Here is a 144,179-nt window from a genome sequence, read left to right on the forward strand (position 1 = left end):
CCTAGTACTACAAAGCAGATGTCATGATAGCCGATAAGTAATAATTTTTCATCTGTGCAACGCAGTCAGCACATCGCATCCAGAAACTTTAATTTATGGCTGTGGAAACACTTTTTCCAGACTCATTAACTTTTACGATGCAACAATATTCATTCCCATATTGAAAATGCAGTGGAAGCAATTTAGAAGCCACAACTGTTCCTCAGTAGTTGGTAATTTAGGAGATGCGGTTTTTAATTTACGACTCCTCAGTCCGTACGAGGAGGGGTGCACTCGTAGGTTGGCAAGTGAAGCTTCAGCTTTGGATCTAATTTAGTTGGCAGCATAATAAAGTGACCTATAGAACAATGTGGATTGGGTTGTTACTTGTTTATTGAAAAGTTGTGTCTTGTGTGTCAGGAAATAAGTTACAAGGAATCTCCAATAAACACTCATCCAGAAATTTTGATGGGGACAATAATTTTATTCAGAACAGATTGTAGCTATAGCAGTTTTCCCACATAAAACAAGTTATCTCAATGATGAGACCCCCACAGATCACAAGAACAGGGGTTCCGAGGAGCAGAACAGCAGGACCAGCATCCTAATTATCCTCAAAGGCAACTTCACTCTGAACACCCAGACTTCTCAGACCTTCTAGAAAAGTGATCAGATTATTACAGAAGTGCTAAATGTTTGAGAACTCAGGGTCTCATTATAATGATGCTGAGAATTCAGTTCACAAGTTCGAGATACACGTGTGATAATCCAGCTGAATGTAAACAATATATCTATCAATTAGCCAAAATATATAAATCAAAGCCAAAGCCATGATAAAAACACTTAAAAGTACAAAAAAAATGATAAAAGTCACCCCACTACCCCAGTACTGTTGATGTTATGGTGCGGTCGGCACCCTACCTGATCCTTTGCTAATAGGCGACTTCCTCAGAGGTAAAATCGCCTATTAGCAACAGAACGCGTGGGATACTCCATGCACCATAACACCAACTCTACTGGGTTAGTGGGGTGACTTTTTGTTACCATTTTATCATGGTTTTACCCCCTGTAGCATGTGTTACCATGCTTGGGATGTGAATTGTTTCCTAGGGTAGTCTTACACTTGGGCATTGTGGGAGCTAGTTGGTGGTGCCAACTTACCCGTACCAATAATTATTTGTGTACATTTTTTTGGTATACTTTTCAGTGTTTTAACCCCTTATCACCGACACCAGTTTTCAGCTTAATGACCAGACTTGATTTTTAGAATCTGACATGTGTCCCAATAATTGGTTATAAATTCAGAACGCTTTAACATATCCAATGTCTTCTCATGACACATTGTAATTCATGTTAGTTGTAAAATTTAAGTGATTAGTTTTGTGTTTCGGTCTGAAAAAATTTGAAAATTTGGCAAAAGTTCGTAAAAATTCTTAATTTTCTGCTTTCCAGACAGGAAGTAAAACTACCCAAAAAGCTTGATAATTAACATTTGCTGAATGTCTGCTTTATGTTGAGATGATATTTTATGCGTCCTCTCATTTTTCTAGGATGTTATGAACCGCAGAACTTTAGGTGTGATTTCTCATTTTCATGAAAATCGTTAAAGCTCACATTTTGAGGGACAACTTTGAAAAGCCTAAATAATACTAAAACCCCATAAATTACCCCACTTTATAAAATACACCCCTAAACATATGTAAAACAACTTCTATTAAGTCTACTAACCCTTTAAGTGTTTCAAATGGGTTAAAACAAAATGGAAGTGCGATTTAGAAACACTTGACTTTTTTTTGGAAAATACATTCATTTAGGCAAAAAATGACACTTTCATAATGACTAAAATGATGAAATGTTCTGCAAATTTTTCAAGGGGGATACACGGGGGGATACTAACAAAATTATCAATTTTCTATTTGGGATTTTTAGCATTTGTTTTTTCCCGGCTCGCCAGAACATAAAAATGATATTTTATCTTTATTCTCTGGTTCACTACGAGAATATATACATTTGATTGATATAGTTTTTCTTATCTTTGCTCAATTTTCCTTAGCAAAACCAATATTGAAAAAAATCTTATTGTTTTTACGATCAACAACTTTTTAGGGGCATAACTTTTGTATTTTTCTGTTGACAAATCTAGTTGAGGGCTTATTTTTTGCAAAAATAGTTGTTCTTTTCAGTGGTATCATATAAATGCACGTAACTTTTTTTGATCATTTTTTAGAACATTTTTTGTGAGGATATTTGCTCAAAAATTGTATATTACGGGAAATTTTTTGTGTTTTTTATTTACGCCGTTCACTGAGCGGGTTCAATATGGTTTTTGATTTATTGTACAGATTGATACGGACGCAGTGATACCAAATATGAACTTTTGTGTGTTTTATAGGCTTCATTTGGTTTTTATAAGTAGTTGGGCTGATTAGGGGACTTTTATTTAATTATTATAAAATTATTTTAATTTTTTTTAAAAAAAACTTTTTTTTTTTAACATTTTCTACTTCTTGGCTTGAACAAGGGTTCATCTGTTGGCATGTCCAAGACTTTACACTACAATACACTGCGTCCCAGAGAGGGGTCGGCAGCCTTGGGGGACTCGCCGGACCTCGGTGCTGCCGCAGAATGGATCGGATCGCCTAGTAAGCTCACCAGGGGGGTCTGATCATCGGGGAACACGTATACATGCTGCGGTTGTGCTTGACCATGGCATGTAAGGCGTTAAACACTCTGGATCGGATATTTTCGGATCGGATAACTGTGATGTCACTGGCAGACACTGGCACTTTCGGTACCCGATGTCCCGAAATCATCTTCTGACGCGACGCATTTCTACGGCATTTCTAAGTACCCTTAATGACAGACGTAGATTCCCGATGCAGTCATCAAGGGGTTAATCATGGGTTTGGGTTGTTTGTGATTTGTATATTTTTGGTAATTAATAAAGATAAGTTGTTTAGCTCTAGGTGGCTTTTCACACAATTTTTTCTCTCTTTGTGTGACGCTAGATAAAAATGATGACCACCAATTGAACTCAAAGTTGCACAACGCTGTCATCATACACCAAGCTTGTTTACAGTTTTTATTGACAACTATTAAAACGGTGAATGCAGCTCTTCAATATAAAGCTGTTGTTTTCCAGAAGAAAACGTAATACATGACATATTTTGTCTCTATGTGTAGCAGCACAGGTTCTGTATTTCTCTTCATCTGTGCTAGGATCAACTCCTGTGGATAAGAGGTGAGGACAGCTCAATGTTACTTCACTGGTACACAGTACAGTACCCTGGAGAAGCGCCCATTCTCAATATAGAAAGCCATTTCTAGCTTCCAGCAGCCATTTCTGACTTTTTGATCAGATACACATACATAAACAATATAGCTTCTTTCTTACGTTTGCAGGGCATTGTGATTTTTGAGATCTGTAGCAGACAATTTTGGAATGTCTGTATACCACCACCCATGCCTGATATACTGTTGTGTGTGCATATGTGGCTTACAAAATTTAATGGGAATTCAATCAATTATGGAAATAGACCCCAACTTTTTCCCCCGCCTAATGGACTGGCAGGGTACATGTTAATTTTAGCAGGGATTGGTGGTTATGGCATTTGGTGGGAGCTTAGGGTCAATGAACTGTTGCAGGAGACAAATAAGGCAGGAGCAGCCACTTACACCTCCCACTGCCGCTCCTGCCTTAAGCTCCCCTATGATCCCTGGCCTGGTTATTGGGCAACACCGACATTGGGAGATGAGTCGAAGTCTCTGTAATATTTCCTAAAATATGCAATGGATTTATAGGGTTTAAGGAAAAGTGAATGAGATTTATAGACCAAGCTACTTAGTCACTTTGAAAGTTACCCACAACACACAAGGTAGCGGTATGTTGGCCTGTTATTCATTTTCATCAAACTAATGTCAAATTTATTAGGAACTTCTAACATAACAGTAATACACAGAATACATAGAAAAATTCTTTATTCATATTTCTGGTATCTTGTAAAGATGAGCTTTCACACAGAATTGGACAGAAGTGTCATCTCCTACAATGCCATGCTTATAATCAAAGGGTCATGGCTGGGGCCAGTCATATAACTTAGGTCATAGTCATCTCTGAGTGGAGATTCACATTAAATTGAGCATCTATTCCAGCAACAAAAGTCTCAGCCAGTGTATATTTTGTTAGACAATAGGATCTGACCACAAGCTGCAATGGAATAGCATTTTGGAATTTCAGTTTTTGACTTTCACCATACTGTCCTCTTAACATTGGCCCAGATGGAACTTTTTAAGCCTTGGGTTACTTTAACTTCATCCCAGTCTAGTTTTGTATCGGGGATCTCTCCTTCTGGTTCAGGGACTGTAGAGAGGGCTCCTTGAGGTGTAGCCACAATGCGGGGCAAGGGGCCACACTCTTCTCTAAACTCCACTACATAAAGGCCTTTCTTGTTGGCCAGGTCTTGATGGGTCTCCTGTTTTACAATGCAAACAGTTAGAATTTAGCATTGCATTAATACTGAAACAATTGTAATGCAATATATAGGTCCAGGCACTGTGCATGATATCCATGGCCACATTCCTTCTAAGATAAACTTTTAAGATTATGCTAATGAGCCTGAATGGTTATGTCCCCCAGAGCCCGAGTACCTCCATGCTGCAGCTTTACTGGCTGTTACACTGTCTCCCCATCCTTTGTATGATGTAGTCACACAGTGGTAAGGGGGAGGGGCTCCTACACACTAAACGCCTGTTAAGCTACAGTATGGAGGGGATCTTTTAGGAGGGAGCCACGGATAACAAATGTAAAGAAGATTACCAGTGTCACAGTGCCTGGACGTATAAGTAAGTGCCCCTGGTTTATCATGCTTGATAATTATGGTAGATTTTCTTTAAAGGGAACCCGTTACCACACTAACAACCACCCCCACCCCACATACAATACCTTCTCCTGTAATATATTATACAAAAATACAGCACTGAATCTATATAGCTTATTTATTATTTACAATGAACAAATACAATTCATATCAGATAAATATCCACCGGTAATAGTATAAGCGAGAGAGGACATATACATGCACATATAGGGGCTGATGGTGGTGCAAAACATGCTTTTTTCACACTTCAAGGGCTTTTATTCACATCATTGCCTCTCATCAACTCTACATAATCTCATATTTACGAATCGAATAGTGAGAAAAAAAGCTATATAAATAAAGATTATTACTATTAAAAGTCAAAAAAAAGTCTCTCAACTTTCTCTGTGTGCAATCTAAAGGTGCATTTACACGACCGCCAGTGCCATAGACGACGATAAACAATGAATGCTCACGGCAGCCATGCGGCATTATTTTCTATGGAGAGGGGAGGGCATACATCCATATGAATATAGCCTTAGGAAGACATCTGAAAAGCTAGTCTCCATCCACCAACAATAATTGGTCATATTGCACAGCTACTAATTTGGAATACCAATAAAGGGGTTGTCACAAGATTGGGACCTACAGCTCTACACAGAACAGAACCTGTTCACATGGTGCAGTACTGCATGACGTCTATAGTTCGGCGCTGGTGGGGACCTGCCAGAATGGGTACTTGGGTGCTGCTGGGTCTTGGTCCCTGCTGGCACTGTGCTGTAGCGATAGTGGATGCCATGTGATGCCGTACCCTTTCGTGTAGAGACCCACTAAAACCAGGTCACCGTGAAATGGTTAGTGGGCTTATGCAGTTTGATCAAAATGTAACTAAAAACTCTCTGACCAACACTACACTCCTACTTATTGGAGCAATGAAGATGCCATAGTGCTCGAAAACAGATTGCTCATTTTATTTTTATCTAATTTTTATTTTTAATAATAAAAGGGCCCTTGTTTTGTAAGTTTATGTAATTTTGAAAAATGGTTACGGTTCATATATACGTCCCCATAGACGGCAATGGGAGCGGTACGGTGCAAAACAAGTACTGTTCCGTATCCCGTGAAAAGATAGGACATGTCCTATCTTTTCTCGGAATATGGCGCCGTGCCCCATGTATCTCTATGGAGAGGGGCGGGGGTGAGCAGTGCTCACCGCCTCCTCCTCTCCCAGGCGCGTGCACACGTTAGGCGCGTCGGGAACACGTTAATGTGAATGCAGCCTAAGACTGTATTGTTCTATACAAATCAGTACTGAACACGTCAGTCAAACTCATTAGACATTTCTGATTTATTCTTTCCTATCTTGTAGGCATCTTAAATGAATTATATCCCGAGTCTGTGTTTGGGCTCTACCTAGTCTACAGTACAACACCGTGGATATGTCTTTTTTTAATTTAATGCAGGTATTCATTTGGGTAATATCCTGGGTCAGCTGTGTTTGCATCTTATCTTTGATTAGAAAACAGTATTTAAGTGTTTATAGTTAAATATAATTTTCCATCAAAGTTATATTTTAATCAGAGTACCACCCATATTTTGCTGTTTAATTCCTATATGTATTCTATCTGTATTTATATTACAGAATAAGTTACTATATGTCGGCTTGGGGGGTGTTGACAGGTTACCTTTAAACGTAACCTACTACATGGATGCAGTATTGTACCCCAAGCACGCTTACACGTTGGTGTGTCACCCCTGTAACAGAATTTGTTCTTCCTTTATCTTCTAACGGCCTTGATTTACAGATGCATGGCATCGGTCTACATCGCTGAAGCCCCTTCTGGCTCAGTTTTCTGCTCGTTATTTACGCCTCCATTCGGAGTGTCTGCCTGCTTCCTCCCTCCCCTGCCGGAAGGTGTGAATAATTAGCAGAAGACAGAGCCAAAAGAAGCTTCTGTGATGCAGACAGGAGCCCTGGAGGCTCTCTTGCATAATTTTAAAAGATCTTCTCTAAAACTAGACCAATAGAAGATAAAGGAACAAAGGATCCTGTATTAGGGGACACAGCGTGTAAGAGTGCTTGGTGTTCAATGCTGCATCCCAGTGGTAGATTAACTTTGGGTCTGTGGATAGTTTATCATATACTGTGTTGACATTACGGGCTCATTCACACGGCCGCTGGGGGACGTATATACGTTGTATATATGTCCCCCACAGGCCAGCAATGGGCGTACTGCGCCGTACAGTGCAGCACACGTGTGGCATGGTACTATTCCGTACCCAGGGAAAATATGGGACATGTGAAAACTGTGAGAACACTAAAAATGGTTATGCGAGTCATGTAACACACCAATCAGCCTATTTATTCCCTCAGTCACCTATTACTAGAATAGTACAACTCCACTATAAGAAAGTATTCTGGGATACAATCTCAGATTGATGGGGCACAAAACTTAGCACCTACAGTAATCATTTGCTGAAAACGTGATGCAATAGACCTTTCCAGGGCGCCCATGCAACATTAAAATATTAGAATATTTTTGAGCTAAATATGTACTAATGTACTGATCTCTGCTCACTCTCTAGACTATGCATTGCAATTCATTATGGTTACATGATCCACTACAGAGGCGGCAAACCACCTCCCTGGTAACATAACTATGAACGAGAGGTCACAAGAGAGGGGAGCAATTGTCCCTCATCACCAATTTCACATTTTGGCAGCAGGCGGACTACAAGATGAGGCAGGATCCAGGGAGAATGTCAGTGTAGAATAGGATGACAAACTCATAGCACTTGAAACTGTATCTGCAGATATGGCACTGACTGAGGTAGGGGGGTTGACTTCTTTCTATATGCTTATTAATTTGGGGGTAAAAATTCTACAAATATGCTGTAATTTAATAATGTAAACTGCAGGAAAATCAAGGGCAATGACTTACCTGCTGTGCCAGACCCAAGAAGAGCGCCCTGGTGAGGTTGAGCATATTGCATGAGCCTTTCACTTTGGCGTACATGTCTGTGATGCCTATCAACTTGCAGATAGTGATAACTGCCCTGTGACAGTGGAGACCATATCCTGAACAAGAAAATATTAGAAATGTATTAAAATCTTTGTAGTTGCCCAAGAAGAGAAACAATATGGTTGTAATTTCTCTGGAAATATGACAACCATTAATTAATAGAAGGCCCTCACTATTGGTGGGCTCCAAAACTCTGCAGTGACACAGCAGAAGTTGAGCAGAGAAATGAACAGGAAATGGTTAAAAAATTGGTTATTTTTTTTATGGCAAATTTCTCATAAGTCCTCCTTATGGTCAGGGATGTGCGTGATACGTCCTCTCTTCAGAGGGCTATAACTTTGGATTTGTGGAGATATTCACGGTAAAGAATTTTGGTTGCAATGTTTAGATGTAAAAATCATTTCAGATGACATTTTAAACAGTTAATATCCCTGGTTCCTTGGCAACTAAAAAAACACAATGTTATATTCACATTAAGAAGAGATTTTCTTTTTTCCCCAAGGAATAAAAAGTGAGATTCTAGGTGCCATAGATCTGAAGTTATAGTCATCTGAATTGTACTCCCCCCCCAATTTTTAGCCAGCAAGCTGCAAGGAGAAATTGGAGGAGGCTGCAGAGGCTACTCACATCTTACAGATATTGTAAATGTTGACTTTATATTCCCACCCAGAATATTAGAGCACACTTGCTCTCTGATTTTTTTTTATATACGAAAGAATCATGTTTTACGTAAATTAAGCAAAACGATTACCATTCGATCCTCTTGCATAATGTGGCTACTGTAACACCACAACCCAGAAGACGTCCAAAAAGTTATATGTAACACGAACATACACACAAATTCCTGAATAAAGTTTATATTTCCCAACATCCTCCATTATTTATACCTATGTTATTTGTGTTCTTACTCAAATTCTTAAGAACCACACTTCTGTTATTGTGTGGCTAATACAATGGCGCACATCTTAAAAAAAAAAAAAAAAGTGACTTTTTTTATCTCATTAGCTTGGTTTATGGATATATAGTGTTTATTTTAGTTACCGTTGTGTAAGGGAGGGTTCAATAACATATCTGTGTGAAGCTCAGTGCAATTTTCTGCAAAAATTGTTTGGTATCTCCTGTGGATTTAACGTTCCCTTTGTTGCATATTTTGGTGCATATACACATGTGGGGTCTGTATGATCTCCTCACATCTTACAGTTTTCCGGAAAGCACATTTTCTTTATACAAGTATTCTGGATTTGTACACATTTTAGTGGAAATTTAGAATTTTTATGTAATGTGTTTGAATGTGTGTAATGTGTATGGTAGTGTGTATGAATTAAAAAAATATTTTTGTATACATGGTAGGCTTTGATTTCTAAAAAAATATTCTTTAGGAATAGTAGTTTCTTACTTTGTGCGTTATTGGATTTTAAACACATTTGTGGATTGCAACCAAATGTTTGCATGGTTTTTGTTTTAGCATTCTTGGGAGTGTAAAAAATAAATCTGCACACTTTATTTTTATATCTATTTTTGCGTTTGTTATGTGTTATGTAAAAATTGATGTTTTCATTGCATTTTCAATGCATTTTCTTTTGTGTTTGTCACAAAGTTTTGATTGCTATGTGTTGCAGGTTGTGACATTCTTAAAATTTCTAGCTCAAAAGCTGATTTTTGGTTATTTCAGTTGAAGTGATTTGTGATGATTTATTAAGGTGAACATATGACTAGGATCTGTGAACAAATGTTTATCTATTACATTTAGGTGCATTTTTTACCATCATGCCTGGCAGGGAATGGTTTAAATATTGATGTCAAATTTGCAGAATTCTAGAAGTTTCCACCAATATGACATTTCCTGTGCTTCTGCTTCTGTGGGATTTATATTCCCGTTGTAATAGCATTAGGGAAGTAAACAATGAGGTAACACTGACAACACATATCCGAGCCGTTCCCTTGCCTTGTACAGCACTTAATACCCCTGTCACCAGGACAGTAATAGGGTATACCGCATGGCACAAAGCAAAAGAAAACACATACCCTCCGTCTCCTCAACCTGGCAGCCCTAATAATCCAAGTGATTTTATGTCGACAAAAGCAATGGCGCCATTAAATTATAGTTTCGTTTTCCAGAACCCGGAGTTCCCAATAGTGCACCAAAAACCTACTGGAACAATTTACAGAGAAGAGAAACGGGGAGGCCAGCAAGTGAAATTAAACATTTTGGCCATCTAGTAAATTAAACTGTGATAAATGGCCTTTTAAAGATCATTCAGATGAAAATGTGTCTGGAGAGTGTTCCCCCCCTCCTTCCGCAGCAGGAAAAATCAATATATTCTTCAGGCCATAAAAAATGGCCGCTAGTGCTTATAGTTTGTTTTTTCAATTATGGTTTAAAAGAAAAAGAAGTACATTTGTGCAGTAAAGCTTGGCTGGCAGTAATAGGATTTCCCCAGAATTGTTTTACAGGCCAGTGCAATCCATCCAATGTGTTTCTGCTCCACCTGCTCAGGCTCACACTTCTACAATACATCCGTATAAAAAGCTACATGGAGCTCAGCCCGTCACCATACAGATCCCACTCACCGTGATTCTGTTTCTTCATTTTTAATGTAGTTCTCTTATATGTTGATGTTATATCATGAAATACTACAAAGAAGGGATAAAAATACAAAGTGATGTTACCATCTCCATACAGTGTATACACAGGCTGCAAGCAGCAACAAGTCAAAACAGGAAAAACTTAAAGGGCACCTACCACCACAAATCTACCTATAAAGGTAGATTGGGTGGTAGGTGGATCAATGGGACGTGAGGATAGCCCTTTTAAGGGCTAATCCTCACGTCCCTGCACTTTTTTGATAACTTTAATTTGATATTTATTCAAATTTACTTATGCAGCTACCGGGGCGTGGAGTAGCCGCATCTGAGGTTACACGAGGCGGCTACTCCACGCCCCGGTAGCCACTTTACCCCTCCTACTCACCCATCTTCGGCGCGCAGCTCCGCGTAGCTGCGCGCCCTCGTCCGGCGATCCTGCCGTCTGCGCATGCGCAGAAGAGCAGGCCCGCGCCTGTTTCGGCGTTGTGACCGCGCAGGAAGAAGCAGTGCACGCAATGCATCAGAGCCTGCTATAGGTCTACCATGGTCTATATCATATTTGAAAGGAAAAATTCTTCCTATGATAAAAGGTCTCCGTAAGAGTAATGTTTATGAGATGAGGCATACTGTATAGTAGTAACTATACCATGAAGTTGTAAAATTGCACATATATGATACAAAATCTCAAAGAGTCCTTCCAGTGCAAATTTAGATTGATGCCCATACCTCTCTGCCAGCATCTGCCTGTATAAAAAGGCCGTAGTGATCCACGTCTACAGCCACGTTCCTACTACTGAACTGAAACTCATATAGTAGCAGGCGAACAGCTGTAGACAGGTATCACTGGCGCCCTACATATACAGACAGAATTCGCCAGTGATGGGGGCACAGCAGGGGGAAGAGGTAATTTTTTTTTTTACTTTTTAAAGACACCCCAGGCATACATTAAAAATTATCTATTTCAGGACAAACATTAAAAAAGTGTTAACACCATGTTTGCATAAGCACTATGTTAACACTTAAAGGAAATCTACCATTTGCTTTTATGCAATGTGAACCAAACATGCAATGCTGTAGCTTTATGCAATGCTGTAGCTACACTGATGCAGAAACATATTGTTCCCTGTGGTTTTGCTGAAAAAAACTTTTATAAAAATTATGATAATGAGGCTCTGTTTCTCGGCATCACTGTGTTGTGCCTGGCAGCAGAAGTAATCAATCGCTGCACCATCCCCCAGCTGCTGTGTACGAGTTATCCAGCTCAGGTTGATTAATCCTGTCTAGACAGTTCAGACAGCTCTATTATGTACGGAAGCCAGTCTGCACCCAGCTTTTATATTTCTTTTTTGAGCAAAACCACTCGGTTCAGGGGTGAAACAAGATATGTTTCTGTATCGTCGTAGTTACAGAATTCTCAAGGTATGTTTAGTTCACAATGCACGAAAACAAAATGGTAGATTTCCTTTAATTAACTATGTAAACGTGATACAATCAGGACAGGTTCCTTCACACACCCTTATAAATGAGCTGCAAACCGCAATTCATATGCTGCACTTGTCCAGGCACCTCCACGCCATGGATTTAACAACTAGTGCAGCTCGCAGCTCATCTCTAAGGCCCCTGATATCGTGGGCACCAGTGGTGCAATTTTCAGTGGACTGAAAAAATAACAAATAAATCCACAAATCACTCCCTCTGAGGCAGATCGAGCTGCTGGGCACAAGTGACCATGGGACCTTATTCTTCTGCCGACATAAAACTCAGGCACGTGCAGTAGTAGATATGAGCAGCTCTGGTGGGGATTAGAGTTGTTCCCCAAGTTCTTAAAGTCTCTCCGCACACCAGGAAATATCAATTTTAGAGGAAACCTGCGTTTGGCCGAAAAACAGGTATTTGCATAAAGCGTATAAAGAGCCCTACACGACACGGTCATACTCCTGCTTGATTATATCTTGGTTGTACTGGGAAAGATGATGAATAAAGACAATCAAAACAGGAAAATACTAAATTGTGTTGCCCAATTAGCCTGGTCAACAAGGCTCAAAGTAAGGGGTAAGTGAGTCCTATTCAGTGAATGATGCTGATACATTTACAGTCACCATGAGCTTACTTGTGTGGTTGTCGTATCGCTCAATATAATGCAGGTACTGGACAGCTCGGTTCTTTGCCTGAAGCCAAAACAGAATGAACAAAGTGAAGTTAAAGAAACAAACTGCAACTAAACGAACTCTATGGAACAGTTATATTGGAACCCTAAACCCAGTTCACATATAGGTTTCCCACAATGTTCTGTCCTTTACATTGCTGCAGTTTAGTGTAGTTACACACCACAGATCCATCAGGCTGCGCTCACACGTTAAGTTAAAAACATTTTTAAATGCACTTCAAACAGATAGGGCCTTGGCACGATCGTATAGACATCTCCACTGAGACACATGCGATCGGGAATGAGCACCAGGGGGCAGATTTATCACAAGCGTTTTAATGTAAAACAGTGCATAGTGCAAATTGATAAACCTGGTGCAGCATAAATTTTTGCACCTCCTATTAGTTTATGCCAGAAAGCTGCGTCAAAATTCTGGCGCCATGAAATAAGTCCCATGCTGATGTGCTGTGGCTACCCATCTACTGAGGGAGGGCATGTGCCGTGGCTACCCATACACTGGGGGGGGGGGGGGGCATGTGCAGAGGCTACCCATCTACTGGGGGGTGGCATGTGCTGAGGCTACCCATCTACTGGGGGGGGGGGGGGCATGTGCTGTGGCTGAGATATTCACCAGGAGGTTCAGAGCTTAATGCTGGAAGTCCATGTAAACCTCTAAGCCAGTGGTTCTCAACCTTTCTAATGCTGTGACCCCGCAATACAGTTCCTCATGCTGTGGTGACCCCATTCCATGCAACTCGCAGTAAAAACACAGTAAAATTGTCCCGACCCACAGGTTGAGAACCACTGCTCTAAGCGAAGCTTGCCTTGTGAATTTTAATTATTCTCTGCATCTGCCTCAAAATACTAAATAATGCGGACAACCCTTTGAAGTGAAAGAGACTTACCTTTCTAAGTGCAATCATTCTGTCACTTGCTTTCCCAAGAGCAAAACCTGTTGTAAAGGAGAAAATATTTAAATTTCTCTTCATTGTGTTATCCGACCATCATAAACGAGACAAGGACTCTGTTTTATATATGACTATAATACTCGGAGTGCACTCCTCTGCACTCTGGTCGGGGGGTGAGATTCAGGGTTATCGGACTGCGCCCCAAATGCCTGCAACTGGAGCATTGTGTTCTCAAAATTACAAACTTTTAATTTTTACACTTGAATCATGAGACAATGAGACGTTATGATGGGAGAACCCACATTTATTTCTTCCACAACAGGCAGAAAAATTTCTTACCGGCAGCTCCTTTGCCATTGCCGACCGCCACCAAGGCACTGACAGATCTCTTCCTCCCTTCTTTGGCAGTCATGTTGAACACACTTTTCAGCTACAATGACACAAGGAGGTAATGTGTATAATACAACCACCTTAGTAAGGTCATGGAAAACATAATTACAGTAACAATGGATCAGTCTGTTATTCTCCATTCTGATAAGTAATGAGAATACCCAATTGACGAGTAGAGAACATGTGTTTCCATGCAGAACTAGGCTTCTAGGTATGAACGGCACCAAGGACAAAGATTTTCTACATTCACGTCCAGGATTTACATTTGAGCTCCCCGATATTCCAAAAAGCAACACAAAGTTATATTGTGACGGTCAAAAATTTCCAGTTTAAGCAAAGAAATTATTTTGTAATTTTTGGAATATATTTTATGAATCATGAATGTTAAAGGGATTCTTTAACAATGTTCTCATTCCAACCCCACCTAGCCAAAATTGTCCTAGTATTATGTTGATTGGGACAAGAAACTGTGGAGCAGATCCAGGTGACCAAAGAATGGAAGTAAAGAAACCCATCCTCCATTTAACTTTTCAAGGGAGTCTACCAAGCATTATAATGTGTTGGTAGCATGTTGTATAGAAATAAACTGATTTCTAAGATGACTTATTTCATTCTCTCCATTATACCATTAGAAATGGCCATTTTATCTGTATGCTAATGAGGCAGTGGGTACACCCTGGGTATGACTGCAGCACCCACTTCTATTCCTGCTTGGACTTCTACACCCTCTGTCAGAGAAGTAGCATATTGGCCTTGTGAGAGGCAGGGGTTGACACTGGAAGAGGAAAGCGATTTATAGGGGTATTCCCACAAAGACAAGTTTCTTAAATGTACACAGGATGACCAAATAACACATTCTGTAATTCAAGGTTATTAACAAAAATACAGCATTTCACAGATATAAGTCCAACCTGTCCCTATCGGTCCTGGTGTACACAATCTCAGTTGCCCCTATATCTTCTGACTTGGGGTCGGGGATGCCATCTTGGATTTTGGTGTGACAGCCGTGGAGCTCATATTTCTGTCTCTCTCTGCTCTAGCGCCCCCTGAAGTCCAAGATGGAGCTCACAGACACAGAGTTCCTGTCGGCAGCATTGTGAGGAGTGTAAAGCTACAGACAAGTTATAAGATATCTGGGGAGGCACAACATCTAGTGTGTTGTGGAACAGCAGAGAAGTAGGAGAGCTGACCATCATTGTGTGCAATAGGCATCTCATCATCTCTGATCTGTCTCATCTATCTATGTGTCAGATGTGTATATGTACAATGTTCAGAAACAAGATGAAAGTGTATATAAACCCTGTACCCTGATAATGTAAGCACATTGTCAGCTCACAGAACTAGATGGATCATGAAGTGTCTGCATAGAGAGTCCCCACCCACACTAAAATATTATACTGACCATCACTGAGTGATAGGAGCTAAAACAGCAATAAAACGGAGTTAAAAATATCTTTATTGTGTTAATATCACTAGGGGATTGAAACTTGAGAATTATCCAATATGGGAAACCCCTTTAAGGGCTTAGGCTTGACCAAAGGTGTCAGGTCTGCAGCAGTGGCTGCTTTATGGAACCTACACCATGTGAACTGCTAGACATTTTACATGTAGTGCTGTGCTTTTGGCTCACAGACAGGGCTACTAGTATAACTATGAAAGGATTATTCTCTCCAAAACCCAAAGTTACCATTTTACTAGTATAAAATCCATACTCACAGCAAAGGCAAACACTATGATTTCTCCTCAGCCTTATCACGTAGGTTGATAAATCTGACGTGGCACAAGTCTGTCTTGTCTAATTGTGCACCTGTCTATTCTGGGACACTTTGATAAATTTCTCTGCATGTTAAAGGTTTAGGTTTCCCTAAAATGCATCAGTTTACCTTTGTTCCTGAGATTTTAGATATGGATAACATAATGGGGCAGATTTATAAAACGTGTCCTATGGTTAGAACATGCAGAGTTCTTATAAATCTGGTGCAGTATTTGACTATCTAGTCGTACTCTGCGCCTCCTATTAGTTGGCTTTCCTTACGCCAGAAAACTAGGACACAATTCTATTGGTTCACCAGTATTTCTGGCGCAAGGTAATGCCCCCTTTTCACAGGCCATGCCCCTTTTGTCAAGCTAGTCGTAGGAGAGCCAAAAACTGTCTAAAATCCTTTATAAATGTGGTGGGGATAGTTTATTTTAGAGCAAACTACGACAGAATTCTGTTGTAGTCAGATTAATAAATCCCCCCCACCCAATATATCTACATTGCTCAAAAAAAAAATATAAAAGGGAACACTCAGAATACTTCATTCATTCAGATCTAGGATATTATTTCAGCAAATACTTTGTTTTGTACAAAGTTGAATGTGCTGACAAAATTACAAAAATAACAACAATGGAAAACAAATTTATTAACCAGTGGAGGCCTGGATTTACCCACAAAATTAAAGGGGAGAAACATACTACGGGCGGATCCAACTTTAATGTAATGTCCGTAAAACAAGATAAAATGAGGCTCAGTATTGTGAGGGGCCTCCACGTGCCTGTATGATTTCCCCACAAAGCCTCGGCAACCCACACAAGTGGTTCAAGAAGTGCAGCTCATCCAGGATAGCACATCAACGCAAGCTGTGGCAAGAAGGTTTGTGGTGTCTGTCAGTGTGGTGTCCAGAGGCTGGAGGTCCTACCAGGAGACGTGGCTGGGGCCCTAGGAGGGCAACAACCCAGCAGCAGGACCTCTACCTTTGTGCATGGAGGAACAGGAGGAGCACCGCCAGAGCCCTGAAAAATGGCCTCAAGCAGCCACAAATGTGCATGTGTCTGCACAAACTGACTCCATGAGGATGGTATGAGGGCCCCAAGTCCACAGATGGGGGTTGTGCTCACAGCCCAATACCATGCGAGACACTTGGCATTTGACAGATAACACCAGGTATGGCCAAGTCACCATGTGACAGACGAGAAGTCTGGAGGCTCTGTGGAAAGTGACCTGCTGCCTGCAATATCCTTCAGCATGACCGATTTGGCAGTGGGTCAGTAATGTGGGGGGTGACATCTCTTTGGAGGGCTGCATTGCCTTCCATGTGCTCACCAGAGGTAGCCGGACTGCCGTTAGGTATTGAGATGAGATCCTCAGACCCCTTGTGAGACCATAGGCTGGTGATGTTAGCCCTGGGTTCCTCCTAATGCAGGACAATGCTAGACCTCACGTTGCTGGAGTGTGTCAGCAGTTCCTGCAAGATGAAGGCATTGAAGCTATGGACTGGTCGCTCGTTCCCCAGACCTGAATCTGATTGAGCACATCTGGGACATTGTGTCTCACTCCATCCACCAATGTCACATTGCACCACAGTAGCTGGCGGATGCTTTAGTCCAGGTCTGGGAGAAGATCCCTCAAACCATCCGCAACCTCATTAGGAGCCTGCCGAGGCGTTGTAGGGAGGCCATACAGGCACGTGGAGGCCACACACAATACTCAGCTTCATTTTGTTTTACAAACAAGTTTTATTCTACTTTAATTTTGTGGGGGACTCCAAATACAGGCCTCCATTGGTTAATAAATTTGGTGATTTTATCGTCAGCACATTTAACTTTGTAGAGTATTCAGTGAGAATATTTCATTCATTCACATCTAGGATGTTATTTGAGTGTTCCCTCAGTGTATCTCACTCTCTGTATATATACAATATTGAGTCAGAGTTTATCTTGTTCCAGCTGTACTTTCCGAACCTCTACTATACCACCGGATGGCAGCATTGTCACACTCTTTATTTAATCTAAGTTAAATAAACATTATAATCGGTTGTGGAAAAATACGGCGCCTCCACCAACACACAGCAGACTGCAGCAAGTCCCATCAGTGCCATAAAACTGATACCACTTTCCTCTTTTCCTTTTCTTTTCCCACCGTTATTGCAGGGCATCTCTTCAAACACATGCTTTGGAAGATGTCTCGGGAACAGGATACATTTTGATTTCTTTAATGTTAGGCCTGTGGTAACTGAAGTGCACATCAGATTGTGTTTGCTGACAGCCACTGCAAAATGTAAAAAGGTCAATACAGATGAACCTGCACCCAGCAGATTTGTCCATGACCTTTCTTCATTGCACATTTTAAGGGTTTGATAACATACAATACAGATAAAATGTGCTACTTTACAGACCACAAAATTGCCAACCGCCAAGACAAGATTAATAATAGTATAAAAGAGAGAGAGGGGAAAAAGGAAAGTAACTGTGTGTTGCCCGTAAAAAACTACTGGTTTGCAGTTCAGCTGAATTCTAAGAAACAATTGATCATAGAGCAACTGAATATACATATTATACATTACATACACTCACCGGCCACTTTATTAGGTACACCTGTCCAACTGCTCGTTAACACTTAATTTCTAATCAGCCAATCACATGGCGGCAACTCAGTGCATTTAGGCATGTAGACATGGTCTCCTGCAGTTCAAACCGAGCATCAGTATGGGGAAGAAAGGTGATTTGAGTGCCTTTGAACGTGGCATGGTTGTTGGTGCCAGAAGGGCTGGTCTGAGTATTTCAGAAACTGCTCATCTACTGGGATTTTCACGCTCAACCATCTCTAGGGTTTACAGAGAATGGTCCGAAAAAGAAAAAACATCCAGTGAGCGGCAGTTCTGTGGGCGGAAATGCCTTGTTGATGCCAGAGGTCAGAGGAGAATGGGCAGACTGGTTCGAGCTGATAGAAAGGCAACAGTGACTCAAATCGCCACCCGTTACAACCAAGGTAGGCAGAAGAGCATCTCTGAACGCACAGTACGTCCAACTTTGAGGCAGATGGGCTACAGCAGCAGAAGACCACACTGGGTGGCACTCCTTTCAGCTAAGAACAGGAAACCGGGGCTACAATTTGCACAAGCTCATCGAAATTGGACAGTAGAAGATTGGAAAAACGTTGCCTGGTCTGATGAGTCTCGATTTCTGCTGCGACATTCGGATGGTAGGGTCAGAATTTGGCGTCAACAACATAAAAGCATGGATCCATCCTGCCTTGTATCAACGGTTCAGGCTGGTGGTGATGGTGTCATGGTGTGGGGAATATTTTCTTGGCACTCTTTGGGCCCCTTGGTACCAATTGAGCATCCTTGCAACGCCACAGCCTACCTGAGTATTGTTGCTGACCATGTCCATCCCTTTATGACCAAAATGTACCCAACATCTGATGGCTACTTTCAGCAGGATAATGCGCCATGTCATAAAGCTGGAATCATCTCAGACTGGTTTCTTGAACATGACAATGAGTTCACTGTACTCAAATGGCCCCCCCAGTCACTAGACCTCAATCCAATAGAGCATCTTTGGGATGTGGTGGAACGGGAGATTCGCATCATGGATGTGCAGCCGACAAATCTGCGGCAACTGTGTGATGCCATCATGTCAATATGGACCAAAATCTCTGAGAAATGCTTCCAGCACCTTGTTGAATCTATGCCACGAAGAATTGAGGCCGTTCTGAAGGCAAAAGGGGGTCCAACCCGTTACTAGCATGGTGTACCTAATAAAGTGGCCGGTGAGTGTATGTGAATGTATATATGTAAAATTATGAAGGGCCAAAGTAGGAGACATTGTCAACAGGAGAACATTTTTCTAAAAGGCAAATCAAGTGTGTAATTACAGGGGTTTGCCACTTAAAGCATAGCTGTAAAGTTACTGGCAAAAAGCAGTTTTAGCGCAGCCGTAGAGAGCATTTGACAACAAATCCAACGATACCTGTATCATGCTTCTTCCTATCCAGAGATATAGGGCTAACATATACATAAGGCTATCCGTAAAATCCTTTTAGTTTCTCCCAAAGTGGGCGGGGCTTCCTGGTTGTGACATCAGCTCAGGGCACTGAAGCCAGAGCACTCAGGGTATTCATATATATCAGGAGAGCATGTTTGTAATCGGACAACCGGAGGCATGTTAGGAGTCACATGCTTGTGACATCACCCAAGGTACTATCTTCTTGCACTCCTCTCTCAACAAGCCTCCTCTTGTCCCTAGTTGTTATATAAGGTTTCCCATGGTGACCAGAAAGCATGAAAAAGAAAGAGTAGCCTGGGGGGACAAGGTAAAGCCTCTGTACCTTGAGATGGGGCCTATCGCATGGGAGGAGCCATCATCAAGGAGCAAAGAAGCCTCAGATATCTGTACAGACGAGGTCAGTTCATGGAGAAGAGAAGTAAAGGTGTGAGGCAGAACATGACTGGATGGGTATGGGCACAGAATCCTTTGGTCTAAAGTCCTAAATGTCCCCTGACAGTGGAAAACTTGTCCTGCCAAGGGCCTGGGGGCATTCCTAAGGCTATTCTTGAGTGTGTGGGGGGACTATTACTAAGTGTGCAGGGAGACTAACTGAGGGATTTAGTCAGTTTTGTGGCATTACAATAATCATAAAAATAATAAGCGCGTGTTCCTTTCAGGAGACCTTATAAAGGCAGGGGAGATGATAACGATATTAAGTGTAGGGGCATTATTTAGTGTGGAATCACATTCAGGGGGCAGTCTTAGGTGAGGAGCACAGTTAGAAAGAGATCATTCTTAGGGGACCAATATTTAGGGACAATGTTAACCCCTTTGTGCACTACGACGTACTATAATGTGTTGCTTCAGGGGGTGTATGGAGAAAGGTCATGGGCTGAGCTTTCTCCATATACAGAGAGTGTCAGCTGTATAACACAATGAAGTGCTTACTCCACCCAAAGCACTTTGGCCTCATTTGCATACCTAAGGGAATTTACGCATTGGAAGGAGGAGCTTGAAAATAAAAACAAAAGGTATGGGTGACATGTGGGAACTGCCCTACATAACATAGGGTAATGCCCACAGATCAGGGTGACAAATTCTCTATGAACAGAAAGCATAAAACCCTTGACAAGAATCTCAACTACTGAACACAAAAAGCTAACGGTGGTAACAAAATGTACAGAAATATTATACATTCTGTGTACAGTAAGCAGAGAAGTAACAGCGGCACAGAGGACAATATAGAGAGCTTCTGAATCCAGGAATGGGGAACTTCACTCACTAGAGGTTATTTCCATTTTTATATATTGGCGTTTTGTATATATACGTAAATGCGATACCAATCTGTAAATATCTAAATTTCAAAAATGCCCAAATAGCCGTTCTTGCCTGTGTTCTTCAGTTTAAAATAACAACCAATTTCATCTACTTTAAAACAGTCTGAATAAGCACTTAAAAATCTTGCAGTTTTGAATGTGGCGAATGGCTCGGCAACCGTCACAATATAACAAAAAGAAGCCAAAAATAAAATATGTTCCTTTTGTATTGTTAGTAAGAAGAGAAGTGTTAAAAAAAAAACATCTTTCCTTGAGCAGCTACGAAAATTATGAGAAATTAACTCATAAAATACCACGTTTCTGGGACTTTTATACCCTTAGCCTATGCATGTGCTGGATGTATAATAGCTTGTATGAATAGATTACTGACATCGTAATACACCGCATTAAGTGAGCCCCCTAAATACAAAGATTGAAAGTGGTGGTTGCCTGTACCTGACCATATACCACACTGAGCGGCTTTTATATCTCCTCTAATAACGTTTTACAGTGCTTCCACTTTTCTGCTTCTCCAAAGACTTCCCCTGCTTTCTCTTGGCTTTGCTCTTAATCCCATGATGCCTCAGCATTGCCTCACATGACCAGATAGTGTAAAAATTTCTCTGTTGGATGTACACTGATTATCCTTCCCTCTGTACTTGTCTTAAAAGAAAATCTAGCATCAAGCATGATAAACCAGGGGCACTTCCTCAGATTCAGGCACCGTGACTGTGGTAATTTCATTTATCCATGGCCTTCTTCCTTGTAAAAATCAACTTTTAAAATTATGCTAATGATCCTGAAGGGATCTTGAGGCGTTACTAGGCTGTAACAATGAGCAGAACATGCCTCATCCAACCCCCTGCTCTCTCCCTTCTCCCTCTAATCTAGCAGTAGCAGCAAGTGCAGGGGGGAGGGAAACCCTGCCTTGCTCATTGTAACAGTGTGTAGCTACAGAACTGAGGGGCTCTGAAAACAAAGGAAGGAGGCCATGGATAACAAATAGATCCCACTGTGACGGTGGGAATCTTCTTCTATGAGTAAGTGTACCTGGTTTATCATGATGGATTTTGATGGTAGATTTCCTTTGATAGTCTACATAAGTAAACAATCACCTTCCAAAGTATAACTGTGTGGCAGGAACCTGAATATTATTAGTAACTATGATAGGACTTTTGGCATTCAGAACACATGCACAACTATCCGAGCTGAGAATAAGAATATTGGGGAAGGATAGCAGTCAGGTGTCACCTAGTGAAGGTACATGGTCACCTAAACAGCTAATATCCCATGCAGGGAAACGGTAGGAAAGCTTTTTTTGACAAAGCCAGTAAAAGAAAATTTCTAGAGACTTGTAAAATTAAAGAGATGTCACGGTCTGGTTAACAAAACCATATTTTTCTAATGTAACAGATCATTACAAAACTGGGAACAGCCCCCCCCCCCTCGCCCAAAGTTCTTTGTGCCCGCTGTCCCTGGCGTCTGTCTCGTCTGGGCATTATCTATGTAGCTCAGCTGATGTGTCATCATTAACATAGAGAATGCTCCATCGTGCTGTGCATTGTTTCGCACTTCTCATACCGCACATTTCTACTGCTATAAACGTGATATATGAAATGAATGCAATGTCACCGCTACATCTAATCTGCCATCACATTAGCAGCATTCTTGTAACGCAAATAAAACTTACCTCAATCACTCTGCAGTCAAAATCCTCATATGTTTCTGGGGAGACAAAAACAAAACAATATAATTTGCATATTAATGTGGTGGGCCAGATACACTAAAGAGAGGACATCATATTGGAAGTTTATACAATTTCCAATATACTTTCTGTATCAATTCCTCCAGGTTTTCTAGATCTCTGCTTGCTGTTCTGCTATAGAAAGCTTCCATGTTTACTTCCAGTGAATAGAAATCGGTCAAGGTGTTGTCATGGTCAGGTAAGTGAACGAGCCGTTATAATCAGAGCCGTGTGATAGTAACTGCCTTTCCATCACAAGACCATGGACAGATTTCTATCTAAAAGTAAACATAGAAGCTTTCCACAACAGGACAGCAAGCAGAGATCTAGAACACTTGGAGGAATTGATACAGAAAGTGTATTGGAAAATTGTATAAACTTCCATTGCACAAACAACATCAATTATTTGCGGAGAGTGGACAATCCCTTTAAGAACCAAGCTCATAAATTATGTCAACTCATTCACTTGGCAGCTAAAATCCGTGTTGCGGCCGGTTGGAAATCGCTGCTCCTTTCGGTAGCCCATGTCAAGGCCAGGGTCACAAAGATGATGACATTTGGAAAGATCTCAGCAGTAAGGGAAGCCTTCTTTAAAACATGCCAACTAGGTAGGTGTATGTAATCCATCCATAATCAGGCAGCTACCCGGGCTCCTTAGTTTGTTAGTTATCGAACATTGAGTAACATTTATTGACTGGGATGAGATAAGTGTGCCTATAGGTGCCTGCTGGATTCATATTTCACACCCCCTTATCCCTTTCACGTCTACCCCTTTCCTGCAGCCACATGACCACACTGGACTCATATGTTATGGGCGCTCCCATGACTACTGTGAAGGGAGATGGGTATAACCCCCACCCCCACTCTTTTTAGTCACAGGCCTGTTCTACATTTCTGTATACGTGGGGACCCTTACACTGTTTTTTTATTTTTTTACTTGCCAACTCCTTTAATAAAAACTGTTGAAACTAAAAAATATAATAATTGTGCACTGCTGGAAAAAAAAGGATATTACCTTTTGCCCTAAAAAGAAGTCAAGACACGGTCACAACTCAAATATCGCAGAACTGCAGGAAATGTTTTCCTGTTTTGACCTTTTACAGAAAGGACAGAACATCATAACATAAGGATCCAAGGGAAAAGAAACCTGACAGATTGTTTTCTTATTATTGTAGACAGCAGGACAGGAGCAATGTTACCCAGAGATTGGGGTGAGTGGATGAAGGTCTTCGTCTCCCCAATGATCTTTCCCGACTCATCTCTAGTAATTAATGAACACAGTAGCAATCTCATTTTCTCAGTGGTCTAGTCTGATGTATACAAGAGAGAATGCCAAATATAGCTTCCTGTAGTATTACTTATTTTATGACATCACCCAAAATAAATCTTATCAAAATCCATAATAAACCAGGAACACTTCCTCAGGCAGCAAGACTTCGGTAATCTTCTTATATTTGTTATCCATGGCCTCCTTTCTTATAAAGACAACTATTAAAGTTATTCAAACAAACCTGTTGCATCATGAAGGGCCTTTGGTAACATTTGCAAAGCATAATTTTAAAAAGTTGATTTTAGAAGGGAGGAGGCCATGGATAACAAATAAGAATATTACCACAGTCTGGATCTATGAGTAAGTGTCCCTGGTTTATCAGTATGGATTTGGATGGTAGATTTCCTTTAAAGGAACACAAAAAGAAAGTGCTAATTTTCTCAAATGAGACCAAATTTATGTGTACTTTCTCTTGCTACATTAGAAGAGATTAATGAGATGCCTACTACACACTCTGTTACATATCTGTTTTCACTCCCCAGATAAAGAACTTATCTGTCTGTAGCTTGCAGCTTCTCTCTGCTCAGGATGTGGTATTTGCTGGCAGGAAGTAAGTGAGTGTCTGTGTCAGTATGAGGTCTGTCCTGGACTGCAAGGGGGAGAGGCTAGAGTGCAGGGGACAGATATAGAAATATCAGCTCCAGGCCGTCACACAGAAATCCAAGATGGCTTCCCCGACCCCAAGTCAGGAGTTACAGGGCAGTGTATAGGGGCAACTGAAATTGTGCACTCCAAGACTGATGGAAAATGAAAGGAGATAAAGCAACCACCTGTGCACCCCCGGGGCATATCTATGCCTGGGCCACACTCTACTTTTCTTCTGTGTTTTTTTGAGCAGCTGTAAGACAACTGGAAACCTCCCTTAGTGCCTAGTTAGTAGAACAAAACATCACTATCCCCCACTTCATCAGCTAGTCACCATCTAAACTGAGCTAATATCTTTATTTCCTTGTACAATTTAAATAAAATCTATAGTGTGGATTTAGCAGCCATGTAATATTCTTCATGTCCTAACTAAACAGATAAGTTTCGCATCATCTATTAAAAATAGCCAATTAGAGTCACTGTGTTAGACCTCCCTCTAGACCTCTAAGCTCTCAATAAGCAGCGAGTCATAGTCTTAAAATAAAAGTTAAAATTAAAGGAAACCTATCAGCAGAAACTTAGCCTCTTTTTTTCTACCTTGTAAGGCAGCTCCCTTACCATCGAGCATGACTCTCAGGAAGCCTAAAGATAGGAAGGAACAGATTCCCATCTGCAGACAGCACCGTTTTGATGTCTGTATCTTGTCAGTAGAATGTAGGGGACTAGTTTTGCCAGGCGACATTGTAAGTCTACACACGCCTGCAAGTCTCAGTAAGGGAACTTTTTTTTTGTCAATTATAGTCATTTTCACAGCTAACTTTACCATGATGGTTCCCTTACCTCCATTAGGACCTGGATCAGGATGTCCAATACTGATTCCTCCCCAGCTCTGACCGGTCCATCCTCTTTCTCTTTTAATTCTAGTCTTCCGTTTTTTTTCAAACTCATCCCTTTCCTGAATTATTTTGGCTTGCATGGCTTCTATTTCTTGTTGATTCCTCTTTGAAATGGCCTGTGTCTTTCCACTTGCTAATATAGGAACATTTAATCCTGGCCAAAGATGTCCAGATCTCCCTTGAAAACAAAAGAAACTGTTAATAAACAGCAAATATTATTGGTCAAATAAAAATGATATTAAGATAGTGATTTAAAGTATATACCATCTCCAATGCTCTGTCCAACGTTGAGATTTCTCTTAATCCTCTTCTTGGTTCTTTTACCTCGTCCCTTTCGTGCGGCACCACCAGTTTCTGCCAACACTCCTTTCCAAAGTTCATTTGCCGTCACTGCAATAAAAAAAACAGAATTTAGTGTCAATAGCAGATTATATATCACTTGAGGGAGTTACTTTGTGTCTCATATTTTTGCAGATAAAGATACTGCAGCGGCTAGCTGCCTCCTGGTCATAAGTCAAATCCTACAAACTCTGCTATTTTTGTACAACATATTTTTATATAGCAGAGAAATGCATTAAGCCAGTTCACTAAACCCTTGTAATGGCTATACCCGATGCAGAGAAGACACCGGAGGCAGCTGGACAAAAATGTGACAAATTTTCACATCTTAAAAGGGTCATCAGGGATTAGATTTTTAAATATTTGTCCCTGTGGGGTATACAAATAATAAAGAGAATATATTCACCCTCTCCAGTGCTCAGTTTAGAACATCACTGGCAGCGTTCAGTGGCGTTGGCCCTTTAATAAATTTCTCTGGGATATTTTCTCAAATAATTACAAGAGGAGTACACTAGGTGGGTAACGTAAGTTCCCAACCTCATCCACCTTGTGGAGCTTAGAAGAGAGTACAAATGGTGGAAGTCTAGATTTGTTAATTACGTGATATTTTTTTGGAATAAACAATGGGAAAGGGGATGGGAACAAAGATAATTTGGGCAGAAAAGCCGGAGGTCAAAAGACCTGAGGAGCACACCGGCAGCTGTGCATGGAGAAGATGATGCGGGAGCGCCTGCCGTGTTGTCAATAAGGGTGGATATGATGCTCCGCAGTCAATCTGCGTAGTCACTTGAAGAGTATGTAGATCCTGGGCTGAACAGGAGGAGCCAAATGTGGTGTCTTCGTCCAGGTGGTCGCGTATACTCAGAGGTGTGTGTAAGTTGCACGGGAAAAGGGGGACGCACTGGTGGAGATAAAAGAGTGTGGGGGGTCCCTATTAAGCCCTAGCAGGGGCTGAGCGGGAATCCTAGGTGTCCCTGGTTGGTCCTAAACTCGGGGCAGCAGCCCTAGATGGCTGTCGTCCCGACTGGAACCTACCCCTGTCCTCTGCCGGAAAACCCTAGTTGGGGCGGGGAGGGAGGAGGGGGTATGTTCAAAGTTAGGACAGAAAACTGTGGGGGTCACTGTAATGTGTCCACAAAGAAGAAGACAAGTGCAAAAGGTAGAAGAATAGGGTGATGAAACAAATTTAAGGTACGAATCCCTAAGTGTAGTCTATACATGGTCATGGTATAAGTCATGCGACACCATGCGCTGGTTGGAGTAAGGTCAGTCTTCCCTACATGCCAGCCCGGGGGCGGTCCCCGGGCGTGGCTTGCCTCGCTTCCCATGTTGCTGGGCGACGCGGTTCGCTCGTCCCCGCCTACCCCCTGGGGCGTCACGGTCGACCTCGGAGCACACTGCGCAGGCGCCCCATGGACGCCATGTTTGTGTAGCCCATACTCGGCCCTCCCATCGTCCACTGGGGCATCACATGACCACGGAGATGATGCGCTTATTAGGCGCAGCACTCACCGGCAACATATGAGCAGCTCCACTGACACACAGTGTCCCAGCGCTCACCCGGGCAGCATCACTATACTGCCCTGACGTACACACTCCCTGTGCACCCACTCTGGAGAACTTCTCTGGCCTGTACATAGACCTCAGGTAAGACTCTCCTTATGTTTACTTATGACTCCTGGCAAACTATTCCTCCTGAAGCCATCTGACATTTTTTGCTCTGTTATCACCACAGACAATCCTCCGGTGCACCCTAACCAATCCCTCTAGACATGCTGCATAATTCTACTTTGTAAGGGTAAGCAATAACTATTGGTCTCATCACAAACCCTATACCTGCTTACCTTCGATTATGACTATGGTTCTGTTTTACGTTTTCCCAATAGGTCTTATTTCCCCTGATGATCCTATATTTAATAGGTGAAACATGGCATGTAGGGAAGACTGAACTTACTCCAACCAGCGCATGGTGTAATCTGTCGCATGACTTCTACCATGACCATGTATAGACTACACTAAGGGATTCGTACCTTAAATTTGTTTCATCACCCTATAATTCTACCTTTTGCACTTGTCTTCTTTGTGGATACATTACTGTGACCCCCACAGTTTTCTGTCCTAACTTTGAACATACCCCCTCCTCCCTCCCCGCCCCAACTAGGGTACTCCGGCCAAGGACAGGGGTAGGTCCCAGTCGGGACGACAGCCATCTAGGGCTGCTGCCCCGAGTTTGGGGTTCCCACTCAGCCCCTGCTAGGGCTTAATAGGGACCCCCCGCACTCTTATCTCCACGAGTGCGTCCCCCTTTTCCCGTGCAACTTACACACTGTGTACACACACCTTTGAGTATACGCGACCACCTGGACGAAGACACCACATTTGGCTCCTCCTGTTCAGCCCAGGATCTACATACTCTTCAAGTGACTACGCAGATTGACTGCGGAGCATCATATCCACCCTTATTGACAACACGGCAGACGCTCCCGCATCTTCTTCTCCATGCACAGCTGTCGGTGTGCTCCTCAGGTCTTTTGACCTCCGGCTTTTCTGCCCAAATTATCTTTGTTCCCATCCCCTTTCCCATTGTTTATTACAAAAAAATATCACGTATTTAACAAATCTAGACTTCCACCATTTGTACTCTCCTCAAATAATTACAAGTATAGTCAAATAACAACACATACACCATGAGGTGAGTGGAGTAAACTTGCAACTTTTTGGGGATTATTTTAAAAATCGCACGTCATAAATCTGGCTTTGCACGGCGTTGCAAAAGGTGGTGGGAAAAGGCGATTTTCTTGACACCAAAAAGTCAGTGATAAATCTCCCCCCACTGAGCCTATTATTACGAACAGAAGCAAGTGGAAGCAAAAGAGGGAGAGCATACCACCTAAAAATCACACCCATTTTGCAAGGCCAAATTATCACATATGTAAATTGACTAATAAATCTGCATTATTGTACTTTTTAAAGAGGACCTGTCACCAAGAAATTACTAAAGCAGCTCCTAGTGCTAAAACAAATCCTGCAGTGTTAGAATCATGGTGTTGTCGGAAACCTCCAATAACGCTATCTAACACTGCGGTGGAGTACAATGTAAACGCTGGACCACTCTCAAAGATGTCCGGTGTATTCATGAGGGGGCTGTCCGAGGTGATGCCTCTTCCCGGACCACCATGTTCACTCCATAGGCTGGAGGTGACTGCCGTGCGCCATGTGTCACGACCCCTAATCCCGCCCCCTCATGAGTACACCGGACAGCTTTGAGAGTGGTCCGGCATTTACATTGTCGCAGTCGCAGTATTACATAGCGTTATCGGAGGTTTCCGATTCTTACACTCCGGCGTTTGTTTTAGTAACAGTAGCTGCTTACTTAGTAAGCAGCTCCTAGTGCCAAATTCCTGGCTGACAGGCCCTCTTTAAGGATCTCATCCAAACCCCATTTTTAGGATAAGCCAAATGTAGGCAACATCAGGGCTGACAAGTCAGTAAGCTAAACGTCAGACTCCAAATCCTCAATTTCCCTAACCCCTGCTCCACCTTCACTAAAATGGTCACAATTCCAACTGTAGATCCTTGTTTTGCTGATCATTTAAGCAGGTCTAAGATGAGTACAGGCATTATTCACAGATCACCCAGTCTTGGTCACAGCCACTTGAGTAGAAGTCCTAGTTCTGCTCTGAGCTAAGTTGCACATGGAGGAGAGAAGAAGCTGCAGTGTGGTGCGGAGAGCAGAAGAGAAGGAAGGAAAGGAGAGGGTTTATTTTTTTTGCTCTGGGGTCTCCACTCTTACTATTGTCTGCTCTGGGGTCTCCACTATTATTGTTTGCTGTTAGTGCAGTACTTGGTTTCTGAAAACGTATTAATAATTTCTGTGGAAACATTTTGCGCTCTACTGTGTTGTTGGTGCATTTAGGGTATGGTGATGGTTACTGCATTACGACAATACAGCCCTGGGACCACTAAGTGTTGTTCATCCCTGGCCTAAAACTTTAGATCAGGAACAGAACAGACATTTAAAAGGAGGTTTCATCATTTTAAAAGGACACCTGTCATCAGGTCTCTGCCACAAGTCCAGTCACCTCTACCTGTTGGAGCAGCTCACAAGGATCCCATCGCAGCCTTTATCTAGTTATTTCATACATTATTCAGTGTAAAATCATCTATTCTTTATCATATAAATGAGGCTGGTCACATGGTCAGAGGCAGTGATGTCACCCCTGTTCCCCCTCTCCTCCCCCTGCTCATGTCTGTGTGTAATGTATAGTAAAGCATGGCTAGTGTGTGTGCTGCATCTGCTGACATGCTGCATCCTCCTAATATACAGGTGAGAGACACAGACATCAGCTACACAAGTACCTGACATGTTCTGCTATAACATGGCCGCCTGGAGCTGCTGTATCTCTCCTATACACACACAGGCTGCAGGGGGCATGGCCACCAGCAAGCACATCATTATACAGCCTCACATCATTATACAGGCTGTCAGTCAAGCACTGGGGGTGTGGCTGTGCCTCCCACTCATGAATAGAGTGGGCAGCTTGAATATGCTAATGCTTCATTGGACATTTCACAGGTCATTTGCATACAGCTTTAGGACCTCATTGCTTAGGTTTATAGGCATGTAGAGGGACAATGAAGGGATAGAGGCAATGCTCTCTAATGGCAGTTTATGAAAATATATTTAGTTTAGGGGGGTTATTTTGCAAGACGGGTTCTCTTTAAGTATTCATTATATATTTGTGGAGTCTGAGTCAGTCTATTTTATCACAACTCCAAATCCACAGCCATGGGTAACATACACAAACATATACATAATAGTACTTGTACAGCGCAGTAAGAGAGCTTATGTAAGAGACTGTTACACAAGATCACATCACAACAGTTCTATTGCGTCGGTAAAGAAAAAGCAATTCTCTCAAGGTTAAAGAAAACAAAGGGTGATGTTCCAGTGAAACATTAAAATTGGTTACACACTGTAGAAATCAAGAGTGACAAGAAACAATAATAGCAAAGATGCAGGGCCCCGTATCAAACCAAACACCTGAAGAATCCATTATTGTCTGTATGTACACTATTAGACCAGAGTGAAGAAAATACAAAGTAATTGTGTGACAGCTCAAGGAGCCCTGAAATACCTAATTTGCAGAGAATTGTACTTGCAAATTACATGTGATTTGCTCACTGTTTTAAGAAAAAAAATGTGTCATTTGTGCTGCCCCAACAGCCTCGAGACTGACAATACAAATCATTCCATGACTGAAAAGAAGCTTGCAAAAATTACTTTGATAATATCCACTGAATAAATGTAGACTAGTTACAGCATAACCATTGTCACAAAAAAAAATTGTTTCTTTGTTTTTTGTTTCTGTATATTATAAAATGAAAAACTGTTCAATAAAAAAAGATTGGATTTTTGAAAAAAAAAAGGGTCATCATGCGATCTGTGACTTTCACATGAGGCCCCTTTCCCCTTAAACAGAGAGAATAATAAATTCCTTTTTTAATATAGCGCACACAGATTATGAAGCGCTTCACAGAGTTTTTCCCAAATTGGTCCCTGTCCCCAATGGAGCGCTCAATCTAATAAACCTACCAGAATATTTTGGAGTGTGGGAAGAAATGGGAGGACCCGGAAGAAACCCACGCAAACACGGAGAGAGCACATACAAACTCTTTGCAGATGTTGACCCTGGGACTTGAACCCAGGACCCAAGCGCTGCAAGGCTGTAATGCTAACCACTAAGCCACCATGCTGCCCCCAAGCCACTGTGCTGAAAATACATAATTACACACAGACATACAGTTTATACACATAATATATAGTACAGACCAAAAGTTTGGACACACCTTCTCATTCAAAGAGCTTTCTGTATTTTCATGACTATAAAAATTGCAGATTCACACCGAAGGCATCAAAACTAGGAATTAATACATGTGGAATAATATACTTAACAAAAAAGTGTGAAACACTCTTTAGGTGCAAAGTTTTCAAAAGTGTATTTCTACTTTGAGCCAACTACGGCTCAGCTTGATGTGCTGAGGAATATGTGCGGCAGAATATGCACAGCTGTACATCTTCCATTCTTTTTAGTGTGTCAGGTCGGCTGCTGTTCCCATTACCCTGGTGGTTACAATACTGAATCCTAGTTGACAAATTATAGTAAGACTATAGACTATTACATAGTGTTCAGCACCAAAGCGCTAAGAAAACAATGAATCCACTATAATTTCTTAAAATTTCTACTTTATTCAAAACATAAAAGCTGCAATAAATAATATGCATCCGCCCCACCATCCAACCAGAAAGAGGGCTGTGTGTGCATGTAGTAAAATACACCAATCCAACGGCTACATCAATGTAAAGTGCTAGTGCTATGTATCCAAAAGAAGTGCATATTTAGTAACACATTAATCATCAAGCAGAATCTCAAAAAGTTTGCATTTTACCAATGGTATAAACAGCCCTTTTGGCAATAGTGTGGCACCCTCAACGCATGCCCACGCTTCTTCAGGGGGTTTACTATAGTTTTATTATGGTTTTCTGGCCCAGGTTGATACAAATGTGGCAGTACAAAATTACTTTATTTTTAAAGAATTCATTTTGTATTTCTATTGTTATATAATGTTCAAAAAATTAAGTTTTATGTAACTGCTTTGTCCCACAAGGAGACAATGACATTCGTCCACATGATAGCTTGTATAACACACTGACAAGCGTTCTATTGGCCCATTCATCTGGTATGGCCTGGCGGTTTTTAAAGGAAGTAGCAGAAGTCCTGCAATCCTGTGCTAGGTTTCTGTGGCGGTACATCAGAAGTAGAGATGAGCGAGCACTAAAATGCTCGGGTACTCGTTATTCGAGACGAACTTTTCCCGATGCTCGAGTGCTCGTCTCGAATAACGAACCCCATTGAAGTCAATGGGAGACTCGAGCATTTTTCAAGGGGACCAAGGCTCTGCACAGGGAAGCTTGGCCAAACACCTGGGAACCTCAGAAAAGGATGGAAACACCACGGAAATGGACAGGAAACAGCAGGGGCAGCATGCATGGATGCCTCTGAGGCTGCCTAATCGCACCATTATGCCAAAATTATGGGCAACAGCATGGCCATGACAGAGTGACAGAATGAAGCTAGATAGCATCTAAAACATCCAATAATTGACCCTGACACTATAGGGGACGGCATGCAGAGGCAGCGGCAGCAGGCTAGAGAGTGGCATGGCGACATACCCTAAATGGACTCAGGCTTCAAACCAATGGGTGGCAGAGAGGAACCAAAGGAGGTGAGCAAGAAGCGCTCAAATAATATCGGTACATGATAAAAGTTTGCCAGTATATTTTGTGGATTACACAGCAGGGTGGCGACAAAGTTAACATGGAAGCCATGAAAACAACCCAAAATTCTGCCTGACACAGCTCGTTTGATAAGGGGACCATGTATGGAGGCAGTGAACTAGTAGTAGATTAAAGGTTCTGCAGTTAAAACTATGTTAGTTGGATCTTGGCATGGAGTTGGCGCTCCGCTGCCAGGCGAGCTTTCGCCAATCCAAGCCCCTGTCTCTAGGCTACTCCCCAAACAGCACTTCTAAGAACCTTTTGTATAAGATCAAGTGTAGTAGCGTTCTTATAAGTTTAGGATATGGCGGGTGAGGGGAATGTAAACAGATGCGCAAGAAGCGCTGAAATAATATTGGTAAATGATAAAAGTTTATTAGTATATTTTGTGGATAACACAGCTGGGTGGCGACAAAGTTAACAACTTTGATGTGGAATCCATGAAAACAACCCAAATTTCTGCCTGACACACCTCGTTTGATAAAGGGACGATGTATGGAGGCAGCTATATGGACGACTTTTGGAGGTAGCAATGGAGACAACGTGTGGAGGCTGCTATGGAGACAATTTAATTTGGATAGTGCCTGTATGTGGCAGTCCCAAAAATTTTTCAAACCAGAGGAGCAGGTAGGTGGCCCTCCAGAAAAATAGAATAGATTGAGTGCCTGTATGTGGCAGTCCCAAAAAGTTTTCAAACCAGAGGAGCAGGTAGGTGGCCCTCCAGAAAAATTGAATAGATTGAGTGCCTGTATGTGGCAGTCCCAAAAAGTTTTCAAACCAGAGGAGCAGGTAGGTGGCCCTCCAGAAAAATTGAATAGATTGAGTGCCTGTATGTGGCAGTCCCAAAAAGTTTTCAAACCAGAGGAGCAGGTAGGTGGCCCTCCAGAAAAATTGAATAGATTGAGTGCCTGTATGTGGCAGTCCCAAAAAGTTTTCAAACCAGAGGAGCAGGTAGGTGGCCCTCCAGAAAAATTGAATAGATTGAGTGCCTGTATGTGGCAGTCCCAAAAAGTTTTCAAACCAGAGGAGCAGGTAGGTGGCCCTCCAGAAAAATTGAATAGATTGAGTGCCTGTATGTGGCAGTCCCAAAAAGTTTTCAAACCAGAGGAGCAGGTAGGTGGCCCTCCAGAAAAATAGAATAGATTGAGTGCCTGTATGTGGCAGTCCCAAAAAGTTTTCAAACCAGAGGAGCAGGTAGGTGGCCCTCCAGAAAAATGGAATCGATTGAGTGCCTGTATGTGGCAGTCCCAAAAAGTTTTCAAACCAGAGGAGCAGGTAGGTGGCCCTCCAGAAAAATAGAATAGATTGAGTGCCTGTATGTGGCAGTCCCAAAAAGTTTTCAAACCAGAGGAGCAGGTAGGTGGCCCTCCAGAAAAATGGAATCGATTGAGTGCCTGTATGTGGCAGTCCCAAAAAGTTTTCAAACCAGAGGAGCAGGTAGGTGGCCCTCCAGAAAAATAGAATAGATTGAGTGCCTGTATGTGGCACTCCCAAAAATTGTTTAAAACCGAGGACCGGGTCGGTGGCCCTCCAGAAAAATTAAATGCATAAAGTACTATAGCAAGAGCCAGTGGGCCCTGTCAAAAAATAGCCAGTTTCCTCTGCTTTACTGTACAAAGAGGAGGAGAAGGAGGAAAATGAGGAGGAGGAGGAGTGGATCAATTATTCAGGTTGAGCTTCCTTCACCTGGTGGAGATTGGAAATTATGAGAAATCCAGGCTTTATTCATCTTAATAAGCGTCAGCCTGTCAGCGCTGTCAGTCGACAGGCGTGTACGCTTATCGGTGATGATGCCACCAGCTGCACTGAAAACCCGCTCGGACAAGACGCTGGGTTGACATAAAGCTGGCAAAAGCCTTGTAAAGCGTACCCTTGCCAGTGCTGGACAAGCTGCCTGCTCGCCTACTCTCCCTCGCTACTTGTCCCGCAGAACTACGCACTCTGCCGCTAGCGCTGTCAGAAGGGAAATACTGTTTCAGCTTGTGCACCAGGGCCTGCTGGTATTCATGCATTCTCACACTCCTTTCCTCTGCAGGGATGAGAGTGGAAAGATTTTGCTTGTACCGTGGGTCCAGGAGAGTGAACACCCAGTAATCGGTGCTGGAATAAATTCTTTGAACGCGAGGGTCACGGGATAGGCAGCCTAGCATGAAATCTGCCATATGCGCCAGAGTACCAACGCGTAAGAATTCACTCCCCTCACTGGCCTGACTGTCCATTTCCTCCTCCTCCAACTCCTCCAACTCCTCTTCTTCTGCCCATACACGCTGAACAGTAAAGGACTCAACAATGGTCCCCTCTTGTGTCTCGCCAACATTCTCCTCCTCTTCCTCCTCATCCTGCTCCACCTCCACCTCCTCCGATATGCGCTGAGAAACAGACCTAAGGGTGCTTTGGCTATCAACAAGGGAATCTTCTTCCCCCGTCTCTTGTGACGAGCGCAAAGCTTCCGACTTCATGCTGATCAGAGAGTTTTTCAACAGGCCAAGCAGCGGGATGGTGAGGCTGATGATGGCGGCATCGCCACTGACCATCTGTGTTGACTCCTCAAAGTTACTCAGCACCTGACAGATATCAGACATCCACGTCCACTCCTCATTGTAGACTTGAGGAAGCTGACTGACCTGACTACCAGTTCTGGTGGAAGTTGACATCTGGCAGTCTACAATGGCTCGGCGCTGCTGGTAAACTCTGGATAACATGGTCAGTGTTGAATTCCACCTTGTGGGCACGTCGCACAACAGTCGGTGAGCGGGCAGTTGGAGGCGGCGCTGCGCTGCCCTGAGAGTGGCAGCATCTATGCTGGACTTCCTGAAATACGCACAGATGCGGCGCACCTTCGTGAGCAAATCTGACAGATTGGGGTATGTCTTGAGGAAACGCTGAACTATCAGATTTAACACATGGGCCAGGCATGGCACATGTGTCAGTCTGCCGAGTTGCAGAGCCGCCACCAGGTTACGGCCGTTGTCACACACAACCGTGCCTGGCTTCAGGTTCAGCGGTGCCAGCCACAGATCAGTCTGCGCCGTGATGCCCTGTAATAGCTCTTGGGCGGTGTGCCTTTTATCGCCTAGGCTCAGCAGTTTGAGCACCGCCTGCTGTCGCTTAGCAACGGCACTGCTGCTGTGCCTAGAGCTACCGACTGATGGCGCCGTGCCCACGGATGGTAGTTCGGAGGAGGAGGTGGAGGAGGGGTGGGAGGAGGAGGAGGCATAGTAGGCCTGAAACACCTGGACCGAGGTAGGCCCCGCAATCCTCGGCGTCGGCAGTATATGACCAGCCCCAGGGTCAGACTCGGTCCCAGCCTCCACCAAGTTAACCCAATGTGCCGTCAGCGATATATAGTGGCCCTGCCCGGCAGCACTCGTCCACGTGTCCGTGGTCAGGTGGACCTTGTCAGAAACGGCGTTGGTCAGGGCACGGGTGATGTTGTCTGACACGTGCTGGTGCAGGGCTGGGACGGCACATCGGGAAAAGTAGTGGCGGCTGGGGACCGAATACCGAGGGGCGGCCGCCGCCATGAGGTTGCGAAAGGCCTCGGTCTCTACTAGCCTATAGGGCAGCATCTCCAGGCTAAGCAATCTGGAGATGTGCACATTAAGGGCTTGGGCGTGCGGGTGGGTTGCACTATATTTGCGTTTCCGCTCCAGCGTCTGGGGTATGGAGAGCTGAACGCTGGTGGATGCTGTGGAGGATCGTGGAGGCGACGATGGGGTTTTTGTGGCAGGGTCCTGGGCAGGGGAAGGAGCAGTGGTGTGCACGGCCGGAGGTGAACGGGCTTGTTGCCACTGAGTGGGGTGTTTAGCATTCATATGCCTGCGCATACTGGTGGTAGTTAAGCTAGTAGTGGTGGAACCCCTGCTGAGCCTGGTTTGGCAAATGTTGCACACCACAGTCCGTCGGTCATCCGGTGTTTCCTTAAAGAACCTCCAGACTTCTGAAGATCTAGCCCTCGCCGCAAGAGCCCTCGCCACGGGAGCTTCACTAGTTGACACATTTGGCGCTGATGCACCAGCTCTGGCCCTGCCTCTCCGTCTGGCCCCACCACTGCCTCTTCCAACCTGTTCTGGTCGAGGACTCTCCTCCGTCTCAGAAGCACTGTGTTCACCCGGCCTCTCAACCCAGCTTGGGTCTGTCACCTCATCATCCTCCGATCCCTCAGTCTGCTCCCCCCTCGGACTTCCTGCCCTGACAACAACTTCCCCACTGTCTGACAACCGTGTCTCCTCATCGTCGGACACCTCTTTACACACTTCCACTACGTCAAGAAGGTCATCATCACCCACAGACTGTGACTGGTGGAAAACCTGGGCATCGGAAAATTGCTCAGCAGCAACCGGACAAGTGGTTTGTGACTGTGGGAAGGGTCCAGAAAACAGTTCCTCAGAGTATGCCGGTTCAAATGCCAAATTTTCCTGAGAGGGGGCAGACTGGGGGGGAGGAGGCTGAGGTGCAGGAGCTGGAGGAGTGGCGATTTCGGTGACATGGGTGGACTGCGTGGAAGACTGACTGGTGGACAAATTGCTCGAAGCATTGTCAGCAATCCACGACATCACCTGTTCGCACTGTTCTGGCCTCAACAGTGCTCTACCACGAGTCCCAGTAACTTCAGACATGAACCTAGGGAGTGTAGCTCTGCGGCGTTCCCCTGCTCCCTCATAAGCAGGTGGTGTCTCACCCCGGCCAGGACCACGGCCTCTGACCCCTGCAGTAGTTGGACGCCCACGTCCCCGCCCTCGTCCTCTACCCCTAGCCCTCGGGTTAAACATTTTTAAAATGAGAGTTATAGCTTTGATTTTTTTTTAACTTTTTTTTGTGTTTTTTTTTTTTTTTGTGTTTTTGAGTTTTTAAAACCAAACAATGCTATCCTATTGCTATGGCTATTTTCTAGCCAAGTATGAAAGCACACTACTATGCCAGATGAGATGACACCGAGTTATTAACCCCTTCCCGACGCGCGCCGTACTAGTACGGCGCGCGCCGGGTCCCGGTGCATGGAGAGGGCTCGCGGGCCGAGCCCTCTCCATAGCCGGTAAGTCTTTGCTGCATATTGCAGCAAAGGCTTACCGGTAACACCCGCGATCGGTGCTAGCACCGATCGCGGGTGCTTTCACCGCGATCGCCTCCGGCAATGCTGCCGGAGGCTTCAAAAAGATGGCGCCGCATGGGCGCCACCATCTTGGCGCGGATCTCCGCTCCCCGATGACGTCACGGGGAGCGGTGATCCGTTGCCATGACAGCATCGGGCCTCACGAAGGCCCGAAGCTGTCTCGTTTTAACCTATTCATTACAATGTGCTATCAGCACATTGTAATGAATGAGGAGTAAAATCCCCATATACTGCCATATTGCAGTATGGCAGTATATGGTAGGATCGATCAGACAACCTAGGGTTAAAGTACCCTAGGGAGTCTGAAAAATAGTTAAAGTAAAAGTAAAAAAAAGTAAAAAAAAAAAAAATTATATTAAAAAAACCTAAAAATTCAAATCACCCCCCTTTCCCTAGAACTGATATTAATATTAATAAACAGTAAAAATCATAAACACATTAGGTATCACCGCGTCCGAAAATGTCCGATCTATCAAAATATTATAACGGTTTTTCACTGCGTTTAACCCCGTAACGGAAAATAGCGTCCAAAGTCAAAAATGACATTTTTTTGCCATTTTGGAAAATATAAAAAAATTAATAAAAAGTGATCAAAAGGTCGCACAGTCCTAACAATGATAGCAATGAAAACGCCATCAAAAGTCGCAAAAAATGACACCACCCACAGCTTCGTACACCAAAGTATGAAAAAGTTATTAGCGCCAGAAGATGGCAAAATCAAAAAAAAAATTTTGTACAGGAGGTTTTAATTTTTTTAAATGTATGAAAACATTATAAAACCTGTACAAATGTGGTATCCCTGTGATCGTAGCAACCCAAAGAATAAAGTAGACATGTCATTAGGGACGCAGAGTGAAAGCTGTGAAATCCAAGCCCACAAGAAAACGTCGCAAATGTGTTTTTTCACCATTTTCACTGCATTTGGAATTTTTTTCCCGCTTCCCAGTACGCGCCATGGAATATTAAATACCGTCACTACGAAGTGCAATTTGTTACGCAGAAAATAAGCCATAACAGAGCTCTTTATGTGGAAAAATAAAAAAGTTATAGATTTTTGAAGGTGGGGTGTGAAAAATGGAAGTGAAAAAACTAAAAAAGGCCAAGTCGTGAAGGGGTTAAACAAAATAAACGTAAAATAAAAAAGGACAAATGGCAGACTGTGCCTAATTGAAATCCAACCCCTACTAAATTTTCCCACTTCGGTCTTTGCAATGGATATGTGCGTCACTAAGCGCAAAACACAGCGGTCGCAAGTCTCACTACAAATTGCTCACAATTGGCTAGTAGATGCACTGCAGCAAGTACAGCCACCAGCAGATCAACCAGAAATCAAATATATAACGCTACTGTAGGCGTAAGCCGTTTGGATTCTCCTATGGCTATTTTCTAGCCAAGTATGAAAGCACACTACTATGCCAGATGAGATGACGCTGAGTTATTAAACAAAATAAACGTAAAATAAAAAAGGACAAATGGCAGACTGTGCCTAATTGAAATCCAACCCCTACTAAATTTTCCCACTTCGGTCTTTGCAATGGATATGTGCGTCACTAAGCGCAAAACACAGCGGTCGCAAGTCTCACTACAAATTGCTCACAATTGGCTAGTAGATGCACTGCAGCAAGTACAGCCACCAGCAGATCAACCAGAAATCAAATATATAACGCTACTGTAGGCGTAAGCCGTTTGGATTCTCCTATGGCTATTTTCTAGCCAAGTATGAAAGCACACTACTATGCCAGATGAGATGACGCTGAGTTATTAAACAAAATAAACGTAAAATAAAAAAGGACAAATGGCAGACTGTGCCTAATTGAAATCCAACCCCTACTAAATTTTCCCACTTCGGTCTTTGCAATGGATATGTGCGTCACTAAGCGCAAAACACAGCGGTCGCAAGTCTCACTACAAATTGCTGACAATTGGCTAGTAGATGCACTGCAGCAAGTACAGCCACCAGCAGATCAACCAGAAATCAAATATATAACGCTACTGTAGGCGTAAGCCGTTTGGATTCTCCTATGGCTATTTTCTAGCCAAGTATGAAAGCACACTACTATGCCAGATGAGATGACACTGAGTTATTAAACAAAATAAACGTAAAATAAAAAAGGAAAAATGGCAGACTGTGCCTAATTGAAATCCAACCCCTACTAAATTTTCCCACTTTGGTGTTTGAGGTGGATATGTGTGCCACTAAGAGCTAAACACAACGGTAGCAAGTCCCCCTGCTAATTCCTCACAAAATGGTACTAGATGCAAATAAAAAAAAAAAAAAGTAGAACGTTATTGTAGCCCTAAGAAGGGCTGTTGGGTTCTTGGAGAATCACTCCTGCCTAACAGTAAGCTAATAGAACACCCTAACGCTTTCCCTGACCAGCAGCAGCTCTCTCCCTAGCGGCATCCAGACACAGAATGATCCGAGCAGCGCGGGCAGCGGCTAGTCTATCCCAGGGTCACCTGATCTGGCCAGCCAACCACTGCTATCGACGTGTAAGGGTACCACGTCATGCTGGGTGGAGTGCAGAGTCTCCTGGCTTGTGATTGGCTCTGTTTCTGGCCGCCAAAAAGCAAAACGGCGGGAGCTGCCATTTTCTCGAGCGGGCGAAGTATTCGTCCGAGCAACGAGCAGTTTCGAGTACGCTAATGCTCGAACGAGCATCAAGCTCGGACGAGCATGTTCGCTCATCTCTAATCAGAAGTAATCAGCTAAACGGCTTCTGTAAAAAGCCAATGCTGGGGTCGATTAAAAAAATAAATAAAATTAAAAAATCACCAGAAGTTTTGACCATACACAGCTTCAGATAGTAAAAGAGAGCAGCCCTTGGGATCTTTGTAACCATAATTTAGTGTGTGTTAAGAGCAAAAAAATTAATTTATATTTCAAGATTGCAGCAGGACTTGGGGCACTGGGGGAGACTCCTCAAACTGCTGTATACTTTCATGTCTGCATTCAACTGCTTCTCAGTTGTTCCCCTCTGCTGTAATATGTAACCAGAAGTCTTCTACCGTTATTGCTCGGATCAGGGATGAGGGGTTGCCCTGTGAGATCTTGCGCAGGAATGCTACAACTACAATCAAGCAGTACAAAAGCATTTTACACAGCCCTTCTGCTACTACCCGCAAAATATATGGTTACACAGATTTCCAAGGCCAATACCTAACATTAACTTTTAAGGTAGTAATAATAGGGAGACCTGGATATTGTCAGAACTTCCCACAAATGTATGGAGTAAATTTATATCTGGTGAGTGAATACAAAATCATAAAAAACACAACACATGCATCATCCAAAATGAAAATAAACAAGCTACATCAATATAATAAAAAAGAAAAAAAAAGCTAAAAATGTAAAAAAATGGGTATGTAAATCAGTGATGGCCTATCCTATGAATAAAACCACATGGCCGGGGTCAGTCCAGCAATCCCAGGCCGTGCGATGGATGGTTTTCGTGAACCAATCACTAAGTTTAGGACGTAGCACATTGTGAAATGATACAAGGAGTCCCCTTCTTTCCTGCCAAAACTAGAATCATGTCGTGTGCACTGGCCTCCAAAATTCTAAACCGAAGAGTCTGGGGAAGGTTGGTCATCATCGCTTCTTTGAAGTTTTTTAACCCACTTACCTGATACTAGTGCCCCACTACTTAGATCTTATCCTAAAAATCTGTAACAAGAATGGAATTTCTAGAATCTACCAGAACTTAAGCTCTGTGTCTTTTTATGAAGTTTTTAACTTTGAAAACATTTCTAACTTTGTGAAAGAATACAGTTTCATTTACTTCATTTCTCTTTGCTTGAAACTGCTTTGATGGCATCACAATCACAACTCTGAGCTTCCAAAGAGTTTCTATCCTTGATATCCTTCCTTGAAATATACTGCCCGGGGTTTCCACATACACATGCTTACAAGCTACCGCTTCCGTAAAAACATCTGCAAGCATCTATTCAGTGTTCTCTGCCATGAACGGAGAATAGATCTTCATGGGGAGCTTTACATGCGTTCACTGAAGAGCGGGCCTAAGAGAAATGTAAACCTAATTCTGCCATAACAGAAGACACTGGCTGTGAGATCAAGCCTTTCAAATAGATCAGACGAGGGTGGTTAAAGAACCGTTACACAGGTTTTAGAAAAATATTGTAATACATCACTAGTTTTATTAGATATATAATACAAAACTAAAAATTACATGATATCAGTTACTATTGTTGCACACTTACTTTGCAGCACCCTTAGCTATCAACTAATAAGCTCTTCACAGTCTGAGAATTTGAGAATGTTGTCTGACCCCTAATGGCCTGTATTTACAAGTTACGCAATAGCGGTCACATGTCATGGGGGTTATGTCAGACATACAGGGGGTGCGGGATCTGTGACGATGAAGTCAACTATTGCTCACAATGCAATAATCAGGTGACATGCCAAGTTAAACATGTAGGTGCTTAAAACCAATATTCCCCAACTGTTTTTTTTTTGTTTTTTTTTTTAGCAGAAACCGACTACACGACAAATGTATAAATCAGTGCTATATGTTGTCCAGCTTAGTAAGCACAACATAGTTTAATGCCTCCACACATTGTATTGTCCACTTTTCTGTAGGCCACTCCTTTTAATCGCTCTTTTTCCGTCTTAGAAATGATTCCGATTTTAAAGATAGGAAGAAGTTAATCATAAAACTGCTGAGGAGAATTTCTGACAAGCAGCATAGAACAGGGGGTCCGGTCTGTTACCATTTCACTGCTGGTTTCTACTATTTATTCCATGCTTCTTGATGTGAGCTAGTCACTATATTGATCCTGTATGTATACACTATGCAGTGTTCTGAGACTTTGATTGTATGAATCTCACTGGATCTGCTGATTTACTCCTCATCGGAGATACTTCATGAGATAACACAAAACATCACAGGAAGTAAGGGTATCTTAGAACTGACTTAGCTTTAAGATAAAGATACAAAAAAGTTGGCCTCCATCCGTTTTATTGATGTTATAAGTCCGGAAAGAAAAGATATTAGTACAACATGGCTATAGTTCTGTTTGTTTTGCAAGGGGAAAAGACGACAAAAAAAAAAAAGTGAAGAAAAACAATCATATACCCACCTCCAAAGCAGTCCTCTTCTCCACGGCTGTGTGAGGCTCTGAAGCTAGCAGGTGTGAAGAGGCCTGCTGCAAGGGTATTGAAAAATATAACTTTTCCCTCCATCTCACACAGTGCTTCAGGTCTGGTCCGGGCCCCTGTGTTCCATGGCACGGGCTTGGGTCACAGCTGAGCAGTTGGGGGACCTCTGCTTCATAGGGTGCCTCCTTCCTCTGTTCACTAATGAAATAAATTGTGTATATATGCGGATAGACTAAATACTATATAGATGGTGTAAAATATCTAAGTAGTCAAATTATGAGCACCTTGTAGGGATGGAGCTTTTTTTATGCACCTGACAGAGGCTTCACAAGCGAAAAGCACTGATATATGTTATGCTAGAAGAAATATGATGGAACGAAGCAGGATCAGAGATAAAATCTTAAAGAGAACCCGTCATGCAAAATAACCCCCCTAAACTAAATATATTTTCATAAACTGCCATTAGAGAGCATTGCCTCTATCCCTTCATTGTCCCTCTACATGCCTGTAAACCTAAGCAATGAGGTCCTAAAGCTGTATGCAAATGACCTGTGAAATGTCCAATGAAGCATTAGCATATTCAAGCTGTCCACTCTATTCATGAGTGGGAGGCACAGCCACACCCCCAGTGCATGACTGACAGCCTGTATAATGATGTGAGGCTGTATAATGATGTTATTCCTGGTGCTGGTGGCCACGCCCCCTGCAGCCTGTGTGTGCATGTGTGTGTATATAGGAGAGATACAGCAGCTCCAGGCAGCCATGTTACAGCAGAACATGTCAGGTACTTGTGTAGCTGATGTCTGTGTCTCTCACCTGTGTATTAGGAGGATGCAGCATGTCAGCAGATGCAGCACAGATACCAGCAATACTTTACTATACATTACACACAGACATGAGCAGGGGGAGGAGAGGGGAGGGGTAACAGGGGTGACATCACTGCCTCTGACCATGTGACCAGCCTCATTTACTTGATAAAAAATATGTGATTTTACAATGAATAATGTATGAAATAACTAGATAAAGGCTGCGATGGGATCCTTGTGAGCTGCTCCAACAGGTAGAGGTGTCAGGACTAGTGGCAGAGACCTGATGACAGGTGTCCTTTAAGGGGGCAGTATTGGTATTCAAGAATCAAAAGGGGTCTCAAAAACCTTGCAGCCTTCAGAAGAAATAATTATGGTGGTCTGGGTCGAATGGATAAGAAATGCAAAAAGAATGTGGAATTATAAAGAATATTTCAATGTTGATGAAACCTTGTTAATGAAGGGGTTTTTACATTCAGTGGTTGGAAAGACAGATGGACATATGTTTGTCTTCTTGCAGTGGGGCACCTTTTTTTTAAAAAAAAGTTCAACTTTCATAGGATGGTATTGCACTGTGGTACACCATAACAGCCATGTCTGAACGTACCCTAAAAATGTGGCGTCAAAGAGGCCTAATACAGTCATGTTTTATTCATTAACTTCAAGTGCCACCGATTAAACACTATGTTAACATTTCCCTACACAGGTTCACTCATTTCCAGCTGCCTGCTTGTTCAGTTTGCTGGGCCTCCTCCGGCAATGCATCTGTTCTATCAGCTGGTTCTTTGGCTAACAAATCTTTATGCTGCATCCTCATGAATGAGGCCTGCACACGTCTGCAATGGGGTAGGAAGAGGTTTATATAAAGTTATCTATGGGCACAAGGGTTTCACAACTGTAGTTAAATAGGACACATAATAAAAATAATAATAATTTATCATTGTATTCTTAAGAAAAAAAAAAAAGAGAAAAAGTAAAAGGCAATGTTTTGCATTGAGCAGCTAATTTAGTCTAATACCTCCAGATGCTAAAATCTTCAAGTAACAGATTGTAACAGCAGGGTTTCCAAGAGTCTAATGCTGTTTACACATTAGAAATATATTTGCAAGACGCTGATTAACAGCTTTGCTTATAGACTGTTTTTTTTACCCCTTAAAACCTCTAACATTTAACAGCTTGGAATACATGGATGTTAACATGATAATAAAACGTAAAGGGGAACGTAAAGGTCACAAAGTGACATCATTGTCAGAAACTGAGCCAAGAGTCGTCACCAGGAGATTGGTCAGGATGTAAAAGGCCAGAGTGTTGGGATTGGAGCCGAAAGTCACAACCAACAAGTCAAGTCAGACTAAGCATTCCAAGACCGATGCCAGGGTCAAGTTCAATTTAGGAGTCGAGATCACGAGATCAGTCACAAGACAAAAAGATAGGAGTCAGGAACCTCAATATGCAGGTAATGAGGCGCAGCAGAGGTCTGAGAATCTTTGTATCTGATATGACAACGCCTTGGGGAACCTACAGAGTAGGATACCACCGTTAGAGTTTTTAGGGGAGATACTTTATGACCTATTAATTGCTCATATTTATTAATCCATGATCACTTGGTGTGTGATAATAGTCAGCTGAGAGCAGTGATCATTCACTTTCACCAGAACAGAATCTGCATTAAATGAAATCTACCATTTGATTTTATGCATTATGAACCAAACATACCTTGAGAATGCTGTAGCTACACTGATGCAGAAACACATCTTGTTTAATCCCAGAGTTGAGGTGTTCTGCTGATGAAACAGGACCTTGGGAAAGCTAGATTGCATTCAGCCTGCCGTTGATAAAAACATTACACAGAGCTTCCTGAACTGTCCAAACAGGACTAATCAACCTGAGTTGGATCACTCATACACAGCAACTGGGGAATGGTGCAGCGATTGATTACTTCTGCCTGTCAGGCACAAAACACAGTGATTACATTATTCTCTGGAGCAGTGTACACTTAATGAGAGAGGAGAAGCGCCAGAGCCAGGCACAGAAGCGCCTTATAATTATAATTTTATAATTGTTTTTTTCAGCTACAGCATTCTCAAGATGTATGAAATCAAATAGTAGATTTCCTTTGAGCTGCTTTCCCACAGCTGTATGCTTGCTCGGCTGTAGCATGGGCGAGCACACAGCAGCGCCAGGGAGTAGGACGGGTGACCGCTGCTCCCCACCCCTCCCCATAGCAAAACATGACGCTAATTGTAAACGCTGGAAAATATAGAGCATGCTCTTTCTTTTTCTGCTATGTGTGAATGGGATTGTTATAAATCCCATTCACTTAACTGTTATTACGCTACAGATTTGCTGCATGGTGAATTTTCCCCCATTTTTTAAGTTCCAGTTCACATTTGCATCAGAGTTTGTTACTTCATATTTCTATGTAGAAGAAATATGGAAAGTGAACAGAAGGTCTTCCATTCCCCATCAGGTTTGATGCACAGAAGGGAAGCTTTTGTCATGTATTCCTCACCAATAGTGGGGGAAAAAATAGTGGTTGCGTCAGTTTTTTCCACTGTAAATAACAGAAGACCATGATGGATATATTGGACATCGATATCAATTGGCCCAAAACAATAATTTCCTTATTCAGAATAACAGAATCAAAGAGAAGGGTTCCTCTCTATAAATATAAAAAATGCAATAAATAATAGAGCTACTGAAAATGCTAGATGTTACCACTAAGGGGCAGCACTGCACCGTATTACCAGGAAATAAATATTCACATATCCTTGGTAATTGTGCACCCAATAAAAAGACATTAAAGGGTAAAGTAATCTATCAAACAGGTTGATGCAGTAATCATATAAAAAGCTGAATATCAGCAATGAAGGGAGATTATTGTGTGCATCTATAAGAACACCAATGTCAGCGCATGTTGTATCAGAGAAACTAAACAAAAGCGGCACAGTGATTTCAGCCCCCAAACCTGGATGTATAGAATGAAACAAGTCTCTGCGGCTTTCTGATTACCCTTTCAGAGATGCAGAAACTGAGACTGTGAGATTAGTTATTGTCTCACTATGGAGAACGAGGACCAGGAGTAACAATGTGACAAGACGGATTTGGGTGGATGTCTATGAAGAGATTGGGTTTTATCTCAGAGAAGGACATAAGAGCAGAGCGATAAAAAGGAGACACAGATTATACAGTATTATAAAAAAAGGAAAGCAGAAAGTAAAGGAAATTGTGCTGTTCCATATACATCATTATTAGAGACCAAGGCAGATACCAGAGCTACACCAGCACAATGCAAGGAACATTCATCATTTCAGAAGGTTATGTAAGAGGTGTAATGTCTTCACATTGAAAATACCATCATTGCTCGGTTAAGTCTCATTTCCCATCACTGTAACCTTATGTCTTTCAAGTTTCTAACCTGAGTGTGAGGAAAAGAATGGAAACCAAACTGCCACAATCTCTGACAAGCAATCTTAGGCCTCATACACACATGGGCATGAGCAGACGTGTGCCGTGCAATCCGGCTGGAGAAGGTGGTTGCCTCTCCCTAGGTAAGCGGAGCACGGTTATCCGGGCAGGAATAGGACCTGACAGACCCCTCGTGGCGTGGCCGCCAGACTCAGACATGGTACGGTGAGACAAATTTGTGCTCACCACACTGTACCCATATGCAGCGCACGTCTATGGCAGCCGTGAGCTAGCTGCCGGGTTCATTTGTCGTTTTTGCCATATGTTATAAGGACACGTCAGGCAGACACCATATGGAAAAGAGGTATCCAACTGTATGCTTATACAATATATACATCCCTCAGCAGGAAGGAGCAGGATGCAAAGATATAGCTTAAGTATACATTGCAGTATACACTCACCGGCCACTTTATTAGGTACACCATGCTAGTAACGGGTTGGACCCCCTTTTGCCTTCAGAACGGCCTCAATTCTTCGTGGCATATTTTCAACAAGGTGCTGGAAGCATTCCTCAGAGATTTTGGTCCATATTGACATGATGGCATCACACAGTTGGCGCAGATTTGTCGGCTGCACATCCATGATGCGAATCTCCCGTTCCACCACATCCCAAAGATGCTCTATTAGATTGAGATCTGGTGACTGTGGAGGCCATTTGAGTACAGTGACCTCATTGTCATGTTCAAGAAACCAGTCTGAGATGATTCCAGCTTTATGACATGGCGCATTATCCTGCTGAAAGTAGCCATCAGATGTTGGGTAGATTGTGGTCATAAAGGGATGGACATGGTCAGCAACAATACTCAGGTAGGCTGTGGCGTTGCAACGATACTCAATTGGTACCAAGGGGCCCAAAGAGTGCCAAGAAAATATTCCCCACACCATGACACCACCACCACCAGCCTGAACCGCTGATACAAGGCAGGATGGATCCATGCTTTCATGTTGTTGACGCCAAATTCTGACCCTACCATCCGAATGTCGCAGCAGAAATCGAGACTCATCAGACCAGGCAACGTTTTTCCAATCTTCTACTGTCCAATTTCGATGACCTTGTGCAAAGTGTAGCCTCAGTTTCCTGTTCTTAGCTGAAAGGAGTGGCACCCGGTGTGGTCTTCTGCTGCTGTAGCCATCTGCCTCAAAGTTCGACGTACTGTGCGTTCAGAGATGCTCTTCTGCCTACCTTGGTTGTAACGGGTGGCGATTTGAGTCACTGTTGCCTTTCTATCAGCTCGAACCAGTCTGCCCATTCTCCTCTGACCTCTGGCATCAACAAGGCATTTCCGCCCACAGAACTGCCGCTCACTGGATGTTTTTTCTTTTTCGGACCATTCTCTGTAAACCCTAGAGATGGTTGTGCATGAAAATCCCAGTAGATCAGCAGTTTCTGAAATACTCAGACCAGCCCTTCTGGCACCAACAACCATGCCACGTCCAAAGGCACTCAAATCACCTTTCTTCCCCATACTGATGCTCGGTTTGAACTGCAGGAGATTGTCTTGACCATGTCTGCATGCCTAAATGCACTGAGTTGCCGCCATGTGATTGGCTGATTAGAAATTAAGTGTTAACGAGCAGTTGGACAGGTGTACCTAATAAAGTGGCCGGTGAGTGTACATTGTATACTGGTCAATAATATGCCTCTGTCTGCCTGTTTAAGTCAATGGATTCACTCAACGTTGGAGCTTTCCCAAAGTATACAGTCAGCGTATACCAGAAACGTTATGTGAACCCAGACATATAAGAGGTGTGGTTAGTGGACATCTCCAGAACAAACAGGAATAGTTTGGCGACTTATTGCTACTGAGAAGGAAATAAAACCTCTAAAGCTGCATTCACACGTGACATTTTGAAACTCCATTCAAAGGCTCAGCCCTGAATTACACAATTGGGGACAAATATCTGTCTTTTTGCACCTGGAATTTTTTTTTCTTATTCTGCCGGTCAGATGTGTCTTAGGAGTTTTTTTTTTTGTCACAAACTGCTTCCCTATGCCTGACAAGAGCAAGTATGCGATTCTTTATTTTTGCACCTTTTTACAAAAAGTAGCACATCTGTATTCAGCTGATAACATTGGAGAAAATTTGCAAGGGGCAAGGTCTTAAAGAAGAGCAGATCCCTCAGAGGGATCACACAGTGTTTAGTGTGTTTGGTTTACAATCCTTACATTTGGTGGTAGATCTCCTTTAAATATAATACAGTAAAAGCACAGAAGCAGCACAGTAAAAAGTATATGGGACAACTCACATCTGCTGAAGAAGCTGCTTGACATTCTTGCTTGCTGAATGGAGATGCTGTGAAGTGCTGATCGGGAGCATGGTTCTTGTATAAGTGCCAAATTGTGGAATATGCAGCTGCTTCTTACCTCTGGCACAGAGATCCCACCTGTGTAAAAGAAAAATGCACTAATTATATGAGATTTTGTCAGACAATGCAGTCTACCATAAGAAAACAATAGGCTTCCCCGTTACTAGTGAAACAGATTTAAAAATTTGTGTAAGCCTCATGCACTATGCCGTCCTCTTGCCGTGAATGCCCGGGCCGCAAAGGCGGTGTTAGCCAATGCCGTAAGAATGGGCAGGAATGGGACCAATAGGCCCAGAAGTCAACAGACTAAATAAGATTGGTTTAGGTTAGGGTTCAATAATTGTTTTATCTTGATTAGGCCTCATGGCCCTATTGACGTCAGGGCCTATTAGTCCTATTCCTGTGAACGTGTGTGAATAATCTGAGCGGCCAAAGCCACAATTAAATGGCAGTAACTTTCAATTGGCAAGTCAATGTCCCAAACGCTTAAAATCTCTGAAAAATCTTACAACCACCAAGTAATAGATTATAGCATAAGCAGTTTGTGCGTTAGCTCAGGGCCCAAGCCTTCTAAGGGTCCCATCACCCAAACCACCCATCACACTTTATACTGAGAATAACTTGCATTCATGAAATCCTTGCATAGCTGTTCCTACTCTCAATACACATGTACATAAGAGCCATTTCAGAACATTTTAAGGTCCTTCCAAAGTACAGAAACAGCAGATTGGAACAGGTAGAAGGGACACATCCTTCATTCCCCAAGAAGCTTGATTTTAGTACCATATGTAGTTAGTGAATTCCGGACTTGTGGGGGGGATATAATATTCATACGGCCATTGGCGGTCTTCATCTGCCCCAGGAATAGTATGAAGCAAAGCAGTTTGTGTTTGAAAGTTGCAGAAATGCGTATGTATGAACGTTTGAATGCTCAAATAAACACAGAGCTCAGGCTATCCATCGAATTTAAGGGGAACCTGTCACCAGAAGGCACAATTTCACTGGTGACAGGTCCAAATAGGCACTGCATAGTACATTACACAACTGTTAGTTTCAGATCTCTGCTCCCCTATATCCCCGTAATATCCCCATATAAAGCTTACCGGGCTCCCTGCCAACAAGTCCTGGCCAAGGTTCCCGGGTTCATGGCCCTTTTCAAATCTAGCATTTGCTCGTCAATTAACATAACGCTAGGCACTGCCCCGCTCGTTTATATTTTATTCCTTCCCCTCCCACATCCTATCAGCTCACCCTCTCTGTGCCGTCTGACTTGTCAGAGCTCAGGTACACAAACTATGCGCAGGCGTGTGGGTGTAGGACTCCCATTGCATGCGCAAGGTTTGGTGTGCAATGAGCCAGTGACAGAGAGGGAAGGTTAGGAGCTGATAGGATGTGGAAAGGGAAGGAATAGAATATTAACGAGTAGGGGGCATTGACAAACGAACATTAGATTTGAAAAGAGACGTGAACTTGGGACTTGGCCAGGACTTGCCAGGTAAGCTTTATCAAGGGATATTACAGGGACAGAGGGGAGCAGAGATCTGAAACGAACAGTTATGTAATGTACTATACTGTGCCTATTGCAGCCTGTCACCCGTGAAATTGTGCCTTCTGTTGATAGGTTCCCTTTAATGAATGGCATCAGATCCTGCACACAGCACAGTATATTTACAGTGAAACCTCTCTGCACAGGAAAGCAGTGGTCTGCAGATGTGGGCAGCTTTCAGAGTACAGGCGGTCCCCTACTTTAGAACACCCGACTTATTGACGACCCCTAGTTACAAACCGACCTCTGGATGTTGGTAATTTACCTTACTTTAGCCATAGGCTACAATGATCAACTGTAACCGTTATCAAAGGTGTCTCCAATTGTCACAGAGGCCAAACATTTTTTGACTGGGGTTACAATTATAAAATATACAGTTCTGACTTGCATACAAATTCAACTTAAGAACAAACCTACAGAACCTGTGTTGTAAGTAACCCAGGGACTGGAGAGGTTTCACTGTGTGATATAAATAAATATGTGTATGTGTGTATGTATGTATGTATGTACACATACTAAGATGTTGCCATGTATTTATCTTTTTATTCCTATGTAGGTGTTATGTAGTAGGTGGACATGTTGTAATGCATCTTTTTCTTTGTGGGGTAGTAGTTTGCTTTATGATCATTTCTGACCATGATGCAAAGATCCAGTGCTCTATGACTTCCCTCCCTTTCTCTGCACAAGCAGTAACACTCATTCTGTGTCCTGCTTGGCCAAGCTGTTTCTGCGCGTTCACGTGAATGCCCTCAGTGCTCTGGCCTCGCTGCGCTTAGCTGATATCACAACCAAGATGTCTTCTGAACACCAGGAAGTCTGAAGAAGCCAGAAGAATGATATAGGTATCTTTGGAATTGTCGTCAAAGGCTCTGTCCAGAGGTTCTAAAACTATTTTTAGTCAATAACGTTACAGTTACGCTTGAAGACATGCTAGGCAGTATAGATGTGACTGAAGCTCTTGAATGTTATCTGCTTTAAGGGTTTTGTCTGTACACAACTCAGTTTTATCATTAAACCAAGGAGTTCAGCAGAAAGAGGGCCAATAATGGGGGCATTCATTAGAAAGATATTTTATATTATATATATACACACACAAAAAACATTTGATAGCTACTATTTCACTTCTGCTCTAAGCGTCTTACCCTAGTAAGATGGAAGTGGATAATTAGTTTCTAGTACCATGTAGAGTTTTCTTTGACAATTTAGAAATAAAAGGTTAAATTTAATTCACTCAAATTCAGAATTCAAGCTTTGTTTTATTTGCAAACCTATTTTCTTATGTTTTAATTAAGAGACTGAAAAGGAGAGCAGCAAATAAACAATTTCAGAGATTTAGAAACCACACAGAAGCCCAAGAGGCTCCAAAGGCTAATACAATTTGCATGTATTGTAATTAGTTGTGTGTGTACAGAATGCTGAGAACATAAAACATCAGCTATTAACATTAAAAGTTCATTAAAACATTTGTATTACTTATTCATCTACATCTTCAAAGTGGCTAGCCAAGATATTGGCCCCCACTCCTGTGATTCCAATGGTCTCCCCGACCCGGCACCATTCAAGTCTCATATTAACAGACTGGGGAGAATTATGTCCGGTCCAAGAAATAAATTTCACAGTAGACTTGGCAATGGCAAAAAATTAAAATGGCGCTGTCCAGTTATAGCAATGACTAGTTGTTAAGGGCGTTAATTTGCTTGGCAGCCAATCCAACAGTATGACCAGGACTGGAGAAACATCAGACCTACATTTTGGGTCAACTCAACTCTACTGAGGACATCTGGTTCCTGCCAGGGCTTTCAGCCATGATTTCCATGTGGCCGGCCTGCCTTTGTACTGTCTTCAGCCCAGTAGGTATTTCTAAGTAAGTAGGCATTCCTAAACATTTTACCACAACTGAAAACCACTTAGGCCAGGTGCTTATAGGAAATACTTTCAAGGTAGTTTCCATAGGTGTGACAGTAGTTGCAGTCAGAGTAAATGAGATCTAACAAAATCCTGCTGCATTATGCACCTTCTGCATACACCCTAAACAATGCTGCAGGAATAGGACTGCCCTACTAGGCCCTTACTTTCACCTCCACCTACCATTTCCATAGACATCTATAGGCAACTGCAAGCAGATATAATAATAGTAATAATTCTTTATATAGCTAGACAGGGTAGGGGGCTCTGGGGCTCACAATCTAATCTCCGCTCTGGTTAACCCCTTTAGGCCCAGTGGTCACGTGACCGCCGGCTCTGCTCCTCTCTGCATTGGGCTCCTTCAGTGCAATGCTGTAAGGAGCGGAGAAGAGAGAAGCGGTAACGGGTCCTGCCGGCACGAGAGCAGTAGAAAACCGCAGCAAAACCTGCTTTAGGCATCAACGGGAGGACCTAGCGAATTAAAGGAATCTACCTCCAAGATGGATTGTAAACCAAACCCACTTATGTTCAGGTGTGTGTCCCCTCCGGCAGAATCTGTTCTTCTTTTAGGGTGCAGTCACACGTTGCAGTTAAAACTGCATGGCAATTAGTTTTGAGGTGGTTTTAGGTGCAGTTTTGTCAATTTCACAGGTGAAAGACATGAACTGAACGGGTGAATTAGATTTTGAAGGAGAAAGCTGTTCCACAAATGTCATTCACCTGGTGATTTCATGTCTTCCACTTGTTAAAATAAGTAATACCACCTAAAACCAGCCCAAAACTAATTGCGATGCAGTTTTAAGTTTGACTGCACCCTAAAAGAAGAGCAGATTCTGCCGGAGGGGACACACACCTGAACAAGAGCAACGTTTGACCGCACCCTTAGCTTCTTTGCCCATGTTGTTTTTTTTTTTAAACAAAGGCATGAGGGTGAAGACACACGTGGCGTTTTTAGGGCGTTTTTTAACGCATGCGTTTTTTTAAACTAAAAATGGCCTAAAAATGCCATGTGTGTCTTTACCCTAAGAAGCTAAAAGAAGAGCCAATCCTGCCAGAGGGGGCAGACAACTGCATGTAAGTGTACTTGGCTTACAATCCTCGCTCCTGGTGGTTGATTTTCATTTAAGGCTTCTTTTTTGCCCATGCTGATAACAAGAAGGTGAGGATCTAGCGAGCAGGATTGATGCTAGGTAGTTACCAGACTCATTTGAACTACTTTACCTGATACAGGTTTCCCTTAGAATTCAGGAGAAAACTGAAAAAGTCACAAGAAAGAACCATGATCCAGGACTCGGCAAAATTCATCATCAGCAAAGGGTCATTATTAGTATCCCTATATACTGCGAGTCCTGTCCCCTGGTATTACAGTGAACACAGATCTGATAACTCAGCCGTAATCCAGTCAACTCCTTGCACCCAGCTTACAATGACAAATGACTACATCCCTTAAGGCCCAAAAGAAGGTCTTTTAACGTTCCCGGCAGCAGCTGCGTCTCTTATTGTGCTTGTAAACTGCAAACTCAAACGCTTTTTGCAGCCTCATGAATACATAACAGGGATCTTCCACCTTCTTAGTAGCACTTACAAGTAGTTCTGCTGAAGTGCAGCTTTCATGGATGTGTCTGGTTCACAAGGTCAGTGAGCTGAACAATATAAAAAAGAGGTAGTGCACGCTCTAAATAGGTGATCATGGCTCTTCCCCGTCTTCCAATGTGGGGACACAGTTACGAAAGTGACACGACCTCTCACTACAGCATTACAGGCAACCATAGTTATTGCTCCATAGGCAACAAAGTGCCAGTCATACATTTCACATAGCTCAAATATACGCTGTACCTGTTATAGAACGGAAATGCCAACCTCTGTAAACAAACAGAGCGGCATGGACATATGGCACCGCAGGTGAATGGGAGCAGGGGCAAGTATTAAATGTTTATTGTTTTTATAGCCCAACCCCCCACCAATCCTTGACCTCTTATTACTCTGAGCTGTCGTCATACAGAAGAGGGCCCACCGCTAATACCCGGAGGTCTGTCTGTAAGATTGGGACCATATGTATGTGTTAGGAACAACAATGTGAAGATAATAGTTTTACATATGGAATGTCTGGGACTTATTGCATGTCCCGCAGCAGTATTGTGGTAATGAATGCTGAATCAAGGTGGTCAGATGCATCAATAGCACACACACACACACACGTATGTATGTATGTATGTATGTATGTATGTATGTATGTATGTATGTATGTATGTATGTATGTATGTATATATATATATATATATATATATATATATATATATATATATATATATATATATATATATATATATATATATATATATATATATATATATATATCTATCAGATGAATTAAATGAGAATGCCCAGATAAAAGAAACATTTTAAGGGTTATACCTTTAACTAATTAAATATACACCAAAATGTGTAATTTGCCACAACAATACCTTCTACTTTCTCACTTAAGAGAACTTAAAGGGGTCGTCCACTTTCAGCAAATAATTGATATGGTTTATGTAAGGAAAATTATAAAATTTTCCAATATACCTTTTGCATCAATTCTTGAAAAAAATTTGTTAGATCTCTGCTTGCTGTCCTATGGAAAGCTTCTATGTTTTCCAGTGGATAGAAATCTGTCCATGGTGATGTGAAGTCATGGCTACGCAGGTGCACAAGCTGTTAAATGACACAAGCTATGCAACAAAACACAATGCATCCGCTGAAGAATGCCAAAATTGATGCCAACATTTGCGCTTACAAAACACAAACATTAACATGATGTTAACACAATGCATCTGCAGGTGTGGGTGATAATGGGTTTAGAAAAAATTGAAAGGTGCTGCTCCTACTCCTCCTTTTACTTTGGACATCAAAAACTGCAACTGAATAGGTGGTCGCACCCCAAGAATCACACTCTGTAATATAACGAGCTGTGCACTGGTCCATGGAGATGGAGATTTCTGTCCACTGGAGTAAACATAGAAGCTTCCAATAGAATAACAGGAAGCAGAGATCTAGAAAACCGTGAGGAATTCATACAGAAATTATATTGGAAAATTGTATACCCTTTTATTACACAAACAATATCAATTATTTGCTGAAGGTGGACAACTCCTGTAACCTTTCAATAAACTTTGTGAAATAAGCAGTCCAGTGTATGTTCAAGATGAGAAGTACAGGCGGTCCCCTACTTAAGGACACCCGACTTACAGACAACACATAGTTACAGACAGACCCCTCTGACCTCTGGTGAAGCTTTCTGATCCTTGGTCCCATTACAAAAAAAAAATGTTTAAACTCCAATTGTCACTGGGGCCAAAATTTTTTTTGTCTGGATCTACAATTATAAAGTATGCAGTTTCGACTTACATACAAATTCAACTTAAGAACAAACCTCCGGACCCTATCTTGTAAGTAACCCGGGGACTGCCTGTAATATTATTTCTGGTTATTATGTGGCTCTTGTGTCCAAAAGCAAATTTGGTCAAATATACTCGTTTCCTGAGCATCACCGAAATGAACTCCGCATTTCCGTTTAGCTTACATTTTCCTGCAGCTCACATTAACCCTTAATGACCAGGACATTTTTCGTTTTTGCGGTTTAATTTTTTGCTCCACCCCTTCAAAAGTCCATAACTTTTGATATTTTTTTTTCCATGTACAGAGCTGTGTGAGGGCTTGTTTTCTGCCTAACAAATTGCACTTCATAGTAACAGTATTTTATATTCCATGCCATGTACTAGGAAAAAAATGAAACTGAGAAAATGCATTCGCGCCATTTTCTTGTGGGATTGGATTTTCCAGCTTTCATTGTACTGTTCTCACTGTAACCAAATATATTTGGAAAACTTTCTATCATGTTCCATATTAGCAACCACAGCTTAGCTTATAGGGAAGAACAACTTGACTACAAGAGAACCAATCGCCCAATAAGAAAGAGGAAACAAATCAGTTATTGTGGCATAGGCATGGGACGACGGTGATGGCCAACAACATATCAGTACCAGTATTTAGAGGGTCACAATAGCCCTGGTGGGAATGTTAGCATGCAGACATTTCTTATCTTTGTAATACAGTGAGAATTGGCACAGAAGAGCATATTTCCATACTTTTTGCAAAACCAATTGGACTGGCTGTACCGCTAAACCTCCCGACTCTCCACACATCTGGTCCCCACATTATTTACAGGCGAAACTTTCATACAACACGTTTCATCCATAATATATGCCACCGCTTTAAAAACATATGGGGGGCAATTATTATTGGTTTTGCTGGGCTTTCTTGGCGTCAAAAAAAAAAAAACGCAAAAAACTTTTCATTGCTCAAAGGTTCACTATACTGGCATGAACTGGTGCGACACTGAGCAAAGCCAGATTCACGTTTTTAAAAAGTCGCATAGTCACTCCAGCTTGTATGTGCTGGGACTTTTTGAAAGAAAAATCCCACACACAAGTAGAGCATAAGAACATTTATTAAAGGGCCAAAACAACCTTAACCACTTAGTGACCAAGCTCATTTGCGCCTTGATGACCAAGGCCTATATTTCAAAACCAGCACGTGTCACTTTATCCGGTTATAACTTTAGAAGACTAACTTACCCAATTGTTTTTGAGTTTGTTTTCCATGACATTTTGTACTTTAAGTTAGTGGGGAATTTTGATATATTTTGAACTTAGCTAATTTTTTCTAAATGTTTACCAAATTCAACTTTTCAATAACTATTCTCAAACTTCAAAATATTCTGTTTTTCAAACTGATAGTAACTAATTTGGGCAGTAAGACTAGTTAACATGTACCATATCTCAGCTTAGTGTTGGTGTCATTTTATAAGCGTCCTTTTGTTTTATTACGACGCTAGAAAGATCATAAATTGAACAGAATGCTCTCAAATTTTCAAGAAAATTTTAGAATAAATTATTTTAGGGACCTTAGGCATTTCGATAGCGGTTTTGGAAGTTTTGTTAATAGAAAACCCCCACATATCACCCTTTTCTATTAACTTCACCCTCAAACTAGTCAACAGGTATGGAACAGCAGGTAGGAAGCTTGTTAAACCTTTATGCATTTTACAGAAATTCTAACAAAATTAACGTTTGATCGGAGTTCACAAATTTTTATCATTAATACATTCATTTAGCTGCAAAATGTACCCACATTAACTGAATAAAAGGAGAAAATGCATCTAAGAATATATTGTGCAGTGTAAGAGGACACCCCACATGTGGATGTAACCCACTACCAGGGCACATGGCTGGGCGCTGAAGGGAAGAAGCCATTGAGCTTTTGTAGGGCAGGATAGTTTTCAGGCGACATCACGTGTTTGTAGAGCCCCTGAGGCCATGTTCACATGTGGCATTTTGCTGGCGTTTTGAAACAATCCAAAGGCTCGACCTGCAATCGCACGTTGAGGCAAGATTGCTTTTCCTTTGCGTTCTGTTAACGTGTTGGAAAAGCAATGTTATCAATATAAGTGATCACAAGTTGAGCCTTTGGATTGCATTTCCAAATACAACCAAAAGGCTACGTGTGAACCACAAACCTTTGTCCCAGAGAATTTGTAGACTTTTTATCATGTGGTATCGGGGAATATTAACCCCTTGCTACTGATGGGCTTTTTCCGTTTTACTTTCTGTTTATTGCTCCCCACTTTCAAAAATCAATAACTTTTTATTTTCCCATGTACAGTCAGTCACCGGGTTATGTACAAGACAGGGTCCATAGGTTTGTTCTTAAGTCGAATTTGTATGCAAGTCAAAACTATATATTTTATCATTGTAGATGCAGAATGGCTGTAATTGGACCAAGGATTATAAATAAAGCTTCATTACAGACACCGTACAGCTGATCATTGCAGTCTGGGATTAAAGCAAAGCATCCAGACAGCGTCACCAGAGGTCACAGCGGGCAGAGGGGTCCGTCTTTATCTAGAGGTCGTCTGTAAATCAGGCGTCCTTAAGAAGGGGACCGCCTGTACAGAGGTGTCTGAGGGCTTATTTTCTGCGTAACAAATTGTACTTCCTAGTGACATTATTTTATACTCCATCCCTTGTACTGGAAGTGGAAATACAAATTCAAAATGTGGTAAAAATGACAAGAAACCGCATTTGCGCCATTTTCTTGTGGGCTCTGTTTTTACATCTTTCACTATACACTCCTAATGCCATCTCTAATATGGTTTAGTATGATCACAGGGATAACAAATTTATATAGGTTTTAATAGGTGTTAATAGATTTTACCAAAAATTAAAAACTTATGTACCCCCCCAAAAATGATTACCTTTACCATATTCTGTCTCCAATAACTTTTTCATACTTAGGAGAACGGTGTTGGCTTATGTGTAATTTTTTACTGGGACAAGCTAACGTTTTCATTGCTACCATTTTGGGGACTGTGAGACCTTTAGATCAGTTTTAGGGCGATGCCACACATGGCGTTTTTGGTCAGTTTTTCCCAATTATCTTAATAGATAAACTGGTTGTAAGCAGCCAAACGCATGGTAAACTGCCAAAATGGACGGAAAATGGATGTTTAAAAACGGACCAAAAACGCCATGTGTGACCTCACCCTTAGTATGTTTTTTATGTGTTGCGGCATGGCAAAAAAAGTGTCGATTCAGACTTTTGAGCACATTTTTCCGTTACGGGACTCAGCGCCTTTTTTTTTTTTTTCTTAAACTTGTTTTATTGACTGTACAGCAGTCACAATAAAGGAAAATATCACAATACAGTGTTATGTCTTTACATCGCGTTTACACAAGTTATTTGAACAGGAAAAAACACAAACACTCAACAGTGCTACTGCTAGACCACGTCCATTCTTCATCAGTTATAGAGTACTAACTTACTAGATTTCCTCTAGTGAGAAACTCCAGCCCCTCCCCCATGTCACTTCCCCCCCCGAGGTATTAATATCCAGTAGTGCTCTTAGTTGTGACGTAAATGTATTGACAGAATAAAGTGTCTCCAAGGAGTCGCACCGTTGTCCCTACACCTTATTAAACTTATCCGGGCATCCCCTTCCCCTATATATAAAATAATGGTAAGGGAGGACCAAATTTACCAATTTTCTCCATATTGAGAGAGTGGGTGGTTGTGTTGCCATCCATTTTAAAGCAATAACCTTTCTAGCAAGAGAAAAATGTGTGTATGGTGTTGACATGCTTCCTCATCAACCACCCCCAACAAACATATCTCTAGTAAGCAATGCTGTCACCTCTTGCCAGTATGTCTGAAGGATTGGGCACATCCAAACCATGTGCCAGAAATCTGCATATGCCGCTGAACATCTTAAGCACCCAGGGGTTTGTTTCCTAGCCATTCTGTACAGTCTGGAAGGGGTCAGGTATTACTGATGGAGGGAGAATGCCTGTATCAGTTTGTTATTAACTGCTGGAGACTCATACAGGGCAGACTCCAAGGCTTCAGCATAGCAGGTATCAGTGTTTTCAGAGCAGGCCCTGTGATCTAAGCACCCCAATAAGGGGGTAGCTATATATAAGGAGAGGAGGATCTGGGACAAGAGTCATCACAAAGGTCATGCAACTTTTATTTCAGATAGGCTCAAATTATGCTCCGGATATGTACCACAGATATTCCCCATTTACCCTGCACAGTGCAGACCCCTCAGGTATGAAATCTTCCCAGCATGTCCCCCCCATGTCATGCCCTAGCAGCTACATCATCACATGAATTAATATGTGCCCACCCTCCAACATCAGATACTTCAGATAAAAAACTAAATGTTTAAAACTGTAAATTAAAAGCAAAGATACAAAGTTTATAAATGCGATTAACCCCTGATTTCCTGACAGTAACCATACTTCTGGTATTACATTATGACAGCACAGCACACATGACGTCCGCACTGCAGGACACGGCTCTCACCTCTACACACAGAGCGGAGGACACCGCTGCACCATCTGAACGCCGCCATGCTGCTTCCTAGCGGCTCAAGGACCTTCCGTGACGTCGCGAGCACGTGACCAAACTGGGTGGGAGGGGACAAAGCGAGGTTTGCGATACGGGCGCGCGTGACGTCATACACGAGGAGGCTGCTGCGTGATGTCACTGCCAGAAGAGTGCGAGGACTGAGCAGAGAAGCGGAGGGCAGGGGAAGGCTGAGGAAGAAATCCAATGTCTGTTCTGAGTCTGCATCCCCGAGCTTTCGACCAACTCACACATCATGCTCCCCTATGTGTCATTTATTACACAGACCTGGATCCCATCTTCTCTCACCTTTACAGAGGTGGATGCCCCATGTCTTCTGCCTCACTCAGCATGCGCCTCATGTCCCGCCCTTATTCCCATATTCCCAATGCCCCTCTACAACTCTGAGTGCACTACACAGGCAGTGTGACAAGGAGAAACATAAGGAACGTCACTGACTCTATTATTCTTCTTATAACTTATCCATGGCCTCCTACCTTCTAAAATTAACTTTTACAATTATGCTAATGAGCACGAAGAGCTCTTATCTTCAGCTTCACAGGCTGTTACACTATGTAGGAGTAGGATTCCTCCTCCCCCTGCTCTCTCAGCACTTCCCCACTCCCTCTGGCTGCTTAAATCTCACACAGTGGGAGGGGAAAGTTTTCAAACACATTGTAACTTATGAAGCTACAGCATGGTGTGGATCTGTTAACACCCCGAAAGTGCTTCTGGCTCATTAGCATAATTGTGTAGTCAATTAGAAGTTCTTTGAATATCCGGAACCAGCAACAAGTACCGCAGCCTAGACCAGAAGTCAACTAGGCTGGTCAATATCCAGGGAGCCAGGTCAGTCCTCTGCAGAATAGAGGCCATCACTAACCAAATCTGACAATAACCCAAAAGCCCCGAACCCTAGAGCTGAAGCTATCTTTATAGACTTTCTAACTCATTGCTGGAAGATTCCAGGGTGCTAGCCAATCAAAGCCTACTTTACCACAGGAAAGATACATTTAACATATCGTATACACTTGGATATAAGCCGACCCAAGCATAAGCCGAGGTACCCAATTTTACCACCAAAAACTGGAAAAACCTATTGACTCGAGTATAAGCCAATGGTTGCAAATGCATTGGTCACAGCTTCCCAGTATATAGCCAGCAAGCCCCCAGTAGTATATAGCCTGCCAGCCCCTGTAGTATGTATCATGCCAGCCCCCTGTAGTAAAAAAATATAAAAAAAATAACACTGTAGTCACCTTTCCGACATCCCCCCGTAGGTCCTCTTCTGCTTCCGATGCCGCCTCGTGTCCTTTGCTTCTTTTCAGGTTCTTCCGCTCCTCTTTGGCTCCTCTTCGGGACATTCCACTCCTCTTCGGGTCTTTGCGCTCGGCCAGCACACAAAATGACGTCAGCCACTTGCCGACGTCATTGTTTGTGAGCCGCCGGCATCATTAGATGACCCGAAGAGGAGTGGAAGAACCTGAAGAGGATCCGAAGGACCCAAGGCGGCACCGGTGCATCGGAAGCAGAAAAGGACGTCGGAAAGGTGAGTACAGTGTTAATTTTTTCATAGACTCGAGTATAAGCCGAGTTAGGGGTTTTCAAAACAACTTTTGTGCTGAAAAACTCAGCTTATACTTGAGTATATACAGTAAATAAAAGCATTAACTGTTTAGTAGTAATACATAACTTGGAAATACAGTACACTCAAAGGCCCCTTTCACACCAAGGTATGATTTCTACGATCCTGTATTTCTGTGCCGTATGAATCTGTATATTTTTTATCCATATGTGAACATATACCACTGTATCTGTACCGTATATAATATGGTGGGCTGGCAAACGATGAATGGGTGACTATTGGCTGGCTGACCGAAGGCACCTCCCTGGATACTGCACATATATATGCCAGCATACAGTGTACGGCTAGTTTCACAAGAACTATGAACGCCCGAGCCGTAGCACCCACCTGGGATAAGAAGACTGCTTGGCAGTGAGTATGTACACATGTGTATGAGTGCATAAGTGTATCTTCTCTATGTGTATCTTATGTATCTTCTGTATGTATGTTTATGGTGTGTATATACTGTATGCATATGTGTATTTATATACTGTATGTTTGTTTGTATATGATATATATATATATATATATATATATATATATATATATATATATGCAGTATGTATATATATATGGTGTCTTTATACTGTATGTATGTGTCCATATGGTGTGTATAAATCCAAACAGCAACAATAATAATCCAATGCCACCTCGTGGCTAACTCAATGGGTTGAACACTAACCCTTTATACAAAACTGTAGAATCCAAGAGAGTTTGCAACAAATAGCGATAGTACATGTTAAAACATAATATTTATTAGATATGCCTTAAAATATGTAAAAAACCCAGGTCTTGGGTAAGTACTTGCCCTACTAAACAAACAAACAAAAATAGACTCTGTGTCTACCAGGAGTAACGCCGTTTATAAGATAGATAAATTGCGTCTTACCATTCCTGAAGACCGTGTGTGCAGTTGGGTGGGCAGTCGTATTATACTCACAGGGATGCAGATACAGTAGATGAAGGTCAGTCCCTCCTTCCATAGGTTTAGTTATCTGTCCCTATTCCCCTTCTTTCAATGACTCCCGCCCTTACAAGGGCAGTACCCAATACTGACACCTATTCACACCCCGCACCTCTCCACCCTGACGCGTTTCTTCCTTGTAACAGATTCTTCAGAGGGTATCAATATTTTTAGAGTGGATGCATTAATTAGAAGCTAGATGCCCACAATTCTGTGAGTCATTCTGAGGTATATATGTATGAGGAGCGGGTGATGGTGACACCTCGCTCCGCAGGTACGCCTGGTGTCGGCTCCCTGTAAACGCTGCAGTGATAGTGTGGTTCCTATACCACTGTAGCACCCAGGTGTGTTTTAAATACTCATGGTCTTGCCCCCATACGCCTCATACTCACCCAATCACTGCGCCGCCGGCGTCCTCCGGAGACGCACCACGTAGTAGGTCGCATCGTGATGACGTCAGCGGAGGCGCCTATCGACGCGTCATCGGGAGGAGGCTCCACGGGAGTGAGTCTTGTATATGGTTGCTACGGCAACCCTGCCACTAGCTCCGTCTTCTGGTAAACTAGTGGCGTTAAAACTTGGTGTTCTGTATGCCTGCAGTTAACCGCTGTAACAGTGCTTGAACTAAACGCAGTGGACGATGTCTCTCATCGATGGAAAAATGAGTTGAAGTAATGTGCTCATACTCAATCAGAGTTAATAACTTTTCAGTGCTCACATCACTGAGATTTGTTAAGTATTATATATAGAAGGGCCATCTCGAAGGTGGTGTAGTCTAGTGGAGACCGATTCATGGGTTCTGTATCTAAGTTCATCTGATGAAAACTCATATCTGCGGTATGACCCTCATAAGGGGATGCGTCAGCATTGTCAGTCCTCTTTGGGGTGTTAATCTTATTATCTGACTACTTAGGGCTTCTTTATATTTGGGGCCAGAGCCGGGTAAGGACACTCTTTTTAGGAGAGAAATGGGGTGTGGCCTGTGGTGGAATATGATGGCGTATTCCATTATAGGAAGCATGTGAACTGTAATTGTTCGTTCAGGCCCCTTGGTGCCATAGTCCCCAGTCCAGTGCCCAGTCTAAAAATCCAGCCTCTGTTTGCTGTACTAAGCGGCCCCAGTCGCCCCCTCTCTGTGGTGCCGGTACTGTTGCGATCCCCATGAAACTGATGGCTTTAGCATTCCCCGCATGATATGTATGTATATGCCTTGCCACAGGTTTGTCCCTGTTGTTGCGGATGTCACCTAAATGTTCACCTATGCGTCTCCGTAGCTCTCTCGTGGTCATCCCCACATACTCCAGACCACATAGGCAGGTAGCTTTGTAAATGACCCCTACAGACAGGCAATTAATAAAATCCCTTATTGTGAAGGTTTCTCCAGTCACATTACTCTTGAATGATTTAGATGCATTCAAATAGGGACAAGCCACACAGTTACCTCCATATTTGAAGCAGCCAATGGGTCTCCGTTCTAGCCAAGTGCCTTTTTCCCTTGGAGGTACAAAGTGACTACGCACCAATGTGTCCCTCAGTGACCTTCCCCGTCTGAATGTTACCAGGGGCTTGGGTCCCACCATTTGCTTAATGTCATCATCCATTAGTAAAATGTGCCAATGCCTCTTTAAGATGCTCCTTGCCTCCTCTGCACCATTATCATATGTCGCAATTAGTCGACATAGACCCTCCGGTGGCTCCTTATCCCTTGTGCTCAAAAACAGTTCTGACTGTTTAAAGGATGCAGCGTGTTTGAACGCTGACTTAAGGATCCCATCCGGGTATCCCCTTTGCCTGAACCTCTCTCTGAGGTCATTTGCTTGTGCCTTGAATTCATTTTTAGTGCTACAGTTTCTTCTTATTCTAAGACACTGCCCTTTGGGGATGCCCCTACGTAATGGTAGGGGGTGATGGCTTTCCCATCGCAGCAATGCATTGGTCGCTCTAGGTTTACGGTATATCGTTGTGCTAATGTCCCCGTTCTCTCTTTTGGTCAGTAGCACGTCGAGAAACGGAAGGCATCTTTCATTGACCTCATGTGTGAACCTTAAGCCAATGTCGTTTGTGTTCAGGCTATCAACAAAGGATGTGAATGATCTCTTATCCCCTCTCCATAATACAAAGATGTCATCAATAAAGCGTAAGAACATTTCCGCTCTCTCTATCCCGGGGTATCTCCAAACAGGACGGTTGCCTCCCACCAGCCCAGGAGCAAATTGGCATACGTGGGGGCACACGGGCTCCCCATTGCCGTGCCCCTGAGCTGGTGGTAGCATTTCCCATTGAAGAGGAAGAAAGTGTGGGTAAGTGAGTACTTCAATAAATCGCACACTAGTTTGTTGTGTGCTCTAAATTGTCTGCCTTTGCTAGATAAAAAGAAATTCGCAGCCATCAGGCCTTTGTCGTGTGGAATTGAGGAGTACAGCGCCTCTACGTCTATGGTACCTAGAAGCACCTCCTCGTCCACAACAACATCCTCAAGTTTCCTCAATAGGTCTGTGGTGTCCCTTAGGTAGGAGGGTAGTGACTCCACAAAGGGTCGGAAAATTCTGTTCACATAAATCCCTACGTTCTGACACAGTGCACCTATTCCTGAGACTATCGGTCTCCCTTTCAGTGGGTGCAAACCCTTATGGATCTTGGGTAATGCATAGAACGTACTAGTTACCGGGAATTTGGGTAGCATGAACTCATATTCCTCCTTGCTGATGAGATTGTTCGCAAGTCCATCATTCAAAATCAACTCCAGTTCTTTATAATACTCCTTGGTGGGATTACTTTGCAGGACCTCATAACAGGAAGGATCACTCAACAGTGTCAGACACATTTGTTTATATTGGAGTGCATCCATCACTACAGTGTTGCCCCCTCTATCAGAGGGCTTAACCACCAGAGTTCTGTCATCCTCCAACGTTCTTAGTGCCCTCATCTCTGAATTAGTCATATTGAACCTGTTGCGTCCGGACACCATTCGCTCTAAATCGCGAGATACTGTCTCAACAAATACGTCTACACAGGATACTTCCCCTTTTGGGGGCATCCTGGTGTATATATATGGTGTCTTTATACTGTATGTATGTGTCCATGTGGTGTGTATATACTGTATATCTAAGAATTTGATATATATACTTTAAGGACGTATATCACCATTTTTTTGGTGGTAGACTGTCCCATATGCCACCCTTGTTAAGCCTCTTTGCGCTTCCTTCGGGGCCCCTTGGTCTGGAGAAAATAAACTTTTATACCTATTCAAATGAGCCGGAGGTGTTCAGGGTCTTGTCCGACGAGCGCCTCCTGGCTCCTCCAAAGGCTAATTTATGCACGCCCCCCTGCCTCATTTGTTTGCACTGCTCCCAGCTACCCGCGTGGTCAGGCAGCCGGTGACGTCATCCGGCACTCTTCTGTCACAAAATCTTCTGTCTTGCGCAGCTCGCAGGTATCCTATGCGGCTGCGCCAGACCTAAGATAAGGGGATGCAGACGTGGAGTTATAAGGTGTGTGATAAGGTTGTGGCATGAGTTTGCAAAGTATGTGAGAACGAGGGTGATGGGGGAGTCAGAACTGAGGGAAGGCCATATGAGTGTGCTCTGTGGGACATGAATGACATGGGGGAGTTGACAATACTGTAAAGGAAAGGGAGACATGAGGGAAAAACATGGTTTCAGACTGTGTGCAGAGGACAAAACAAGGGTGTATGGACTGAAAAAGTGGTGCATGGTGTGTGAGAAAATGGGGGGCAAGAGGGTACAGGGTGTGGAAGAAGGTGTGAACATCAGGGTGCTGGCTTTAAGATGGAGGAAGACACAAATTATGGAAACTTCCACGTGCAAGTTATTTGAAGAGTAGATACAAGCTGTGTGATGAGAAGGGAACCATAAGAAGTGCAACATCCCCCACCGGGGCCTGGCCTTTTCGTGGTGGCCTGGAGGCAGCTATGGCCCAGAATACCAGAGTGGCTGGCTCGAGAGGCTTTGGGCACGCTGTGGTCACGGTGCTTGGTCTGGGGACCGGAGGGCTGACCTACAGCCTAGCAGGTCTCCAGCAGGTGGTGTGTGCAAGAAATAAGGAGGGAGAGGCTGATGCAACGATGCAATATCACAATTTAGAGGTCTCTAGCAAGCCAGAAAGTTCATAGCGGCCCATTGGATAAGACCTAGGCCTCCAGACAGGAAGGAATACATAGACCGCATGAATTCAGCTATAACATTGGAATATGGCACTTGTGTAAAAAGGAATAGTATTCCAAGTTTGAGAAAATATTGGGAAGGTGGATGGAAACTCCTGGACTACCATTGGAAGCCCTTCTAAGAATCAGAACAAGCTTAGAATACCAGTTATCATTAGTGAAATAACAAAATGAATAATAAGCTCGTGGCAGGAGATTAGGGACCAACTGGGGAGAGGGTGGGTTTGGGGGATTCTTGTACGGATGTAAGATGTCATAAATGTATAGAATTTATGACATGTAACTGCAATGTACCAATATTGTAACGTGACAGATGCTGTAATGCACAAATGTGGTATAGTAAGAGAACAAAGCCAGGGCAGGCTTGTTATTTTATCTATGGTCTGTATGTTGGGGAAGAAAAAGAGGGGGAAAACTTTTTTCAATAAAGATTATCTGATTTTAAAATAAAAACACAAATATCAAATTTTATTTTAAAGTATTTTCTCGCTGGGTAATACATGCATCATTTTAAAGATTCACTTATTTTGTGCTTTGTCTTCTCCAATTATGTCTAATGTGCAGAAGCTATTTAAATCCAAGGCAACAATGTCTTGAAAATTCTATTAAAAACTCAGGAGAAATATGCTTTGAATACTCTATAACTACTTCCTTTTTGCCAGCATAGACAATTATTGTATGTCAAAAAATGAGTTCCCATGGTTACACAATATTTAGTACTAAAATGAAAAGCTCTGTAGACTAATGCAAAGAAGAGAAAGAGAGAGGTCTGTACTGAGAATACATATCTCTTACCACTTTCCCGAATATTAGAACAAATTGCAAATTGTTTATTGGACAGCAAATGGCTGGGGGTGAGAATTTTGAAGACTGCATTTATAGACCGTCTATCTAGTATTTCTAGACTATGTCTGATACGCCCCTAAGCTTTCCTTCTATATATTATATATTATATATTATTTCCTACAATAAGCACATCAAAGAAAACTTCATTAGAAGCCATGTTTATATGGTTCACCTGCTGATTTCTAAAGTTATTTTACAAACTCAACATAAGGAAAAAAAAGAGATCCAGTTTATATTTACACTATATTACTCTGTATGACGCATTGTCAGGGTTGGTGGTGGTGGACCCACTGAACCACCACAAGCGATGATGTAAGCAAATACCTAGGATTGGAGTTTAAATGGCACCCTGTATTCACCAGAGTCCATCGCAAATCGGGTTGGACTTGCAGCGGCGGGATACCAACAGATTGCTCCATAGGTGCGACTTTGCTCACGGTAGTGGCCAAGGTGAGGTACAGAAACGACAGGCAGAATCAGAGTCGTAGTCAGGCAGGAGGTCAGGACAGGCCGCTCAGGATCGAAGTAAGGGACGCAGCTGAAGGTCAAGACAGATGGCAGGGAATAGAGGTCAGGAACAGAAGTAGATGTCACAAAGCATAATCATTTAGCGGCCCAATTAGCGACGCGCTGGCCCTTTAAATCTCACAGAGCAAGTGGACGCACGAGGAGGCGCGCGCTGAACCATAGAAGCCGTCGCTGGAGTGAGGACTGGTTAGTAAGCCTGCAGACCCGGCACTGAGGTACCTCCACACGGAGGCACATGGGTGCACCTGCAATCCGTGACATGGGTTGCAGGAGCACCCGTGACACATATAAAGAAAAAACATACATCATTCCTTTTTAAGTCCCCTTTAAATGTCTCAGTATAAAACTGTGCTTGCATTCCATGATAATACAATGAAGAAGCTTGGTTGTTTATTTGAAATTAAGAATATAGAAACTGTAAGTGCACAATTTAATGGAGCGGCGTCAAATTCAATAAAAGCACTTCCTAACCAACCTGGTAATCTGTCCAGAGCCAAGGATTCACTCTCTAGAAATTGATGTGAACCATTTAAGCTTTTGAAAGGTCTAAATCTTCAAAATGGGCTTCATTTTTTCTGCTAATGGACCATTGAATGTATCATTTAGGAATTCTGCATATTTTTTTTAGAAGTAAGCGATTCAAAGAAACGACCCTTAGAAAGTATCAAATCTTCTCAGTTTAATTTCATTCCTTTCTGCTAGCAGAAACAAAATGGAAAAGCTGCTAATTTGCATTATAGTTATGTTACAGCTCTTTGTCTTGTGTTTAAAACTTTGTGTCGGTAAAAAAAAAATAGGAAAACATTTCTATCCCAAGGAAAGTTGCTTTTGTACGTCCGATACACAGTATAGCACATTAGAAATGCCTTCAATGATTTCCATTATGTTTAGCAATATCAACTAATTATAGATTGTAGTGATTATTAATATTAGACTTAGGCCCCTTCCCCACTTGCGAGTGTGATGCGATGAACTCGCATCACACTCGCAACGCAAGCTGTCGGGAACGCACGGCCCGAACGCTGCACCGCGGGAGTGAACTGACATGCTGAGTTCACTCCCGGTGTGCAGCGTTAGGGCCGTGCGTTCCCGACAGCTTGCGTTGCGAGTGTGATGCGAGTTCATCGCATCACACTCGCAAGTGGGGAACGGGCCTTACAGAGGAGATGAATGTTATGTGTTGTGGATGATGGAAGGAAAGATACATTTGAAATTAGCCAAATTATTTTCTTCAGTGAAGCTGAAACGTTATTTTTAAAACTATTCCTTTTGTATTACATTGTTTGGGTATCACCATAATTGACCCAGAAAATAAACATAACATATTATTTTTATGGTACAGTGAACTACAGAAAAAAGCAAAAATTCATTTAATTAATGATTTTCTTTTTCCCCACACACAATGAAGTATCTGAAAAGTGCATCTCATCCCGCAAAAAATAAGCTCTCCAATGGTTCAAAATTAAAAATGTAATAGCATGTACAATGTGACAATGCAAATCTGCTATGAATGATGCTCCTTCTCTTCTTTGCCCTGTCATGTGCATATATAGAAGTTTACTACCACATTTGGGGTACTTGCGCGCTCAGAAATTGGAACAGATTTACTTACCCAGTCCCTTCACGATCCCGCAGTGCGTTGTCCGTCGTGGATTCGGGTCTGGCGCGATTCACTTGCTTCCCAGTTCCTGCATGTGTCGCTGCTGCGCCGAGGTCCGCCGGAGTTTACCTTCTTATTCCTGGTGCATGTGAGTACTTGATCTTGCGACACAAATCCTTTTTTAAATTCCGGGGTTTGTCCAAATCCTTCGGGTTGTCCGACGGCCACGCCCCCGATTTCTGTCGCATGCAAGCGTGCGCCAAAATCTCGTGGCAATTCGGCGCAAAACGGATATATTCGGGAAACCCGACGAAAGTGCAGCGTTCGGACCCTTAGTAAATGAGCCCCATTGTGTATCAAACTTTTCAGTGCTTTTAGTCATTTAATGCATGGTGAATGTGTAATTTTTGGCCAAAGTGAAAGTATTACACCACATTTTGTTTTTATTATACTACATTTTATATAGCATTAACAAACTTCTTAAAAGTGGTTTTACATACGTTCAGGGTGCAGTTTCTATGCTGGGGTAATTTATATTATTATTATTATTTAGAGTAGTTTGCTCAAAATTTAAGATTTGATGATTTTCAATAAAATATATGCCTCATAACATAATAAAAAATAGAAAGGACGCATAAAACAAAAGGCAACATGGCACAGAATATTTTCATCAAGCTATGCCCCCTTTGTTGAACAAGTTGAGAGAAGGGAAAAAAATGAGAAGGCTTATGGCACAAATTACGCTAGTAGTCTGACCAAAGCGGCTTTGTGAATTCCTCCCAGTGTGTCATGAGAAAACTATGTCAAAATCACCTGGATATGTTAAAACCTTTTCAAATATATAACGACTAATAGTGAAACATGTCAGATTCTAAAAGTAGGGCATGGTCTGGAACAGGGGTAGCGAACCTATGGCGCAGGAGCCAGATACGGCTCTTTTGTTGCATCTCGCTCTCAGACAGATATTTAATAAATAGTGGTGGCTGCTGTGCGTCACTTAGACTGATCACAGGACACAGGCAGCGATGTTACCGCTGCCTATGACCTTTGTACGACCTATGTGCCATCGCAGTCATCATCTAAGCCTGGCTCAAAGAGAAGAGCGTGGGAGTGATGAGGAGCTGGCTGTGGCTACCTAGCAACTGGGAGGCATGTTCTGTGGCTACCTATACACTGGGAGGCATGTGCTGTGGCTACCTATACACTGGGGGGCATGTGCTGTGACTACCTATACACTGGGGGGCATGTGCTGTGGCTACCTATACACTGGGGGCATGTGCTGTGGCTACCTATACACTGGGGGGCATGTGCTGTGGCTACCTATACACTGGGGGCATGTGCTGTGGCTACCTATACACTGGGGGGCATGTGCTATGGCTACCTATATACTGGGGGGCATGTGCTGTGGCTACCTATATACTGTGGGGCATGTGCTGTGGCTACCTATATACTCTGGGGCATGTGCTGTGGCTACCTATATACTGTGGGGCATGTGCTGTGGCTACCTATATACTGTGGGGCATGTGCTGTGGCTACCTATATACTCTGGGGCATGCGCTGTGGCTACCTATATACTGGGAGTATTTGCTGTAGCCACCTATCTACTGGGGGTACCCATCTACTGGGAGGCATGTGCTGGGACTACCTATCTGCTGGGTGTCAGGAATTCGAGTAGTGGACCATCGCGGACGATGATGTAAGCAGACACCTGGGATCAGAATCTAAGTGGCACCCGGTCTTCACCAGAGCCCACCACAAAGCAGGTCTTGCTGCATCGTTATACCACCAGGTCAGGTCATTCCACAGGCGCAACTTGTCCATGGTGGCAGCCAAGGTCGAGGTACACGATCACAAGGCAGTCTCTTGGTCAGGAACAGGCAGACGGTCAAGGCAGGCGGCAATGATGGGAAGTTTGGGATGGAGCAGGAGGTCAGGGCTGGCAGCAAAGGAGCAGAATCAGGAAAAGGTCCGGGATCACAACGGGAGGTCAACACTTGGGAAGGAAACACTGTGGAAAGCTTCCTCATAGGCGTAAAGCACTAAGATCCATCAGGGAATGCTGGGAGCCGCTGGTCTTTGTAGGAACCCGGGAAGTGGGTAGCGCCAAGCACTTCCTGGCCCTTTAAATCTGCGAGTTCTGGGACGGGAGCAGGAACGTGGAGAGGAGTGAGCTTGGAAAGGGGCGCTGCCACCGAGAGGGGCATGGTGTGCCTGTGATCCGTGACGTAGATCACAGGGGCAACCGTGACACTGGGACTACCTATTTACTTGGGGCATGTGCATATTGTATGGCTCTTACGGAATAACGTTTTAAAATAAGTGGCGTTCATGTCTCTCAGCCAAAAAGGTTCCTGACCCCTGGTATGGAATGTGAAAACTGCATTTGGCTGCAAAGGGTTCCATTTCTTAATATGTAATGGACAGAGTATTCTTAAATTATTTTATGTCTGCATGTGTTAGGTTCAGTTCACACTTGCATTTGGTGATGCAATTGTTGTTGTTGGTTTTGGGTTGTGGTGTTATACACACTTCTCAAAAAAATAAAGGGAACACTTAAACAACACAATATAACTCCAAGTAAATCAAACTTCAATGAAATCAAATTTTCCACTTAAGAAGCCACACTGATTGACATTCAATTTTACAGGCAATTAGCAAGACACATGCAATAATGGAGTGGTTCTGCAGGTGGGGACCACAGACCACTTTTCAGTACCAATGCTTTTTTTTAATGTTTTTTTTTTTTTGAATGTTGGTGGTGCTTTCACACTTGTGGTAGCATGAGACAGACTCTACAAGGTAGTGCAGCACATCCAGGATGGCACATCAATGTGAGCTGTGGTTGAGGTTTGTTGTGTCTGTCAGCTTAAGTGTCCTGAGGCTGGGGGCGCTACCAGGAGACAGGCCAGTACACCAGGAGACATGGAGGGGGCCGTAGCAATGCAACAACCCAGCAGCAGGACCGCTAGCTACCTCCACCTTTGTGGAACATGAGAAGCACTAACAGAGCCCTGCAAAATGAACTCCAGCAGCCACAAACATGAATGTGACTGCATAAATGGTTAGAAATTGACTCCATGAGGATGGTATGAGGGCCCGCCGTCCACAGATTGGGATTGTGCTCACAGTCCAACAGTGTGCAGGACGCTTGGCAGAAAACACGATTGACAAATTTGCAACTGGCGACCTGTGCTCATTACAGATGAAAGCGGGGTCACACTGAGCACGTGTGACAGACATGACAGAGTCTGGAGATGCAGTGGAGAACTTTTTTTCTCGCTCCATCCACAAATGTCACGTTGCATCACAAACTGTCCAGGAGTTGGTGGATGCTTTAGTCAAGGTCTGGGAGGAGATCCCTCAGGAGACCATCCGCAACCTCATCAGGAGCCTGCTGGGGAGTTTTAGGGAGGTCATACAGGTACACAGAGGCCACACACACAATACTGAGCCTCATTTTGTCTTGTTTTAAGGACATTACATCAAAGTTGGATCATCTTGTAGTGTGTTTTTCGACTTTAATTTCAGGGGTGACTCCAAATCCAGGCCTCCATTGGTTAATAAATTTAATTTCCATTGATGATTCAACTAAGTATTTAATGACAATATTTCATTCATTCAGATCTAGTTTGTGTTATTTGAGTGTTCCCTTTATTTTTATGAGCAGTGTAGTGTAGGGTTCTATTATTTGAGTACAGGCAGTCACCAGGTTACTTGGTGTTATTTGGAGCGCACCGTAAAAGTTGTAAAAACTGAGCCCACAAGTGATGCTAATGTGGGGTTTTTTTTGCCAATTTAACCACTTTTGGATTTTTTTTCCAGCTTCCCAGTACATGGCATGGAATAATAAATAATGTCACTGAGAATAAAAATTCTTAGGCAGAAAATAAGCCCTCACACAGTTCTGTACACGAAAAAAGTGATTGATTTTTGAAGGTGGAGGGTGAAAAATAAACCCAAAAACCCTGAGTCCTTAAGGGGTTAAGACCCAGACCCCAGATGCAGATCCCCCAGTTTAGTTTTGTTCAGAGTAACAGAAATAACCCCTACTCCCCATTTGATTAAACTCCAGCTCAGGTACAAAGCTTTCCCCTCTCTAGTTTAATTATACACAGCCCTCAACTTTTATTTTGAACATGGTCAGTTTAAGACAATAAAAACTAATATTCAGCTCCATTACTTATTTCCCACGCTTATGCTGTTATCTTTTGGCGGGGTCTCGTCTCTGTGATGACATCATCACACGCCGCCTGGATACTCCAAAGGAATAGAGCGGCACAGAGAGATAGGTTGTTGCTCTGCATACACAGATGCCATGGACCTCACATTGCACAGACTTGCTAGCTAAATGCATCTGAGCTGGTACTTATTATTATTCTTATTAGCAGTCTTCAGTATGATAGCCTGTCATTAAATACATGTTCACCATTAACTCTGTGAAACATTGATGTCATACATGTTATTGAAATGAATATAAATCATTCTCTCACTAAGGTTCTTTATTATGCGAAAAAGGCAACATCATGGAGTAGTAAGATGTGTAGTGAAGGTCATGGTGAGACGGAAGCTGAGTGCATTGGGAATTATACAGAATAATGAAAGCTAGTGAAGCAAAGTATTTGGGAATGTTTTCAAGATTTCATTGTAGATTTAAACTGTCAAATGTTGTAAAATAGGAGCGCCATTAAAAGTAATGTGATCTATAGTGTAATACCATCAACACCTAATGAGCTCTTAGGAGAGGAAAAGCAAGAGATGGCAATGCTGTATGTAGGAAAGAGTTGAGATGAAAATGTTTTCTCTATCTAATAGTCCTCCCCTCTCTCTGAATATTGTGCACCTTCAATCACACCAGTTTCAAGTTGGGGTTTGGGTCAGGGGGAAGATGCAGACTGCATTTTCTTTGTATGCTTACCAGTGAAAGTGCCAGGGGTCACGTGACTGCCTTGGCCATTTACAGAAGCAGGAATCGTATTGTCAATTATGAACGTCTTCCATTTCTGCCTTGTGACCAATGAGGCCATTAATTGGCTGTAGTAGTCACATGAATCTGTACACTTCCATTCCGGCCAAAAGATCTACATAGAGAGAATGAGGCCACACCATGTGCCTGATAAGCATATACATTCATGGATGGGATAAGGAAATCATTGTCTCTGAATCTACCCCCTTAACATCAAGTATTTCTTTGACTAAGTCTAATGATATAATGCAGAATTGAAGCCATACCAGTGTATCTATTCCAAAAGAAACAGATTCCCAACTGTACACAACACTGTTTCGAAGTGGTTGTGCCTCTTCAGTAAGGTGAAGGGAACTGGTTTAGCTGAGTGAGAGGCTTTTGTCTAGTGTTGGTAGAGCTCTTACTTCCTGACCCTAATCTGCCCGGATTTGCAGGATTTCTACAAGGAGATGATGGTGAAGGGCAGAATACCACTGTCATTGAGGCAGAAAATGATCACAATCCTTTAGTGAAAGAAGTGTGACCTGAAGAACTGGCATCCCATCTCTTTTGTCAACATGGACTATAAGATCTCAGCAAAGGTGCTGGCTAACAGGTTGAAGGTCGCAATCAGAGAGACTAGATGTGTGGCATCTCTGGCTGCAGATTCGTAGACACAACAAGAGAAAAAAATAGTTTTTTTACTTTGACCAGAGCTCCAGAAGTTTTTTCTAGTCCAATGTCCACTAGAAATCGCTGTTCGATACTCTGTATCTCTTACTGATGATCAGCCCCCTCCACAGATCCTCTGATAAAAATAGGACACCATTCAGACCAATACCATCAAGCTTTTGCTCCTCCTTTACTGCCTTTAATCCTGGTGATGAATCACTGGAAGAAATACGCGAATGGATAGCGTAGAACATCCTTTGAATTTAAAATGTATTCAAATTCCAATATACTCACAAAATGACTTTAAAAATGCGCAAATCAAAAAGTAGAAAACAGGACTCCAGCTTCACTTGGACATTGGACTAGAGAAAACTTCTGGAGCTCCGGTCAGGACCCTTTTATGGACCGGTCCGGAATCATGGATAGCTCCTAAGGGCGAGTGTGCAACACTACAAGAAAGATTTGTAGACAGCCTTGCCCTCATAAGAGACACAGAGCAGTACATGGGAAGCCGCCATGCCATAGCATGGTCAGCCTATATCAGGAGAAGGCTTTTGACTGGGTCTCACATGAGTTCATGGGCCTTGTTCTGTACCCTTGTTGACCTGATGTATATTGCCATCTACAGCACTGTGTTGGTGAATGACTAGAAGACTGACTCATTTCCTGTCCACTCAGGGGTCAGGCAAGGCTGCTACCTCTTTTTTTGTGTTATATAGCTGTTTTGGGGAGAAAAGTCAACTGCGAGAAGAAGCAGTACTTTTTGGAGACCTGCATCTTGCTTCTTGCGCCCCCTACCCCCTTCACTATCCAATGGGACTTTATCAAGATTCTGGAGATTTGGTTTGAGAAGGAAGGAACAGCATTAAAGTTCTGACAAAAACAAGTGTTCAAAATAATTTCTAGAATCTCACTGTTGTTTCACAGCCAATTTGGTCCTGCGTAACCAGATGCTACCTCTGCTCACTACACGGCACAGACCTAACCGCCATCAGCAAAGCCATTACCAAAACCCTTTTCCAGTTTGTCTAGAGCGCTAAGATGGATGTAGTAAAGAAAGCAGTTATGGTTCGACAACACTCAAGGGCAGTGCAGACATCCATGGTAGAACAACATCTTCCTTACATTGAGCACCCTCCACAGGCATTGTGGCCATTACCAAAACCCTTTTCCAGTTTGTCTAGAGCGCTAAGATGGATGTATTAAAGAAAGCAGTTATGGTTCGACAACACTCAAGGGCAGTGCAGACATCCATGGAAGAACAACATCTTCCTTACATTGAGCACCCTCCACAGGCATTGTGGCCATTACCAAAACCCTTTTCCAGTTTGTCTAGAGCGCTAAGATGGATGTATTAAAGAAAGCAGTTATGGTTCGACAACACTCAAGGGCAGTGCAGGCATCCATGGAAGAACAACATCTTCCTTACATTGAGCACCCTCCACAGGCATTGTCTTGGACTCGTCCTGGGCTCATTTTGGACTTTGCTGTGGGTTGTGAGACTTCTGTCTAATTTGCTTACATATGCAATGTCAGAAACCAGGAAGTAAAAGATCTTTCTCTTTCCACCTTCTCCCCTGTTTTGTTTGTCTTTTCATGAAGCTTTGGGCCTGTGATTTCCCAATTCTCTCCCTTTTCTTTTCCGCTCCCTTCCCCCACTTTACTTCCCACCATCACTGTACTTGATTTAACACGTCTGTGGTATAGCATGGATGGGTGAAACCTGCACAGTAATGCAACTGGAATAAATCTTAATTTATTGTGTGCCATGTTTCAGTCTGCGCTGTGATGCAGTACATGCTGTATACATGGTATTAACTGTGATTGGAACTGTGAGCTCATTCATTAAAGTGATATCAGTGCTGATGTTAAAGTCCTGATGTTAACCAGGTTGCCTCACAAAGTAGCTAAAGAGGCAATATTTTACATGTCCCATCCTGTAAAGCGCATTTGCATATTACCCAGAATCCTTTAGAAGAGCATCAATGGCTATAAGTCTCCACACTCATGCAAGGTGGCCTGACTTGGCAAAGTCACCGTAAGGAATGCTCTTACTTCCCGACCTGGATAAGTATGTTTGATTTATTTATCTTCTTGCCCTGTCCCAGGAGCTTTCTGGTGAACTCTCGAAACCCCCTCTAAAGGGGATGACTATTAATAAGAAAGTTTGCTAGTGTAAGCACAATACAGCATTAATATCACCCATATTGTACTTACCCTGGTTAACGTTTGAAGTCTCAGGACCTGCCAGCAGCAAACTCTGGGGTAGCTGTGCTCTTAGAACTTCTGGTAGATCAGACGGCCGTGTAAAGTACCCCTGTGAACACCACTTCCATGTCAGTTGCTGGGGGTGGGGGAGATGTGTGCCAAGGACATCAAAGTGAAACATTGCTAGACAGATAGGAAAGTTTTTCAGGGCATGTACAATATGGTTGACCCTATTCGGGTGTTGCACCAATCCTGGTAAACTTTCTTATTAGTGGCCAACCCCTTTAAGTAGTGAAGGACACTTTCTAAGTTGGTCAATGGAAGGTGGGCATTGAAAGTAAACCACATACATCAGCCCTGGTACTGAAGCTGAAGGTAATATCTCCATCTTAAGAACCATCACCAGTTCCTAATATATACACTACTAATAGAGCTAATTTACAGCTAGAATACATCTATACATTTTAGTATAATTGTTAGAAAATAAAAACATCTGGGTGCCATATTAAACATATGATGTCTATTTTTTGTAATGAAGAAAGTGCTTAAGATGAATTTATATCTTGATCATGGATCACAGTACTGTTCTCTTCAGGATCCTGTTCTCTACAGAAATTAAGGGTGCGATTTCAGCTTCTGCAATCCAGTGGGACTGGAAGAATAAACTGTGTTTTGTGAACCTGAACACCACCATATGTTGATTATTGTGCAAGTAACAGTATGATGTTGAATATTAAATGAAAGTAGCATCTGTTGCCAGATTCCATATTTTTGTTGACTCTTTAATGTGTGCTACGTACAATATATATGGCTCCAGTGAAACCCATGTCACCCTAGAGAGTCATTTTTCATTTGTATTTCCAAACACTTTTCCTCCTAACATTACCATTATGTGTAAGGAAGATGATCATAAGGATTCATGTTAGAGGGAAAAGATAATCTGAACATATCAATGGAAAACTCATAAGCTACTTAAAATCGGGATTTATATTTTTTTTCATATTTTTCAAATCTCTTATTTTGTTAGACGGAGCCCAGAAAGACATTCAGTGGGAATCGTTCAACCATAATTGTAACCAGTATTTTATCTTTTGAAACAGTTACCATTTGTGTTTGAGCCCTTAGAGCATAAGCCTCTTTCTGTCATGATATACCCAAACCCTTGCCTTTTTAATTTACATCAAAGTATCTGTATGAGGGCTTGTTTTTCAGGGCAAGTTGTAGTTGGTAGTTTTAGGACCGTTGCCCTTTTCCACCCTTTTAAATTTTTCACCGAAATAACATGATAAATAAATTTCCTGGATGAATACATTTATAATCTGTTTTGTTTTTCTTAAAGGCGCTGTCCAGGTCTATGAAATATTTTAGATAATTTGTCGCATCGGTGATGCGCACGTGGTGGAGCGATAAATGGCGCTTGGGACTGATCCAATAGGAATGAAGATTTTATTTGGTGGTATATTATAAACCAATGAAAATTAATATATAAAAAAGAAATTCATATATAAAAAGGGGGGGGGGGTCTTTAAAATTCGAACAACGCGTTTCGCGCTCGGGCTGAGCGCTTCGTCTGGTTCTGAACCAATTTTCATTGGTTTATAATATACCACCAAATAAAATCTTCATTCCTATTGGATCAGTCCCAAGCGCCATTTATCGCTCCACCACGTGCGCATCACCGATGCGACAAATTATCTATTCTCTACCCGGAGTCGTGTTTCCGAAGCAGGAGTAAGGATCGACACCGGGAGCGAGGCTGCACGAGGACGCCAACGATCCCTTTCCACCACCTTCTTACGAGTACACAGAGTTGTGCCTGCCAGCACAACTCCATCAGGTGAGAAGTTTCACCACTATTTTCAATACGCCTGTTACTAAGGATACTGCACTATAGGAGCGCCCCATCTCCTTTTTCTTTTTTAGACTATGAAATATTTTATATATGGCTGGGAGAGCTTTAAAGGAGGACTCCAGTCAAATCTAATTCATTGAATAATGCATGGTGTAGGGCCTGAGGGAGGAGCATGACTCATTTTCACTGTATACCTGGAACCTTGCTCCTCATGGTTTGACTTAAGTGTTACTTAAAATCTAAAGGGTTTAATCTCATCTGTAAGTGCCTAGTATTTGTTCTTTACAACGGGTGGCAGTGCTGTCCGGACCTCTGCTGCGTGACTGCTGTAGCCTGAAATTAATAGCAGGTGTGTGGCAGTGGTTGGGATGACACAGAGACACAGGCGTGACAAGTGGTGCTGCGAGTAAAAGAGAGTGCGAAAGGAGGTAAGTATAAGTCTATGAAATATTTTATATACCTCAACAACCCCTATAAGACATACTACCTTTGCACAATAAAAATTGTCCCGATTGCTGCTTTCCATGAAAGGGAACCTGTCACCTGATTTTAACTAATAAGCCTAACAACAAGTTCCCATAGCAGTATGCCAACTTGTGCCCACACTGTTTTTAGCTAAAAAAGATGCATTGTTCATATACCCAGAAAATTACATTTGTAAGCCTACCTGCCACCCTGCCTGAAGGAGCAGCGAGTCCCAAGGGTGTGTGCTATTCATGCCAGTTACTGTAACTATCACCTCATGTCAACTTATCAGCCCAAGGGAGCGGGAGGAGGGAGCAGACATAAGGTGAGAGAAACACTGCTTTGCATGAATAGCACATGCCCTTGGGACACCCTGTTCCTTCAGGCAGGGCACCTGGTAGGCTTACAAATTTCATTTTCTGGGGATAGGAACTATGCATTTTTTAGCTAAAAACAGTGAGGCCTCAAGTAAGTAGGGTTATTAGTGAATTTGGTGACAGGTTCCGTTTAATGTCGACAGATATGCATGAAGCTTTTTTATGTTGGAAAGTCTGATGGGGAAAGTTTTTCAAAAGCAGAGTAACCCAGACCACAGATAGACTATACAGTCGTCTGCTGCTCCAGATTTATCACATTGGCCCAGATATATGAAAAGTGGTGCAATCTGCCTAAGTTCAGTTTCCCTCACCAATGTGCACTTTTCTCCACATTATTTAATAATGTCCCATGCTCTTAATTAATTTGGTATTGCTGTGCTCACAGTTGCACCTTTTTCCTTGGACTTCCTTGCACTCTCAGTCTACACCATGCAACATAAATGTGTCTCAAACTATGAATAAGCACCATGCACCTTTAGGTGCGCCGTTTTCTAAAATGAAAAGTGACAAAAGTGACACAATTGTGCCGCAAACATATTAAATTAAATTCATGTGCAAGATCCAAAGAAACCTTTTTTCACACAATAATATATCTGGGCCATTGTCTGATTCTGAATGATTACTCTGGCATAGTTTAAGACTCTCAAGTAGTACTTTGTTCTACTTTATGCCAGAAACTAAAAATTTCTAATAATATTTGCGATATAGACTTTTACCTGTTAATCTATGTCCCCTTTTCAGAGGCCACAATGTTTTATTAGTGGAGACATGAAGGTGTTTTATTGCTTCTATAACATTTTTTATGGCACTGAACAAACAAGGTTCTGTCTTTGTCTTATTTATTTTTATTCTGTGTTAGTTGAATGTTGTCTCAATATCAGAGTGCTCAATAAAGAAGAAGGGGATCTCATTCCCTGACTTTGGGAAAACACCCCTGCTGATTTATATCCAGAGAACCTGAATGTTTAATGTGACCTAATATTACAATCGTGTAACTACAGTTAAATGTTGGATAGAATAGGAAATTATGCCATGAGGTGTATAGCAATACAGTATCTTCCCCTTATTGACATATGTTGTGGTTTTTGCTAAGTGCGATGACTATATTATAAACCTTAAAATATTGACATAATATGACTACTGTAAACAGTGTCAGTGTCACTCCATACTTGTCTCTGTTGCTATTAGAATGAGCTAAGTAGAGTAGTCATATTCCTTTATATTAGTGCCATTGTTTTTCCAAATTTTGGTAATTTAGCAACAAGCAAACAAATGACAAATGTTCGCACCAGTTTTCTGTCTGACTTTGCACTGTAAAGAATGTGCAAACTGCTTGCACATGTATTTATGAAGTATTGACCCCAGCTTTGTGTCGTGGCTGCACTGTGTCTACCATGCCACAAAATTTGGCAGATAAAGGGGCATTTTTTGTTTTTTTAGTGTTTCCTAGACCCCAAAAATATGTAATAGAAAGAGATAAAAAAGTCATATGTACCCTATAATATTACCAATCTAACCGTTACCTTTTCCTGCAATAAGCAAGCCTCTTTTGATTGAGGAATAAAAAAGTTATAGCTCTCAGAATATAGTGACATATTGGCAATGTGATTTCCTCAAAATGGAGTTTTTATTTTCTAAAGTAGTAAAACATAAAGAAACTGTACATTTTTGGTATCTTCATACTAACCTATAGAATAATTTTATCATGTTTCTTATACTGTAAAAAAAACTGTGTAAAAGTTTTAAACAAGTGGCAAAACAGCTGTTCTGTATGGTTGTAGGAAATAGTTAATAAATTTGGGTCATCATGCTATTTTTTAATATAAAAAGTAACACATTATAAAATACAAGTCTTACCACAAAGAACTCATATGCCCATGTCAGACGAAAAAATAAAAAAGTTATGTTATTTGGAATTTGAGCAGGAAAAACGTAAAAAGGGTCTGTGTCCTGAAGGTCATTTTAGGCTGTGTCCTTATGGTGTTAATTGAAAGGGGTATTTTGAGCTTTATAAAAGCAGATCTCTGAATTGAAAGAAGAAAAATCCTATATTTTATGCTAATCAGCAAATAAATTGCCCAATTAGTATTAGCTCTGGTATGGAGGGGACCGGAAGCCCCCAGTTACTTCTTATTTGCATTTCTATTCCCTACCCAATTTTGAGAAATCTTGGATTACATTTTTAATATTACCAGAAATAAAAATGAAGTTATTTGTAGGGCACCTTCAATCTGAAATGTAATTGGTGTAATGATTTGGCTGATTTGTATCATTTGAACAATTTACATTTGTTGCAAAGTAACAATTTCATTTTATTGCTGCGCATTATGTTTAATTGTCTCCTATTTTGTATTTATTTCCTCTTTAAAGCTCCCAATATAATCTAAAACAAAAAATGTAATTAAAATGGTTTGGGCCATGAATCTACGCGCACAACTAACTGAATCTCTTTTACTCGAGATGTAAATATTAGTTGTAAGGCATAATATCAGAAGGTCAGAATTCACCATCACAATCTTTACATTGAAGGTGCAGGAATAACTAGAAATATGAATCAATATTTATTAATCAGGCAGTCTAATTATACAGTATAGGCAACAAAAATACAAAAAAATAGATCAATAAAAACACATCACCAGTCGGCTGCTCTCAAATTACTATGCAAAGCAAAATGCATTATCACCGCACATAAAACTGCTTTAGGCTATACGTTGCCATTTCCAATAGAGAGGGATTTCAATGACACATTGAAAGTCAGCAAGAATTACTGAACTAATAAGCTGGGGACATTATTGTACAAAAACAAATTCTTCTGCTTTACAAATATTCCATACAAGCTTTAAAGGGAACCTGTTGTTAGGTTTTTGTATTCTAATCTGTAATTATGACTCAGGACAAAGGAAGGACAGGACAGTGAGCCCTACATTTAGCACCCAGAACTGTCACCTGCCTGCTTGCCTCGGCATATCCTAAGATGATACGGGACAACAAGGAGCTGTTCTCTCTCTTTGCCAAAGTGCGGACACAAAACAATACTCACAAAGAAACAACATGAAAGCAAGGTTAGGGGTCCGGATCACAACGAAGATGGCAAATATGGCACAAAATCATAGTGAAAAGGGATACTCAAAAATATAAAAGTCAAGTTTGGAAAACCATAGATGTCAGAAGTATAGTGAGAAACAGTAACAAGAAGCTCAGTTAGCAGTACAACCAGCGCCAGACTACCTATAAATGGAATATATAGGTAAGATAGCCTTGATCTCAGATGATCGAAGCAAAGGTCAGTCTATCACAGCTAGTTAACTGTTGCCGGACCTGAGCTTAGCAAAGGAACTAGGTGTGGCGCAATTAGTCCCAATACAACATTAGTCAAAGTTCCCATACACAAAAACACAGACATTAGGTCAACATCTCCTAAGCTGCATTCTGCTGGCACGGATGTTACAATACCCCCTTTTACGAGTGACCACCGGACCTGACTACACCCACCCGGCTAGGAAGGATTTTGGCAGTGGTATAATTTGTAGACACTTGGAGCATGAAGATATTTGCAAGAGACCCATGTCCGATCCTCAGGACCATATCACTTCCAATGAACCCAGTATTGGACAGAATTTTGGACCATGTGAGAATCAAAAATCTTCTTTACCTCAAATTCCTCATGATTTTCTTGATCTCTGCATGCTGTTATCTCAGAGTTGTGTGATACTAACTGCTCGTACTCCTGTGTAGCATCCGCCCCCTGATTTCCGTCGCGTGCATGCTGGCGCCGATGTGCCACAATCCGATCGCGTGCGCCGAAATCCCAGGGCATTACAGGGAAAATCGCCGAAAATCTGCGAAAAATTCGGTTAACCGTCACAAAAAAACCTGCCCTTACTAAATGACCCCCTATATGTCAAGACACGATCTGTCATTACTTGGATCAGTCATGACACAATGGGGCAGATTTACTTACCCGGCCCGTTCGCGATCCAGCGGCGCGTTTTCTGCGCTGGATTCGGGTCCAGCCGGGATTCATCAAGGTAGTTCCTCCGCCGTCCACCAGGTGGTGCTGCTGCGCTGAAAAGCATCTGAACGCGCTGGAGCTCACCGGCTTGGGCTGAGTGAAGGTAAGCGCGTCCCAAGCGACACATTTCTCTTTTTATATGCAGCGTTTTTTCCGAATCCGTCGGGTTTTCGCTCGGCCACGCCCCCCGATTTCCGTCGCTTGCATGCCGGCGCCGAGCCGCCACAATCCGATCACGTGCGCCAAAATCCCGGGGCAATACAGGGGAAATCGGCGCAAATTGGAAATATTCTGGTAACACGTCGGGAAAACGCGAATCGGGCCCTTAGTAAATGACCCCCAATCTGTCATGATTTAGATCAGGCATGACATGATCTGTCATGAGGTCACTGTAACTGGCCAGTCCGATATATTGGACGCTGAGAGAAAAGGGATTAAATCAGTTGTCCAGTAAAATTAAAGGTCAAGGCCATTTTAAAGTATTTCTGCCTCAATGTTTCTTGTTTCCACAGTACCAGACTTTCTGTGTGTCTGTTCTAAGTTTCTTGATTATAGAGCAGTGGTCGTGAACCTATGACAAAGGTTATAGAGATGGCACTCAGAGCTCTCTCTTTGGGCAGCCAGACTGTCAACTCAACACATAGTTCATCAGACAAGAATCAAGGCTTCCTCCTGTAGCCATGAAGTGCTACGATCTGAGCTATTTTTTAAGCAAAATCTATGGCTGCCTGGGACTACTGGATGAACAAGAAGATGTGGACAGAGCTGGATTATTGCAACTCCTGATATGGTCCCCACAATTCTTCCAGTTCAGCACAATAATAGTCAAAATTTCTCCTCCTTCTTTCTACTGTATGAGTATCCTCATAATGCTCATACAACTTAAAGGGGTTTTCCCATGAAAGAAAATCACATCTCAATCCCCTAGTGATGTTAACACAATAAAGTTCATTTTTAACCATTTACTTTACAATTTACTCAGTTTTATTGCTGTTTAGCTCCTATAACTCTTTAGGCTGCTCAGTGTAAAATCCCAGGGTGTGGACGGGGCCTCTATAAACAGACATATTGTGTGGGGGGGGGGGGGGGACAATGTGGTTAGATTATCAGGATAGGAGGTTTATATGCACCTTCATCTGGCTTCTGACATTGTACTAACACACTGACACATTGGGGCACATTTACTTAGCTGGCTCTGTCGCAATCCCCGATGCGGACGGTCCGAAGAAGATGAAGTCCGGCGCGATTCACTATCATCATGCGCCCTAGATCCTTCATCTGTGGCTTCCTCCTGAGGACCCCAGAAGTTCACCTTCTTCTTCCCGGTGCTTGTAAGTGCATGTCTTGCGACACAATTTACGGTGTTAAATCCTGCGCGTTGTCCGAATCCATCGGATCGTCTGACGGCCCACCCCACGATTTGTTTCGGTGAAAGCCGTCGCCGATGCGCCAAAATCTGATCGCGTGCGCCAAAAACTCCTGTTAAATGTGGCCCTAATTGGAAATCGTTGGGAAACCTGACGAAAATGCGGTCCACGGACCCTTAGTAAATGAGCCCCATAGAAAGAGATGAGACAGATCAGAGATGCATGCGATGATTACACAGAGGCTGATAGCTCAGCTACTTCTCACAGATATGTGCCTGCCTCTCCCTTCCCCTGGATCACTTATCTCCTTGTAGTTTGCAGCCTCTCTCTGCTCACCATGTGCTGGAAGGATGTAATCAGTCATAATCCAGTAATCTCAGCAGCACCATCTCACACAAAAATCCAGGATGGCTGCCGACTATAAGTGAGAAGTTACTGAGTCATGTGTAGGGGAAACTGAAATTGTGTACAGCAGGATTGATAGAGACAGGTTGGACTTATATCTTTTTGTTAATAACAGTGAATTAGAGAATGTGTTATTTTCTTATGCTGAGCACATATAAGAAACTTGTCTTTGTGGGAATACCCCTTTAAAGCTGTCGCTGTCAAAAAGAACTGGGGCCCAGGTCCCATGTTTTGTATAATTAAGGTGAGTGGCCTCACATGAATCTACTGTAGAACAAATACTAAATGTATATAGTAGATATGGAAGAATATAATTCACATGCCTAACTCTTTCCACATCTTCCTACTTAATACTAAAATGAACTACAAGCACTCTCCACAGAACATGATACTCATTAACAGATCATAATACATTTAGGAATGATTATGTTAGGTAGGGAGAAAGTAAGATTTCATAGTCTGCCCTGCTGCCCCTGTATACTTGACAATAACCTTAGATGATGTAATGTAATCACATTCAATATACTGCAGTAGTGAAGAGGAGAGGGAGCATAGACTGTGCCGGGCCTGTGCTGGTACCCAACCACTCTAGAACTGATTTCAGGCACACTGCTCACTGCCCAAAGAAGAAAAAGAAAAACAAGACACATAAGGATTCCAGTGGTCCCCTACTTAAAGGGAACCTGTCACCAGGGACCTCATTTTTCACTAAAGACAGGTTGCAGAAGGCCATGACACCTGTAGAGCAAATCTGCCTCTCTGCCTTTTCTAAGCATTTGCATTACAATATAATTGTGTGTTATAACTTACTCTTGCATCCTGACAAAATTCTGAGGTAGTCACAGGGGCTGGACTTTGGTTTGCATGCATTTGCAAAGTTGTCAATTGTAAAAACAATGCGATATTCTCCAATATTGGTTTTGCTCAGGAAAATTGAGCAAAGATAAGAAAAACTATATAAATGAGGTATCACCGCAATCGTAGTGAACCAGAGAATAAAGATAAAATATTATTTTTATGTTACGGTGAGCGGGGGGAAAAAAAATGCTAAAAATCCAAAATAAAAATTGATGATTTTGTTTGTGTCCCCCTTGAAATAGTTAATAAAATCTCATGAATAAGCTATAGACCCCCAAAATGAATTATCTATACATTTTATCTCATTCCGTAAAAAATAAGCCCTCATATGTTTGCATTACCAAAAAAAATAAAAATGTATATCCTGTACAATGTGACAATACAAATCTGCTGTGAATGGCATCTCCATTCATTCTATACTCAGCCGTGCGCCTGTACAGAAGTTTACCACCACATATGGGATATCAGTACACTCGGGAGGAATTGGGCATCAAACGTTGCAGTGCGTTTCATCATTTAATTAATTCTGAAATTCCATAGTTTCTAAATCGCAGGTCCATATTGTTTTAACCCATGTGAAACACTTAAAGGGTTAATGGACTTAATAGAAGTTGTTTTACATACGTTGAGGGGTGAAGTTTCTATAGTGGGGTAATTTATGTGGTTTTACTATTATTTAGGCCTTACAAAGTCACTTGGAAGCTGAGTTGTCCCTCAAAATGTGATTTTTGGCAATTTTCATGAAAATGAGAAAAATCGCACCTAAAGTTCTGCACCTCATAACATTCTAGAGAAATGAGAGGATGCATAAAATACCATCTCAACATAAAGCAGACATTCCGTAAATGTTAATTATCAAGCTTTTTGGGTAGTTTTACTTCCTGTCTGGAAAGCAGAACATTTCAAACTTGGAAAATGAAGAATTTTTACAAACTTTTGCCAAATTTTCACTTTTCCAATTGTCACTTGAGCAAAAAAAATTTGTCTGGAACTACAATTATAAAATATAGAGTTTCGACTTACGTACAACTCCAACTTAAGAACAAACCTATGGAACCTATTTTATACATAACACAGGGACTGTCTGTATTTGATATTATTATTGGTTGATTTATAAAAGAAAAATGTTTTATGTTTATTTACCTTTTTAATTGTACCTCCAATAAAAATTACATATTACATGTTACAGAGGACAAATAGCCAGGTCCTAGAATCAGTTTATATAAGTTTACATTACACTTGTCAAACCAACAGTCTGCAGTTACCAACATTGCCTGTACTAGTTCCTTATTTATAGAATAGGAATTACTGCAAATATTCAACTATTTAGCATTTACAGTAAGAATTAATTTTGATATTTTTTTAAAAATTAAAGATGTCTTTTTACAGTTAGACTAAAGAGGCTTTCCAAGATTTAGATATTGATAACCTAATACTCCGCTGATATCTAATAGTTTTCCTGCTGCTGGAATAAATATAGTCTATGGAGTTGGAAGTAAACAGCTATGTATAATGTACATGGTGTTATAATAATAATTCATTTATTTATATAGTGCCTACAGATTCCAGAGCGCTACACACAGCTTGGAAAATCAGTCCTCTCGTTTACTGCAGCTCCGTGACCATTAAAGGGGAGCAGTACCTCCCTTTAATACACTACAAAGTTTAAGTACTGTCAATTTCTGGCCCCTTGTTGAATTTGGGGGTCCCTGATATCTATCTCCCTCTGATCTGATTTTGATGACTTATCCTAAGGGTACATTCAAACGGCCGTCTAGGGGGATGTATATGCGGTCTCAAATTTGTGGCCGCATATACGTCCCCATAGACGTCCCATTCTGCGCTGTACATGCGGAAAAGAGTATCTTGAGGGGCGCTGATCTCTATGGAAAGCGGAGGGGTCACCCCTCTCCAGTGCACAATGGTATGCCCCCCCAGCCGAATGTACCGTAAGGAACATCAAAATATAAATGTATAAATCTGCTTACTGGTTATCAATATTTAGTATTATGTAGAGTTTCCATATATTATACTATTATTATATTATACTATGTTGAGGCAACTACACTTAACCTTTTAGCAGATTCTGCTTTGGAGAAAGTCTAGAACATTTTATATTTCTTTGCAGACAGATGCATCCTGAACTCCACTATGAAGCTTACTTCCCAGTAACAATATCTTCTGAACATGCTCAAATCACTATCAGCCTGCTTCTCTCTAACATAATATTGATCGAGTGTTGCTTTATTCATCTTCTCTCTGGCATTCTAAGAACTGTGCCTGCATATTGCCCATTCAGCGTATTTCTTGGCACTGTGTTGAATAATGAATGTTTAGTCCAATTGATGGCTCCAAACATTCATTTGTTTTATGTTTATATCTGTATTGCTGATGTGCACTTTTGACTTAATAAGAACAAATCGTAAAGTAAATGGGAAGTCAACAAACCAATTTAGTTTTTCATATTCAAGTTTCATTGACTATTACAATCATAGGATTATTTATGTTATACTTCTTAATTCAGCATTATGTAAAAGTTATTGGTGTAACACAATGGTTACACGTGTATTCATATTTACTGTCCATTTCAATCAATTGTGCTGCTTATGTGGGTTGTCCAGTTTAGGAAAGCTATTTTTATAGAATTTTTTAAAGATTATTATTATTATGAAGAGTAAACAAGAATGTGACAAACCCCCCCTTAGGTCATGGGGTCCATTTATGCTAGAGAGCCTCACAATTTAGTACATAAAGCCCCACTCACCTACGCAAGATGACGTATTTGAATAATTTATTTATTAGGCTCAGCATAAAACATGAAATGACTGGAGCGCATTATGAATTTTGGAGGCCCTTTTTCCTATTGCTGGTTTTCTCGTCACCACACTACCATTACAACACTTTTGAAATAGCCTCAAAGTAAATATTTTTTAAAATGTGGACACAAAAAGTATTTAATTAGGGGAAGTTTGGAATTGAATTAAATTTTGAGAAAAAAATAGAAAATTCTGGTTTTAGATTCTGAAGCCTTTTATCACCTTTGGTATGTGATTTTGGGGAAAAAAATCATCTTGCCAGGAGTTCCCATACTTCATATATGCCGTATGCTAGCTTCTTATATATTGACTGGTGCACATTATAGATTTTGGAGGCTTTCTCTATTGCTGATTTTCTGCAACTTCACTGCCATTACACTAGTTTGTAACACTAGGTTCCGCCTCTGCTGGCATCTCCCATCACAAGCTTACTTACATTTGCCTTTTCCAACCATGTTCCATGAAACCCCTGCTGTGTACTCACTCCTTCCAGCTCCCTTAAGGTGCGGGCAGTGTCTCTCTGCCTATAGGTTGAGACAGAAACTATACCGAATCACATGAAACATACTCTTGTCTAAAGACCCAAGACCAGATTCACATGTTTATACTTACCGTAGGGAAACTCCAGTACAAACACAGCTTCCAGAAGAAGCCCTCCACATATTGTAACCTCAGGCAGATCCCTCATTTATGTAGGGTCTCATCCACACAAATGTAGCTTGTGACATGTGCTCACCATTGTTTCAACAATAAGCACATGTTTCCATATATTTTTATGGGCTCATACACATGTGGATGGTATCCATAGCCATGCCTAGAAGCCAACCATCCTGTCTCCTGCCATTGGTATGTGAGCATAACCAGATTCCTATAAAGATTTATGTTATATTTTACTAACTTATTTATAGCTTTATCTATGGACAATTGTTCCGTGCTCTTAGACCAGTTAGCTCATGTATTTGCATCATTAGGCCAAAGTCTCCATCATTACAAGAGACCAGACAAAACATCCCCTTGAAATGGTAATACTGGACTCAGAAAGGACAGACAATGTGAACCCTAAAACTCCAGCTCCCCCACAGCCCCGCTTGCTTGCCTCAGCGTATTCTAGACGATACAAGGCAACCAGAAAGATAGTCCCACCCTACACTTAGGTGTGGACATGAGACCATACAAAAGAAAGGCTGGCAATCTGGGTCACAACAGAGATAGCAAATCACGCACAAAATTGCAGATGCAATTAATGTTTAAGAATGAGAGCAAAGCGTTGGAAACTAGAAGCACAGAAGTAGTAAAAGTAACAGTAGTAAGTAGTAGTGCTAGCAAAGATACATCAACCAGCAAGGAGTATAAAGCACATAGCATGTGAACTGAGGTAGATTCAGGGAGAGGATATGTTTTTTACAGTAATATTATTAATATCACAAGTCAATCCAAGGCCAAAGGCAACCATCTTTCTTACCAACCAAAAATAGACCTGCCCCATAGGAGTTGGATTAGTGCATATGCCCCGTCTATAAACATCTCAATATATAAACTTGCACATAGCCTTACTTTCTGCAGATTAAAAATCATACTTATATACATATTTAGAACCCATCTTTCCTCGTTTGTGGAGGTAAAATCTCAGCAGAAACTTTGTCACAGACATGTCAGCAAAATCAGGAAGATTCACCTTCTTGTTAGCATGCTTGTTTCTTACATATTGACTGGAGCACAATATGGATTTTGGATGCTTTCTCTATTGATGACATTACACATGTTTGTAACAGTGCCAATGGGTTCCACCCCTGCTGGCATCCCCCTTCTAAGTCTGGACTTCAGAAACAAGTAATGAGATACACAAACCTTGTCTTCTTTTAAAGGAGAAGAGTCAGTACCTATAACTCATAATGGAAAATCCAGTTTGACCACATCTAAACCTCGAGCCCAAAAAGTTATTAACATATTAACAATATTGGCCACAGCCCCTGAATCTACAAAGGCCTTGCCAGAAACAGATTTCTCAGAACCTGAAAGGATTGCAGGCAATTAAATTTTAAAAACTGTTTTAAGGAAATACCTGTGTGCCCAAATGACCCTCCCAAAGGTTACTTAGGCGGTTGTAGTTCTCAGGCGCTGGTCTCCTGTAGAAGAAAAGTGCATTTTTAATGCAATGCTCCTTTTGATCTCAGGAACGACATGGTTCCTATTTGCACGGGTTCTTCATCATCGACCAGAGTCACTTTAGATGGGATAGAGACGATTTACGGGGGATTACGCTTAGATAAAGCAGGCATATGTTCATGTTTACATTCCCTAAAACACCTGTCTAACCTGACTTTAGATATCTTCCTCTAAGTTCTTAGGGACAGGGTGACCAATTAATAGATCTTTAAGCCCATCAGTCAGTCCCAGTCAGAACTGATGCCTAAGAAAATGGTCATTGTAACTTGAAGGAATGCAACTCAGTGCAGTAATCTTCTACCAGATATTTACCTTGCTGAGAGCTGCCTACTGACCATGAGTATTAGCAGGTTCCTCATATAATAACCCCAAACTGTAAAAAGTTACTTTACCGACAAATTCTCTAGGTCATCTGAGGCTAAAGTAAACACCCATTCCTGAGGACGCTCACCAAATAGAGAAATAATTATGGCTTCTTTCTGGGCTTCATTAGCTGATGCAGAAATATGATGTACAACTTTCTTTAAAGGAGAAAAACAGCCCTTTATCACCACTGAAAAAAATTAGTCACTGGACCTTGGGCTCTGAAAGAGGCTGACCTGAAGGAGGAAGGGGAAACCAGATGTAAAGAGGTAGCATAACTGTAGCACGGAAAATAGAGCAAAGAGACTTAAACCAACAATGAGACCCGCACAAACTCGGCTCTCGTTGGTCAATGGTTGTTAACCATCCAGAACAAAGCTTGCAGAGAGATAAGCCTTCAGATCCACATACATAAACCTGACATACATCTATGCATGTCTCCTGGCCAAATCCTTATTAATCACCTCCATCTACAGAGCCTAGGTTGGATTCTCTTCTATATAAACCCCATACCATACTCCATATCTATAATTACCCCCTACAAGAAAAAGCCCCAAATTAATAAACATTCCCTAAAAATTTCCCAGCTATACAGACCCCATGAAGACTGCACAGTGGTATCCTCACAATGTGCCTAGCTTCTTTTCAATTCATAATTCCCATGATATTTGTGTGTATACAAATTGTTAAACATCCCCTGGAACTAAAAGGGTTAAGGTAACTTTCAGATGCAAAGTTTACAAAGTATAATTTGTTTATTGCCCAACTGTTGTTGTGACGCATGTTGCTCAACATACGGTAAAAGATTTGGGTGCAATTTGGTTTTCATGTTATTGATCGTAGAGGAACGGCAGGAACAGCTGCAGAAATTGCTCTTCTTTTCTTTCATTAACATATATTAAACAGCTTCGAAAGCCGCGTCACGCAAGCACATGTGAAAAACGATGACAGTATCATTAGTGAATAGCTTTTTACAAATGCAGGACAATTTCCCAACTAATTACATGTCTGCTGCGTGTGACACTTCGAGATTAATATTCTTCTTATATGGAAGAACAAAATGGAATAAACAGCAAACAGAAAATAAAAACGCAACTAACAATCTCAATTAATCTGATAAAATATCTGCTATATTTTTGACATATATTTGAATGGGAAACCATTTAAGAATTTTTTGGCTAATTTATTTATTTTAAAAAAAACTTTGAAACTGTTTTGTGGATGTGAATCATTTAGACCATATGCTGTGAGACTTGAAATTTAGCAATGAACCCATATCAGTGAGATGATTCTATGGGGCAGATTTACTTACCCGGTCCTGTCGCTATCCCGCAGTGCGTTGTCCGACGAGGATTCGGGTCCGGCGCAATTCACTAACCTTGTGCGCCCGAGTTCCTGCATCCATCGCTTCTGCCCCGAGGTCTGCCAGAGTTCACCTGCTTCTTTCTGGTGCATGTGAGTGCTTGATCTTGCGGCACAAATCCTTTTTTAAATTCCGCGGTTTGTCCGAATCTGTCGGTTAGTCCGACGACCACGACCCCCGATTTCTGTCGCGTGCAAGCCAGCGCCGATGCGCCACAATATGATCATGTGCGCAAAATCCTGGGGCAGTTCGCCGAAAACCAGAAATCGGCGGGAAACCTGACGAAAATGCATCTGACGGACCCTTAGTAAATGAGGCCCTATGTCTTTATTGGGGCAACTCAGTGGACTGGTCATGATTTGGAAATACAGATCTTAAGATGTTTAGTGCATAATAATAATTCCTTTATTTATATAGTGCACACAGCTTGCCAAATCGGTTTCTGTCCCCAATAAACAAATGTAGTGTTTTGTGCTTTGATGCAATATGATTTATCAAGATGTATACACTGATGTGGATCTAACCTAAAATAAAATTACTTGTTAGTGGAAAATGGTAGCTCTATATTTCCCAGTTCGTCTAGAAATGTAGATCTACAACTTCCCCTCCAAGATATCTTCTTTGGAATGTTAGGAAATGTGCTGACATAACTCACATACCCTCTTATAGCAGATAAAGATGAAAATACTCCCCGTGTATCTTTTGAAGTATATGTCTCCTCTAATAGGGCAGACGGAACATTTGGGTCTCCTCGGACTCCAAGGCGTGAGTGCATATTCAACCTTTTTATCCACTGGCTCATGAATTATTAGATGTAGGTTGTCAGAATCCTCTTAATACTCTGGCTGCTGAGGTCACAGCTTGGGAGCCGTAAACAGAGTGTCCTTGCAGTATCTGATCTCTGGAAAGTTGTGTGGTTCTTTTTTCAGCTCACTGTTGGGCAGTGGACGACATCCAGAAGCTGGATAAATTCCCAGGGCTCAGTTCACTCAAGGCTGGTTATAGTACCTGGGGTACTCCAGCCTGTTTTCCTGATACCAGGACCTAACTCTATGTACCTCAGCATGACCCAGTCATTCTGTGACCTGTGACAACTCTCATCCTGCCAAATCTGGAAACCTGTGCCTTTGCCCTAAGTCTGTGACTGTGTCTTTTTTTCAGATTCAGCTGGTGAATTTATTGGACATAATATAGTGGATCATAAAATGAAATGGCTGTGGAAACCTAATGTGGATGCATTTAGTCTAGCGGATCTGTCTTTTGGCCAAAACAGTAGGTTATACTTATATATGTGATATGATGTCAGATGGAAACTCTAATGTGGTGGGAACTAGGGCCTGTATGACGCCTGACATTGCTGATGTCTACAGTTATATCTCCTGATATCTGTTAATGCAATTAATGTAAGTAAAAACAACTAATCCTAGCATCATGACTACTTGTGTTCAGCCTGTTTAAGTCCACCTGAGCTAAAGTTGTCTTAACTTAACAAACCATTTAATTTAATTCACATTAAAGAAATTAGATTTTAGCGTGGGCAAAGATGTGATGTTCCTCCCACTCATGGCTAATACCTTGTGTTCAGCAGTTAAAAGCTGTTTTCTTTCGCAGAATTCATAAACCAAGGGTCACTCTCATTCTTTATTATACTCAATTTTCAGATTTATATTATTCTTTGTTCAGTAAAGATTTATTATTTCTCTATTAACATTGGAATTTTATTATATTCTCTATTTGCTAATGAACTGCTTGATCTTCTAGCTTAATTAATCTTTGTTTCTGAGATGTTAACATTCCTGTAGAGAAACCACTTAGCATTTTGCTGTGTTCTTTCATCACTTTATACTTAATCATTAATAACAAATATTTTAGAGCATCCTGTGAACATAACGTAAAACATTGCAGTGAAAAAGTTTGGGGGACACTTAGATATTGTGATATCTTCCTTCATCGTGAAAACACAGAAACACAAACAGGACAAAACAAGCACAGGAGAATAGTCATACAGATATAAGTCAAAACATAGAGGACAAGGCAGTGCAGAATTGAGAGTCAAACACATAGTCAGAAAACATGAAATAGATTAAAGAATCCAAAATACAGAAGTCTACAAAATGCTAGCTAGCTAGAGTCTCAGTCAAGAAAGACCACAACTGTATGTAGCCCAGGACAAAGTCAACAGAAAATCGATGAGTGTGGTGGAAATTAATTAAGACAACCAAAAAAGAAATAAAGCAGAGTTTGGAATTCAAACTAAGTACAAAATGATAGTCAGCAGCGCATCATCTGCCCTACTTTACGGGCAAAGAATGATGCTAAAGCCTAAAGGGCACAATTTAACAAATCCCTTATCTTATCACCCCGTTAAAGTGAACTGTGGAAATAACTCTTTATGATTCTTATTATGGGTGTGTTTTATTGTCAGATACAGATTGTTTTAAGAATGAGAGAGGAGGAGATTAAAATTATAGTGAAAAAAATCACCTAGGGAAAAAAGTATGTTCCCATTGAATTTTGCAACTTTTGGTATAACCTGTGGCACTGCCCTTATTGTTTTTCACACAGTAAAAGTGCCCTCAGACAATAATATTTTACTCAGTGTACCCATCATGAAATATTTAATGATAATTTCCCTTTACTAATCATGTACCCAACGTGATTGACACAGGAAAACCCTCTCCCCGTACCCATCTTTTCCATGTATTCCAGTGTCTTCTTACCTCTTGTGCCCTTCAGGGCAACACATGGGGGGCAGCATCGCTTGGTCCTGTGACGTTGATGTGACAGGGCAGTGTCATTTTCATTTTAGCCATGGCATCCAACAGGTGACTTACTGAACTATTTGTAGATCTGTCTCTATTCAACAAAGGCAATTTTAATGGGGCTGTATTTAGCGCTTCTGTGTCAGTTAAGCTCAGACTGAACTATATTTATGAGAATGCACATGTAATCTACGAAGGTTTTAATGGGACCCAGTTTGGCCAATTAGTGGCCACCGGGACAAGAAAAAATCACTTGTAATGTAAGAGGAGGTTATGTCTTGTGGTACGAGGAGGTCACTGATTGGCCCGAAGTGTGTTCCCCTGCACCTCTTTTTGGCATCCTCATTTTCTGCCCCCCCCTTTTAGTTACAAACAGTAGGAGAATCATTAACTTATTGGTATTCTAGCCATGTGAACATTCAGTCTGAAGTCTTTAGTTGTCTTTCATAAGCTACTAGTGGGTCATGCTGTTAAGAGTGACTAGTTGATCCTAGAATACATTTACAGCGGCACAAGTGATGGAACGGATGGTCCCTTGAGTCAGAATGACTCCTGTAATAAGATGCTGTTGTGATTTATAGACCTTATTATAGCTTATCAGTATGCAGCAGAAAATGGAAGCAGAGACCACACATCACATAAATCCTATAAAGTTAAAACCAGTGAATGCATTTCAGGCTTACTCCGAATGATTTTAATAGCTTCCCAGAATGTAGAATTTTCAGTATCTTCATTTTATTTTGCAATGTATAAATAGCTAAAACACTTCATTTAAAAAAGGTATGGGTATAGGAAAAGTCTGGTAAAAGTATTTTTCCCATAAAAAATTTCATCAATTTTAAATATACCTGAATAACATTTGCTTCTTCGCATGATTATTTTTTTTTATATATATAAGCAATGGATGTAGGTCATTGCACAGAGTGGTCATGTGATGGCAGGAGCACCACACAACCTTAAGAAAATGGTTCTCTAAAGAAAGCACTGCAAGTAGGGACAGTTAGCACTGCCTTCCCTTTTCCCTATAACTGATACAATATAGATAGTAGTTTCTCTTAGTATCCCTAGAGATGTAAGTACATACTGTTGGACTGCGTTTCTGTGACAACTCATGTGGTGGGTCATTCCGCAGCCTATAATTCATTCATTTACCAACAAGCAATGAATGCATTCCAAATACAGATAACATAATGTAGGATATTTATCATATGCCGGAGCTCGTGCATTCTCGCAGTGCGATGCATCAAGAGGCTTCAGCCTCTTGATGTATTCGGCAGGGTGCTACGCAGAATTTATTCAACATCAGGACCTGATAATGCCCCACGCCAGCCCACACCCGGCCGCACCCCCCCTTCACGCCCCACGTAATTTAACTGCTACGGGACTCAGTCTCTTTTGGCCTTAAGGACGCAGCCCCATTTTTCAAATCTGCCCTGTGTCACTATAAGTGGTTATAGCTTTGGAACGCTATGAGATATCCAGGGGATTTTGAGATTGTTTTCTCGTGACACATAGTACTTCAAATAAGTTAAAAAATTTGGATGAAATCTTTTGCGTTTAGTTATGAAAAAAAACTAAATTTGGCAAAAATTTGGAAATATTCTTTATTTTCAACGTTCTAAATTCTCTACTTTTGATGCAGACAGTCATAGCGCCCAAATAAATTCATAACTTACATTTCCCAAATGTCTGTTTTATGTTGGATGGTTTTTTAAGATTAGACATATTTTACTAGAATGTTATGAGGCTCAAAATTTAGGTATCATTTTTCACATTTTTTGTAAAATCACCAAAACCCGTATTTAGATGGACCTACTCAAATTCTAATTGACACTGAGAGGCCTAAATAATAACGAGACTCGTAAATTACCCCATTATGGAAACTACACCCCTCAACGTATGAAAAACCACTTTTAAGAAGTTTGTTAACCCTTTAGGTGTTTTATAGGGGTTAAAACAAAATGGAGGTGCAGTCTGCAAATTGTAATATTTTTTCACAATACACTCATTTTGGGTGGAAAATTAAACATTTACAATGGATTAAATGAAAAAAAGCTCCACATAGTTTGATACCCTTTTGATAGCTTGATATCGACTTTGGGCACGATTTTCCGCTACGGGGTTAAACTCAGTGAAAAAACGTTATCATATTTTGATAGATCGGGCATTTTCGGATGTGGCAATACCTAATGTGTTTATGATTTTTACTTTTTATTTATATTTATATCAATTCTAGGGAAAGGGGGGTGATTTGAATTTTTAGTTTTTTTTATTATAATTTTTTTATTTTAGCTTTTTTTTAATTTTTATTTTTACTATTTTTCAGACTCCCTCGGGTACTTTAACCCTAGGTTGTCTGATCGATCCTATCATATACTGCCATACTACAGTATGGCAGTTAATGGGGATTTTACTACTCATACATTACCATGTGCTGACAGCACATGGTAATGAATGGGTTAACCTGAAGTAGCTTCGGGTCTTCGTGAGACCCGAAGTTACCATGGTGACGGTTCGACGCTCCCCGATGACGTCACGATCGCGGATGTTACCGGTAATCCTTTGCTGCAATATGCAGCAAAGACTTACCGGCTATGGAGAGGGCTCGGCCCGCGAGCCCTCTCCATGTACCGTGACCCGACATGTGACGTACTATTACGTCACATGTCGGTAAGGGGTTAAATCACCTTTTAGAGCATTTTTTATAGGGTATTAATTGAAAAATATCTTTTTTTTGGAGCTTTTTGGTTTTTTTTTTACGAGGTTCACTTTGCGGATCTAATAAAGATTCTGTTTTATTATGCAGATTGCTACGGACGCAGTGTGATACCAAATATGTGGGGGTTTTGTGTATTTTATTCAATTCTACTGAATAAAAACTAATTTGGAGAAAATCTTGTTCATTTTAGCATCACCATCTTTTCAAATGCATAATTTTTTTATTATACAAATTGTTACGGACGCGGCAATACCAAATATGCGGGGGGGGGGGGGTGTTGTGTTTTTGTGTTTTTTATACTTTATTAAGTGTTTTTATGGGAAAGTGACATTTTAGGGGCTTATATTTTAATGTATTTTATTTTTTATTTATTATAATGTGTAGTGTTCAGTGTTTTTCACTTTTTTACTTATACATACTTGAACTTGAACCAGTGATGCTGTGATCGCTGGTTCAAGTTCAATACACTGCTCTACAATACTATTTTATTGTAGAGCAGTGTAAACTGTCTGAGCATGCAGGCGCATGCTCAGACAGTTTGCAGTCAGACCAGGAAGTCCTCGGAGCTGCCCAGAAGTGGATTGGATCCCCCGGTAAGCGGTGCGGGGGATCCGATCCATAGCGCAAACACCCTTACACGCCGTGGTCATGCTTGACCGCGGTGTGTAAGGGGTTAACAACCGCGATCGGAGTGGGCTGTGATCACGGGTGTTAGCGCAGGCTGTCAGCTGTGATAGACAGCTGACAGCCGCTGCCTCTGGTGCCGGCTCCGTTCGGGAGCCGGTGCCAGAAGCAGGACGTTATAGCACGTCCCCATGCGCTTAGCATGTAGCCCCGGGGACGTACTATAACGTCCTGGTGCGCCTAGGAATTAAAGGTCACTTACCACCAGGATCAAGGTTTGTAAACCAAGCACACTTACATGCTGCTGTGTAGGTCCTCTGTCAGGATCTGCTCTTCATTAAGTTTCCTATGTTAGTTCCTATGCCCTAGTTTAAGGTTTTTTTTTTTTTTTTTTTTTTTAGAAAAAAAGGCTTTAAGAATTATGCAAGGGGCTCTGAGGGGCACTAGTCTCCATTAAAACCTATGGAACCCAAAGCCCCTGAGGCTCATCTGCATAATTTTAAAGGCTTTTTTTTTGCAAAACCAGTACACAAGAAGCTAAAAAAGGAGTGGATCACACCAGAGGGGTCACTCACCAGCATGCAAGTGTGCTTGGTTCATAATTCTTGATCCTGGTGGTAGATGTTCTTTAAAAATGAGAAATTGTAATATTGTAAAATTGTAATAGAGAAATAGAGAAACTTTTCACTGAAGAAGATGTGGATCCACATGGTTGTTGTGTATGTTGCATTTGCTTCCACTACATATACACTCACTGGCCACTTTATTAGGTACACCATGCTAGTAACGGGTTGGACCCCCTTTTGCCTTCAGAACTGCCTCAATTCTTCGTGGCATAGATTCAACAAGGTGCTGGAAGCATTCCTCAGAGATTTTGGTCCATATTGACATGATGGCATCACACAGTTGCGGCAGATTTGTCGGCTGCACATCCATGATGCGAATCTCCCGTTCCACCACATACCAAATATGCTCTATTGGATTGAGATCTGGTGACTGTGGAGGCCATTTGAGTACAGTGAACTCATTGTCATGTTCAAGAAACCAAGAGATGATTCCAGCTTTATGACATGGCGCATTATCCTGCTGAAAGTAGCCATCAGATGTTGGGTACATTGTGGTCATAAAGGGATGGACATGGTCAGCAACAATACTCAGGTAGGCTGTGGCGTTGCAACGATGCTCAATTGGTACCAAGGGGCCCAAAAAGTGCCAAGAAAATATTCCCCACACCATGACACCATCACCACCAGCCTGAACCGTTGATACAAGGCAGGATGGATCCATGCTTTCACGTTGTTGACGCCAAATTCTGACCCTACCATCCGAATGTCGCAGCAGAACTCGAGACTCATCAGACCAGGCAACGTTTTTCCAATCTTCTACTGTCCAATTTCGATGAGCTTGTGCAAATTGTAGCCTCAGTTTCCTGTTCTTAGCTGAAAGGAGTGGCACCCGGTGTGGTCTTCTGCTGCTGTAGCCCATCTGCCTCAAAGTTTGACGTACTGTGCGTTCAGAGATGCTCATCTGCCTACCTTGGTTGTAACGGGTGGCAATTTGAGTCACTGTTGCCTTTCTATAAGCTCGAACCAGTCTGCCCATTCTCCTCTGACCTCTGGCATCAACAAGGCATTTCCGCCCACAGAACTGCCGCTCACTGGATGTTTTTTCTTTTTCGGACCATTCTCTGCAAACCCTAGAGATGGCTGTGCATGAAAATCCCAGTAGATCAGCAGTTTCTGAAATACTCAGACCAGCCCTTCTGGCACCAACAACCATGCCACGTTCAAAGGCACTCAAATCACCTTTCTTCCCCATACTGATGCTCGGTTTGAACTGCAGGAGATTGTCTTGACCATGTCTACATGCCTAAATGCACTGAGTTGCCGCCATGTGATTGGCTGATTAGAAATTAAGTGTTAACTAATACCTAATAAAGTGGCCGGTGAGTGTATTTGTTCAGGATTCAAGAGTTTATTACCCTAGAACCCCTGAAATGTGTACATGCAATCTTTCTTTAATTTTCTTTAATTTTCCGCCATCATGCATCTAAAATCAAGATTCTTCTTTATAATCTATCTTTTATAAAATGTGTATAAAGCAGGTCCCCTACTTAAGGACACCCAACTTACAGACAGACCCCTCTGCCCACTGTTATCTCTAGTGAAGCTCTCTTGGTCCCATTACAGCAAAAAAATTTGAAACTCCAATTGTCATTAGGGCAAAAAATAATTTCATCTGGATTTACAATTATAAGATATACAATTTCAACTTACATACAAATTCACTTTAAGAACAAACCTATAGAAACCTATTTTATACGCAGGGCCGGTTCTAGACAAAGTGGGGCCCTGGGCAAAACTAAAAGTGGGGCCCCAAAATAAACTTTTTTATGACCAGTCACAGTCAGCAAGAGGCTCCTTTAGTATGGTAAAACAAACTGTAATACAGGAGAATTTTATAGAAGATAGATGATAGAGATGGGCAGCACGGTGGCTCAGTGGTTAGCACTACAGCCTAGCAGCGCTGGTCCTCATCTGCAAAGAGTTTATATGTTTTCTCCGTGTTTGCGTGTGTTTCCTCCAGGTCTTCTGGTTTCCTCCCACACTCCAAAAAATTACTGGTAAGTTAAATAGATTGTGAGCCCCATGGGGACAGGGACTGATCTTGCAAGCTCTGTACAGCGCTGCGTAATCTGTGTGCGCTATATAAATAAAGAATTATGAATTATAATTATTATGATAGAAGATAAATATGAAAGATGATAGAGATTTCTAGATGCAGAACTATAAAGTAGATGATATTACAGTAAATGGATATGAGCAATAAATACAGTACAAGAGAAATAGAAGATTCATTCATAAACAGAGAAAAAGTGAGGAAAAGTGAGATATATAAATGGTCAGATTATAGGAGATAGATAACTAGACAGATAGATGATAAGCATCTTTACCCGGACATTCAACCAAGGGGTACTAACCCTTTCACTGCCAGGCATTTCTGGATATTTTGTCGCATTGTTGGCCAGAGCAATTTTTTTAATTTTGACGTTTACAAATAAAATCGAAACTACAGCAAAATTAATTAAAGTAAACCTCAGCAAACCACATATTTTCTGAAAGCAGACACTTGCCCCAAATTGCATTAAAGAGTTTATAGACATAGGCGCCTTAATGCAATTTTGATTCAAACTGAAACATTTTATAAAAAATACTTAAACTTTGAATTTGATGGCAAAAAATGTTCTCCAAATATTTACCTTCACATCTCCTAAATAGAATAGATGAACATGTGTAGAGTTTACAAATGCTTCATATTGATATGTTCACATGAATAAATCATCATATCACTAAAACTGAAGTAACTAAATATTTGCTTTTCAGCAAAAAAATTTAAGACAGTCACAACCTGTAAAATATATCAATAAAACAGTTAAAAAAAAGTAAAGGCACCCATAAAACCTACCGTATATACTCAAGTATAAGCCACCCGAGTATAAGCCGAGACCCCTAATTTTACCACCAAAAACAGGGAAAACCTTATGACTCGAATATAAGTTGTGGGTGGGAATGCATTGGTCACAGCCTCCCAGTATATAGCAAGCCCCCAGTAGTATATAGCCAGCCAGCTCCCTGTAGTATATAGCCAGCCTGCCTCCTGTAGTATATAGCTAGCCAGCCTGGCCCATGTAGTATACAGCCAGCCAGCCCCCTGTAGTATACAGCCAGTCCAGCCTGCCCCCTGTTGTATACAGCCAGCCCAGCCAGCCCCCTGTAGTATACAGCCAGCCCCCTGTAGTATACAGCCAGCCCTGAGCAAATGCCCCCTTTGCCTACCCATAGCACCGGCCGTGCTTGTACATAACCCGGGGACTGCCTGTATATCACAGATAATGTAATGGCTTTAGAAATGGACTTAGTTATGGCTAAGATTGGAGCCTTTTGATCTTGGTGGTTTGTGCCTGTGCTGGGCCGTGATAATGTAAATTACTTCAAACATACAATGAGGGTGATGTAACAATGTGGCGCAGGCTCCTCCAGTACAAAGACAGACAACCCGGGGCGTTGCTAGGGTCATAAAAGATCCGGGGCACGGGCCCTAATGCATATTTCAATTCCTCTACATACACCCCCCACATTTGCTTGCACTAATAACAACAGTACTGATCATATTCATAGAAAAAAAGAGAGTGTCCGCTCTCCTGGTCTTCAGCTCCTGTAGGTCCGGTCCCGGAGACCATGGGTAAAATGGAAGCTTGAGAAAGAAAGACCATCGGCAACAGTCCAAAAAAGTTTGCAGTAAAAAATACAAAATTTGTTGAAAAAACATTAAAAGTGTGATCACATCATAAGACACAAAAGGGGTGACGCATTTCAGATCTACAAAACGGGGTCCTTACTCATACCTGTGGGATAGGAGACCAGCAGTGGGCTTTATGTGGTGAAGGAGGAAATGCACTCCAACAACACAGAGTCAGCTGCATGGCCAGAGACTCCAAATCAGCAGCTTAGCAACGCAGGAAACAAGTGAGCTTGGTCACAGTGCACATGGACAGTACTCCCATACAGTAAGGGACACTACCCCCATACAGTGAGGGACACTACCCCCATTCAGTGAGGAACACTGCCCCATACAGTGAGGAACACTACCCCCATACATTGAGGAACACTACCCCCATACAGTGAGGAACACTACCCCCATACAGTGAGGAACACTACCGCCATACAGTGGGGAACACTACACCCATACAGTGAGGAACACTACACCCATACAGTGAGGAACACTACCCCCATACAGTGAGGAACACTACCCCCATACAGTGAGGAACACTACCCCCATACAGTGAGGAACACTACCGCCATACAGTGGGGAACACTACACCCATACAGTGAGGAACACTACACCCATACAGTGAGGAACACTACACCCATACAGTGAGGAACACTACCGCCATACAGTGAGGAACACTACCCCCATACAGTGAGGAACACTACCGCCATACAGTGAGGAACACTACCGCCATACAGTGAGGAACACTCCCACCATACAGTGAGGAACACTACCGCCATACAGTGAGGAACACTACCCCCATACAGTGAGGAACACTACCCCCATACAGTGAGGAACACTACACCCATACAGTGAGGAACACTACCGCCATACAGTGAGGAACACTACCCCCATACAGTGAGGGACACTACCCCCATACAGTGAGGAACACTACCACCATACAGTGAGGAACACTACCGCCATACAGTGAGGAACACTACCACCATACAGTGAGGAACACTACCCCCATACAGTGAGGAACACTACCGCCATACAGTGAGGAACACTACCGCCATACAGTGAGGAACACTACCACCATACAGTGTGGAACACTACCCCCATACAGTGAGGAACACTACCGCCATACAGTGAGGAACGCTACCCCCATACAATGAGGAACACTACCCTAATACAGTGAGGAACACTACCACCATACAGTGAGGAACACTACTGCTATACAGTGAGGAACACTATAAAATTGTAATTTGTTCCCACTAATCACCATAAACTTTGATTTGTGGTGAATCAAAGTTCTCCTGAAATTCTAAACAAATTTAGAATCGTTAAAATCGATTTCTACTGCCAATGGCTTTCACTTGCTCTTGAAATGCACAGCTTCACTCCCTGGCCCTGTTATCAGCCTAATGCAGACCTGGACTACTCACCTCTGTCTGCGTACAGAGAACACAGACAGGAGAGGATCATGTGGAAGCTGCTGGACAGCAGGACATCCAGGGCAGAGGCCAAAAGATCCGGGGCACAGGGCAAAGTGTCCAAATTATGTTTTTATATCTGATAACTATTACGGCATTCCTCTAAAAGTCACTTTTATTCATCACTGACATAAAGTCAAGCAGGCCCAACCATACAGTTAAGCTCCCTTAGGCTCCTCATGGCCACTCGGACTGTTAACCCAGCACCAACATTACTGTCTGCCCAGTTCAGAGCACAGCCTGCTAGCTAATATGGGCTCCACGCATCGCACACTTGTTGTTGAGCAGGTGAAAATGAACTTTTATTACAATTTCTACTGAATGTGAGGAAGTCTTACTTTTAATGAAATGTTAATTGCAAAAAATATAAGTAATTACATATTTCACATCGCACATTTTACATTCAGAGTTGGTATAAATCTGCCTCCTTTAAGGCCAATATACAGGAGAATTTTTCTTTTCATTATTTCACCTAGATCCATTTCATCTTTTTGGAACACATTTTTGTTATAGGATAATGTATTTTTTACGGCTCGTGAAGAAATTCAGTAAAAGAAATTGCGTTATTTCATGCAGTCCATGTAGTTGTAATGAGACGCTCAGCTGGAGGTCGTAGGTGTTAAGGAAATAAAATTATATAGTTAGGCAACTACTAATAAAATAAGTGATTTTGCATAAAACAGTCATCTTCAGGCCCCCAGTCTAAATAAGTATTCTGTATGATAGTTTAGTTCTAATTATATATTATAACAACCATTGCTCAAGCTATTTTAAGAATAAATAATGTACTACATTGATCAGTATTAAGATGATTGTGAAGCAAGAAAACACGACATCAACATGTCAAAGAATATGCTGCATTATGAAAATTGTCCACCATAAAAAAATGAGTGACAGGATGTCGAGACAACACACACATATATAGTACATTGAAAATCTGTATTAATATTGAAAAAATTGAGTTAAAATAACAAAAACATTTGGGGCCATGGGTGATGGTACACAGAGATAGGGTTATTAGAACATATGAGCTAAAGACAAAAGTAATTGCGTAGTAATGCTGCCTATACAGGACAGTACAAATGACATACGATACATATAACGTGGGTGAAAAAAGGGTTGAAGTACACACTGCTCTAGTCTCATTATAAAAGTTGCTATAATTAAGATGGAAGCTAGAACAGTAAAACTAGCAAGGTAAAGGTAGGCTTACCCATTTGTACACCACACAGAGCTCACGGAATAGGTGTAACGACGTCCAAACACCTATATTTTTAAGACCTTACAAAGAATCGTAAGGTCTAAGCAACTGCCCAAGGAGTTCAGAGACTTGTGGAAAGGCACAAATCTGGCCAAGGTTCTGCAGCATTCAAGGTTCCTAAGAGCTCAGTGACCTACATAATCCTTAAATGAAAATAGTTTGGGATGATCATATAGTTTGGGTGAATTTCTCAAAATTCGATTGACCAGGTTCGCAGAATTTTTTTAAAAAATTTGATTTGACCTGAATTGAATCATGTCGAATCACGTCGAATCATGTAAAAAACAGGTATTTCCTGGCTGCAGAGAGCCTGTAGAATGTTGTAGAATGTTGTGCTATGCTCAAATATGCATAGGGAACGTGGTTTGGTCTTCAAAGAATGCTGTGTTTTAGTATGACACGCACATGACTGCTGCCTCTCTTAGAATCGCTTCACAATTCCATGGGCACTTACAAGGGTCAACTTGACCAAATAAGTGAAGTGGGAACGCAGCCTGACAAGGTAAAGTCTGTGCCAGCTCGAAAGGACTGAGCTAAGGGCCAAGATCCCACTATAACATCAAAGAGTGCACTCTTTTGACAATGACATCAGATGATTCCATAGATTACGACAGAACCTGTTCTGTTAATCGCTGACATCACTGATCTTTTTTTTTTTTTCTTCATCCGACAGTGTCCGCTTTGAATCGGTAAATAATCCATTAGTATTGCTAAAGCCAAAAACAAACAGGATTTGATCCAAAACAGAGATGACCGGTAAATGGGATATTTGCCTGTCCTCTGTGTTCTGTATCCAGTCCTGCTTTTGGCTATCAATCCTGAAGATTTTCATTCCTTCTGACAGATGAAATGAAGAAGAAGAGCAAACTTAGTGGCAACGTCATAGAGTAGTGGAGGGTGAAAACACCATTTTGAAAATCACAGGGTGTTCCGGGGAGACAGCGTTCAGTTGGCAGTATGAGTAGGCTGCAGAGTGGCACAATGACAAATTATGAAGGTGGCAGCAACATCGTAGTCCACAGTTTGGCACAATGACAGAGTGCAGAGGTGACGGCAGCAGCCGCAGCAGCAGCAGCAGGAGGTCAGAGAGTAGCACAATGACAAATTCTGGAGCTGGCAGCAACATGGTAGGCCACAGTTTGGCACAAAGACAGAGTGCAGGGGTGGTGGCAGCAGCCGCAGCAGCAGGAGGAGGTCAGAGAGTGGGACAATGGAGGACATGTGGAGGTGGGTAGCAATTCCATTTATTGGTAAAGATGGTGGGAGGCAGAGGGAGCAACTGGCAGCAGATGTGTGGCATCAGAATAGTGGCTGAGGCAGGTAGTTAGAATCCAGACTCATTTCTCAATGTTTGGGGGAGGCTTCATGGCTGATCTAATCTGATGCATAAAGCATTGGTGTGTTGAAATCTTGGCCGATCCAGGCCTGATTCATCTTGACAAAGGTCAGTCTCTCAACATTACGGGTGAACAAGCGGGTTCTCCTTGAGGTAATGATGGCCCCCGCCGCACTGAACACCCGTTCTGATGCAACACTACTAGCTGGGCAGGACAGCTTCTACTGCAAACTCTGCAGGTTGCGGCCACACATCAAGTTTGGCTGCCCAGTAGTCCGTGGGATCCTCTACCTGGGGTGGTAGATTGCTGCCCAAGAAGGCCACCATCTTTTGGTGCAGGGTCTGCTCCATGTCCTGCTGCTACAGCTGGTGGCTGCTACCCTCCTCACAAGGAAGGTGAAAGAATCTGATCATTAAGGACTCCAGACTTAGGATGTTGCTGATGTAGCTGCTACTGCTCCTACCCCCTCATCTCCCCACAGCAGCCATGGCAGTAGTACATGAGCGATGACTGCCAGGAATCCCCTGGTCAGACCTGACAGAGGGTGGACAATGGCGCACATAGGCAGTGGCCAACTGTCTGCACAGTATCTCTCTACAGTACGCCAGTTGTTCCTCCCTCTTGGCAGCTGGAAAAAAGGCAGCTTGATAAATCTGCTGCCAAGTCTTTGCCTGTTTATTATTGGTTATGCACCTACTGAACGAAGCAGCGGATGTCTGCCCCTCTTTCTTCATTGCCAAGCAGCTGCTGACTGTCCTCAAAGAGTTTGTCCTCCCTGTATAGTGGCACTGAGCCCAGACCACCTAGTAGATCTCTGTCTGAGGGAAGGAACAGGACAAAGGCTGGTTGAGGACAGGTGAGGGCTGCTGACCTGCTCCTGGGCCATGCCAACTAAAGGTTGCATCTGACGAACCCACAGACTCTTGGCTGGGGTTGTCAGATGTCATTTGGCAGGAAGGGGATGGCCTTCTTAACCAATCAAGAACATTTGGGTTGTTTATCAACACAATTCCGCTAGATGACACCGGCAGTTCTGGCCTCACAGTCACCTCTGCCGCGAAGTCCCCTTACTGTACTGCAACCTGTGCTTGCTCCACCTTCCACCTCTCTGTTTGACATATTGGTTAATCAACTGTGTGGATTTTACACAAATTTCTTGCTATCAACTTCAACATCAAAAAACAACAGCAATTTGGGGTACACAGATCCCCCAAAACGGACACCGTAGAATTGGAGCAAAAATCACTTCAGCAACTACATGGATTTTACACAGATTTCTTGCTATTAACTTCAGCAACAAAAACAACAGCAATTTTGGGTATACAGATCCCCCAAAAGGGACACCCTGGAATTGGAGCAAAAATCACTACAGCAACTACTGTGCACAAGCAGCTAGATGCTACAGACAGCACATGCAGTGTGAAGTGACGAGATCGGAAATAGCTGCCTGTTTTTATAGGGCTGTGACATCACATAAGCCTGACGGTCACTGATAGGCTTACAGGTCTGCACATGTGATCGAGCTGTTCCTTTCTTCTTCCCAGAGTTCTCTACCCCATGTAACAGGTAGTACTTGCGCCCATTTAGCTAATAGAATGAAAAAAAACTTTGTTCCCACGAATCACTGTAAACTTCGGATTTGTGATGAATCGAAGTTTTCCAGAAATTGTAAATGAATTCTGATTCGTTAGTCTCAATTCACCCATCTCTAATCACAACACTTTCAACACCTAGTCCAGCCGAACTAAGCAATAGTGGGAGAAGAGCCTTGGTGAGAGAAGTAAATAAAATCCCCAAGATCACTGTGGCTGAGCTCCAGAGATGCAACTCCAAAGATTATGGCAGAGTGTGCCAACAGAAGTGTCCTCTCAGCGCAAGACATATGAAAGCCTGCATACAGTGTGCAAAAAAACTCATGAATGACTCCCAGATTATGTGTAATACGATTCTGTGGTCTGAAGAAACAAAGATTGAACTTTTTGGTATTAATTCTAAGCGGTATGTGTGGAGAAAACCAGGCACCATTCATCACCTGCCAAATACAATCCCAACAGTGAAACATGGTGATGACAGCATCATGCTATGGGGGTGTTTTTCAGTTACAGGGACATGATGACTGGTTGCAATTGAAGGAAAGATGAATGCGGCCGAGTACAGAGATAACCTGGATGAAAACCTCCAAAGTGCTCTGGACCTCAGACTGGTACCGAAGCTTCACCTTCCAACAAATCAATGACCCTAAGCAGGGGCGTAACGATCGGGTGTGTATATGCTGTATGTGTGTGTGTATTTATGCTGTGTAAGTGTGTGTATGCTGTATATACAGGATGCGTGTGTATATTTGTTGTATGTGTTTGTATGCCGTACATACTGGATGTGTATGTATATATGCTTTATATGTGTGTGTATGTTGTATATACTGGATGTGTGTGTATATTTGCTGTTTATGTGTGTGTATGTTGTGTATATATCCTGTGTATGTGTGTATATGTTGTACATACTGAATTCATGTGTATATATGCTGTGTATGTGTGTGTATGCTGTGTATATATGCTGTATATGTGTGGGTATGTTGTATATACTGGATGTGTGTGTATATATGCTGTATATATGTTGTATTTCTTGTAAATTTTATGTGTATATACTGTATGTGTGTATAAGTGTATGAATGTGTAGACACGTGTATGAGTGTAAAAATGATTGTGATTGCATAAATGTGTATATTATTTAAGGGGAAGGGGGCTTCATTCAAAGGTCTGCTATGGGGCCTCTGCTGGTTATGCTCCTGTATGGGTGCTTATGTCTGTGTAGTGTATATATGAAATATGCATACTCTGAAGAATTACATTTGGTATGGGGCCGGCAGCGAGGGTTTAGGTGGCCCCATTTCTAAGTTCGCACCGGGGCCCACTGGGGTCCATAAGCACACAGCTAATATAACAAAGCAGTGGCTTTAGAACAACCCTGTGACCATTATTGTCTGGCCCAGCCAGAGCCCTGACCTAAACCCAATTGAGCATCTCTGGAGAGACTTAATAATGACGTCCACCAACATTCACCATCCAACCTGAGGGAACTGCAGAGGATCTGCAAGGAAGAGGCAGAGGGTCCCCAAATACAGGGGTGAAAAACTTGTAGCATCTTCCCAAGAAGAATCATGGCTGTACTAGTTCCAAAGCAGCTTCTACTCAGTGGTGAGAATAGGGTCTGTATACTTATGACCATGTGATATTTCAGTTTTTCTTGTTTAATAAATTAGCAAAAATATCTACATTTCTGTTTTTTTCTCTCAAGATGGGGTGCAGAGTGCACATTAATGTACTGTATGTATGTTAATTTATTTTTTACACTATTTTTAGCCCCACTAGAGACATTGTGATCTTGTGATTGCGTCTATAATGCAATAGTATACTGAATATGCCAATGTACAGTATTAGTCAATAGTAACTGACATGCAATTTATAAGCACATGCCTTTGGCACATCCTAATAGACATTTGTTCATGACAGCCCTGGGATCCTCTGCAGGCCCCTGGCTGCCGTGGCATTAACACCCTGTGATGGCAGTTTGGGGTGCTGATAAAGACTGTGGTATCTAAATGGGTAAATGTTTGTGATAAGTGTTTACATGGACCAAGGCCATTAGAGCATGAGTTTGGGAATCCTCCAGTGCCAGATTCCTTTTTGTGTTTGCACCCGGCATAGCTTTTGTGCCCACTCATTCAACTGCCGTAACTGTATGTCCAGATGCATCAACTCATTACTACTTTGGACATTACGTCCTTTTTTGCCAAAGGTTAAAGGAAACCTACCACTTAGTATGGCAGGGGTAAGCTGTAAGTACCGAGCACCAGCTCAGGGTGAGCTGGTGCCGGTACTTACTTTCGTTAGTGTTAAAACCGCGGTATCGCGGTTTTAACACTTTTTAAACTTTAGGGCAGAAGACACTTCGGCGCTGCGTGCGCACGATCGCGCGCGCGCCGCCATAGGAAATAGCGGAGATGTTGCGCGCGCACGGTCGCGCGCAGCGCCGAATCCCCTTCTGCCCTAAAGCTTAAAAAGTGTTAAAACCGCGATACCGCGGTTTTAACACTAACGAAAGTAAGTACCGGCACCAGCTCACCCTGAGCTGGTGCTCGGTACTTACAGCTTACCCCTGCCATACTAAGTGGTAGGTTTCCTTTAAAGAAATCTTGCTATGGAATAATGAACGCTTTATTTGCTTGTATCCTATAAACAAAATTGAATACAATGGGGGCATTTGTGGAAATGTATTATTGCCCAAAGCAACCAATCACTGTGCAGATTTAATAATGTATTCAGTTCTTGAAAAATGAAAGTGTTGCTACTATCTATTGTTTTCATAATTCTGTATTATCGAAATCTACTTAACCCAGGGGCACATCATTTTTTACCTGACTAAGGAATTGAAGATGTTGGATTTGCCAGTAGCTGTAGAATGCAAGAAATTCCACTGCTCTTTAAAGTATGCATTTGTGAAGATAATGGCGCTCGCATGTTGTTTATGAAAAATCTGTTATATCTTTTAGTTGACTAGCTAATCATACTCACGATTCACATCACATCATGGGTTTTAAGCAACTTTTCCATGAACTGTAGAGCAGCCCAAAGCACAGCAGGGACCAGTTACACCCCCACAAATTACTCTCTGTTCCAAATCCTTGTTACATATTGCTGTCTCTTTGTCTCTCTCCCTTACACATGCACATTAAAAGCTTTCCAATTATGCCTTTTCAATCCACGCTGAAAAGAAAAACATTCTGATGGTAGATGAAATGCTGTTCAAATTGGTAGGCGCAACAACGAGTTCATAGAAAAAAGGTTTTGAAATGGAACTATATCTTTTAGCAAGATTGTTCCCATTGTGTAAATGAAAGTGCATTTATTAAAATAACCCTAGCGCTTAGGAAGTGGGAATGAGAGAGACAAAGAGACAAGGTGACACCATGGGGCTCAGCCAATTTATTAAAACACCAGAGGACAATACAACTGCAATTTCAATTAGCACTGCAGAAAATAAAAAATGTACCCCGCAGAAAATGAAGGATGGGAAAAATGACTACCTACTGTAATTTTCCCCCCACTTATGTGGCATTGTTTGAAATAAGTTAAGACTTTGTAGTACAACATATTGTCACATGTAAAATCGATGGTCACCTCTTCTGAATGTACTACATATTCGCATAATTATATACACATATGAAGAAAATACATACTGTAAATGGCCTGCCTGCTTATACTCAAACCAAAACATGACTCTGAGGAAGATATACTAGGTGAAATGCTCAATAATTTTGGCATTCACACCAAAAAACTGTCTCACATGTTGTGCACAACATATATGAGGTGTATTAGACAGTTTTTAGAGGCTAACGCATTGGTAAAGGGGTTTCAAAATTTTCACTGCTGTCCACAGAAAAATTGCCACATATTTGTGGCATAGATTCAGAGTTAGAATAGACAGATAGTCTAATAGTGCAACAGATATATAATCCCTATACTATCAGACAATTTGATATATTGCAAACAATATAAAGCCTCATGCTGGGCTGGTGCCAGTACTGGGCATACCTTGGCAAGTGGCGGGGCCCAGAACTGCTGGAGGGCCCCCATAAGGAGGTACATAAGGAATCCATGGGGGTGAAGGGGGCAGAATCTAATGAATCCATAGGGGTTGGGGGCTATATATAACATAACCAGGAGGGGGCTGTATATAAAATAACCACGAGGGGGCTGTTTGGTACGAAAAACTAGGGAATATTTTAGGGAACAGATGACTGTTTTAGTTTTTGAACTGCAGCCACGTGACTTGACTGCAAAGGGGCCTACTGAGGCTCTGTCGCCCAGGGGCCTTCTGAAACCTGAGGCTGACTCTGACCTCATGACCAAATTTATGGAGGGACTCCCAAATGTTTTTTTCATTATTCCAATAGAATTAGTGCTGAAGTATAGATTGCTGAACCATGATGTATTACCTTTTACCTCTTTCCAGCCACATTCTGGTGGTTGTAGCCAACAAAGCCATATCTGGAGGAGAGGTATGAATAGAAATCTGGATGGTGACTATACAAACTGAGGTAGTGTGAAAAGGTTCATGCAGTATCTGGAGTTGCAGGACATGAGTGTTTGCTATCTGCTAGGGCCTTGTCAAGCATTGTTATAGGAGTTCTTTAAATGTAGTATATTTTGTTATTTTGTTATAATTAAAATCTTTCTGTCTTCAGACATCATTCAGACAAAGTCAAATTTCATTTTGTGTATGGTGAGTTTGTGAGAACAATGATTTAATGACTATAGAAATTCTAAGGAAATTGAGAACATTACAAAGCACATTTAGTTCCCTCTCAAAGTGTTCATTGCATAAACGCATTTACATTTTATAAACAGACCATCATTTTCATGAAGTCCTGAAAGCTTTAGAAACAAATCTCGAAGAAACGTAAAATTGTAATCACTGTGCAGGAGTAAGCAGCACGGAGCTTACTTTATAAGATGATAATCATTATGTTTTGTACATAGCTACAGAAAAGAAATTTCACGGATAAACAAGTATTTGGGTAATTTGCTCTCTTGAATGAGAGACAGTGGTGTATCTGATTGTGTAAGCCTTAAGTCATCATGATATATGTAGAAAAGTAGAAGTCAGCTCACCTGAAGGCACAGCAGTATATGACCAGGAGTCCAAGCACGGATTCTCTTTTGTTCCAAGTCCAAGAAATCTATAAAATGCAAATAATCCAGCTCCACGGACACTCCGGTTGTAGATAAAAACGTGATATTTTCTTTATTGAAGTACAAAAAGGAGATATACAGCCAAGCAGAGGGAAACACACACAGAGCCACGGCTATGGTCTACGCGTTTCGGAAAACTCCTTAATCATGACCTGATTGGGCATGTGAGCAGGTGTGAATAAATACCAACTACCTGCAGTCACATGACCTGTTAAATTTACATAGGAAACATATACATATAAAAACTAATAAAAACTATACAGTACAGTATAGTGTTACACGTATATAAAAATGGGATAACAACAACTATGGAATAGCCAAGAAAAAAGATGTTGATAACAGAGAGAGTTGGAGGATAATCAATGAGCTTTTAGATTTGATATATCATGAATGCCTTTTATTTAGTCCCAAAAACTCTCTCTGTTTAACACTATTTGTATTAGATTTTATATGTATATGTTTCCTATGTAAATTTAACAGGTCATGTGACTGCAGGTAGTTGGGATTTATTCACACCTGCTCACATGCCCAATCAGGTCATGATTAAGGAGTTTTCCAAAACGCGTAGACCATAGCCGTGGCTCTGTGTGTGTTTCCCTCTGCTTGGCTGTATATCTCCTTTTTGTACTTCAATAAAGAAAATATCACGTTTTTATCTACAACCGGAGTGTCCGTGGAGCTGGATTATTTGCATTTTATATATTTCTTGGACCTTAAGTCATCATCACACATTGGGGCACATTTACTAAGGGTCCCGCGGCCACATTTCCGTCGGATTTTGCGAATTTTTCTGTTTTGCACTGAATTGCCCAGGGTTTTTGGCGCACACAATCGGATTGTGGCACATCGGCCCTGGCTTGCATGTGACAGAAATTGGGGGGGCGTGGCGGAAATTAACCTTCAAAATTGTGTCGCAAGCCATGCACTTACATGCACCCGGAAGAAGATTGTGAACTCCAGCGGACCTGAGCAGGGAATCGACACATGCAGGAAATTGGACGCACGATCTTAGTGAATCGCGGCAGCTCCGAATCCTTGTCTGACATTCTGGCGGCGTCAACGGGACGGGTAAATAAATGTGCCCCATTGCCTTCTAAATATTAAAGGCACCTTAAAATACTGCACTAGGAGCTGCTTCCTAAGGTAAGCATCTCCTAACACTAACCCTCCGATAAAGCTAGCAGACATTGCAGCTGCCATAGCCGCAGAGGGCTAGACCGAGCTTACAGCGGTCCGGTGTATTCCCCGGATCACCCCTCCCACGCCATAGGGGGAATGCCACATGGTGCCCGCTCGGACCACCCCCTAATGAATACGCCAGACTGCTGTAAGCTTTGTCAGGGGTTCTGAGGCTATGGCACGGCAGTGTTTGCTAGTTTTATCGGATGGTTCCAATAAAGCTAGGAGTTTAACACTGCTAAAAATGGGGTAGCGCTAGGAGCTGCTTACTAACATTTTTTTTAGGATCGGTCCTCTTTAAGTCAGCTTGGAGTCCACAGCCAAGATGAAGAATGCCTTGCACTCAAAATGCATTTCTGTTGAATACCATGCATCTTGAATTTTAAACTGAAGAAATTTTAGAAGTGTTGGATTCCTGGATTGTTTGCTTGAACTCCACACAGTTACTGCTCAGCAATACTAGGGGATGAGAACATCTAGCAGAGACTCTAGTAACCCCTAATTGCCTACAGGGCTTACAAAATAACTTCCCATGTTACAGCTTTCATGATGGAGAACCCCAAAAAAATAAAGCAAGTGATAGTGGGCCTCCTCTGGGTCCTCCGGTTTCCTCCCACACTCCAAAACATACTGGTAGGTTGTACCATTGGGGACAGAGACCAATTTGGCAACCTATGTGCAGCACTGCAGGATATATGTGCGCTATATAAATAAAAGAATTATTATGTTATAGTAGCAGTAGCCTATCCTTTCAAGAGATGTGGGCTGAGATGTATGACATTATCAACAAAAACAGATCACTTTGCGTACTATGTACTGATGCGATAGTTATCAGAACATGGAATAAAAATAGACATTTTGAAACTAATTATTCCCAGCTCTTGAAAAAAAAGTCAGGATGAAAGGAATATATTTCCAGGCAGCTACTTCTCTAGAAGAGTCAATCAAATTCCATCTTTAAATTTGTAAGAGGCTCTACAAATTTAACATCTGCAAGTTTCAGAATTGCTCACTCCGTAGCACAGCATGGAAAAGCCCTCAAGTGAAGGATAATTTATTAAAGAAACTCTTCTAAGATGTGCAGCAGTTCTGTTTTACGATATGAAGAATAAAGATGAAATTACTAAGAGAATATCTGAGTTACCGCTCAGTAGAAACGTCATCAAAGACAGGATAATGCGACTGAACACAAACATCAATTAAAAGGAGACGGATATTAATCCCTCTTGATGAAATTACTGATATCACATGAAATGCTTGGCTGACCATTATTGGTCAATATTCCGATGCTCTCACAATGAGAGAAGATTTGATATAGTTATCAGTGGCAATAAGTACATCAGCAAATTAAATATGTGAGGTTGTTATAAAAGTTGACCACCTAACATGATGGGAAGAAAGTGAAATTTATTCAATTGTGTATGGAAGAAATTGGACATCCAATTGTGCTAAAACAATGTAATGTCTATTTTAACAAAAATAGTGAATTTAAAGGAAATCTACCATGTTTTTCTATGCCTTGTGAACAAAACATGCGTTGGAAACGCTGTAGTTACACTGAAGCAGAAACATATCTTGTTTAATCCCTGAACCGAAGGGTTTTGCTCAAAAAACAACAATAAAATTAAGGACCTTGGGAAAGCTGGGTGCCCTGGCAGCTGCACATAAACACATTGGGGCACATTTAATAAGAACAGGGCACCAAATGCGGTTTGCCTGTGCGCCCCCTAATTCGTGTTGCATGATGCCTAGTGCAGATGTGCCATTAAAGGGTCATGTGCGGCACAATTGTGGCGCTGGCACTTCTTAAGTACCTGTGCAAGCAGTTTGCACCTAAAAGAATGTGCAAAATCCACCATAAAACGGCCCTTGCTAAATGTGCCCCATTACTTCAACATACATTGGAGCTGCCTGAATTGTATCAACCTGAGCTGGATGACTCCGCTTATGCTGAGCATGAGCAATGCATAATTAGGTTGAGGAGCACTCCGGGGCAGCCCTTGGAGCTGCAGAGCCTCATTATCATAATTTTATAATTGTTTTTTCAGCAAAACCACTCAGATCAGGGATTAAACAAGATATATTTCTGCTTCAGTATAGCTACAGCATTCTCAAGGTATGTTTGGTTCCCAGTGCATAAAAGCTGCACGACGCGCGAATTTTCTGCACTTTTACAGGAAGTTAATACAATCTACAGGGGACAGCTGACGTTGAATCATTGGAGATGACTGAGTGGAAGAAAAGTTCTTGAGCGGTTTGTGGAGTGCTTTGTAGAAGGAAAGGTATTTCTTACAAATAAGGATGTGGCAAACTTTCCTCAGCTCAATGATCATAAGTGGGTCAATATTCAAATTTTTTTACACAGATCTCTCTGTTCTTATGAATGAAGGTTTTGGCAAAAGTACTAACATTATGGGGCAGATTTATCAAGTGTCTGAAAGTCAGAATATTTCCAGTTGCCCATGGCAACCAATCACAGCTCCCCTTTAAAATATTCAGGAGCACTGGTAAAATGAAAGCTGAGCTGTGATTGGTTGCCATGGGCAACTGGAAATATTCTGACTTCCAGACACTTGATAAATCTGCCCCATAGTATGTCTGGCTACATAAAAGTATTTGAAAGTAAACTTTTTTAGACATGAGATGTAGAAACTAAAACTAAGACTAAGAAACTAAAACTAAAGATAAGTATTTACCTTGAGTAAAACTCATTTTGAGAAGCGCAACTATACAAAATGAAATGGAACCCTTGCGTATAAAGTACCAGCATATGCTAAACTTGTTATTTGACCAGTCTGGCAAAAGATTGAATCCGGTAAGAAACCTGGAAGAGACAATGAAAATAATTAAGTATGCGGTTGCAGTAGTCTAGAGTAGTTTGGAATTAAATGGCTTCCAATGGATAAATATTGATGATTTAAAGATGCAACTGGCAGAATTTCAAGACAGCATCTGGGCTCAGGTGTTTTTTCGACCTGAGGTCAAAGCTTGAGAATCTGAAAAGAAAAATGAAGAGGAGTACTTGGAGCCGAATACCAAACATTTTTAGCATCCTGAAAAATCTAGTGATGGCTTTCCTGTCGATTTTCCCTTTACATACTTTTGTGAGACCTTATTCTCATCATTAAATAATAAATGCAGTAAAAGACAACGACTGATAGATGAAGTTAGTAGCGCTTGCTTGAGCTTGAAGTGTATGAAATACCAACCTTCAATTATGAAGTTCAGCAAAAAAAACTCAGTGGTCAAGAATTATTTTTTGGTTTATTGATAAATTCAGTTTATTTATTAACCCCTTAACGACTTGGCCTTTTTTAGTTTTTTCACTTCCATTTTTCACTCACCACCTTCAAAAATCTATAACTTTTTTATTTTTCCATGTACAGAGCTGTGGGCGGGTTTATTTTCTGTGTAACAAATTGCACTTCATAGTGATGGTATTTAATATTTCATGGCATGTACTGGGAAGTGGGAAAAAAATTCCAAATGCAGTGAAAATGGGAAAAAAGCACATTTACGATGTATTCTTGTGGGCTTGGATTTTACAGCTTTCACTGAGCGCCCCAAATGACATAATTACTTTATTCTTTGGGTCGGTACGATCACGTGGATACCAAATTTGTATAGGTTTTATAATGTTTTCATACATTTAAAAAAATTAAAACCTGTACAAAATTTTTTGGGGGATTTTGCCATCTTCTGGCGCCAATAACTTTTTCATACTTTGGTGTACGGAGCTGTGGGTAGTGTAATTTTTTGTGAATTTTGATGCCATTTTCATTGCTATAATTTTTGGGACTGTGCGACCTTTTGATCACTTTTTATTAATTTTTTTATATTTTTCAAAATGGCAAAAAATGCCATTTTCGACTTTGGACGCTAATTTCCATTACGGGGTTAAACGCAGTGAAAAACCGTTGATTTTTACTGTTTATTTATTTTTATATCAGTTCTAGGGAAAGGGGGGTGATTTGAATTTTTAGGTTTTTTTATTATAATTTTTTTTTTAAACTTTTTTTTATTTTTACTTTTACTATTTTTCAGACTCCCTAGGGTACTTTAACCCTAGGTTGTCTGATCGATCCTACCATATACTGCCATACTATAGTATGGCCGTATATGGGGATTTTACTGCCCATGTATTACAATGTGCTAATTGCTAATTGGTTAAATCGAAGTAGCCTCGGGTATTCAGAACACCCGAGGCTACCATGGCGACGGATCGCCGCTCCCCGTGACGTCATCGGGGAGCGACGATCTGCGGCAAAATGGCGGCGCCCATGCACCGCCGTCTTTTTGTATGCTGCCGGCGGCGATCGAGGTGAATACTCCCGCGATTGGTGCTAGCACAGATTGCGGGTGTTACCGGTATGCCTTTGCTGCAATATGCAGCAAAGACTCACCGGCTATGAAGGGGGCTCGGCCCGCGAGCCCTCTCCATGCACCGGGACCCAGCGCGCGCCGTACTAGTACTAGTCGGGAAGGGGTTAAAATATAACTTTTTATTATTAGTGCTAAAAATCTCACAAAATATGCATTTTTTTGGAAGTTACCCACCGTCCAAGTCATGCTTTTGTTTTTTTTTTTACAAATTTTGACACACCGAGTTCAAAAGGTTGTCCATTACTGATATAATCCATCGTAATCCATTTATAAAGAAGCTATAGAAATACTGTATGAGCTTCTCTTGCGCCCTGTGAAGTTAATCTACAGTATAGAATAAAACAATTCTAGAAATCTTTGCACGCTAAATCTGAAACAAATATGCAAAGCTCAATTTCCGTAATCATTTCTAAACAAAACAAAACTAATTGGCTAATAAATAGTCCCTTGTATGTTCCCTGCCAGGCTGGTAATTGCAAAAATAAGAAAAAAATTGAGTGAAATATGTTGTAATAAGCTCATCGCCCCATAACGATCAGTATTGGAGTTTGACAATCCCATTAATTGGGAGGATCTTTAAATTTGTATTTTATTTTAGAGGGAGTTCATTAAAACACTAAACTAAAGTCATCCATATTCTTAGTTCACAGCCAGCACCCCTTCCATTAGTTATTATAACAAAGTTAACTGCTCATCCCCGTAAATATCATAAAGATTTCATGAACCTGAAAATATAAAACTCATTTTTCTTTTACAAAGAAGCAAAGAGAAAAGAATACTGTGTGTAACTTGTTTATGAAGATCAAACACTCTCACGGGAATAATATAATTAGAGTCATTTTTACCTGATCTTTTAAATATCTCATGTTTACTCTGCTACCATAGATCCAATAGAAAATATACATGGTTCACCATAAAGATTTGTAAATTGTAATTTTCTGTAATTGTAATTATTTTTAGTGTGTGTGAGCACTCAATAGCAGATGTCAACTACAAAATTTTAGTATATGCATAAAGGGACATTTTGGAATAACCTCTATAGACCTCTACAGAAGAGGGGATAAGGTGAATTTTACAAATAAATATGACTAGAAAAAGTACGCATTTGTCAAGTACCGACATGACCTGCTGCTGTGCTACATTCCCTCAGGTTGTCTGCAGCTATATCATCCCATTTCTAGGGCAAAGTCTCATCATCTAATACGGTAGTTAGTGATGATTCAGATACTGTATGTCTGTGGCATCTGATATTCCCAAGAGATTTCTTTGTAATTTTACTTGCTGTAAATTTCTTAGTATTATATCATGGGAATTGCCCGCATTGTACCTTGACTCTTTGTGTGCAATTTTTGGTCTGACCTGCTGACCCCGTCTTCTGCTTCAAATTCCAAAGCCAAGATGTGATTCCAAGCCAACCTAGAAACATCTGATCATGTCTGTCATTCAGTCCCTTAACTTTAACTAGAAAGGTAACAAGCCCACAACCATTTGCAAAGGTTATGTGTAAAAAAGAGGGGCATACCCTCTTTCCAATTAGTGGTCTTTAGAACAGATTTTTAACCCCTTACCGACGTACGAGTTATCTGTATATCCCACGTCGGCTCCCACTGTATGGAGATGACTCCTGGGCTGAGCCCTCTTCATACAAGATGGTCATTTGCTGCATATTGCAGAAAACACCCACTGGTCAGTGCTTGAAACAATTGATAGGGTTAACCCTCTAAATGGCCCCGGCAAAGCTGCTGGAGGCATTTAAATCCCAGTGGAAAAAATATCAATTTCTTTGGTAGTTGCTCAACAAGACTGATATACAAACATTTGCAAATACTCTACACACTTCAATCTCACAAAGTGTTCACACAACAGCAACCTCCAAAGTAGAACTTTTGAAAATGGAGCTAGAAGGGTGAAACATTTATGCCGGTCTCGTGGTGCATGGGCGCCTCCATCTTGGATTTGATCGCTGGCACCCCTGTGAGGTAATCGGGGGGGGGGGGGGGGAATGGTTATTATGACACCCTTGGGTCTTACAAAGAATGCTAGCAGACACTGCTGCACTGTGCACTAGAAATGCTGGACGGTGCTGGAAGCGGTCCAGCGTAATCATGAGGGGACGTATTCCCCGGACCTCCCCGTCCACTTCATAGGCCGGCAGTAACTGCCAAGCTTCATGCGGCAGTCACCACCCCTAATCCCGCCCCATCATGAATATGCCGGACGGCTTCCAGCACGTTCAGGTGTTTCTAGTGTACATCGTAGCAGTGTCTGCTAGTGTTATCGGTGTTGTAGCACCGTTTCAGGTGACAGGTCCTCTTTAAGCCTGCTAGAGACAAACAGATGCAGCCCATGGAAATGTATCCAAATGTTGGTCCGATTCCACAGACTGCACACATTACACAGGATGGGAGTACTGCCTTATACACAAATAAAGCGCTTTAATTTAACTCTGACAGTGCCAACACTGCAGTTCGGAGATCAGACAGGGAGTCCATGGGTCTTATTTTTTGTATTATGCAAGAACTCCCATCCTATGCAATGGCTGCATTCTGACATTCTGCATTCTGCAAAAAGCTTTCATATTTTGAATAGGCTGTACTGACATGATGCTAGCAACATGCTACAACTAATTACAGGCAGTTTACCCCGTCCACAATTTACAGACGGCATCTAGATGCAAATGGACCTCTCTGTCCACTGTGAACTGTATAATTTACTGAACTTAGCCCCAGGCTCTAATGAGCAAATGTAAGAGTTATCATAAGGGTATCCAATGAAGCTTTATTGTTTACCCTTGTTTACTTGACAAAACAAAAATTTGAATACAGACGGTCCCCTACTAAAGGACACCCGACTTACAGAAGGACCCCTCTGCCTCTGGTGAGGCTCTCTGGATGCTTTACTTTAGTCTCAGACTGCAATGATCAGCTGTAAAGTGACTGTAATGAGGGTTTATTGATAATTCTTGGTCCCATTACAAAAAAAAAAAATTGAAAATTCAATTGTCAATGGGACAAAATAAAATTTGTCTGGAACTACAATTAAAAAATATACAGTGACAAAAAAAATATCTGGAGTTAGAATTTTGAAATATATCTATTCCAACTACCTGTAGATGCTAGTTTAGCCACATAAATGACAAATGGCGGACATCAACCTTCTTGTTACTGAGGGCAGCATAAAGTGGCTGAAGATTTCCTTTGAAAACCATTTAATCATTAGACACCCCATCTGTAGAAAGCAAAAAATCAGTACAAAAATCCTATAAAATATAGGGAGTCTATATTATTCTGCAATAAGGTTAAGGGTTCTTGCTATAGTTAACACAGGATATTATAGGATCAGTAATGCAGAAACTCAACAGAAAAACATTATTAGACTCCTGAGTAGATCGAGTTCCGTCCTGCTTCTATTTCCATGTCTAGTGATTGTTGTTTGGAGCAAAATATTTTTCAGGAATGGAAAAGTCCTATAGTAATTTAATGAGGCATTTTATTAATCCACAATCTTCAACCTTTAACCACAATATTCAATTTCATTAATGATAAACCTAAACTTACTATATTTCAACTAAACAATCTATCAATAATAAGCCAAAGCCTTCCGTTTTTTTAATTACCTCTCATGCTTCATTAAGCGAATACTTCATTCATTGTTATCAATGTAAAAGGATTTCCTAAGTATCCAAAAGCAACCATGCGCTTCTTTTATTTGCAATTACATTGACCAGATATCATCGAGTGCACTTTTTCCAAATTATAGTTCAGCTAGGTCAATAGGATGTGAAATGAAACCTTTTCACGGCTAACAGGTTTTTCCTGTGGCAGTCTAATGCATCATAGATAAAAGTATTTCTTGAGCCCCAATTATCTTTTGGAATGGCAATTTAGGATTCAAAGATCTTAAATCTTGATTACATTTTGGCTGCATCACTTGGAAACTAATAAAAGAAAGTAATTGGAAATAAAAAAAATGTTTATTAGGCTATTATTATGTGGAATATTAGTTCTGGACAAAATTAGGAGTAAATAGGATGTAATTATTTTGACACTGAAAAGTAAGATTTCAATTTAACTGTGAAGTGTTTCATTATTGCCTGTTCTCATTTTAGGTCCTCTACCCACTGGAAAAGAGCAAGAGGGTCCAAATTTACACTGTTTTTGATGCATGAAGAAGGAGAATGATAGTATTCCCGGATTATATTTTAAAAGGGTATCTTGGCATAGGCCATCATTATCAAATAGCTCATGTTTTCAATCAACTACAGGCGGTCCCCAGGTTTTGTACAAGATAGGTTTGTTCTTAAGTTGAATTTGTATGTAATTCAGAACTGTATATTTTATAATTGTAACCCTAGCCAATTTTTTGGTCTCTGTGATTTTATAAATGTTGGGTTGTCATAAGAACCAGGATTAACAATAAAGTTTATTTGCAGACACCTTTGATATCTGTTAGAGCTGTTTATTGTAGCCTAAGGCTAAAGTACAGTAAATTATCAAAATCAGACATCCGTTTGTAACTAGGGGTCATGTGTAAGTCGGGTGTTCTTAACTAGGGGACCATCTGTATTGATGACCCTTCACCCCCACATACAACTATTCAATGTGGAGCGGTACGCCTGTGACATAGGACCTATACGACTATTTTATGACATTTTATTAAAAATGTCATGGGTGTCATCATTGCAGCATTCATGGCATGGGGTAATAATTTTTATATTTTGATAAATTGGGCATTTTGTGTAGCTAACATGTTTATGGTTTTATTTTTTTTATTTTCTATGGGAAGGAGGTTGATTAGAATTTTTACATTTTTTAATTGATTTTATATATTATTTCAGACCCCCTAGGGTACTTTAACACAAGGAGGTCTGATCACTCATACACTAAAAAATTGTACTATTGATCTGTAACAGTCTTCCCATGGCTGACTGTTTGAGAATAGTCTTTATGACAGGCCTAGGAGTCTCTTTTGGACTCTAGGCTTTCTTGACAACAAATCGGTGCTTTTCTCTTGGGAGGTGCCAATTGGCATTCCAAGACCGTGGAACCCTGCAGCAGCACTGTTATGTGACACAGTTGGGTCCATCAGCAATACCTACAAGGTTAACTATCATGATTGGTGCCAGTAGTTAAAGGCAGGGGTTAGCTGTGTAATACATGTAATGCACATGTTATACCTACTATACTGTTATGGTGCGGGTAGGGCTTAAATTAAGTCTTATGAATTAATATAACTTGTCAGAAGAATGTTTTTTCTCCTACATGCAACAAATGCATACTTTGGGTAAAAGTAAGTCGCAAGATCAGATCAGAAGTTAAAGCATTACTGAATTCATGAGTAAACAGCCTCAGATAAATGGGTTAAGATTAAGACTATAAATTAAGTATGAAATAGAAGGAAGGCGAGCTTGAGGGGATTATGAATAACTGGGAAGAGACATAGGCCATCTATCATCAGAATAATGTAATACAATAGTAAAAGACATACCACAGTAGCCCAGCCTCCTGGTTGCGAACATCTTGCCCCAAGCAGAATTGTAAAATTTCATAACAATAAAGATCCATTATGTCCTAATTGGAGACCTGCTTCAGATGAGTGAGAATTGCCCTAAAGGGAGAGATTTCTAGGGAAATTTATGTGTAGATCAAACAGCCTTTTCTGGTTGAAATACTGGAGAGACCATTGGTTTGCATATTGAAATAACATGAAACAACGGGTCATAACGAGGAGGTTAATGTATGCAAGGCTTGTCATTACGTTAAAATGTATTACACTGGAAACTCAAATAAGAAGGTATTAGTAAATTATATATATAAAAAAGATTTATTGGTTTAGGAGAAAGTAAACCAAAAAATCTAGATGTTATGAGATATGGTACCTTGACTGAAAGGGAAATATCATAAATCACCTTTAGTGTTAAGACTTTCTCTTACTCCAGTCATGGTCAGTAGAGGAAAGAAGCTGGTGGTGGGTTTGGGGAGGGTTGAATATTAAGAAATATTTCAGTATATGGTTTATTGTTAACTACTTCACCACTTTTTTAGTTTTAGCTATGGACCTATTTAAAGAAACCTTGTAATCTCCATAAGGCCCCATAAGCCTTAAAAAGTATCTTATTCATGGATGTACTATACATGTGTCCAATATCTATTTGAATTAATTCTATATGTGTTAACGTTGCTGAAAAAAGAACTTTAATTCCATATACGGTAGATGAGATATTGAGTCACAGAGGTGAAGGACCTCAATTATCCAGTCAAGCTATACCCCGCCTCCTCCGGACTGCTCAGCCTTAGACCACTACCCCACCTATATTTTCCTTGGCTCCATGTCACAGAATCCTTAGCAATTTATTGTGCATGCAAGCTGCACTTGGCAGTACAGTACCGCCCTGTGTTTTCCGTGCCGGCATCAAAGAGAGTACCACTAGGGTGCAGGAGATATAGCCATTGCAAGTTGGGCAGAAGTTGGCCACTGATAAAATTATAGGATGTATCAAGAGAGGCATAGATTCTCATGATAAAGACATAGTTTTGCCCTTATACAAATCACTGGTCAGACCACACATGGAATATTGTGTACAGTTTTGGGCATTAGTGTATAAAAAGGACATAGTAGAAGTGGAACAGGTGCAGAGGAGAGACACCATTTTTATTAATGGAAATCGGGGACTAGAATACAATGGCAGATTACAAAATTTAGGGTTATTCAGTTTAGAAAAAATACAGTTAATGGGAGACCTAGGACTAGACATCTAGAGTATAAGATGCCAGCTACAGGGGAAAATGACCAGCTGTGGGGGGAAACGCCTGATCAGAACTATATTGGGTTTGATCAGACCCAGCAGCTTTGATTAACCACTGCAGACATGGCAGTCATGTGACAACGACACCTTTTCCATTCACAGCATAGAGCTACTTCTGCACTATGAAGTGAAGAAAGAAGATGGCAGGAGTGGTAATAAACCGCTCCCTAGGGCCTTTCGTCAGTGGGTTGTTGGGGTTGAGTTAAAGATTTGTTGTGTGATATAATTTGGAATAGGTACCAATGTAATAAATACACATAAATGCTATTGCTGCAACTCTTACAAAATAAAATGCCAGAATGGCTGCTTTTTTGTAGTTATACCAAAATGTGACAAATGAAGACATCAATCTATCCAGCAAAAATATGGTAAGCACTCACATAGTTCTGATACTGGGAAATAAGGAATAATTTTAGTTTGTGGCAATACATTAACTGAATGATTTTGTTAATAATTCTGGTTTTCAAAAAAGTAAGTATAGTTTAATACCAATGAGTAAGGCTCCACTCTTTAGCCTGCAGATATGCCATGAAAGGTTAGCATAAAATATAATAACACTAGCAAAGCTTGTATCAGCATGGCCTAGACTACTCTGACTACATCCAACTTTGTACTGCATACAACTGTATTTCACTCCATATACTGAACTTATCAATCGTGAGTCATTACCTTGTTGACTACCTGGGCTATAGCAGCTGACAGCTGTTCCGAGCAGGCATTCTGTAATGTAATGCATTTTACTCTTACAATAAATCCCTTTTTGCAAGATAAGATAATGTAAAAAGTAAGTGTTGCTATATGACATGCATCAGCTGGTAGGTCTGTAGCTACTGTGTATTCTGATTACATACACCATATTGCTGTTGCTTGCATCTCATTTGCAGGTTCATCATTCACGGGCTGAGCCCTCTCCATAGCCGGTAAGTCTTTGCTGTATAGGCTTACCGGTAACACCCGCGATCGGTGCTAGCACCGATCGCGGGTGTTATCACAGCGATAAAAATGATAGTGGTGCATTGGCGCCGCCATCTTACCTGGGATCGCCACTCCCTGTGACATCATCGGGGAGCGGCGATCCATCTCCATGATAGCCTCGGGTCTTCCGAAGACCTGAGGCTATTTCGTTTTAACCCCTTCATTACAATGTGTTGATAGCACATTGTAATGAATGAGGAGGAAAATCCCAATATACTGCCATACTGCCATAACCCCGTAACAGAAAATAGCGCCCAAAGTCGAAAATGGCACTTTTTTGCAATTTTGAAAAATATAAAAAATTCTATAAAAAGTGATCAAAAGGTCGTACAGTCTTAAAAATGATATAATTGAAAATATTATTAAATTTCACAAAAAATGACACCACCCACAGCTCTGTACACCAAAGTATAAAAAAGTTATTAGCGCCAGGAGTTGGCAAAATCAAAAAAATTATTTTTGTACAGGAGGTTTTAATTTTTGTAAATGTATGAAAACATTATAAAACCTATACAAATTTGGTATCCCCTTAATCGTACCGACCAAAAGAATAAAGTAGACATGTCATTTGGGGTACTCAGTGAAAGACGTAATATCCAAGCCCACAAGAAAATGGCGCAAATGCGTTTTTTCACCATTTTCACTGCATTTGGAATTTTTCCCCCGCTTCCGAGTACATGGCATGGAATATTTAATACCATCACTATGAAGTGCAATTTGTTACGCAGAAAACAAGCCATCACACAGCTCTTTACTTGTAAAAATAAAAAAAGTTATAGATTTTTGAAGGTGGGGAGTGAAAAATGGAAGTGAAAAAACAGGAAAGGGCCCGGTCCTTAACCGATTAATGTGTAAAAATCACTAGGGGATTGAAATTTTAGAATTTTATTTCGTGGGCCAAACCTTTAACACCAAAAAGTTCAATCTGCATCTCATCAGACCAGAGAATCTTATTTCTCATAGTCTGGGAATCCTTTGTGTGTTTTTTGTACACTGTATACAGCTTTTCTACGTCTTGCCATCGACTGATAGTGGGCTGCAGTGATAGTTGACTCCAAGGATTATGGAGGCCACTGTGCTCTTGGGAACTATGAATGTTTCAGAAATTCTTGGACAGTTCCTTAGACCTCATGATTCTCACGTGCTTTATTATGCACTGTGAGGTCTTATACAGACGTGTGTCTACCCTTTCTTATCAAATCCAGTCAGTTTAATTAAACATAGCTGGACTCCAATAAAAGAGTAGAACGATCTCAAGGAGCATCAGAAAGAAATGGACATTTAAGTTAAATATGAGTGTTATGACTGCTAAAAACCTATGACCATGACTGCATTTCATTTTTTTCTGTCAAGATGAGGTGCAGAGTGTACATCAATGAGCAAAAAAAGAACTTTTTTGATCTTTCTAATTGGCTGCAATGAAAGAAAATGAAAATATTAAAAGCTGTGAATAATAGCCGTACCCACTTTAATTTTTTGAGACCCCCAACAAATGCGATCAGTAACAACCACCTGGTGTTTTGCATTGTATATATGCAAAACACCAGGTGCTTGTTACCATCACATGCGTAGCACTGGAAACGCATATGTGATCAGGCGAGCCCCCTCCCCTGGTCATTTACATTACATTTCTAAATGCAATACAATTGCCACGTGTAACCGCTCCCTATAATTTGACTCACTTGTAAAATACAACTTTTCTAGTAAAAAACAAGCCTTTGTGAGTTAAAAAATAAAAAAAGTTTTTTTGTTTTGGAAGTTGAGCATGGAAAAATGAAATAAGTGCTGTCTCCTGGAGACTATGTTAGTCTGTGAACCTAAGGTATTAAAAATGTAGTGCATTGCATGAAAACAAAACACAGCAAGATTAACCAAAATAAACCCTTGTTTGCATTTTGCAAACATTTTGCGGCTTGAATTTTGCGGCTTAAATTTTGTGCCCATTTTCTGGGCATGCCACCTGCATGTAACCCATATGCCATCCACAAAAAATACAGTGGACTGGCACCCACTTGACTTATTCTCCTGGGCAACCCATGGCAAAAAAGGGACCCTGTGTGGTCAACAACACACTATGTGGGCTGTATTTTTTACCCTCCCATAGGCTTCTATGAAGCGACCCTGCAACAAAAACGTCAAGGAATAGGACATGTTTTTCTGTTGTGGTCTGACGGTCACTTCACGGTACGGTGAGAAAAACGATGATTGGATACATTTATATATTTCCTATTAAAGTCATTGGAGCCATTTTTTAGATGGAAAAAAAAAACTTGAATTGGCCCTTTTTGCGTCTAAAAAAACAGTTATATCCAATTTATACGAAGCAGTGCGATCATGGCTCCTTGTGCCTCTGCACATTGTTCTTTGTTATTTCTTCAAGTGAATGTACCAGATGCCACTTATTAACTGGGGTCTTTTCTGAGATTCAATGTCTGTTGTAAGAGAATCTGAACTCCCAAAACAGAACATTTTAAAATAGAACAAAACTTTTACAGTCCCAATTAATAGCAAGAGCCATGGCATATAATAAAGTTCAGCTGCCATCACAGAAAGGTCAGTGCACAAACAGAGGAACCTTAATGTATAGAACGTTTGTGTCCACTTGACCCCCTCCAAAGGGTAATTGCTCTCCATTTGCGTTAATTTACAGCTCATTACCATCCTATAATTTTCAGTGCATTTACATTAAATATGCTACAGGTCACTAACATTGTTCATTTCAACATGAAAACGCTGTTCAGTAATGAAAGCGTGTTATTACACTTGTCATCTTCACATTAAATAAATGTAGTTTGGTATTAATTAACAATAAAAATAACATACCAAAATGATTTTTTGGGAATTGAACAAATATTTATATTTGTGAATGTAATAATAATGTAAGTTATTACAAAATTAGGCACAGTTCTCATTTCTGTGAGGTTTTCAGATATGTCCTTTAGTTATTGTTAACCAAAACCAGATGAAGTGGAACACTCAGAACCCGTTCAAGTATTAAAAAGATTATAGATCAATTTTCCATGGTCTCAATGTATAAATTAAATGAGAACAAATACAAATACATTAACAGTATAAGAGATATCCATGATGAAATGGATATAAGTTTAAATCTGTAAGAATAATAAAATACTTGGAGATTGAATTAGGGGAGGGTTTGGAGAATACCTGTTTGCTCAACTCTCAAAATTTGATCAGACGGGTTAAGGAGGACATATTAAAATGTAGAGGTACGTTTACCTGGATAGCAAGGATAAATCTGGTGAAAATGCTGTTACTTCTGAAAATATTATACACAATGGGGCACATTTACTTACCTGGTCCAGTCGCGATCCAGCGGCGGGTTCTCCGACGCTGATTCGGGTTCTGCCGGGATTCACTAAGGTCCGTGCGCCGATATTCACCATGTTTCGCTGCTGCACCGAGGTCCGCCGAAGTTCACCTGCTTTTTTCTGGTGTATGTGAGTGCTTGATCTTGCGACACAAATGGCTTTTTAAATTCCGCGTTTTTTCCGAATCCTTCGGGTTGGCCAGTGGCCACGCCCCCCGATTTCTGTCGCGCGAAAGTCGGCGCGATTGCGCCAAAAATTGATCGCGTGCGCCACAATCACGTGAAATACAGTGCAAATTGGAAATATTCGGGAAAAACCCGATGGATTCGCGGCTGCGGACCCTTAGTAAATGTGCCCCATTCTGTTGTTTTCCCTTCCTTTATAAGAAAATATTAAAATATATACAGAGGTTGTTATTAAAATTCATATGGATGTCACGGTCTCAGGGAATAGTCAGTGGACTCCCTGGGCCACCGCGGGGGATAACAACACTAGCCGCAACCCGGGAACGGAGTCTAAGTGAACTCCTGGTCTTCGCCAGAGCCCGCCGCAAAGCGGGATGGTCTTGCTGCAGCGTGGAGCCACCAGGTCGCTCCGCGGGTGCCACTAGGCCCGCGGTGGCAACCAAGGTAGGGACACGGGGACCACGGGAAGGCAGGACCACGGGACGGCAGGACCTCGGATGGCTGCCAGAACCTCGGATGGCTGGCAGAACCTCTGATGGCTGGCAGGATTACCGGACTGCCACAGGATACTAGGACCGTCACAGGATACCAGGACCGCCACAGCATCCCAGGACCGCCACAGGATGACAGGATCGCCACAGGATACCAGGACAGCCACAGGATACCAGGACAGCCACAGGATACCAGGACCGCCACAGGATCCCAGGACCGGCACAGGATAACAGGATCGCCACGGGACACAGGAACACGGGAACACCAGGGAACACCACAGAACGCCGGAACAACACGGAACACGGGAATCACAGAATCCACGTAAGCGTCTGGAAACGCTCAGGAACACGGAGGGCTTTCTCTTCAGTAACAGGACATAAAGATCTGGCAGGGGATGCTGGGAGTAGCCCAATGTTAAAACAACGATAAAAACAGAAGAGGCTTTATTTACTCTGAGAAGCTCCCTGAAAGAGGTTCTGTTCAGGTCTTGGGCTGGTTTGCTAATACCGTCTTACATATCAGTCATAGTTCATCATCTTCTTGCAGTATGCAAAGAAGCTAATTGAATAAATTTTGATATGAAAGAAATTAAGATAACCTGGTTGGTTGAAAACCCGATTAACGTGTCTAGAAGTTTTCAGCAAAGATGTGATAAGTTTACGTTAAAAGTTCTAATAACTGGTAACAGAATAATTCACTTTGATGCAGCAAGGGAGGCCGGTATCTTTGCAGGGGGTGACCTGGTTTACATGGGAATCTGCAGTTCTATAAAACGATATAATATCATAGATAAATATCATAAATAAAAGTGGCAAGACAAACTCAGAACCAGAAGAAACTTTTTTCAGGTATCTACAGAAATCTCTCAACTAAACAAGACAATAGTACAGCTAGCTATAAAATAAAGTGGGAGAGAGATTTGGGTAGAAATTTTAGTCTGAGAGAATGGAAAGGGTCATGGAAATCAATAGTAGGATACTCCATCTGTATAAATCATATAAAACTAGCAAAGAAAATTCAATATAGATGGCATTACTGTCCAGAATTGGTAAATAAATCCAGTGGCGGTAAGGAAAGCTATCGGTGTTGGAAAGGCTGCGGTTTAGTGGGAAATTTTCTACAATCTTGGTGGGGATCTGTGCTGGGTCAGGAATTCTGGAGGGAGATATTTATAATCATATCTAGGGTGTTTGGGAAAGAGGTAGTCCCCTCAGGGGAATTAGCCCTTTTAACAATGAACCTGGATTCATTACCAAAAAGATTAGGTATTTGGATTCATTACCAAAAAGATTAGGTATTTGGTGTCCCATATACTCTGAAGAGCAAAAATGGAAATAGCTCAACAATGGAAAGTACAAGGTCCTTCTTTAAAAGCTACAATAGCGAGAATAAATAAATTCTATCAATACGAACGATGGATAGTGTAAGAGTGTAAACCTAGGGGGCGCTGGAGAGCGACCCACAACCAGGGTTGAAAAGGACCTTGACCACTCCCATCCCTGGCCAACTCCAGAGGGAGAGCTCACAGCAAGCCAGTGCTGTGTGTCCTGCAGTCAGCAGGAGGACTTGGGACCAGTTGGAGACAGACAGGTGATCTGTCCCAAGAGGACTGGAATCCAGTAAGGACATTGTTTGGTTGAGCTCACTGAGAGCCAGAGCGCTGAGGAGGAACCCCAGCAGTGATCCTTGAACCTAGAAGGGAGCTAGGGTTCAAGAAGTGAGGTAGTGCCCTAAGTAGAGGCTAGGCTGTTTGTTATTTTTTGTTCCTGTAAATGTTTTAAAGCTGAATAAAGCCGTTTTCTTTTGGATTGCTACAAGCTCCTACGTTACTGTTTTTGGCGCTCGGCACCACAAAAGTCGCCTGAGAGGTCCGCAAGCTTCTACCTTTGATGCTAAGTTACCCCCAAACGCTACATATGGTGCTTCGGATGCGGGCATGAGGAGATCCACGCAAGGGCCAAAGAAAACGTGTTTGCTGAACTGCAGTAATGTGGATTGTGGCCTACAGCTGAAACAGCAGGAGTAATTGCAAGGCAGAGACCCAAGGTTGGGTGAGTGAATCCACAATCAAATGTTTCTGCAAAACTGGTGACGTTTAAACTCTGGAAGTGGAATCCAGGCAATGGACTTTGTGTATGCTGTGGCACACAAGTGTGTATATTGCTAGTGGCAACAAATTGAAACGGTATCCTGAACTGTATTGCTGTATTAAAGTAAGGCTGACCAGACTGAAATTGTTAATTGTAATAGCCTGTATTTGTGTGAAGACAGAAGAAAATGCTGGTTGTTGTAGTGCAACAGAAGGACTGTTTTGTTGAATGCTATTGAATAAAAAGAGAACAGTAAAAAGTGACACTATTTATAAAGAGGAGTAATTCTGAATATTGTGTTTTGCTGATATTCAACAATGGGAAAGAAAAAGAAAGTTTCATTGTGTAATAAAGCAAAGCTGAACACAGGTGCCTTAGTGCAGCAGTCTCAAGGCAGAGGGTCGCAAAACCTGGAACCGGGTCTGCAGGCTGCAACTAAAGCAAATACACTGCATGAAAGTGATTTAATTTTTATGAAGCACCTCTGTTCAATGATTGAATATAATCCTGCTGCTGTTGTGTCACATACTAGTGGACATGATGAATATTCTAGAGAGCCAAACAATATGGTGCAGCAGCTTCAAGATGAGATGAAAACTCTCAGGTTTGTGTATGAGGGTGAAATAGCTGACTGGAAATGGCAACTTGAGGCGTCTGATAAAGAAAATGTGAAATTAAAGAAAGAGCTTGACTCCATAAAAAGTTCATGCTGCAGTAATGGTAAAAATGTGGTGCTGGGTTTGCCTGGAATGGACTATGTCACTAAGAAGGAGTTTGATGAGATGAAATGTTCTCTGTCTAGTAAAGTTGTACATGGTGTGGAGCAAAAGCAAGAGCTGGAGATGCAATTGCAGAATTTAAAGGAGCAGCGTCTCCAAGATGACCACGTCAGAGAATGCACTATTGAAAAATTAAGGTGTGATCTTCATTTGCTAGAAGAGGAGCTTTACAGAACTAAATGTGCTAAAAGTGAGCAAAATGAGTTTGCAAAATCAGTTGGAGATTCAAGATACAAAGTATAAAAACCTCTCAGCTGAATTGATTGATAAGGAGAATGAAGTTGCACACTTGAGGAAAGCAATGTCTGACAGAGATGAACAATTAGAATCTGTGAAGGAGACTTTGCAGTCAGAGCGGACCACACATGCACTAAGGGACGCTCACATCACTCATGAAGTAAAGGAATGGCAGGGCAGAGCTGCAGTTTTTGAAGAAAAAGTAATGACTCTAGAAACTAAAATCTGCGAGCTGGAGCAGGAGCTAAAAATTTCTTATGCCAGTAATGAAAGGGTGTCTATTCTGATGCAGGAGAAGGACAAAGAAATGGTGGCGATGTCATCCTGTTTTTCTCAGAATTTGGATAGACTACATCTTGAACGTGGAGAAATTGAATCGCACCTGAAAGCCTTGAAGAAAATGTATAAGGAAAAGACTGAGGCTTATGACAAAATAGACAAAACTAATAGTAACATGGAACATCAGATGGAGGACATGAGGATTCAGTTTGAGAAAATCCAATCTGATTTATGTGTTCAAATTGTAGATCTACAAAGTCAAACTGCTAAATTAAAAGCACAAGTGTGTAAACTGGAGGAAAATTTGCAATTCAAACTTGCAGAAAGCAAGGAAGACACTACTCAGAGGTATAAAGTTCTGGAGCTGGAATTGAAGGCTGGCCGTACACAGATGGATATGGAACCAGGAAAAGCTGCCGCTATTGAGGAAGAGAGAATAAAGTTGAGTTACAAAGATAAGAATGTTGGGCATTATATTGTACAGTGTGATGACCTACACTATGAGAGCTTACAAAAAACTATTACTGAGGAAAAGGGGAGTGGTGTTTACCCAAACAAGAGTAAAGTGTTTAAGTTGTCTTCCTCTTCTTGTCCTAGCGCTGGTGCTATCAAAGGCTTGAAAAGTCAGACTCCACCTTCATACAACAAAAAGCTATATAATAAAACTAAGAAGCCAAAATTAAATGTAAACCTACAGGCTGTTGAAGAGGTGAAACCGTCTCCTATAGTTTTGGAAAACAATGGAGTTAAAGAGCAGATAAAAGGCAAGTTTGAGAAGTCTAAAAATGTCCAATACTATAAGTGTTGTGAACTGGCCAATAAGGTCAAAGTACATCCAAAGCCAAGGACAAGAGTCATTAAGAGTGACCAGAGGTATGTTGTCACAGCCCTTAAAATGCCTAATCCAATGGTGGATGTTGTCTCCATGTTATCCACAAAGCACAAAAAGAAACTAGACTTGAAAATAAAAGGTGAATTACAAGCTTTACATCCTGATGCAGATGTCAAGAAGAAACAGTTGAAATGTAGAGTTTCTATGTCCATAACAAAAAGTAATTGTGAAACTGAACCGTGTTTCTTCACAAACAAAAGTAAAAGATGGTTGAGAATCATTGTTAATGTTCAGTCTGAGAACTTCAACAAAGAAACAGAAATGCAAAGAACCAGGAAAAGTAGAATGACAGGAACTTGGAAGATGAGACCACCAGACAAGATGTGCCCTACAGTTGAGAAAATGTGGACAGACATTGTACATATTAACTTGAGTGAAAGGGGACGTCGTCATTGCATGTCTTGTCCCAGGGTCGCTCACCCCATAAGTGGTGAGCTGAGGGGGAGGATATGTAAGAGTGTAAACCTAGGGGGCGCTGGAGAGCGACCCACAACCAGGGTTGAAAAGGACCTTGACCACTCCCATCCCTGGCCAACTCCAGAGGGAGAGCTCACAGCAAGCCAGTGCTGTGTGTCCTGCAGTCAGCAGGAGGACTTGGGACCAGTTGGAGACAGACAGGTGATCTGTCCCAAGAGGACTGGAATCCAGTAAGGAAATTGTTTGGTTGAGCTCACTGAGAGCCAGAGCGCTGAGGAGGAACCCCAGCAGTGATCCTTGAACCTAGAAGGGAGCTAGGGTTCAAGAAGTGAGGTAGTGCCCTAAGTAGAGGCTAGGCTGTTTGTTATTTTTTGTTCCTGTAAATGTTTTAAAGCTGAATAAAGCCGTTTTCTTTTGGATTGCTACAAGCTCCTACGTTACTGTTTTTGGCGCTCGGCACCACAAAAGTCGCCTGAGAGGTCCGCAAGCTTCTACCTTTGATGCTAAGTTACCCCCAAACGCTACAATAGCTATAGAGAAATGAAAATTTCCAATCTTTACAGAGAGATGGGAACCGTGGAGTTCTAACCCAGATTTATTTAGGGGTCATGACATATAGGGAAAATACAGATATGAAACAAATAATGCTTTTTCTTCTCTCTTATTCTTTTCTTTTTCTTCTTTTCTTTCTTTCTTTTTCTTCTTACCTATCCCTTTGAGGGAATATTCCTTTTTGGCTTATAGAGGTAGACATTGATAGTGAAATGCTACCATGGACACTTTATTATTAATGTACATGTATGTTAAGAAATAGGATATGGAAAAGTTTTAAAATTTATATATGTAGCATTTTGACATGGTACTTTTCTATTTGACATGTACAAGCCTACTGCTGTGTTTGTTTGTTTTTTGTCATGCTTTGAAAGTTATTTAATAAAAAAAAAAAGGAAAAAAAAAAAGAACCGGTTCAAGTCTTTCCATTGTACATTACTGTCAGGCACCAGGGGTAGTGGACCCATTGGACCACCGCAGACGCTGACGTAAATCGACACCTGGAAGCGGAGTCTAAGTGGTACCAGGTTTTCACCAGACCCCGCTGCAACCTGGGTTGGACTTGCTGCGGCATGGTACCGCAGACTTTGTCCATGGTGGCGGCCAAGGCGTAGTACAGAGTCAGGGTGGGGGACAGGAAAGAGGTGGAGACAGGCAGCACAGGATCAGAGTCGGGGACATAGCAGTAGGTCAGGACAGGCAGCACAGGAACAAAGTCAGGAACAGAAACACAACTGGAAATCAGGATAATCGCAAAGGGCATGGAACACAGCTTTCTCTCAGGCATAGAAGCACAAATATCTGGCAGGGGACACAGGAAGGGGCCGGACATTTAACAGAAAAGGCAGCCTGCCAGCGCCAATTAGTGTGCTGGCCCTTTAAATTTCCAGAAGCCAGGGCGCACATGCCAGGGCACCAGAGCCATCGCTGGAATGCTGCACGGGGGTCCCGGGGAGTGGAGAGGGGCACGGGTGTGCCTGGGACCAGGGACGTGGGTCGCAGGAGCACCGTGACAGTTACCTCTGTGGGATCCTGTGTGTTAGTTCGGCCATTCCTGGTCTTGGCTCACAATAACTGATGACCTAATAGTGATGTGAACCAGACCTTACAGGAAAGGGATACGTTGATTAGGGAAAATTGTACAATGCAAAGAAGACTCTAAAACCATGTTGAGCCGTCCCTTGGATGCATCCACCTGGATGCAAGATGAGATACCATTGTGCATGCATTGGCATACAGGGTGTGCATGGTATCCTACGGCACACTTGCCCACTGATGTTGCAGCTCAGTCTGCAGATCCTGTAGTCTCCTTGGTTGCCAGGGCTATCATCCCAGTTGGACACAGAAATGCTTTATTGGTGTTGAATCAAGTAAACTGATCTGGTAGATACATTCCTAGGACACATTTCCTATGTGTGGGAGAGCATTATCCTGCTACAAATTGCTAGTTGCAATCCCTCCTATAAGAGGCAACACCTCAGGATGTACTACACATGTTGCTGAGCTGTTAGGCCGGCAGCACACCTGGCGTTTTGAATCCGTTTTTGTCCGTTTTTAAGCAGTCTGTTAAAAAAAGCATGTGTTAAAAAACAGGTTCAAAACGCCATGTGTGCCGCCGGCCTTAGTGTTCCTCATATTAATACGTAGATGACTGAATGTGATTTGCGATGGCACCTTAAATAATCAACCCAGTGGTTGTAGCAATGTATGACTCCACAAGGTCTCATTGCTTAAACCTGATTGTTGTCTGATAACAAAGTGAACCTGGATTCAATAGTAAAGGGGACATGGGAGAGACAATGTTCTGTAATGAAGGTGCCACCTGGGTTCTGTATGTTGTGCAATTGAACAGTGGAAGCTGTTAACACATGGCCGATCAAATAAAACTCTTTACAACTGGTCTGTCTGGACCAGCCCTAGCCTATTTACAGTGTGTGTATGCCTTCATTTAACTGCTGCTCCATATGTTCCATATGCTTCATATGCTCCATATGCTTCCTAAGGTCAAATGCCCATGAGTGACTGTTAGTGGAAAACGCTATGTGCATTAAAGAGATTTCCCAGACTGACCCTTGTTTCACTAAACATGACTGCACTAACTTGTGGGCAGGTGACCTAACAGCTAAGACAATGGGGCAGATTTACTTACCCGGTCCGTTCGCGATCCAGCGGCGCTTTCTCTGCGCTGGATTTGGGTCCGGCTGCGATTCATCAAGGTAGTTCCTCCGCCGTCCACCAGGTGGCGCTGCTGCACTGAAAAGCATCTGAACGCGCTGGAGTTCACCGGCTCGGGCTGAGTGAAGGTAAGCGCGTCCCAAGCGACACATTTTCTTTTTTTAAATGCAGCGGTTTTTCCGAATCCGTTGGGTTTCCGATCGGCCACGCCCCCGATTTCCGTCGCGTGCATGCCGGCATCGATGCGCCACAATCCGATCGTGTGCGCCAAAACCCCGGGGCAATACAGGGAAAATCGGCGCAAATCGGAAATATTCGGGTAACACGTCGGGAAAAAGCGAAACGGGCCCTTAGTAAATGACCCCCAGTGTGTCTTTGTATGCTTCGTAGAGTCATATTTCACTGCCAATGATCTCTTACAAAAAGATTTATAACCTGTATATGATGTCTGCTAGCCTTTTTCTAGTATAGGGCAGTGGGGTGAGGTAGGGCCAGCAAGGGGATTGCAAGAAGTGTGGTAGCCACAGTATGATGGAGGTTACCCCTTGGGGCATTCCCAGTGATGGTGTGATGTAGGGATCCCTAGGTAGATGGTAGAGGGGAGGCCTGTGATGCCAGCAGCAGCCACAGAGACAAGATGCAGAACATCAAACTTACAATCACTTTTTTCCAAGACTTCAATGCAGCAAATGTAACAGGCTTAGGTAGTGGTCTTATCTGTCAACGTCCAAGGTAGCAGTCTGGCTTTAGAAGGTCACAGCCCAGATTCAGTAACTTTGGGAGAAGGTAGTAATGGCTGCTTGGGCAACAACACCAGGGCACGATCTGTCCTGCAGACCTGTTGGAGGGAGATTGCCCTCAGGTAGAAGACAGCATCAACAGACTGCTAAATGCAGCCCTTGTGTAAGAAAGGGAAGGAAAGATCTAGAACTTCCAGCCAGAGGGAGTATAAGTTAAAGGGGTATTCAGGGAATATGAACGTCTGACACAAAAACCCATGATGATATAAATAAATAAATACAACAATACTCAATGTCATTAGTCACAAAACGGAGCTAAAATAATATGATTTTATGATTTACAAAATTTATGGCCTCTCTAAAGTAGGTGGAGCTATCACTAAGATGGCCGCCACTGGAAACTACAAGTTCCATGATCCTTTAGTTCTCATTAACTCCTCCTACCACTTATGCTCTGCTAACAGTGAGGATGTAACAGGTTTTCTTGCTCTGTTACCATAGTAATGATGTGTAACTGCCATCACCACAACACTGACCATACTGGATGCACTGCAACCAACCGACTACAGCCAAACGTAGTGGTGATCACATGACCCTGCCCAGGCAGGTACAGGACATGTGATGTGGACATGTGACCAGCGGCCATCTTCTTTTCTGCGACGGACCGCGCGGAGGAAATTAACGGACTGATTGAAGGGCCAGTAGCATTAGGAAAATCAGCAAGCTATCACCTCTTGCTATGTCAGGTTTTTTTTTTTTATCTATGACTGTATTATGTGCATAGTAAAACTTTAAATGTGAATACATGTTTAATGAATATATGATTATATGAAATTGGCCTCATGTAAAGTATACAAACAAATAGGAAAAAATGCTTATGCTCACACACAGGATTGCATGTTCGTGATGATTCCATGCTGGACAAGAGATGGAATGCGCTTGGTCTAGATCCAAGGTAGGTAACAGGAAAAGAAAAGGAAAAAATATCCACTCTATCCGCACTGGTAAGAAGTAAAAAAGTTTTTAGATCAATTTATTAGATTCATCAAAAAAGTTAAAAACGGCAAAACATCATTAAAAAAATGAATGGATATTTTTTCCTTTTCTTTTCCTATCATGTAAAGTACTGTTTCTTCCATAGCCTTGATATATTATTATACAATCTGCATAAATATAAACATATGTATATATATGTGTTTTTATAACACATATTTTCATAGGAAGCCAATTGGCTTATACACTCACCGGCCACTTTATTAGGTACACCTGTCCAACTGCTCGTTGACACTTAATTTCTAATCAGCCAATCACATGGCGGCAACTCAGTGCATTTAGGCATGTAGACATGGTCAAGACAATCTCCTGCAGTTCAAACAGAGCATCAGTATGGGGAAGAAAGGTGATTTGAGTGCCTTTGAACGTGGCATGGTTGTTGGTGCCAGAAGGGCTGGTGTGAGTATTTCAGAAACTGCTGATCTACTGGGATTTTCACGCACAACCATCTCTAGGGTTTACAGAGAATGGTCCAAAAAAGAAAAAACATCCAGTGAGCGGCAGTTCTGTGGGTGGAAATGCCTTGTTGATGCCAGAGGTCAGAGGAGAATGGGAAGACTGGTTCGAGCTGATAGAAAGGCAACAGTGACTGCAACCAAGGTATGCAGAAGAGCATCTCTGAACGGTACGTCGAACTTTGAGGCAGATGGGCTACAGCAGCAGAAGACCACACTGGGTGCCTCTCCTTTCAGCTAAGAACAGGAAACTGAGGCTACAATTTGCACAAGCTCATGGAAATTGGACAGTAGAAGATTGGAAAAACGTTGCCTGGTCTGATGAGTCTCGATTTCTGCTGCGACATTCGGATGGTAGGGTCAGAATTTGGCGTCAACAACATGAAAGCATGGATCCATCCTGCCTTGTATCAATGGTTCAGGCTGGTGGTGGTGGTGTCATGGTGTGGGGAATATTTTCTTGGCACTCTTTGGGCCCTTTGGTACCAATTAAGCATCGTTGCAACACCACAGCCTACCTGAGTATTGTTGCTGACCATGTCCATCCCTTTATGACCACAATGTACCCAACATCTGATGGCTACTTTCAGCAGGATAATGCGCCATGTCATAAAGCTGGAATCATCTCAGACTGGTTTCTTGAACATGACAATGAGTTCACTGTACTCAAATGGCCTTCACAGTCACCAGATCTCAATCCAATAGAGCATCTTTGGGATGTGGTGGAACGGGAGATTCGCATCATGGATGTGCAGCCGACAAATCTGCGGCAACTGTGTGATGCCATTATGTCAATATGGACCAAAATCTCTGAGGAATGCTTCCAGCACCTTGTTGAATCTATGCCACGAAGAATTGAGGCAGTTCTGAAGGCAAAAGGGGGTCCAACCCGTAACTAGCATGGTGTACCTAATAAAGTGGCCGGTGAGTGTAGATTT

The 144,179-nt window shown here is 41.7% G+C and overlaps 1 protein-coding gene across 1 annotated transcript; it reads right to left on the reverse strand.

Annotated features, from left to right (window-relative positions):
- Window positions 1-3,940: 3,940 nt before the first annotated feature.
- On the reverse strand, window positions 3,941-61,642 carry MRPS5 (mitochondrial ribosomal protein S5). The gene is made up of 11 exons (XM_072140721.1): window positions 61,355-61,642; window positions 49,942-50,079; window positions 25,775-25,900; window positions 25,455-25,688; window positions 22,646-22,680; window positions 13,838-13,928; window positions 13,496-13,542; window positions 12,555-12,612; window positions 10,430-10,492; window positions 7,778-7,914; window positions 3,941-4,451 (listed from the first exon to the last, which is right to left on the reverse strand). Exons 1-11 carry the CDS (start codon window positions 61,401-61,403, stop codon window positions 4,227-4,229), a joined length of 1,203 nt encoding a protein of 400 aa, XP_071996822.1. The 5' UTR covers window positions 61,404-61,642; the 3' UTR covers window positions 3,941-4,226.
- Between the last annotated feature and the right edge of the window lie 82,537 nt (window positions 61,643-144,179).

This window comes from Engystomops pustulosus, chromosome 3 (genome assembly GCF_040894005.1).
Source record: "Engystomops pustulosus chromosome 3, aEngPut4.maternal, whole genome shotgun sequence".
In the NCBI taxonomy this organism is placed as follows: Eukaryota; Metazoa; Chordata; class Amphibia; order Anura; family Leptodactylidae; genus Engystomops; species Engystomops pustulosus.

Bases quoted from the DNA above. Each gene is read 5' to 3' on its own strand.
- MRPS5 (XM_072140721.1), bottom strand. From the start codon at position 61,403: ATGGCGGCGTTCAGATGGTGCAGCGGTGTCCTCCGCTCTGTGTGTAGA. The intron at 50,080-61,354 runs GTGAGAGCCGTG...TCTTTTACACAG, and splicing joins CCTCCGCTCTGTGTGTAGAG to GTGGGATCTCTGTGCCAGAG. The intron at 12,613-13,495 runs GTAAGTCTCTTT...TTTTGGCTTCAG, and splicing joins GAATGATTGCACTTAGAAAG to GCAAAGAACCGAGCTGTCCA.